Genomic DNA, 138,113 nt, shown 5'->3' with positions numbered 1-138,113 from the left:
AGAAACCAGCTTGAAAAGATGACAAAAAGAATATGATACAGTTCATATCTCTAAAATGAAGCCTCATAGTGTAGGACTTACCTTAGGAGTCCTATTTGGTATATTTATTCTCTTTAGTTAAATTCTACATGTGTAATTCCTTGTGAAAATCCTGGCATCTGGGGGTGTTAGGTTTGCCTCCCTTTCTATTTTGCCCATCTATTTGGGTCTATATCGCATGTAACAATGGATTTATTTTTCTTATTCACTGTATTTACTAAGGGCCTTTTACACGGGCCGATAAATCATTCAGTCTAAGTACATGCCCCGAACGATCAAATAGCGATAATTTGTTCGCTTCTCGTACATCATTCAGTTTCTGCATGCAGAAAATTAAGCAATGGATCAACCCGTGTAAACAAGCAGTCGCTCATCTATGAACGATGGCCTTTTTACTGTGAGTAGAGGCAGGTGGGCTGGAAAGATCCCCGATCTGCTCCACCTCCATTCACTAGCAATGATGTAAAAGCACAGGAGTTATCATTGTTGGGACGACCTTTTGGGCATCTGCACCAGACAGGCCATCCCATGTAAAAGGGCCCTAAGGTGGCCTGTTGCATGTTTGCACACCCAGTCAACTTATCTTGAGCGGGTTTGTTTCTCTATTATCTGTTATCTTCCTCAGTTCTTAAATAAAGTACAGGGTGGTTCAAATGTATAAAGACAGCAAAATAAATGCAAAATAGTGGTTGCAAATGCCATCTTGTGTGTGGCATATTGCAAAGAGCAAGGAGGCAAAGCTGTAAGGGACGGTGACCAACACAGTGCTCATTCTGAGAGACACCATCTTGGAACCAAGTTGATAATTTCAAATGGGACAGGGTGCATTTTACATATGTATCTAAAGGCAATTTGATAAAGAATCCAAACCTGTGCTTAAAGGTGACATACCTTTATTCCTGCCAAAGTTATTCCATGACATGGAAGACAACGACAATCCACTAGAGGATATGCTTTGATTCATCACTACAACAGTACCAACTCTGTGAAATGTGGGTCTTGTTGCAATAGTTGTGACACTCATTCCCCAAATTCAACATCAGGATTGTCCTCATTGAGATGATGCAACAATTGGATCTTGTGGGGGTGCCATTTCTGCATTGCCAGTATTTGCCTGATGGAGATTTACATCACTGTGCTCTCCTGTGCTATGCTGTGGACTCTTGCAGAAAGATGCTGTGATGGCTTGTCAGTCATGGCTTGGTGGCCTCAACGCAGGCCAAGACCTGTCGTCTTGTTATGCAGGTCAAGGGTTAATGCACTATGTACAGAGATTGCTGGTTGCCATCTTACTATGCTGAGAAGGTTTGGGTGTGTTCTCTAACTGCTCTGACGATCCTCGTGTGTGGAGAGCTTTATATTCTTACCCCTCCCTTTGTTCACCGCTACTTAGTCAGTTCCATAGAGAAGTAGTTGGAGAGTGTTATTCCTCTGTGCTGGGTGTATTGCTACTTATCCAAATAAGTGCTATGGTTTCCTATCAGTTGTATTTCTTCTTTCATTTTTGTATTGGTGTGCTGGTTCCTATAGCGATAATCAGGGCCCAGGAAGAAGACAGTGGAGCCGCCTTCATCAAGGCGATGACTCCGCTTTTAGGCAGGGACCCTTTACCTCCCTGTTAGCCTAGGGCCAGGCTTCCCTCTTCCTGGAGTGGTGCTACTGACCAGCATAGCATGGTGTTCTACTTTTTCCAGCAGTGTGTACGTTATCCTGCGCCATGCTGTGCGTGGTGCTCTTATGCCGCAATGGTTTTACATACTAGTTTTCATATTTCTGGTGCGGTGCGCACTGTCTTACAGTGCATAGTATTACAACTGCAGTAGTGTGAACGTCACCCTGCTTTCGTGCTGAGTGTTATTCTTGTGTGCCGCATGGACGTGACAGACGCTAGGACAGCCATTATTGTTGCTTCATCTGTTGCAGGTTTTTTACGCCCATGATGTAAAAATAAGAAAGCGACTGATAGGCACCTCTTCATGCTTATCCCTTGCCAACAGCTCTGGGTCATAGTAACATAGTATGTTAGGCTGAATGGAGACAATGCCCATCTAGTTCAGCCTGTTTCCACCTCCTTGTTGATCCAGAGAAAGGCAAAAACCCCAAGAGGCAGAAGCCAATTAGTCCTTTCAGGGGGGAAATTCCTTCCTGACTCCATAATGGCAGTCAGAATAATCCCTGGATCAACCTGAATGTAAGACCCGGATCAACAACCCCGCTGGTCACCTAATATCCTGTAATATCCTTCCGCTCTAGAAAGATGTCTCGTCCCGTCTTAAACTCTTCTTTGGATTTTGCCATTACCACTTCCTCAGGCAGAGAGTTCCACGGTCTCACTGCTCTTAGGCCCCCTGTTCACAGACGTGATTTCGAATCACACCATCAGAAGCTTCCCATAGCGTTGCTATGGAAAGCGCCGGCCCCCTGTCCATGGGCAGAGAATCATTGCTATTCTCCGCTCGTGGCCGGCAATTCACAGCATGCTGCAAATTGCCCCGATTCTCCTCGGTCAGTCTATCTATTAGATTAGACTGACCGGCGGAGATTCGTCTGCGGCTCCTGCTCCCGCGCAGCGGCTCCCGCAACGCTCGTGGACAGGGGGCCTTACAGTATAAAACCCCCTTCTGTGTTGGTGATAAAACCTGCTTTCTTCACTGTGTTGTTTGTTTACAAGCTGCAGTCAGCCTGTGCAAACCTGTAAACCTGCGGTTGCAACCAATGGCAGCACCGAGTAATAATCAACAAGCACTGTCATTGGCTACAGCATCTTGTTTGAAGACTGCTCAGGCTGACTGCAACCTGTAAAGATGATGTCAGTTTAGAGACCTGGAGCCGCTGGTGGGGGACAAGCGGGGAGAGGTGAGTATCAGTAGCTTTGCTATTTACCCCATGGGGAACCAATTAAGATGCACTTTAAATCAATACTTAGACCAGTGTTTCTCAACTCCAGTCCTAAGGGACTCCCAACAGGCCAATGCCTCAGAAATTGCCACAGGTGTTCTTACTATAGGATATGCTGAAAACAGGGTCTGTGGGGGGTCCCTGAGGACTGGAGTTGAGAAACACTAACTTGGACAACCCCTATAAGTATCCAAGGAGCTGTCCAGATTGACCAGGAATGGAAAAGTGGATTTCCAACCACGCAAATCCTACAAGACCCGTAGTAATTGTGTGGTGTGCCCACATTGGTGACACGCCACTGAACATAATGGTAATTACACATGCACTGAAGATATACTGTGTTTTTGTGATTACCGTGGGAGCCCAGTGGTGATTGACAGTTGGTCTCAGGCTGTAATGGCCTCTGATCAGCTGCCAAAAGTGTTTGACACTCATAATATATTGTTAGTATATACTAATACAGAATAATGTGTTCATTTTTACCGTAGAGATCCATGCATGCATTTAACAAAGTCTGTGACACCTGCATATGAGTTAGGCCAGTTTCACACAAATGTATTATGGATGCATAAAGACACTCGTAAGATGGACAAGTATCCTGCCCCAATTGCAGCCCTACTGACCCAAACTCACAGCATCATAGGAATCTAAATCACAAATATGCCCGGAGTACACGTGTGTGGAGCCTGCCCTATCTAAATAGCTTGAACATTTACAATCCACAGTAACTTAATGCAACCACTAGATGGCAAAGTAGGATTACAAATCCCCCACCCCTTTAGATGGAGCTACACACATCAAGCGCCTGTGACAGTAAGGAAATACTGCTGCTAGAATTTTTATGATGATTATTATCATCTTTACATTATTCTGACAATCTATCTTTGTCAACCAGCCACAAAGCTCCTGGTAGTCGCATAGATATGTAGGCCTCCTGTACATATTCTCAGTGCAAGCATCTTTTTCTTTAAAGGGGTTGTCTCACGAAAGCAAGTGGGGTTATACACTTCTGTATGGCCATATTAATGCACTTTGTAATGTACATCGTGCATTAAATATGAGCCATACAGAAGTTATTCACTTACCTGCTCCGTTGCTGGCATCCCCGTCTCCATGGTGCCGTCTAATTTCGGGGTCTTCTTGCTTTTTTAGACGCGCTTGCGCAGAAGGGTCTTCTCCTTCTGGTCGGTCCGGGCACGAGCGGCGTTCTCGCTCCGCCCCCTTCTACACGTCATCGCGTAGCTCTGCCCCATCACGTGTGCCGATTACAGCCAATCAGGAGGCTGGAATCGGCAATGGAACGCACAGAGCCCATGGTGCACCATGGGAGAAGACCCGCGGTGCACCATGGGAGAAAACCGTAGTGCATCCCTGGGAAAGGACCGGCATCCCTGGGAAAATTCTTGGGAGAAGAATTTTCTAAGTTCATCTTTCATCACATCGGTGAGTAGCAAGCGGTTTAAAAACCGCTTTAAAATGCTATTTTATGCCGGGGGGTGACAGGGAAAATGGGGTAATTTAAAATTTTGATGTTTTGCCTCGGGACAACCCCTTTAAGATCCTCCATCCCCCAGTGGATTCTGCTTTATCCCACTGCAGTTACCAGTCTGTGGCTGGACATTAGTGCTTGTTTCCAGCTTTAGTTCACAAAGGCTAGAGCTTCCTGCTAGGTTTGCCCTCAGTACTACCAGCTTTCATGTTCCATCTGTACACGAGCCACAGATAGAAGTGTACTGCCGATCATAAACTGAATAGATAGACCAACTCTGAATGCACTACTAGAGCAGAGCACATCCAGGATGGTTATAGCCAACGGTTAGTCATTGAACAGAAATATGGCAAGACTGAAGTGTGTTTAAACTGTAATATGCAAAAAAGTTTGGTGGGCCATATTGGGGTGTAATAAATACAGGGTGCCCAAAACAACATATTTACACACTTTACCAGCTTATAAACCACTGGGAGGGATAAACTAGAACTGATGCAACGGAAAACTGGCAAATTTGCCCATAGCAACCAATCAGATTCCACCTCTAGGAAATGAAAGCAGAAACCTGATTTGTTGCTATGCAACTAAACCCAATTCCCTTTGCAGCAGTTTTGGTTTATCTCCTACACTTAATTTTCTCTTTTTTCTAGGCTTAATTGATTAGAAATAATAGGTGAAGCCAAACTAAGCTTTAAATTACTGGAATGTATCCTAAAGTGCTGCTGGAAGTATAAAAACATAGTTGAAGTGCAAAGATAGTTCTGGACAGAGTTTAAAATAAATCCAGCTACGTGACTTACTAAACTATTGCTGGAATTAGAGATAAGTTTGAAGCAGATGGAACTACTCAGAATAAACATTCTAGAAGACCGCGGACATCAAGGAGCCGCACAAAGCAACAAAAAGGTTGATGGAAAATTATCTGCAAAGTTCACAAAAATCTCTACAGGAAGTGGGCCATGAGACAGAAATTTCAAAATGTATTTATTTTATTCATTTCTATAGCGCATATTTATTCCACTGCAGCATCACTTTGATGTCCCCTTTGGGGCTCACCGTCTAGGAGTGTGGGGAAAAACCGGGTATCCACTGAACAAGAGTGCGCACAAATATTAAATGAACTTATTCTTGATGTTTGCAATTCCATTGCTTTGCATTATCTGCAGTGCCTGGACCAGAACAATCATCAGTTTGAAAACAGGCATGGACAAACAGTCAAAAACAATTACCGTATATACTCGAGTATAAGCCCACTTTTTCAGCATATATTTTTATGCTGAAAAATCCCCCCTCCGCTTATACTCGAGTAAGGGACTAGGTAAAGAAAACAAAAACGCAATACTCAGAGCGATGGTCTCTGCGGCGGTGCGGCAAGCTGCTATGTAATTCTCCCCGCTGTCATCCCTTCTCGACTTTGAAATTCCCCGCCATCAGCAATCAAGTGCTGTGATTGGATCGAGTGCCAGCCAGTGCTCGATCATTCACAGCCATTCAGTGAATGACATCACTGAATGGCTGTGATTGGTTCATCGAGCGTCGGCTGCGATTGGCTGGCGCTCGATCCAATCACAGCGCTTACTTGCTGATGGTGGAGGAACTCAACGCCAAGCAGGGAGATGACAGCGGGGAGAATTACATAGCAGCTTGCCGCACCGCTGAGGAGACCATCGCGCGGGGGACACAGACGCAGGCTGGGAGGTGAGTATTGCTTTTTTCTTTTTTTTTTTTTACCTAGTCTAGCTAGGCTTATACTAAAGGCACCTAGTTCTCCCAGTTTTTTGCGGTAAAATTAGGTGCCTCGGCTTATACTCGGGTCGGCTTATACCAAAGTATATACGGTAGATAAAAAGACTTAGACTGGGTTAACACGGGGTGAAATTGCTGTGGAGTTTTCGTGCAAACTTTCTGCACAGAAATTCCATCTGCAGTTTTTATCCCAGGATAAAGCAGCAAAGTGGACAAGATTTGCAAAAATCTGGACAACATGCTGCGGCCAAACCGCGCTGAAACTGACATGCCGCGCGGAAATCAAAGCCACGGCATGTCAATTTTATTGCCATTTCCACGGCAGCCTCTCTATGGGGAAAGACGACCGCAGAGGAATACAGGTGGGGAAGCCGCTTTAACCCTTTGCAATCCAATTTTGGATTCAGGGTTTCCTAGGGGGCTTTCTCTTTCTGCCATTATACAATAGCGCCAATTGCTAGCTAGAGCCAGTACTGCGGTATTGGACATGCTGGAGAGGCACCCAGCAACAGAGCGGCCAGTAATATACAGTAGGAATACCCTGCTGGACGTCTTACGACATCAGAAGCTGTACAGCCTTCAATCAGAATGTCTTCAGACGTCAGTGGATTGGAAAGGGTTAAAACCTGCGCCAAATGGCACAGGATTTGAAGCTGCATTTTTGCCTTGGAAATCTCACTGTATTTTCGTGCAGACCCGCTGTAGTCATTCCATGGAATTTTCATCCCATGTTACCACAGCCTTATTCATTTCTTTACGAATTAACTGTCTGTTAATAAACACTAATTTAAAGTGTACATACATTTTTTGGTACATCCTGTATGTTTATCATCACTGGAATACTCCTTTAAGATTGGATACCTAAGCATCTAATATGTCTAAGGACGAATGCAGACGGCTGGGTCGGATTCCAACTGTGAGATTCTCTCAGCGGGATGCGACCCTGTGCCCCTGCAGTGACCACCGGCTTACCTGTCCGCCGTCTTCTCTCAGCTTCTCGTATGTGCCAGCTGGCGCACAGCTGCACATGCACAGTGCAGAGCCGGCACGTCAGCGATGAAGTTGATAGTGCAAGCCTCTGCGAGGCTCACACTAGAATAGCACATGCTGTGACTTCCACCCCGTGAGTGGAATATCGCAGTTGATTTCCGCTCGTGGGCATAAAAATGCATTTTTCAATGCATGTCCTATGGGCTATATGTGCTGCAAGATCTGGAGCTCTAGATCCCGCAGTGCAAATACGCCCGTGTGCATTAGGCCTAACTATCACTTTAAGGGCTCCTTCCCACGGACGGATTTGCGGCGGAAATCCGCTGCGTTGCCCGCAGCTATTAGGTTCTATTGAACCTAATAGCACAATGCTTACGGTGCGGAATTCCGCACCATAAAATCACCCGTCCTCATCTGCGGCATGCTCTATTTGCCGCGGGTGTACGCGCGGACGGCTTCCATTGCAGTCAATGGAAGCCGTCTGTCACGCTATCTTCCGCTGTAGCACAGTGGAAGATAGCGTGAAACCGCTTCCCCGTCTACCGCCAGCCGCGACATGTGACGCTGCGGGCGTGTCATATGACGCGGCCGGCGCGTCACGCGCTCTATTGCGCATGCGCGTCGAAGTGTCATGCGGGACGTAGGATGCCAGATCCGGAGGTAAGTATTGGGGTCTCTGAGGAATTCCGCGGCGGAGCCCGTTACGGCCGCGTGAAGCCGGCCTAATTCTGTTCTTTATTGAGACAACTCGGATATACATCTCTACTAACTCCTCATAACATCCATCTTAGGCTACCTACACACAGCCAAGCGTGATATTAGCTTGTGAAACTCAGCCTGATATTGCACTCACTAACGTGCGATTCACCCATGGATACGAGACATTTTTCTGTCAAAAACGCCTCCCATCACTTATGAGAAGGATCGATCCCCCTGTGTGGCTTTCACCCGCGGTGGAAGATCAGCAAGTGTTTTCCATTGTTTGCAGTGGGAAACCACGCATCGCACTCGTGTGCACATAGCATGCAATGCAATGCGTATTACTATCCTATTGAAAAGAATAGGAGATGTGTTCCGAGGAACGCAAAAATATAGGACATGCCGCTCATGTTTATGACTCCATTCAAAAGAATGAGGTTCATAATTATGCGAGATTTGTGCATCTCGCCATTCAGAAATCTCGCACGATTTTCTTGACCATGTGAAAGCAGCCTTATAGTGGCTCAAGCATCACTAGAATGCATCTAAATAGAACAGTACCTTTCCTTCTTTTCAAGTTCACAGTTTTGTTCTGGGTTTACATGTGTTACACATAAGGGTATGGGTCAGGAGGAGTAAAGTTTTTCCTTGTAGAGACCACCTAGTAGTAACAACTCCCATTTGCATACGTTCATCTATAGCTAACAGGCTGCAGAAGTAGCTGTGAAAAAGCGCGCTCCCTCCCTCTGTGACATCATTGGACCCCGCAATGTAATCGCTGACAAGTTGCCATGGCAATAGGGATGCACTACAGGTGTCCTGCTTTGCCGTTGCCTATGATTGCTATTACTAGCGATAAGACATTGCAGGACAGAAGTCCTGCAATGCTTTATCATAGCGATCATAGGTGTTATAATACAAATCCCCTACAAGGACATAAAAAGTTTTTTAAAAAAAGAAAAAAGTGTAAAGAAAAAAAAAATGATAAAAAACTTTTTCGTGCCTTTTTTCCCTACTAGTATAAAAAAGTTTGAAAAATTAAAATCCCACGTATTTGGTATTGTCATATCCATAACAACTCATACAAAAAATTGAATACAATTTTTATCCAGCACGGCAAAAAGCGTAAAAAAAACACCTAAAAAACTGGGTCAAAATGCTTAATTTTTTATCATTTTGCTTCCCAAAAAATGCAATAAAGTGATCAAAAAAGCCGTATGTACCTCAAAATGTTATCCAAAAAAAACTACAACTCGTCATGCAAAAAAACAAGCCCTCACAAAGCTCCATCCATTGAAAAATAAAAAAGTTTTTGAACGCAACGATTTAGAAAAAAAACTGTTTCCCAAAAGAGGGTTTTTCTTGTGCAAAAGTGGAAAAACCTTAAAAAAAATAAAGAATTTTGGTATCTTTGTAATCGTACCGACCCGCAGAAAAAATGTATTGTGTCATTAATGCTGCATTATTAATGCAGTAAAAATAAACATAAATTAATAAAAGTTTTACAATATAGTTTATGTATAGAGATGAGCGAACGTACTCGTCCGAGCTTGATACTCGTTCGAGTATTAGCGTGTTCGAGATGCTCGTTACTAGAGGCGAGCACCACGCGATGTTCGAGTTACTTTCACTTTCATCTCTGAGACGTTAGCGCGCTTTTCTGGCCAATAGAAAGACAGGGAAGGCATTACAACTTCCCCCTGCGACGTTCAAGCCCGATACCACCCCCCTGCAGTGAGTGGCTGGCGAGATCAGGTGTCACCCGAGTATATAAATCGGCCCCTCCCGCGGCTCACCACAGATGCATTCTGACAGAGATCAGGGAAAGTGCTGCTGGTGCCGGAGCTGCTATAGGGAGAGCGTTAGGAGTGATTTTAGGCTTCAAGAACCCCAACGGTCCTTCTTAGGGCCACATCTGACTGTGTGCAGTACTGTTGAGGCTGCTTTTTGCAGTGTTGCACTTTTTTTTTTTTTTTTGTATATCGGCCGTGCAGAGCATTGCATCCTGCAGTAATTTTACATAGTCCATGGCCAGTAGTGGTGGTGAGGCAGGGACAGTGAAAGACATATCCAGTCTATATACGCAGTGGGCTTTTCCTAAAAATTTGGGGAAAAAAATCTATTTGGGCTGCCTGTGACCGTCCTGACTGTACTGCATCTCTGCTGGGGGTAGTTGTCCTAATTCATACGCAGCCAGCTAAGTGTTACAGCAGGCTTGCGCAAAATTCTTTCCTGCCTCTGCGTTGCCTCTTACATCACCGCTGTCATCCTGTCCAGAGTGAAACAGTCTGCAGTAATTTTACATAGTCCACGGCCAGTAGTGGTGGTGAGGCAGGGACAGTGAAAGACATATCCAGTCTATACACGCAGTGGGCTTTTCCAAAAAAATTTGGGAAAAAAAATCTATTTGGGCTGCCTGTGACCGTCCTGACTGTACTGCGTCTCTGCTGGGGGTAGTTGTCCTAATTCATACGCAGCCAGCTAAGTGTTACAGCAGGCTTGCGCAAAATTCTTTCCTGCCTCTGCTGTGCGTTCCGTAAGCGAACTCAGCCTCCAACCACAGGCCAATAAGCGGCACATTTAATTACAGCGTTCTGTTTCTGCACTACTGGTAATACAGCATGCTGAGGGGTAGGGGTAGGCCTAGAGGACGTGGACGCGGGCGAGGACGCGGAGGCCCAAGTCAGGGTGTGGGCACAGGCCGAGCTCCTGATCCAGGTGTATCGCAGCCGACTGCTGCGGGATTAGGAGAGAGGCACATTTCTGGCGTCCCCACATTCATCTCACAATTAATGGGTCCACGCGGTAGACCTTTATTAGAAAATGAGCAGTGTGAGCAGGTCCTGTCGTGGATGGCAGAAAGTGCATCCAGCAATCTATCGACCACCCAGAATTCTGCGCCGTCCACTGCTGCAACTCTGAATCCTCTGGCTGCTGCTCCTCCTTCCTCCCAGCCTCCTCACTCCATTACAATGACACATTCTGAGGAGCAGGCAGACTCCCAGGCACTGTTCTCGGGCCCCTGCCCAGAATGGGCAGCAATGGTTCCGAATCCTCTCCCACTGGAGGAGTATGTCGTGACCGATGCCCAACCTTTGGAAAGTTCCCGGGGTCTGGGGGATGAGGCTGGGGACTTCCGGCAACTGTCTCAAGAGCTTTCAGTGGGTGAGGAGGACGATGACGATGAGACACAGTTGTCTATCACTCAGGTAGTAGTAATTGGAGTAAGTCCGAGGGAGGAGCATACAGAGGATTCGGAGGAAGAGCAGCAGGACGATGAGGTGACTGACCCCACCTGGTATGCTACGCCTACTGAGGACAGGTCTTCAGAGGGGGAGGCAAGTGCAGCAGCAGGGCAGGTTGGAACAGGCAGAGCGGTGGCCAGGGGTAGAGGCAAGGCCAGACCGAATAATCCACCAACTGTTTCCCAAAGCGCCCCCTCGCGCCATGCCACCCTGCAGAGGCCGAGGTGCTCAAAGGTCTGGCAGTTTTTCACTGAGAGTGCAGACGACCGACGAACAGTGGTGTGCAATCTTTGTCGCGCCAAGATCAGCCGGGGAGCCACCACCACCAGCCTCACCACCATCAGCATGCGCAGACATATGATGGCCAAGCACCCCACAAGGTGGGACGAAGGCCGTTCACCGCCTCCGGTTTGCACCGCTGCCTCTCCCCCGGTGCCCCAACCTGCCACTCAGATCCAACCCCCCTCTCAGGACACAGGCACTACCGTCTCCTGGCCTGCACCCACACCCTCAACTCTGCTGACCTCGGCCACATCCACCAATGTCTCTCAGCGCACCGTCCAGCCGTCGCTAGCGCAAGTGTTGGAGCACAAGCGCAAATACGCCGCCACACACCCGCACGCTCAAGCGTTAAACGTGCGCATAGCCAAATTTATCAGCCTGGAGATGCTGCCGTATAGGGTTGTGGAAACGGAGGCTTTCAAAGCTATGATGGCGGCGGCGGCCCCGCGCTACTCAGGTCCCAGTCGCGACTACTTTTCCCGATGTGCCGTCCCAGCCCTGCACGACCACGTCTCCCGCAACATTGTACGCGCCCTCACCAACGCGGTTACTGGCAAGGTCCACTTAACAACGGACACGTGGACAAGCACAGGCGGGCAGGGCCACTATATCTCCCTGACGGTACATTGGGTGAATTTAGTGGAGGCTGGGACAGAGTCAGAGCCTGGGACCGCTCACGTCCTACCCACCCCCAGAATTGCGGGCCCCAGCTCGGTGGTGGTATCTGTGGCGGTGTATGCTTCCGCCACTAAACCACCCTCCTCCTCCTACGCAACCTCTGTCTCGCAATCAAGATGTGTCAGCAGCAGTACGTCGCCAGCAGTCGGTGTCGCGCGGCACGGCAGCACAGCGGTGGGCAAGTGTCAGCAGGCCGTGCTGAAACTACTCAGCTTAGGAGAGAAGAGGCACACGGCCCACGAACTGCTGCAGGGTCTGACAGAGCATACCGACCGCTGGCTTGCGCCGCTGAGCCTCCAACCGGGCATGGTCGTCTGTGACAACGGCCGTAACCTGGTGGCGGCTCTGCAGCTCGGCAGCCTCACGCATGTGCCATGCCTGGCCCACGTCTTTAATTTGGTGGTTTAGCGCTTTCTGAAAAGCTACCCACGCTTGTCAGACCTGCTCGGAAAGGTGCGCCGGCTCTGCACACATTTCCGCAAGTCCGACACGGACGCTGCCACCCTGCGCACCCTGCAACATCAGTTTCATCTGCCAGTGCACCGACTGCTGTGCGACGTGCCCACACGGTGGAACTCTACGCTCCACATGTTGGCCAGGCTCTATGAGCAACAGAGAGCTATAGTGGAATACCAACTCCAACATGGGCGGCGCAGTGGGAGTCAGCCTCCTCAATTCTTTACAGAAGAGTGGGCCTGGTTGGCAGACATCTGCCAGGTCCTTGGAAACTTTGAGGAGTCTACCCAGATGGTGAGCGGCGATGCTGCAATCATTAGCGTCACCATTCCTCTGCTATGCCTCTTGAGAAGTTCCCTGCAAAGCATAAAGGCATACGCTTTGCGCTCGGAAACAGAGGCAGGGGAAGACAGTATGTCACTGGATAGTCAGAGCACCCTCCTGTCTATATCTCAGCGCGTTGAGGAGGAGGAGCATGAGGAGGATGAGGAGGAGGGGGAAGAGACAGCTTGGCCCACTGCTGAGGGTACCCATGCTGCTTGCCTGTCATCCTTTCAGCGTGTATGGCCTGAGGAGGAGGATCCTGAAAGTGATCTTCCTAGTGAGGACAGCTATGTGTTGCGTACAGGTACCCTGGCACGCATGGCTGACTTCATGTTAGGATGCCTTTCTCGTGACCCTCGCGTTACACGCATTCTGGCCACTACGGACTACTGGGTGTACACACTGCTCGACCCACGGTATAAGGAGAACCTTTCCACTCTCATACCCAAAGAGGAAAGGGGTTCGAGAGTGATGCTATACCACAGGACCCTGGCGGACAAACTGATGGTAAAATTCCCATCCGACAGCGCTAGTGGCCGAAGGCGCAGTTCCGAGGGCCAGGTAGCAGGGGAGGCGCGGAGATCAGGCAGCATGTACAGCACAGGCAGGGGAACACTCTCTAAGGCCTTTGACAGCTTTCTGGCTCCCCAGCAAGACTGTGTCACCGCTCCCCAGTCAAGGCTGAGTCGGAGGGAGCACTGTAAAAGGATGGTGAGGGAGTACGTAGCCGATCGCACGACCGTCCTCCGTGACGCCTCTGCCCCCTACAACTACTGGGTGTCGAAGCTGGACACGTGGCCTGAACTCGCGCTGTATGCCCTGGAGGTGCTTGCTTGTCCTGCGGCTAGCGTCTTGTCAGAGAGGGTGTTTAGTGCGGCTGGGGGAATCATCACGGATAAGCATACCCGCCTGTCAACCGACAGTGCCGACAGGCTTACACTCATCAAGATGAACAAAGCCTGGATTTCCCCAGACTTCTCTTCTCCACCAGCGGACAGCAGCGATACCTAAACAATACGTAGGCTGCACCCGCGGATGGAAGCATTGTTCTCTATCACCATCAAAAACGTGGACCTTTTAGCTTCATCAATCTGTGTATAATATTCATCCTCCTCCTCCTGAAACCTGACGTAATCACGCTGAATGGGCAATTTTTCTTAGGCCCACAAGGCTCAGTCATATAATTTTTGTAAACAATTTTTATACGTTTCAATGCTCATTAAAGCGTTGAAACTTGCACCTGAACCAATTTTTATTTTAACTGGGCTGCCTCCAGGCCTAGTTACAAATTAAGCCACATTAACCAAAGCGATTAATGGGTTTCACCTGCCCTCTTGGTTGGGCATGGGCAATTTTTCTGACGTACATTAGTACTGTTGGTACACCAATTTTTTGGGGCCCTCGCCTACAGTGTAATCCAATTGATTTTTTGCCCACCTGCATTAAAGCTTACGTCACATCAGCTGTGCTGGGCACTGCAATGGGATATATTTATGTACCGCCGGTGGGTTCCAGGGAGCCACCCATGCTGTCGGTCCACACGGAGTTGTAACTGCATGTGTCCACTTCTAAAGAACCCCAGTCTGACTGGGGCATGCAGTGTGGGCCGAAGCCCACCTGCATTAAACATGACATTACCTCAGCTGTGATGGGCAATGCAATGGGATATATTTATGTACCGCCGGTGGCTTCCTGGCACCCACCCATGCTGTCGGTCCACACGGAGTTGTAACTGCATGTGTCCACTTCTAAAGAACCCCAGTCTGACTGGGGCATGCAGTGTGGGCCGAAGCCCACCTGCATTAAACATGACATTACCTCAGCTGTGCTGGGCACTGCAATGGGATATATTTATGTACCGTCGGTGGGTTCCAGGGAGCCACCCATGCTGTCGGTTTACACGGAGTTGTAACTGCATGTGTCCACTTCTAAAGAACCCCAGTCTGACTGCGGCATGCAGTATGGGCCGAAGCCCACCTGCATTAAACATGACATTACCTCAGCTGTGATGGGCACTGCAATTGGATATATTTATGTACCGCCGGTGGGTTCCAGGGAGCCACCCATGCTGTGGGTCCACAGGGACTTTACAATAGGGAGTTGTACCTGCCTGTGTCTATGAATTAAAAACCCCGGTCAGGTTGGGGCATGCAGTGTGGGCCGAAGCCCACCTGCATTTAATCTGACGTTAGCTCTGCTGTCCAGGGCACTGCAATGGGATACATTTATGTACAGCCGGTGGGTTCCAGGGAGCCACCCATGCTGTGGGTGCACACGGAATTCCCATTGCGGAGTTGTACCTGCCTGTGACTATTTATAAAAAACCGCGGTCTGACTGGGGCATGCAGACACCTTGACAGAATGAATAGTGTGTGGCACATAGGTTCCCCATTGCTATGCCCACGTGTGCAGCTCCTGATGGCGGTGGCACAGGATTATATTTCTCATTGCTTCTGTACAGCATTGTGGGCTATCGCCCCGCCCCTTTTAAAGAGGGTCGCTGCCTAGCCATGCCAACCCTCTGCAGTGTGTGCCTGCGGTTCCTCCTCATGGCAGACGCACTTATAAATTGACATGAGGGTGGTGTGGCATGAGGGCAGCTGAAGGCTGCGCAGGGACACTTTGGTGTGCGCTGTGGACACTGGGTCGTGCGGGGGGGGGGGTTGGGCAGCATGTAACCCAGGAGAAGTGGCAGCGGAGTGTCATGCAGGCAGTGATTGTGCTTAGTTGGAGGTAGTGTGGTGCTTAGCTAAGGTATGCATTGCTAATGAGGGCTTTTCAGAAGTAAAAATTGTTGGGCGGGGGGGCACTCTTGCTGCTATTGTGGCTTAATAGTGGGACCTGGGAACTTGAGATGCAGCCCAACATGTAGCCCCTCGCCTGCCCTATCCGTTGCTGTGTCGTTCCCATCACTTTCTTGAATTGCCCAGATTTTCACAAATGGAAACCTTAGCGAGCATCGGCGATATACAAAAATGCTCGGGTCGCCCATTGACTTCAATGGGGTTCGTTACTCGAAATGAACCCTCGAGTATCGCGAAAGTTTCGTCCCGAGTAACGAGCACCCGAGCATTTTGGTGCTCGCTCATCTCTATTTATGTACCCAAAAATGGCACCAATAATAACTACATGCAAAAAACAAGCCCTCATAGGCTAGTGTTGACGGAAAAATTAAAAAGTTATGGCTTTTGGAAAGTGGAGATTAAAATCCCCCCAAAATCTAGTACCGTATATACCGGCGTATAAGACGACTTTTGAACCCCGAAAAATCTGCTCTGCAGTCGGGGGTCGTCTTATACGCCGGTAATTCAAAAAAAAAAAAAAGTGTAAAAAAAAAAAATTCATTACTCACCTCCCACGGCGTTCTGTCGCGCTCCGGCAGGATGTCGCTCGCTCCGGCAGGCTGTCGCTCGCTCCTCGTCCCCGGCGCAGCATAGCTTTCTGAATGCGGGGCTTGAAATCCCCGCTTCCAGAAAGCTAATACACACGCCGGCAGCCATGACATCATTGAATGGCTGTGATTGGCTAAAGCGCACGTGGCTTCAGCCAATCACACTATTCAATGACATCATTGAATAGTGTGATTGCTAACACGTGCGCCTTCAGCCAATCACAGCCATTCAATGCTGTCATGGCTGCCGGCGTGTGTATTAGCTTTCTGGAAGCGGGGATTTCAAGCCCCGCATTCAGAAAGCTATGCTGCGCCGGGGACGAGGAGCGAGCGACAGCCTGCCGGAGCGAGCGACATCCTGCCGGAGCGCGACAGAACACCGGGGCAGGTGAGTAATGAATTTTTTTTTTTTTCTCCACTGAATACCGGCGTATAAGGTGACAGTTGGGGGGTCGTCTTATACGCCCCGTCGCCTTATACGCCGGTATATACGGTATATAGTCACCTAGCTAAACCCAACCCAGATTGGGGGAGCAGTGACTACTAACAAACAAAGTCTGCACATGTCAACTGATACCAAGGATGTCAGCTACAGATAAGTACGGCACACCATACAGGTATACAACCCTTACTGGCAAAGCAGTGGATTGCCCTCTATCACCACAGTGCGCCACACTGGCATGACATCCCGGGCTTGCCCAGCATCTATAGCAAACTGAGCTGTATACTAGTCATGGCTGGGTGGCTGTACACTAGTCGGCAGTAAATATTTAGCTTGCTCATATTGCAATCTGTCCCTCTGCATTCTACCAGGGTCTAATGGTAATTGAGCCTGTCCTGCAGTTTAGCAAATGGTGCATTTTTGGCTTATTTTTCTGTGAGTTTTGACACTGTTGACTCATGTTCAGTCTGTGATCTATTACTATACCCAAGTCTTTTTCACATGTGCTGCTTAGCTTAATTCTTCCCATTCTGTATGTGCTTTTTACATTTTTCTTGCCCAGATGTAGGATTTTGTATTTCTCCTTGTTAAATACCATTCTGTTAGTCACCACTAGAGATGAGCGAGCACCAAAATGCTCGGGTGCTCGTTACTCGAGACGAACTTTTCGCGATGCTCGAGGGTTCGTTTCGAGTAACGAACCCCATTGAAGTCAATGGGCGACCCGAGCATTTTTGTATTTCGCCGATGCTCGCTAAGGTTTCCTTGTGTGAAAATCTGGGCAATTCAAGAAAGTGATGGGAACGACACAGCAACGGATAGGGCAGGCGAGGGGCTACATGTTGGGCTGCATCTCAAGTTCACAGGTCCCACTATTAAGCCACAATAGCGGCAAGAGTGGGGCCCCCCCCTCCCAAAAACTTTTACTTCTGAAAAGCCCTCATTAGCATGGCATACCTTAGCTAAGCACCACACTACCTCCAACAAAGCACAATCACTGCCTGCATGACACTCCACTGCCACTTCTCCTGGGTTACATGCTGCCCAACCGCCCCCCCTCCCCCCCACAGCGCACACCAAAGTGTCCCTGCGCAGCCTTCAGCTGCCCTCATGCCACACCACCCTCATGTCTATTTAGAAGTGCGTCTGCCATGAGGAGGAACCGCAGGCACACACTGCAGAGGGTTGGCACGGCTAGGCAGCGACCCTCTTTAAAAGGGGCGGGGCGATAGCCCACAATGCTGTACAGAAGCAATGAGAAATAGAATCCTGTGCCACCGCCATCAGGAGCTGCACACGTGGGCATAGCAATGGGGAACCTATTTGCCACACACTATTCATTCTGTAAAGGTGTCTCTGCATGCCCCAGTCAGACCGGGCTTTTTAATTCATAGACACAGGCAGGTACAACTCCCTATTGTGAAGTCCCTGTGGACCGACAGCATGGGTGACTCCCTGGAACCCACCGGCGGTACATAAAAATATCCCATTGCATTGACCAACACAGCTGAGGTAGTAATGTCGTGCTTAATGCAGGTGGGCTTCGGCCCACACTGCATGCCCCAGTCAGACTGGGGTTCTTTACAAGTGGAAACAGATGCATTTATAATTCCCTGTGGACCCACAGCATGGGTGGGTGCCAGGAAGCCACCGGCGGTACATAGAAATATCCCATTGCATTGCCCAACACAGCTGAGGTAGTAATGTCGTGCTTAATGCAGGTGGGCTTCGGCCCACACTGCATGCCCCAGTCAGACTGGGGTTCTTTACAAGTGGACACATGTAGGTTAAACTCCGTGTGCACCTACAGCATGGGTGGCTCCCTGGAACCCACCGGCGATACACAAAAATATCCCATTGCATTGCCCAACACAGCTGAGGTAGTAATGTCGTGCTTAATGCAGGTGGGCTTCGGCCCACACTGCATGCCCCAGTCAGACTGGGGTTCTTTACAAGTGGACACATGTAGGTTAAACTCCGTGTGCACCTACAGCATGGGTGGCTCCCTGGAACCCACCGGCGATACACAAAAATATCCCATTGCATTGCCCAACACAGCGGATGTAACGTCAGCTGTAATGCAGCTGGGCTAAAAATTCATTTGATTACACTGTAGGCGAGGGCCCACAAAAATTGCTGTATCAACAGTACTAATGTACATCCAAAAAATTGGCCATGGCCAACCAAGAGGGCAGGTGAAACCCATTAATCGCTTTGGTTAATGTGGCTTAAGTGGTAACTAGGCCTGGAGGCAGCCCAGTTTAACTAAAAATTGGTTCAAGTTAAAGTTTCAACGCTTTTAAGAGCATTGAAACATATAAAAATTGTTTAGAAAAATTATATGAGTGAGCCTTGTGGCCCTAAGAAAAATTGCCCGTTCAGCGTGATTACGTGAGGTTTCAGGAGGAGGAGCAGGAGGAGGAGGAGGAATATTAGACACAGATTGATGAAGCAGAAATGTCCCCGTTTTGGATGGTGAGAGAGAACGTAGCTTCCATCCGCGGGTGCAGCCTACGTATTGCTTACGTATCACTGCTGTCCGCTGGTGGAGAAGAGAAGTCTGGGGAAATCCAGGCTTTGTTCATCTTGATGAGTGTTAGCCTGTCGGCACTGTCGGTTGACAGGCGGGTACGCTTATCTGTGATGATTCCCCCAGCCGCACTAAACACCCTTTCCGACAAGACGCTAGCCGCAGGACAAGCAAGCACCTCCAGGGCATACAGCGCTAGTTCAGGCCACGTGTCCAGCTTCGACACCCAGTAGTTGTAGGGGGCAGAGGCGTCACGGAGGACGGTCGTGCGATCGGCTACGTACTCCCTCACCATCCTTTTACAGTGCTCCCGCCGACTCAGCCTTGACTGGGGAGCGGTGACACAGTCTTGCTGGGGAGCCATAAAGCTGTCCAGGCCCTTAAAGACTGTTGCACTGCCTGGGCTGTACATGCTGCTCGATCTACGCACCTCCCCTGCTACCTGGCCCTCGGAACTGCGCCTTCTGCCACTACCGCTGTCGGATGGGAATTTTACCATCAGCTTGTCCGCCAGGGTCCTGTGGTATAGCAACACTCTCGAACCCCTTTCCTCTTCGGGAATGAGAGTGGGAAGGTTCTCCTTATAGCGTGGGTCGAGCAGTGTGTACACCCAGTAATCCGTAGTGGCCAGAATGCGTGTAATGCGAGGGTCACGAGAAAGGCATCCTAACATGAAGTCAGCCATGTGTGCCAGGGTACCTGTACGCAACACATGGCTGTCCGCACTAGGAAGATCACTTTCAGGATCCTCCTCCTCCTCCTCCTCCTCCTCAGGCCATACACGCTGAAATGATGACAGGCAAGCAGCATGGGTACCGTCAGCAGTGGGCCAAGCTGTCTCTTCCCCCTCCTCCTCATCCTCCTCATGCTCCTCCTCCTCCTCCTGAACGCGCTGAGATATAGACAGGAGGGTGCTCTGACTATCCAGCGACATACTGTCTTCCCCCGGCTCTGTTTCCGAGCGCAAAGCGTCTGCCTTTATGGTTTGCAGGGAACTTCTCAAGATGCATAGCAGAGGAATGGTGACGCTAATGATTGCAGCATCGCCGCTCACCACCTGGGTAGACTGCTCAAAGTTTCGAAGGACCTGGCAGATGTCTGCCAACCAGGCCCACTCTTCTGAAAAGAATTGAGGAGGCTGACTCCCACTGCGCCGGCCATGTTGGAGTTGGTATTCCACTATAGCTCTACGCTGCTCATAGAGCCTAGCCAACATGTGGAGCGTAGAGTTCCACCGTGTGGGCACGTCGCACAGCAGTCGGTGCACTGGCAGATTAAACCGATGTTGCAGGGTGCGCAGGGTGGCAGCGTCCGTGTGGGACTTGCGGAAATGTGCGCAGAGCCGGCGCACCTTTACGAGCAGGTCTGACAAGCGTGGGTAGCTTTTCAGAAAGCGCTGAACCACCAAATTAAAGACGTGGGCCAGGCATGGCACATGCGTGAGGCTGCCGAGCTGCAGAGCCGCCACCAGGTTACGGCTGTTGTCACACACGACCATGCCCGGTTGGAGGCTCAGCGGCGCAAGCCAACGGTCGATCTGCTCTGTCAGACCCTGCAGCAGTTCGTGGGCCGTGTGCCTCCTATCTCCTAAGCTGAGTAGTTTCAGCACGGCCTGCTGACGCTTGCCCACCGCTGTGCTGCGACGCCGCGCTACACCGACTGCTGGCGACGTCCTGCTGCTGCTGACACATCTAGATTGCGAGACAGAGGTTGAGGAGGAGGAGGAGGAGGGTGCTTTAGTGGAAGAAGCATACACCGCCGAACATACCACCACCGAGCTGGGGCCCGCAATTCTGGGGGTGGGTAGGACGTGAGCGGTCCCAGGCTCTGACTCTGTCCCAGCCTCCACTAAATTCACCCAATGTGCCGTCAGGGAGATGTAGTGGCCCTGCCCGCCTGTGCTTGTCCACGTGTCCGTAGTTAAGTGGACCTTGCCACTAACCGCATTGGTGAGGGCGCGTACAATGTTGCGGGAGACGTGGTCATGCAGGGCTGGGACGGCACATCGGGAAAAGTAGTGGCGATTGGGAACTGAGTAGCGCGGGGCCGCCGCCGCCATCATAGCTTTGAAAGCCTCCGTTTCCACAACCCTATACGGCAGCATCTCAAGGCTGATAAATTTGGCTATGTGGACGGTTAACGATTGAGCGTGCGGGTGCGTGGCGGCGTACTTGCGCTTGCGCTCCAACACTTGCGCTAGCGACGGCTGGACTGTGCGGTGCGAGACATTGCTGGATGGGGCCGAGGACAGCGGAGGTGAGGGTGTGGGTGCAGGCCATGAGACGGTCGTGCCTGTGTCCTGAGAGGGGGGTTGGATCTCAGTGGCAGGTTGGGGCACAGGGGGAGAGGCAGCGGTGCAAACCGGAGGCGGTGAACGGCCTTCGTCCCACCTTGTGTGGTGCTTGGCCATCATATGTCTGCGCATGCTGGTGGTGGTCAGGCTGTTGGTGGTGGCTCCCCGGCTGATCTTGGCGTGACAAAGGTTGCACACCACTGTTCGTCGGTCGTCAGGCGTCTCGGTGAAAAACCGCCAGACCTTAGAGCACCTCGGCCTCTGCAGGGTGGCATGGCGCGAGGGTGCGCTTTGGGAAACACTTGGTGGATTATTCGGTCTGGCCCTGCCTCTACCCCTGGCCACCGCACTGCCTCTTGCAACCTGCCCTGCTGCTGCCCGTGCCTCCCCCTCTGAAGACCTGTCCTGTGTAGGCGTTGCACACCAGGTGGGGTCAGTCACCTCATCGTCCTGCTGCTCTTCCTCCGAATCCTCTGTGCGCTCCTCCCTCGGACTTACTGCCCTTACTACTACCTCACTGCAAGACAACTGTTTCTCATCGTCATCGTCCTCCTCACCCACTGAAAGGTCTTGAGACAGTTGGCGGAAGTCCCCAGCCTCATTCCCCGGACACCGGGAACTTTCCAATGGTTGGGCATCAGTGACGATAAACTCCTCTGGTGGGAGAGGAACCACTGCTGCCCAATCTGAGCAGGGGCCCGAGAACAGTTCCTGGGAGTGTTCCCGCTCCTGAGCATGTGTCATTGTAGTGGAGTGAGGAGGCTGGGAGGAAGGAGGAGCAGCAGACAGAGGATTCGGATTTGCAGCAGTGGACGGCGCAGAACTGTGGCTGGACGATAGGTTGCTCGAAGCACTTTCTGCCTTCCAGGACAGGACCTGCTCACACTGCTCATTTTCTAATAAAGGTCTCCCGCGTGGACCCATTAATTGGGCGATGAATGTGGGGACGCCAGAAACGTGCCTCTCTCCTAATCGCGCAGCAGTCGGCTGCGACACACCTGGATCAGGAGCTCGGCCTGTGCCCACACCCTCACTTGGCCCTCCGCGTCCTCGGCCGCGTCCACGTCCTCTAGGCCTACCCCTACCCCTCAGCATGCTATATTACCAGTGATTTGATTTCCCAGGCAGGAAAGAAATTGGCGCAAGGCTGCACTCAACCGTAGCTGGTTGCGTCTGATTTTTTTACGTTCTCCACGCAGCACACACGTACCCAGAGCCCTTAGGACTGACAGAGGCAGGGCAAATATACTTTTTTCCCTTTTGTTTAAAAGGATAGGCCCACTGCGTCTATTCACTGAATAATAAGTTTAATAACTGACACTGTGTTGCGGCCCTGCAAAAGTGTCACAGAACTTTACTGTTGCAGAGTTATTAACTGTGGCAGAGCAGGTATTTCCCAGGCAGGAAAGAAATTGGCGCAAGGCTGCACTCAACCGTAGCTGGTTGCGTCTGATTTTTTTACGTTCTCCACGCAGCACACACGTACCCAGAGCCCTTAGGACTGACAGAGGCAGGGCAAATATACTTTTTTCCCTTTTGTTTAAAAGGATAGGCCCACTGCGTCTATTCACTGACTAATATAACTGTGTTGCGGCCCTGCAAAAGTGTCACAGAACTTTACTGTTGCAGAGTTATTAACTGTGGCAGAGCAGGTATTTCCCAGGCAGGAAAGAAATTGGCACAAGGCTGCACTCAACCGTAGCTGGTTGCGTCTGATTTTTTTACGTTCTCCACGCAGCACACACGTACCCAGAGCCCTTAGGACTGACAGAGGCAGGGCAAATATACTTTTTTCCCTTTTGTTTAAAAGGATAGGCCCACTGCGTCTATTCACTGAATAATAAGTTTAATAACTGACACTGTGTTGCGGCCCTGCAAAAGTGTCACAGAACTTTACTGTTGCAGAGTTATTAACTGTGGCAGAGCAGGTATTTCCCAGGCAGGAAAGAAATTGGCGCAAGGCTGCACTCAACCGTAGCTGGTTGCGTCTGATTTTTTTACGTTCTCCACGCAGCACACACATACCCAGAGCCCTTAGGACTGATAGAGGCAGGGCAAATATACTTTTTTCCCTTTTGTTTAAAAGGATAGGCCCACTGCGTCTATTCACTGACTAATATAACTGTGTTGCGGCCCTGCCTACACAATTCTGTGCCTGTAGTATCAATGCAGGGTGCAATGCTCTGCACCGCCGATTTTGAGAAGAAAAAAAAAAAGCAACACAGCTAACAGCAGCCTGCACAGTACTCCACACAGTTAAATGTGGCCCTAGAAAGGACCGTTGAGGTTCTTGAAGGCTACACTCACTCCTAACACTCTCCCTGCCTAAGCACCACTTCTGTCCCTAATGCCGGGTGCAATGCTCTGCACTGCCGATTTTGAGAAAAAAAAAAATTTCTCCACTGCTAACAGCAGCCTGCACACACGTAGATGTGGCCCTAAGAAGGACCGTTGGGGTTCTTGAAGCCTACACTCACTACAAACACTCTCCCTACAGCAACTCCAATAGAACAGCACTTTCCCTCACTAACTCACACGGCATCTGAGGCGAGCCGCGGGAGGGGCCGACTTTTATACTCGGGTGACATCTGATCACCCCAGCCACTCACAGCAGGGGGTGGTATAGGCCTTAAATGTCACAGGGGGAAGTTGTAATGCCTTCCCTGTCTTTCAATTGGCCAGAAAAGCGCGCTAACGTCTCAGAGAGGAAAGTGAAAGTAACCCGAACACCGCGTGGTGCTCGTTACGAGTAACGAGCATCCCAAATACGCTAATATTCGCCCGAGCATCAAGCTCGGACGAGTACGTTCGCTCATCTCTAGTCACCACCCACTGTGCAAGCTTGTCTAGATTTTTTAAAATCTTCTCTCTCTGTCTTCCCTAGTGTTAGCTATCCCTTCTATCTTTGTGTTATCGGAAAATTTGATCAGTTTCCCATCAATTCCCTCCTCCAGATCATTTATAAAAATATTGTACAACACTGGGCCCAGGATTGAGCCTTGTGGTACCCCACCTGAGGCCCTCTTCCAATTGGATGTGCAGCCATATATGACCATTCTTTGAGTATGATCACTCGCCAGTTGGGAATCCACGTAATAGTTGCCTTTTCGATCCCATATTTGGTTGTTTTTTTTTTATAAGAATAGTATGGGATACTTTATCTAATACTTTACTAAAGTCAAGATATAGTATATCCACCGCATTTCCCTGATCAACCCAGTCAGTGATTCTGTCATAGAAGGAAATTAGATTTGTCTGGCATTACTTGTTTCTACAAACCCATGCTGGCTTCGGTTAATAACTTCATTCTCATCCCAGTACTTGCATAGACGATGTTTAATAATTTGATCAAAGATCTTTCCCAGTATTGAAGTCAGGCTCACAGGCCTGTAGTTTCCTGGATCCACCTTCTTCCCTTTTTTTGAAGATAGTGACAATATTTGTCCTTCTTCAATCTTCTGCGACTTCTTCTGTACTCTAGGGAATTTCATTGATTACAGCAAGTGGCTCAGCAATTATCTTTGCTACTTCCTTCAGTATCCTAGTAAAAAGTTATCTCACATTCTGAAGAGCTTGCGGTGCTTGTGGTCTGTACCCGCAGAGAAAATCAACCTCCAGTCCGTTTAGCCATCCGGTCCTGTGGCTTGTTCAATGGCAGAGAAATATGTAGGAATCCGGACACGTGAGTTGAATTTTCTTTGCTTTATTTTCGTTTAAGCTTGCATGATCAGGTACATGGTATCACAAGACCGCGTTTCGGCATAATGCCTTGTGAACAAGGCATTACGCCGAAACGCGGTCTTGTGATACCATGTACCTGATCATGCAAGCTTAAACGAAAATAAAGCAAAGAAAATTCAACTCACGTGTCCGGATTCTTACATATTTCTCTTCAGTATCCTAGGATGTAATTTATCTGGACCTTGAGACTTGAATTCATTTAAGCTGGCTAAGTGTTCCCTCACCATCTCTCTGCTTACAAATAGACTGCCTTCTTTTATTCCCCCAATAGCACAGGGAAGATCAGTTGATGTTCTTTCTACTTTTTAAAAGAAAACAGATACAAAATAGGAATTTGAAAGTTTGGCCTTTTCACCATAATTTTTAACTAATTCACCATTTTCATCCTGTAAGCATCTAATAGCATCTTTGACTTTTCTTTTGTTTTTAACATACCCCCAAATCCTTTTTTATTGCTTTCAGCCTCTCTTGAAAGCCTCAACTCATTATCAGCTTTAGCTATTCTGACACCTGCCCTACAGATTATGCAGACTGCATTATATTCTGGAAATTGGGGAGCACGGACAGTAAGAATCCTACAGAGGTTAGGGGCAGCGCCGCATAGTATGAAATCAGCTGCAGGTACACAGCTAATTTCCAGTCGAAGTGGATTTTGGATGCGGAAATTTGCCACAGAAAATTTCCACTGCAGACATTCTGCAGCATTTTCGCCTCGTGTAAACATACTGTAAGTAAGCTTGAGGTCTGCTGCCATGTGCGGAGTGGCCTCAGTAGTAATAGTGTCCCCTATATCAGCCCCAGTAGTCATAGTGCCCCCGTTATCATCCGCAGTAGTAATAGTGACACCCACATTAGCTCCAGTACTAATAGTGACCTCCACAGTGGCTTCAGTAGTAATAGTAAGCCCCACAGTAGCTCCAGTAGTAATAGTGACCCTACACTATTATTACTGGAGCCGATATAGGGGACACTATTATTAACAGTGTCCCCTATATCGACTCCAGTATTAATAGTGATTCCCACAGTAGCCCCCCTGAGACCGATTTACTTACCTTCTCCTCCTCGTCTTCTCAGCACTTCTGTGGGCAGAAGTGTGTGCACCTGCAGCAGCGGAACCAAGGAGAAAAGGTCAAGGGCGGTAGATCCTGGATGCACACACTGCCGTTAGTATGTGTATGCAGCTGCAGCGCTGCTGAGTGATTACTAGCCGGGTAGCTGTTGCATTAATGGTGATGTTTAATGCCGGGGAGTTTTAATGGTGATCCCGCGTCCCGAAAGTGGGACAAATGCAAAACAGACATTAATAATAATAGTCTTATTTTTGTAAAGCGCTGACTTATTCCGCAGTGCAGCGAAAGTGGCACAAATGGCTGTTCTGCCTGGGACCTTGGGGAAAACGAGACACAGGGTCCCAAAGCGGGACTGTCCCGCCTAAATCAGGATGTCTGGACACCTTAATTTAAGTTCTGTGTTCATCCATCCTGGTCTCTTTCAATGCTTCCCATTCTTGAAATCAATGGCAGCCCTACCTGCAGTTACAAGTGCCGTCCACTACACGGAGGTCAGTGCGCAGGCTTCAGCTCCGATCTCTGTGTTATTGCGACGCTGACAACATGCACCTGCTCAGCTAATCAGTCGGGGTCCCGAGCGTCAGACCCCAGCTGATTGACTGTTGATGACCTATCCTGAGGATAGGTCATCAGTAGTATTCTCCTTGGAAAACTCCTTTAAAGGGGTTGTCCCGCGGCAGCAAGTGGGTCTATACACTTCTGTATGGCCATAATAATGCACTTTGTAATGTACATTGTGCATTAATTATGAGCCATACAGAAGTTATAAAAAGTTTTTCGCTTACCTGTTCCGCTGCTGGCGTCCTCGTCTCCATGGTTGCCGTCTAATTTCGCCGTCTAAAATGGTCAAATGGCCAAATTAGACGCGCTTGCGCAGTCCGGGTCTTCTTGTCTTCTCAATGGGGCTCCGTGTAGCTCCGCCCCGTCACGTGCCGATTCCAGCCAATCAGGAGGCTGGAATCGGCAATGGACCGCACAGAAGAGCTGCGGTCCACGGAGGTAGAGGATCCCGGCGGCCATCTTCAACCGGTAAGTATAGAAGTCACCGGAGCGCGGGGATTCAGGTAAGCGCTGTGCATTTTTTTTTTCAGTCCCTGCATCGGGGTTGTCTCGCGCCGAAAGGTTGGGGGGTTAAAAAAAAAAAAACCCCGTTTCGGCGCGGGACAACCCCTTTAAGAACATCCAGCCATTGGAGCTTTCCTACCCTCTTTCTGAGTCCATTAAAATCTGCGTTGTAGGCGTATATTTTTGTCTGGCCTTTCCCTTCTCTTATTGTTTAAAACTCTCCTGATGAGTGTAGCAATGCACCCAACAAATAAATACTTTCCTGTCTTTGTAAGGTGCGACCCGTCTCTGGCAAAGAGTCCATCATATAGTCCATCACGCCACAGTCTAGGAATCCAAATCCAAACAATGGCTCCACTGCGAATAAGAGTCATCTGTAAAGGTCCATTTACATATCACAATTAGAGATGAGCGAGCGTACTCGGAAAAGCACTACTCGCTCGAGTGCTCGTCCCTGAAGATTCGGGTGCCGGCACGGAGCGGGGAGCTGCAGGTGAGAGCGGGCAGGAACGGAGGTAAGATCTTTCTCTCCCTCTCTCCCGCCCGCTCTCCCCTGCTCCCCGCTGCGACTCACCTGTCAGCCGCAGCGGCTCCCGAATCTTCAGGGACGAGCACAGCGATACTCGGATAAAGCAAATTACTCGAGCGAGTAGTGCTTTTCTGAGTACGCTCGCTCATCTCTAATCACAATATATTTAAATAACTGATAAACAATATTGTTATGATCATTAGATGGATACTTTCATCATTACAGGTAACATACATAGAAGGGCATTTGCAAACAGCAATGCTGTTCTATAGGCAAAGTAAGGAGACATCCTTATTAATAATGGTAATTTTTATGTATGAACATAATCTTTATTTTCTTGCGATTTTGGCGGTCAGTGGCATTTTTTTCAAAATACAGCCTGCTATAGGTGCAGTGTTTGATCTGCTCTTATTCCCAGAGGCTTCTCTATAGAATTTAAAAAAACACATCAAAATGTTTCAAAAATAAAAAAAACATCAAAATTAGTTTTAAAATCCTTCACTAAAAATACTACAAACCTGCGAAAAGAAAGTGCAGCATGAATCATGTAAAATGACAAGCCTGTTTAACTACAGCTTGTTCTTCCAGAAATGCAGTCATTCTAGCTTCTTACCTCATTGGGGGGAGTGGACTTAAATAATATTTGCATAAGCCAGTTCCTCTTCCTGGTTCTAAAGTCGCTTCTGAAACCTCATATACGTAGCATCTGCAGATTGTGCATTTGTGGACAGAAATATCAGGAGATTGTCTTTAAGAAGGTGAGTATTGCTTACATGAATCAATGTTGCATCATGTGTATGTATATAATATATACGTCCAGTTCACATCAGGCAGAAACATGAAAGCAAATATCTTCATGTAAATAGGGACAGGGGTTAAACAGCATTAGCATGCAATGCTTGCAAAGCAATACATGCATCCTACAGCACAAACACACACCGTCATAATTTTATCCAGCTCAGGAGATACAACATCTGTAGCACCGATGTAACTATAGGGGATGCAGGGGGCGCCGTTGCACCCGGGCCCAGGAGCCTTAGGGGGCCCATGAAGCCTCTCCTCTCTATATAGGGAGCCCAGTACTATGAATAAAGCATTATAGTTGGGGCCCTGTTACATGTTTTGCATTGGGGCCCACATTGTTCAAGTTATGCTTCTGATCTGTAGGGTCTTTCTACTACCACCAGTGATATACAGTCATGAGAAAAACTAAGTACACCCTATTTGAATACTATTGTTTTAAGTATCTGGAGATTAAAAATCTGGTCCTTAGAAGGTCTTAAAATAAAATAAATACAACCTCAGATGAACCACATCACATGACAGATTAAACCATGACATGATTTTACAAAAACTAAGCCAAAATGCAGACGCAGTGTGTGAAGAATAAAGTACATCACATGAATCTATAACTTGTAGAATCACCCTTAGCAGCAATAACTGGAAGTCCAGTAATTGTTTTCTGTATAACCTTCTCTCACATAGTTCTGGAGGAGTTTTGGCCCGGACTTCTTTACAATGTTGCTTTAGTTCATTGATGTTTGTGGGCATTATTTTATGCACATTTCTCCTAAGGTCACACCACAGCATTTCATGGTGTAATTTGTTATGTGTTGTTGTTCATTTGCATTTACCTAATTTTAAGACCTTCTAAGGGCGCCCACCCACTGGCGATTTTTTTCCCTGCGAAATTCGCAGCATTTTTTTCTCTGCAGGGGTCTATGGGACTTGTAATGTTAAAATCGCGATCGCGCAAAATCGCGATTTCGCGGTAAATTGCGATTTTGCGCGATCGCGATTTTAACATTACAAGTCCCATAGACCCCTGCAGAGAAAAAAATGCTGCGAATTTCGCAGGGAAAAAAATCGCTAGTGGGTGGGCGCCCTAAGGACCAGATGTTTTTTATTGTGCCCGGATACGTAAAACCATAGAATCCAAAGAGGGTGTACTTAATTTTTTTCATGGCTACATATTCTTGGTATTGTTGTATTATGTCTCCACCGGAAGTTAGATGTGGAGACATAATTCAGCTAGGTTGACATGCAGGTGATGCCCCCAGCTTCTGATTGGCTTTCCTCGCTTGCCTGCTATCCCTGTATCTGTGCTGTCATGTGCCATCTGGACCCAGCATTTGACAGTGTCCTGTTGATTTGCTGTCCCCGCTGCTCTGCCATCTCCACCTCTCGACTCAGACCTCGCTGCTCTCACTGTCCCGTATATTGGCGCCCCGCCGCTGGCAAACCCCCCCCCCCCCTTGCTGTAGCGCCGCTCACCGCTGTGGATCAGGCCACTCCACAGATCTCCGCAGCTTCAGAGAATGCAGCAGCTGTGTGTGTCTCGAGGCCTCTTGACATCGGCACACCTGAGAGCTGGGGAAGGTAGCACTGGGGGATGCGGCTGCTGAGGGCTACTCCGCTCGCGGTTTGTGTGTGTCTGTTGGACTCTCGGCAGTGGCGCCTATGACAGCTGGGGAAGGGAGCGGAGGCTGTGAGTGCTGTTGTGCATGCAGGAGCGCCAACCAGAGGGGTGAGTGACAGCTGTCGGCTGAGTGGGCGGCCGGCCAAATTATGGCACAGGGGGCCATAGAAGTGGCACCTGCACATCTCCCAGTCAGGCAGCGCCTAGCTAAGGGAGACAGTCGGTCACAGGAGCAGGGGGCTGGAGAGGTTTGTGTCTCTGGCAGCCAATCCAGAGTAGGGGGCATTCCCTCTAGCTCCTGCAGCACAGCCCATGTCTCCACCCATAACTGTGGTGGAGGCAAGAAACAACAATACCCATATTTTTGTGTTGTGATCTGCAAACATCCTGGCAGCAAAAATGGAGGGTTCAGATGAATTTTGCAATATGTTTTAAATTTAAAAAACTATGATGAATTAATCAACAAGTCTTATGATGGACTGCAGACCATGCAAACTGCCATAGCAATAAGTGGGTATGTTTTAATGACTTATGTAAACACATGGAATGCCTCTTGGCTAAGTCTCATGTGATGTTGCCACGCAACAGACAATGTTGAGAATAATTTATCATTTCAGTGGCATGACTGTAGCACAACATGAGAACAAAAAAGAGAGGGTGCAGTATTCTGAAGGAAAGATACACTACAACATAAACGCTATAAGGCCCAATGTCCACGGGTGGATTTGATTTGCAGGAAATCCGCCAATCAAGCCACCCAAAGGGATGCATTAGCATTAGAGATGAGCGAACGTACTCAGTTCGGGTGTTTTTGGACCCGAGCACCACTTTTTCCGAGTAACTGACTACTCGGACGAAAAGATTCGGAGGGCTCCGGGGGGCGGCGTGGTGGAGCAGGGGGCAGCAGTGGGGAACAGAGGGGAAACCTCTCTCTCCCCCCCACATCCCCCACTCCCCTCTGCAACCCCCCGCGCACCCCCGGTGCCCCCCAAATCTTTTCGTCCAAAAACACCCGAACCGAGTACGTTCACTCATCTCTAATTAGCAAAACAATTTAAAGCATGTGGATGTGATTTTTTTTTCCTGGCGTGCGGATCACGTGCGTGGGAAGAAATTGCAGCATGCTCCATTATTCTTTAATCATTCGGAATGGCTTCCATTGAAGTCAATGTGAGCCGTCCGATCTGCGGCACAGCCACAGGAAAGCAGGAGATTTTTTAAAAAAAAGGTGCACTGCGCTTGCGTCCGGCACATCAGACCGCACGCTGTGTTCTCCACGGGAGCTAGAGATTACATTGTATTCTCTCTGAAGCCCTTGCGAGAAAACAGACTGCACGCTGTGTTCTGCATGGGAACGGCTGATTACCATATATTCATGCCGTCAGCCCATGCAAGAACAAAGGAGCTGATTTCTGCTAACAGCTGCTGGAGGCTCATTTACATGCAAATGAAGCTGACAAAGTACTAATGGGCATTAGTGCCCATTAGTACTTTATGCAAAATGATCATTAAAACTGTCAATCTTTCAATCATTCGAAAGATTGTCTTTGCGTGTAAATGAGCCTTTACTCACTTCACAGTCAATATACAGCTCATGTTCACATATATTTGGCCCTCCCATTCTTTCTGTGGTAAAGATGCAGCAAAGTTTATTGTGATAACTTCCTTTGACAAGTTTTCTTATCTTAATCCGTTAAAAACTATTGTTCTCTTACACAACAAACCCGAGTGTAAAACAATTAAAAGTGTAAATTAACTGTGGCACAGAACATTATCATTAGGTGTTAAAAGTCATGTTAAAGTCTGATACATCTGTAGTGCAAAAAGTAGTCAGACTGAGGACAAAATTGAGCTTGTCATTTTCTATGGGAACAGATTTGTGTCTGGGGGCATCAGTTGCATTTCTGGAAGCGAAACAGAGAAATATTACACGTAGTATCTTTTTTGTCTGCCTATGGGCATGGGTACATAGTGTGCAAAGGCTTATTTACACGCAAAGACAATCTTTCAAACGATTGAAAGATTGACAGTTCTAGCGATCATTTTGCATGTAATGCCTATTAGCACAAAAATAAGCCTCCAGGAGCTGCTTGCAGGTGGTCTGTGCTTTGCAATCAGCTCCTTTGTTCTTGCACAGGCTGTCAGCTGAATACAATGTAATCAGCTGCTCCCATGCAGAACACTGAGTGAGGTCTGTGTTATCTACTCTCTGGCTGAACAGTGTATTTTAAACTCACCTTAAAATCATCGTTTAGCTGAAGAGTGAACAATGGTAGCATTTACACACAAGGATTATCGCTCATATGCCATCGTTTGAACAAATTTTGAGCGTCAATCGTTGCATGTAAATAAGGCTTAACTCTCTTGTTAGTTGGCAAAGCCATGAAACAATGTCATGCACCTAGTACTGTGTAGAAATAGTAGTGCAGAATGCTGTTCTATTTCTTCTAAGGTTTTATGAATCTGCATTAGAGTCTCTGAACCGCAATGCAAAGCAAACTGCAGTCTAATTCTCAATACAAAAGCCAATAGTGAAGTTGCACTGATTATTTTCCCTCCACGCTCTCCTATCTTGCATCTTCTTATTAGGTATTTTATTAACACAACAAAGTTTATCTTTGTTGTAATCATAAATTAGGTGAGAGAACATGCAGGAGAGAAGAGATAAGGGCTGAAAATCAAGCTCTCAGTCCAGCCTCACTGACACATCTCCTATTGAGCCTTAGGCCCCTGATACACATGACGATTATCGTTCTCCTGTGGCGTTTTGAATGATAATCGTCCTGTGTAACAGCCTGTAGAAAGTGAACGAATGGATAAGAATTCTCCAGTCGTTCACTTTCAAGCAGTTTAAAACATGAACGACTTTCATTCTGTGTAAGTAGCAGCTGTTCCGTACTGAACGGCCGCTGCTTAGGGTGAATGAAGAGGGGCGGGGAAGGGGGTAAAGAGAGAGCAAGGAGGGAACTCTTCTCCAGCCGCCCGCCTCCCTGCTGGACGCTCTCTGAGCAATCTAGCAATGCTCGCTCCTGTATTGAGCAAGCATCACAGGGACGAGTGTCAGGCATATTTTGCCCGGCACTCATTCTATGTAAGGGGGCCCTTAGACTGCAGTGTTGTGTAGAAGCTGCAAAAGACAAATGGTGAAAAAATGTTGAATTAAACACTACAGCAAAAATTTGCTCCCAAAGGTGTTTGTAGCCCTTAAGAAATCAATGTGTTGCATAAATGTTCAACACATAAAAATTTAATATAAAATGTTGTAACTAACAGAAGACAGATGGTCTGTGATGCATCCAGTATCCAAGCCAAGTAATTACAATACATATACTCACATAGCACTTCTATTATAGCACATAAGGCAAAAACAGTAAAAACAATTAAAGGGGTTGTCCCGCGCCGAAACGTTTTTTGTTTTTTTTCAATAGCCCCCCGTTCGGCGTGAGACAAACCCGATGCAGGGATAAAAAAAACAAACCGGGTAGTACTTACCCGAATCCCCGCGCTCCGGTGACTTCTTACTTACCTTGTGAAGATGGCCGCCGGGATCTTCACCCTCGGTGGACCGCAGGTCTTCTGTGCGGTCCATTGCCGATTCCAGCCTCCTGATTGGCTGGAATCGGCACGTGACGGGGCGGAGCTACGAGGAGCCGCTCTCTGGCACGAGCAGCCCCATTCAGAAAAGAAGAAGACCGGACTGCGCAAGCGCGTCTAATCGGGCGGTTAGACGCTGAAGATTAGACGGCACCATGGAGACGAGGACGCCAGCAACGGAACAGGTAAGTGAATAACTTCTGTATGGCTCACAATTAATGCACAATGTACATTACAAAGTGCATTAATATGGCCATACAGAAGTGTATACCCCCACTTGCTTTCGCGGGACAACCCCTTTAACTCTTTCCCAACCAGCCCACGTACATTAATGGACTAGCAGGCTGGTCCTTGTTTCTGCACCCCTTTAATTTATCTGTTGAGTTTTATGGCACACAGTGCTATGGGCAGGATTAGGCTGTCACACTGACAGCCTGATCCTATAGTGTGAAAGGTAATTGAAATAATCATTTCCCTTTCGCAAAGAATCCCAAACACAGTGCTCATATTGAGCACTGCGTACCAGAATGCGGAAGCGTTGCTAATGAGGTCACAGGGATTACCTCTGCAGATGGGGGCTTGGAGGCATACAGAGAAGACATGATGTTGTTTCCTTTCTGCATGTCTGTGCAAACAGATCACAGGTAACAGTGATCCAATGGATTGTTACCATTAGATCACTGTTTATCTGTGATCTGTATATGTGGACAACAGGGAACACATAGGTTATGTGTTCCCTTCTAACCTGTTCTCCCATTATGAAATTTAAAAGAAAATACAGTGAAACATGTAAAAAAAAGAAAAATGTTCAAGAATAAATAAAAGAAGAAAAAGGCTTTACTTCTTGGCACTATGGCAACATCATACATTACACAACGTGCAAATATTTCATATCATTACACGCAGGATAATTACAGAAATAATTTTGGGGTAAATATTGTTAATTGAACTAATTACGTAAAACACACCATGGAAAAATGAAGAAAAATGAAGAAAAACTAAAAAAGACCCAAAGGTTCCTAAGTTGGGAGCTACATTCTTTTTTAATTCTGGAACCAATACTGATGAGGGGACCTCTAATAACACACTTGTGATATGTTGTTGATGTGTGCTGATGTGATGTGATGAGAGGTATATTATTTCCTGTTGGACCAAGAAATAATCTATTTTATAGTAAGAGTTGTGAGGGCGAGAAGAGAAAGTGTAATCTTTAGATGAGGGATGAATGATTCTCCTGGCGTCTACCAATTGATGTTCATTAGAGATGAGCGAACGTACTCGTCCGAGCTTGATACTTGTTCGAGTATTAGCGTGTTCGAGATGCTCGTTACTCGAGACGAGTACCACGCGATGTTCGAGTTACTTTCACTTTCATCTCTGAGACGTTAGCACGCTTTTCTGGCCAATAGAAAGACAGGGAAGGCATTACAACTTCCCCCTGCGACGTTCAAGCCCTATACCACCCCCCTGCAGTGAGTGGCTGGCGAGATCAGGTGTCACCCGAGTATATAAATCGGCCCCTCCCGCGGCTCGCCACAAATGCATTCTGACAGAGATCAGGGACAGTGCTGCTGGTGCCGGAGCTGCTATAGGGAGAGCGTTAGGAGTTATTTTAGGCTTCAAAAACCCCAACGGTCCTTCTTAGGGCCACATCTAACCATGTGCAGTAGTGTGGAGGCTGCTTTTTGCAGTGTTGCACTTTTTCTTTTTTTTTTGTATATCGGCCGTGCAGAGCATTGCGTCCTGCAGTAATTTAACATTGTCCAGGGCCAGTAGTGGTGAGGCAGGGACAGAAGACATATTTAGTGTATATAGGCAGTGGGCCTTTCCAAAAACATTTGGGAAAAAAAATCTATTGGGCTGCCTGTGACCGTCCTCAGTGTACTGCGTCTCTGCTGGGGGTAGTTGTCCTAATTCATACGCAGCCAGCTAAGTGTTACAGCAGGCTTACGCAAAATTCTTTCCTGCCTCTGTGTTGCCTCTTACATCACCGCTGTATTCCTGTCCACAAGTGTACTGGGTCTCTGCTGGGGGTAGTTGTCCTAATTCATACGCAGCCAGCTAAGTGTTACAGTAGGCTTGCGCAAAATTCTTTCCTGCCTCTGTGTTGCCTCTTACATCACCACTGTATTCCTGTCCACAAGTGTACTGGGTCTCTGCTGGGGGTAGTTGTCCTAATTCATACGCAGCCAGCTAAGTGTTACAGCAGGCTTGCGCAAAATTCTTTCCTGCCTCTGTGTTGCCTCTTACATCACCGCTGTATTCCTGTCCACAGTGAAACAGTCTGCAGTAATTTTACATTGTCCAGGGCCAGTAGTGGTGAGGCAGTGACAGAAGACATATTTAGTGTATATAGGCAGTGGGCCTTTCCAAAAACATTTGGGAAAAAAAATCTATTTGGGCTGCCTGTGACCGTCCTCTGTGTACTGGGTCTCTGCTGGGGGTAGTTGTCCTAATTCATACGCAGCCAGCTAAGTGTTACAGCAGGCTTGCGCAAAATTCTTTCCTGCCTCTGCTGTGCGTTCCGTAAGCGAACTCAGCCTCCAACCACAGGCCAATAAGCGGCACATTTAATTACAGCGTTCTGTTTCTGCACTACTGGTAATACACCATGCTGAGGGGTAGGGGTAGGCCTAGAGGACGTAGACGCGGGCGAGGACGCGGAGGCCCAAGTCAGGGTGTGGGCACAGGCCGAGCTCCTGATCCAGGTGTATCGCAGCCGACTGCTGCGGGATTAGGAGAGAGGCACGTTTCTGGCGTCCCCACATTCATCTCACAATTAATGGGTCCACGCAGTAGACCTTTATTAGAAAATGAGCAGTGTGAGCAGGTCCTGTCGTGGATGGCAGAAAGTGCATCCAGCAATCTATCGACCACCCAGAGTTCTGCGCCGTCCACTGCTGCAACTCTGAATCCTCTGGCTGCTGCTCCTCCTTCCTACCAGCCTCCTCACTCCATTACAATGACACATTCTGAGGAGCAGGCAGACTCCCACGAACTGTAGAGGCAGGGCCAGACCGAATAATCCACCAACTGTTTCCCAAAGCGCCCCCTCGCGCCATGCCACCCTGCAGAGGCCGAGGTGCTCAAAGGTCTGGCAGTTTTTCACTGAGAGTGCAGACGACTGACGAACAGTGGTGTGCAACCTTTGTCGCGCCAAGATCAGCCGGGGAGCCACCACCACCAGCCTCACCACCACCAGCATGCGCAGACATATGATGGCCAAGCACCCCACAAGGTGGGACGAAGGCCGTTCACCGCCTCCGGTTTGTACCGCTGCCTCTCCCCCTGTGCCCCAACCTGCCACTGAGATCCAACCCCCCTCTCAGGACACAGGCACTACCGTCTCCTGGCCTGCACCCACACCCTTACCTCCGCTGTGCTCGGCCCCATCCACCAATGTCTCTCAGCGCACCGTCCAGCCGTCGCTAGCGCAAGTGTTGGAGCGCAAGCGCAAGTACGCCGCCACGCACCCGCACGCTCAAGCGTTAAACGTGCACATAGCCAAATTTATCAGCCTGGAGATGCTGCCGTATAGGGTTGTGGAAATGGAGGCTTTCAAAGGTATGATGGCGGTGGCGGCCCCGCGCTACTCAGTTCCCAGTCGCCACTACTTTTCCCGATGTGCCGTCCCAGCCCTGCACGACCACGTCTCCCGCAACATTGTACGCGCCCTCACCAACGCGGTTACTGCCAAGGTCCACTTAACAACGGACACGTGGACAAGCACAGGCGGGCAGGGCCACTATATCTCCCTGACGGCACATTGGGTGAATTTAGTGGAGGCTGGGACAGAGTCAGAGCCTGGGACCGCTCACGTCCTACCCACCCCCAGAATTGCGGGCCCCAGCTCGGTGGTGGTATCTGTGGCGGTGAATGCTTCCTCCACTAAACCACCCTCCTCCTCCTCCTCCTACGCAACCTCTGTCTCGCAATCAAGATGTGTCAGCAGCAGCACGTCGCCAGCAGTCGGTGTCACGCGGCGTGGCAGGACAGCGGTGGGCAAGCGTCAGCAGGCCGTGCTGAAACTACTCAGCTTAGAAGAGAAGAGGCACACGGCCCACAAACTGCTGCAGGGTCTGACAGAGCAGACTGACCGCTGGCTTGCGCCACTGAGCCTCCAACCGGGCATGGTCGTGTGTGACAACGGCCGTAACCTGGTGGCGGCTCTGCAGCTCGGCAGCCTCACGCACGTGCCATGCCTGGCCCACGTCTTTAATTTGGTGGTTCAGCGCTTTCTGAAAAGCTACCCATGCTTGTCAGACCTGCTCGGAAAGGTGCGCCGGCTCTACGCACATTTCCGCAAGTCCCACACGGACGCTGCCACCCTGCGCACCCTGCAACATCGGTTTAATCTGCCAGTGCACCGACTGCTGTGCGACGTGCCCACACGGTGGAACTCTACGCTCCACATGTTGGCCAGGCTCTATGAGCAGCGTAGAGCTATAGTGGAATACCAACTCCAACATGGGCGGCGCAGTTGGAGTCAGCCTCCTCAATTCTTTACAGAAGAGTGGGCCTGGTTGGCAGACATCTGCCAGGTCCTTGGAAACTTTGAGGAGTCTACCCAGATGGTGAGCGGCGATGCTGCAATCATTAGCGTCACCATTCCTCTGCTATGCTTCTTGAGAAGTTCCCTGCAAAGCATAAAGGCAGACGCTTTGCGCTCGGAAACAGAGCCGGGGGAAGACAGTATGTCGCTGGATAGTCAGAGCACCCTCCTGTCTATATCTCAGCGCGTTGAGGAGGAGCATGAGGAGGAGGAGGGGGAAGAGACAGCTTGGCCCACTGCTGAGGGTACCCATGCTGCTTGCCTGTCATCCTTTCAGCGTGTATGGCCTGAGGAGGAGGAGGAGGAGCATCCTGAAAGTGATCTTCCTAGTGTGGACAGCCATGTGTTGCGTACAGGTACCCTGGCACACATGGCTGACTTCGTGTTAGGATGCCTTTCTCGTGACCCTCACGTTACACGCATTCTGGCCACTACGGATTACTGGGTGTACACACTGCTCGACCCACGGTATAAGGAGAACCTTTCCACTCTCATACCCGAAGAGGAAAGGGGTTCGAGAGTGATGCTATACCACAGGACCCTGGCGGACAAGCTGATGGTAAAATTCCCATCCGACAGCGCTAGTGGCTGAAGGCGCAGTTCCAAGGGCCAGGTAGCAGGGGAGGCGCAGAGATCAGGCAGCATGTACAGCACAGGCAGGGGAACACTCTCTAAGGCCTTTGACAGCTTTCTGGCTCCCCAGCAAGACTGTGTCACCGCTCCCCAGTCAAGGCTGAGTCGGCGGGAGCACTGTAAAAGGATGGTGAGGGAGTACGTAGCCAATCGCACGACCGTCCTCCGTGACGCCTCTGCCCCCTACAACTACTGGGTGTCGAAGCTGGACACGTGGCCCGAACTCGCGCTGTATGCCCTGGAGGTGCTTGCTTGTCCTGCGGCTAGCGTCTTGTCAGAGAGGGTGTTTAGTGCGGCTGGGGGAATCATCACGGATAAGCGTACCCGCCTGTCAACCGACAGTGCCGACAGGCTTACACTCATCAAGATGAACAAAGCCTGGATTTCCCCAGACTTCTCTTCTCCACCAGCGGACAGCAGCGATACCTAAACAATACGTAGGCTGCACCCGCGGATGGAAGCATTGTTCTCTATCACCATCAAAAACGTGGACCTTTTAGCTTCATCAATCTGTGTATAATATTCATCCTCCTCCTCCTGCTCCTCCTCCTGAAACCTGACATAATCACGCCAAACGGGCAATTTTTCTTAGGCCCACAAGGCTCAGTCATATAATTTTTGTAAACAATTTTTATACGTTTCAATGCTCATTAAAGCGTTGAAACTTTCACCTGAACCAATTTTTATTTTAACTGGGCTGCCTCCAGGCCTAGTTAAAAATTAAGCCACATTAACCAAAGTGATTAATGGATTTCACCTGCCCTCTTGGTTGGGCATGGGCAATTTTTCTGACGTACATTAGTACTGTTGGTACACCAATTTTTTGGGGCCCTCGCCTACAGTGTAATCCAATTAATTTTTTGCCCACCTGCATTAAAGCTGACGTTACATCAGCTGTGCTGGGCACTGCAATGGGATATATTTATGTACCGCCGGTGGGTTCCAGGGAGCCACCCATGCTGTGGGTCCACAGGGAGTTGTAACTGCATGTGTCTACTTCTAAAGAACCCCAGTCTGACTGGGGCATGCAGTGTGGGCCGAAGCCCACCTGCATTAAACATGACATTACCTCAGCTGTGATGGGCAATGCAATGGGATATATTTATGTAGCGCCGGTGGCTTCCTGGCACCCACCCATGCTGTGGGTCCACAGGGAGTTGTAACTGCATGTGTCTACTTCTAAAGAACCCCAGTCTGACTGGGGCATGCAGTGTGGGCCGAAGCCCACCTGCATTAAACATGACATTACCTCAGCTGTGATGGGCAATGCAGTGGGATATATTTATGTAGCGCCGGTGGCTTCCTGGCACCCACCCATGCTGTGGGTCCACAGGGAGTTGTACCTGCCTGTGTCTATGAATTAAAAACCCCGGTCAGGTTGGGGCATGCAGTGTGGGCCGAAGCCCACCTGCATGTAATCTGACGTTAGCTCTGCTGTCCAGGGCACTGCAATGGGATACATATATGTACAGCCGGTGGGTTCCAGGGAGCCACCCATGCTGTGGGTGCACACGGAATTCCCATTGCGGAGTTGTACCTGCCTGTGACTATTTATAAAAAACCGCGGTCTGACTGGGGCATGCAGACACCTTGACAAAATGAATAGTGTGTGGCACATAGGTTCCCCATTGCTATGCCCACGTGTGCAGCTCCTGATGGCGGTGGCACAGGATTATATTTCTCATTGCTTCTGTACAGCATTGTGGGCTATCGCCCCGCCCCTTTTAAAGAGGGTAGCTGCCTAGCCGTGCCAACCCTCTGCAGTGTGTGCCTGCGGTTCCTCCTCATGGCAGACGCACTTATAAATAGACATGAGGGTGGTGTGGCATGAGTGCAGCTGAAGGCTGCGCAGGGACACTTTGGTGTGCGCTGTGGACACTGCGTTGTGCGCGGGGGGGGGGGGGGGGGGTTGGGCAGCATGTAACCCAGGAGAAGTGGCAGCGGAGTGTCATGCGGGCAGTGATTGCGCTTTGTTGGAGCTAGAGCTAAGGTATGCATTGCTAATGAGGGCTTTTCAGAAGTAAAAGTTGTTGGGAGGAGGGGGAGGGCCCACTCTTGCCGCTATTGTGGCTTAATAGTGGGACCTGGGAACTTGAGATGCAGCCCAACATGTAGCCCCTCTGCTGCCCTATCCGTTGCTGTGTCGTTCCCATCACTTTCTTGAATTGCCCAGATTTTCACAAATGAAAACCTTAGCGAGCATCGGCGATATACAAAAATGCTCGGGTCTCCTATTGACTTCAATGGGGTTCGTTACTCGAAACGAACCCTCGAGCATCGCGATAAATTCGTCCCGAGTAACGAGCACCCGAGCATTTTGGTGCTCGCTCATCTCTAATGTTCATATAATGTCTTCTGAAATCTACGGTGTGAGGACGCGGGCAAACTACTGACCCCTCTAGATGTATCTATGGGAGGGTTGAGTGGGATTTTTAGGTCACCGCCTAATATAAGGATAGCCTTCCTAAACTCCACCAGGTCCTCCAAGGCCCCTTCCAGGAAGGAGACCTGGGTGGAGTTGGGGAGATAGAATGAAGCTAGTGTGACATAGGTATCTGCAGGCTTACCATTGATGAAGAGATATCTACCTGCACCATCCTCCTGTGTGCCCAGGTGCTCCCAGGGGATGGAATTTGTGATGAGAATGGAGACTCCTTTAGTTTTGGAGACTGGACAAACACTGTGATAGACATCCAGAAAGCGAGCATCATTTAACCTGAGGTAGGCAATCCGCTCTGAGATGGGTTTCCCGAACAAATGTGACATGAGCCCTATTCTGCTGTAAAAGGGGGAGGAGGGGGAACCTTTTCTCTAGGATGTTTATACCCCGTGTGTTAATGGAGACAATGTTAATATTAGAGTTGCTGTAAGACATATTGTGAATGGAAGGAATATCAAGACTGGTACAGAGTTCTTTCTTGCTAGTCGAAGATCAAGAGAAAATGACCTACCCAGATGAGACAAAAGAGAAGAAAGAGAGAGAGAAAAAAAAATTAAATCAAAGGTTGGGGGAGGAAAAGTTTGAGGGGCGGATAGGCAAGGAGACACTACAGACTACACGAGGAGGGTAGGAAAGGGTTACTGGGGTAGGGAAACAGGACAAATTAGCAGAAAACTTTCAGTGAATGTAAACTACCTAATGGCCAACACAGATCTTGGTACAATCCATCCCAGGCAAAAGGCGAAGGTGTCTTAACTTTGCAGAAAACTTAAACAAGGAACGCAACCTCGTCTAGCAGAGGGTGGGGCACGTTTCAAAGCACCCTTTGTGGGTAACGCAAAATGGCGAGACGCTGTTGAGACAGACAGACAGACAGAACTCGATTGCCCTGTGAGTTGTAAGGCCTATCAAATACTGGAGAAACAGGTAGCCCCAAAACCCACTAATGAGAGAGTCAAGTGTTGAAGTAGAGGTAGGGGACAGCGCCAAAGTGTAGAGGCAGAATAAAAAGCGGTAGTGTAATCTTTCCCTAATTTTTCAAGATAGGTTAACTGCATTCCAGAAGATAAAGGGACCTCCAGGTGTCCAGTTTCAGGGATCTTCCACACTTGTGTTTTTTTTTAACACGAAATCCCAAGTTTGTGCTTTGCGTTTTTAACATTTAAAAGTCCTATTGACATTCGTGTTAAAAAAATGCAGCGATATTGATTTCAATTAAAAAAAAGAATTTGCAAAAAAAAAATGCAGCAATATCACGTGAAAAAAACGGGGAAAAAAATGCAAGTGTGGAAGAGCTCTAAGGGCTCTTTCACACGAGCGTATAGTGGCTGCCGTTTTCACGGCCGGCCTATATAAGCTACAATCTGAGGAGTAAAAACTCGTGAACGGGTGCACAAATCTTTGCTGCTTCCCTCCCCCTCGCCGGCTCCCCTCCTCTCCTCTGGCTGTTTGCAATGGGAGGAGGCGAGACGGGCGTGGCGCTAAGCTCGAATTGCCAGCAATGGGAAGAGGCGGGATGGGGCGGCACTTAGCTTTACCCCCATGCCGCCCCCTCCCATTGCAATCAGCCGGAGGGGAGGAGGGAAGGGGAAGGTAGTTTAGCAGTCATGCTGCTAAACTCCCTACCACCTCTCTGCTCTGGCCACTGTCATTGGCTCCCATAGGAGTCAATGCAGCGGCCGACGTATTCCGGACCGAAAGATAGTTTCTGGACTATCTTTTGGGCCCTATGTAAAAGTGCCCGGCGCTATATCGGTCGGACGGGCGCTTTTATGTTGCAGGAATATGGCTATGTGATCTAATGCATTGGAATCCAATGCATCAGATCGTAGTGTATATCGGCCGACCGTGAAAACGGCAGGCCAATATAGGCTTGTGTGAAAGAGCCCTAAGGCTGAGTCTGGGAGGATCTTCCAGACAATCTCCTCAGTGACCCAGGCTTCGGAGCAGTATATTCCTCAGTGTTCCGGTTGTAAGCTGGGGGTAGAGTCCAGTTTGGTACCAGCATGGCTTGATCCTCAAAAAATAAGAATGCTCTCTCTAAGTCATAATTTTTTCCTTCTGCTTTGCTTATATTCATTCAAATACTGTGGGGTCAAAATAAGCAGTACACCACTAGAAGAATTTGTTAAGGGGTCTAGTTTTAAAAAAGGGGTCATTTTAGGGGGTTCTTTATCGTTTTGGCCGCTCAATGGCTCTATAAGTGGGCAATGGGGTCTGGAATTTATTCAGTTGTACACTGAAATCCAACGGGTGCTCCTTCCATTATAGGCCCTGCAATTTGTCCTGTAAGTAGCTTATGGCCACAATGGGTATTTTTCTAAACACGGGACAAACAGGGGTATCCATTTTGGGGTGAAGTCTTCATTCATATGTGTGCTGTACAAAAAAAGCTGTTTTTAAAATGACAGAATTGCCAAAAAAAAGAAAATCACAATTTTTTTCCTTTTGAATTCAAAAACTTTGGCACCAAAATGGGCAGCACACCCCTAGATGAATTCGTTAAGGCAAAATGGGGTCATTTGTGAGGGTTCTCTATGGTTTTGGCTGCTCAAGAACTCTACAAGTGTGCTATGGGGCCTCAAAGGTCTTCAAGCAAAATCTATGTTCTGAAAGCTACCGATTACTCCTTTCATTTTGGGCACCGTTGTGCATCCAGACATAAGATTAGGGCCACAATGGGTATATTTCTGAAAACAGGACAAACAGCGGTATCCATTTTGGGGCGCAAGTCTTCATTCATATGTGTGCTGTACAAAAAAAGCTGTTTTTAAAATGACAGAATTGCCCAAAAAAATGAAAATCACAATTTTTTCCTTTTGCTTTTCTGGAATTCATTTAAAAACTGTGACATCAAAATGGGCAGCACACCCCTAGATGAATTTGTTAAGGGGTTTAGTTTTCAAAATGGGGTCATTTGTGTGGGTTTTTTATGGTTTTAGGCGCTCAAGAACTCTACAAGTGTGCTATTGGGCCTAAAAGGTCTCCAAGCAAAATCTATGTTCTGAAAGCCACCCATTACTCCTTTCTAGAGATGAGCAAGCACCCAAATGCTCAGGTCCGCGTTATTCGAGTCGAGCTTTTCGTAAAATTCGAGAGCTCTAGTCGAATAATGAACCCCATTGACTACAATGGGAGACTCGAGCATTTTTGTATGTGGGATGCCGGGTCCCGAGATTTTTTTTTTCTTGTTTTTTTCTTGTCTGTCTCTTATATTCGTTAGGGGTCTAGTTTTCAAAATGGGGTCATTTGTGGGGGTTCTTTATGGTTTTGGGCGCTCAAGAACTCTACAAGTGTACTATGGGGCCTAAAACGCCTTTAAGCAAAATTTCTGTTCTGAAAGACACTGACTACTCCTTTCGGTTTGGGCCCCGTTGTGCATTCAGACATAAGATTAGGGCCACAAGGGGTATATTTCTGAGCACAGGACAAACAAGGGTATCGATTTTGGGGTGTAAATCTTCATTTTCATGTGCACTATAGGAAAAAATATGTCTTTAAAATGACATATTTGCAAAAATATGAAACTTTACTTTTTCTCCTCTAAATTGAATTCATTCCTGAAAAAAAACTGTAGGGTCAAAATACTCATGACACCCCTCCGTGAATACATTAAGGGGTGTAGTTTTTAAAATAGGGTCATTTGTAGGGGTATCCATCATTCTGACACCTATGAGCCTTTTTAATCTTGGCTTGGTGTAGGAAAATAAAGTGTTCCTCAAAATGCTGAAAAGTAATGTTAAATTTGTAGTCTCCTAAATGGTTAAAAAAAATAAAACTTTTTTAAATGTGCATTCAGAATAAAGTAAACAGATGGAAATGTATATCTTAGCAAACGTTTGTACAGTATGTTTGCACATATTTGATATATTACAATTGAAAACATGAAAAAACGATAATTTTTTCAAGATTTTCCCAATATTTGCTCTTTTAATATATATACACAAATTCTATCGGTCTATTTTCACCACCTAAATGAAGTACAACATGTGGCAAAAAAACAATGTCAGAATCACTTGGATATGCAAAACCTTCACGGAGCTATTCTATGTTAAAATGACACATGTCAAATTTCCAAAATTTGGCCTGGTCATTAAGGCGCAAACAGGCTTGGTCACTAATGGGTTAATAGTACTTACTCCGGTTTAGTTTGATAGTTTCCAGATGTTCAGGCTGACCGTGAGTCAAATGATTTGAATTGCAGCAACAAAGGAAAAAAGCCAGCTACTTAAAAACACTTATTTTATTTGAAAACATCCATAAAATTACAAATAGTAGATACCATGTAATACCAGGTCTACGCTCAGATGCGTTTCGAAAGACACTTCTTTCTTGAGCACAGTGAACAAACTGACATGGTACTCTCTCTTAAAATCAATTACAAATCAGTCACTATACATTTAAACCATATGTGCACATTTCCACGAGCCTGATTTCTCTTTCCTTAATAGATGTACAGTAAATCATTTGTAAGATTAAACCTACTGGTAAGCAAACTCCCAATTTCAAAATCCAGAATGCCTCCCTACTGAGGACAAACTTTCACCAGTCTCCTCTTAAAGATATTTTTTTACTGCTTTTTGTTTACCTTCCTCTGGATCAACATTGAAGGAGGAGTGCTAATAGGCTAAACCAGATAGGCATAGTATGTTAGACTGAAAAAATATGTTACTTCTGATTGTGGTAGTACCTCTTTAAAATATTTTATTTTCTTGCTTAATATCATTTCATTAACCAGATTGCCTATAAATAACAAATGTCCAGGCAGTCCACAGCTAACGCTGCACAGATGTCTCAGTCTGTCCTGTAGAGTTTCCCTCTTGGTACCCCACCATCACATCAAAACTGTTCAGGAACAGCTGACATCACAGAAAGTTTGACTGGAGACCAATCAGTGTGGTCACAGATAGCTCACTGAAGTTAATCTGCTTCCCCTTTGTGCCCAGACCAACTGTATCAAAGCTCCGTGGCCCCTCAGTCTTAAGACAGCTGAGATCATAGAGATTTCCCCAGACCCTTGTTAAGACCAACCAGTGTAATTTTCGAACGTATGATTGGTGTAACAGCAAGTCTTTTATAAAATGTATACAGTTTCCTTCTCATTGCCAGTCAGAGGGAGAGATTGGTACAGTATGTACAGTACACATACCACACCTGAGTAAAATATACTCTTTTGCTCTCCTATCAAATATATACACTCTGTGTGTATATATAAACATGCAGAAAAACTGCAACATTTTACAGCAATGTGGATGGGATTTGAATAAATTCCATCCACAAGCTGAGAAATGTGCAGTGTAAATTCATCTTTGCTATGGATTTTAAATCGTCAGCAAGTCAATTTATAATGCGGATTTTTGCCATCGATTTCATCCCTCTAATGAGAAGGTGAAATCTGCAGCAAATCCACATCAAAATCTGTGGCCCCCCAAAGCCAGTTTAAAACCGAACTAATCCTTTGACTGGGTTTACATTCTGTTTCAAAGAGAATTGTTTTACTTCACATCTTCATAAAACGTTTTCATAGTAATGTGTATATATATTTATAAAAATGCCAAGGTTAGTGCAAATGCGCTCTTAGATATTATGTGGGTGCCATATTAAGTGTGGCTGGTACGAGCTCAAAGAAGCCAATGAATAACACGCAGTATAGTGTGCATCTGATTTAATAAAGTTTATATTGTAACTCAGACAAAAGAATGTGTGACATTCAGATACTTTATAACATGTCTTGTGCTGATAGGTCATTCTCATGGGGAGTGTTCATGAGGTAATCAAGAGGGAGGGAAATTAGCATACACTCTCAGTAGGGTCTTTCCACATAGCAAAGTTAAAAACAGCTACATCATTCATTTGCTTCTAACTGGTTTACCTTTGAAGTGTAAAGAATGATCATGTTCTGTTGGCTTGCCTCTGCTAGTAGTTTGTGTGCTTGATGAGAATCTGTTTTTTCTTGTTTAGGTAGAAACTTCTCTAGATAAGTAATACAGTAATTGGGGGAGGGGGAAACGAAACAAAAAAGCACTAGCCAGACATCAAGTGTCAAGAAGAAATAGATGGGTATACACAGGTAGAGATTATCTTTACCTGCTTTTCATGCAATGTACAGTTTACTGAACCTGACACCTGCGGTTCCAGTTACTTATGTTCATACGCTTGTTAATTTCTGGCTAAATAAAATTCCTTTAAAAAAAAAGTAATACAGTCTCATTGTGTATGGGACTCTTGCTGACATGAGCAGATTTAGACTGAAATACAAAATTAAATCATACAAGATATAATTTCCCTCACACCAACTAAATAAAGCACTGTCTTATATTTCAAATTTAGGGTAAAGATGATCAAAAGTTTACCAGAAGAAAACGATGAATCCTATTATCCACAAGGAGGGGAACAACTCAGTTCTGCAGCAAATGCAGCGGCTAACTTTGGACATAGTCAATTTCTCAGTAATTTAGCAGTAGGAGGGCAGGCACAAGTAAGTAAGGACACTGACTGTGGCACCAGTATTTCGGAATTTCTAGGGATAGATAGTCTGGAAAGACCTCATACCCTAGCATCATATGGAAATCCAGGATATCACAGGCACCCAATGTTCAGTCAAAAGAATCAAGGTGAGTACAAGTATCATGTTTAGTAAATTAGCAAACTCATGTATTGTTTAGTGAATAATATGCAGTCATTTTCATGTCAGAGAAAAAATGGTCTGTTACAGTATAGATGAACTTCATCATATGCCGGCCCTGGCAGTAGTGGCGTCTGCACATACCTGCTTTCTCTTTTCTTCTTTTTCTGTACTGCGGAAGGTCTACACAGCTCGCCTTCGGACATGCGCAATATAGATTTTTTTTAAGTCCTGCTTTTTCCAACCTAGCAATGTTGCGGAGTCCACGACCTTTCCGCAATGTCATTGCAGAAGGCCCGCGGTTAGTACGGCTTCCATTGACTTCAACAGAAGCCATCCATGCAGAATCCGAGAAAAAATAGAACATGCTGCGCTTTTTCCTCCGCAAGCGGAAAATGACAATTGATTTTCGCTCATGTGGAGGTAAAATAGCCTGTAATGGGCAGTATTTGCTGCGGAATCCGGAGGCGAACGCCCACTCTGGATTCCGCAATGCAAATTCACCCATGCGCAGGCGGCCTAAGGTAGAAACGTTTTCTGCTGTCACATTACATTTTTTTTTTTTTTTTAAATGTCTTTATTACACAGATCAGGTTACACACTTGACAATATCATAAATTTGTTAGGTTCTTTCTTCATTTACGTATGTGTGTTAGTCCTAACCTGCATTTTTTCTTTTTATTTTAACTACTATAAAACATAAGAAACTAAACTTTAAAACACATGGTTAACATATATTAACTTAGACTCTTGATCCATTATGACCACCTATGTTTTTGGTCTACTGACCTATATGTTAAGTATCTTCAGGTTCATGGAGGCCCCTCGCGTCCACGGCACGACTCATGTGTCACCCTAAATAGGCGTCTCCCCTGCTGCCAACCGTTCTTGGAACCAACAGGTATAAGAAAAGCAGTCCCTCAGTTTATCTTTTACCCTTTGTGGTAATTGTTGGATAAAGCTCTCCCAAGTTTCAAAGAAGGCTTGTACTTTTTTCCCCCTGAATAATGATGTTTCTGCCCAATCCATCTGGAACAGGAATGCTAGTTTGTCCAGGAACAATCTAAACGGGGGCCCTGTTGGCTGAATCCATGTCTGCAGTATGGCTTTCAGTCCTGCTGCTGCTATGAAATGTAATAGTTTTCTTACACCTCTTGTGCAGTGGTATGTTTCCGGGTCTAAGTATCCAAATATTGCCCACATTGGCTCTTGTGGGCAAAAGTTCGTTAGGTGTGTTTTTGTGTATTCTCCTATACGTGTCCAAAAAGCTTGTATTATGGGGCATGTCCACAAGCTGTGGTATAGGTTTGCATGAGGTTTCTGGCATTTAAAGCATTTTGAGGTAGCATAGATTCCTATGTGGAATCCTCTACTTGGGGTTAAGTATGATCTGTGGACAATCTGCAATCTCATCTCCAGAAACCTTGCCGATGGCAGGAATCTGTGTGCTGAGGTCAGGGATTTCATTATCAATGAGGGTGTGAATCCCGGATTGTCCAGAGCCCATTTACTCACCCCCGGGTCAATATCATCTTCCTCCCTCCTGTTTCTTATTGTTCTATACAGCTTGGAGATCATGCCCCCTGGCCCTGTTCTTCTGGTGGTCCATGTGTCCCCTCTGTGTCCAGTCGTTTTCTCTGTATTTTGGTGTAAGTTCTGTAATGTAGTGCCTAGCTTGTAGATATGAGAATAATGAGACTCGGAGTTCTGGGTATTTTTGTTTCATTTCGTCATATGTTAAGATTCGTCTTTCTCTTGTGTGCAGTAGTTTATCTATTGAGTGTATTCCCTGGGTCTCCCATTCCGTAAAAATATTATGGGGGTTGCCGTTTTGGAAGTCAGGGTTGCCTATTAATGATATGTGTGGTGATATTTGTGGTGAGGTCTGGCTGTCTTTGCGTAGTTTGTTCCACGTCTTCCAAGCTATTAGTATCAGAGGGTTCCTTTTGATTTTTTCTGGGAGTTCCGCATATGGGCGGTGTAAAATGTTCTGGAGTTTAACTGGGCCAGCCATTTCCTGTTCAAGGGATTTGTTTGTAAAGTATGTCTTAGAGTGGATCCAGTCATGGATGATTCGTGCCTGTGCTGCTAGGTTGTAGTCTCGGACGTTAGGTAGGTTGGTTCCTCCGTTTTCTCTATGTTTGTTCAGTGTTTTAAGCGCAATACGGGGTCTTTTCCCCCCCCCCATATAAATTTCCTGTATAGATAGTTTATTTTCTTTATATCTTTTAGTCTTAAGAGTATGGGCAGCGTGTGTAAGATATATAGTAAGCGTGGGAATTCTATCATTTTTATTAGGCTAATCCTCCCCAGGAAAGAGATTGTGAAATTTATCCATGTATTCAAAGTCGTCTCTAGTTTTTTGATGTGGGGTTCTATGTTCGCATTGTATAGTTTGGAGGGGTTCCTTGTTATTTGTATTCCCAGATATTGTATGGCATGTTTTTCCCATCGAAATGGGTATTGTGCTGCCCACGTGGGTTTGGCCGGACCTCTGAGAAGTAAAGCTTCTGTTTTGTCCAGGTTTATGGTGTATCCTGATAATTTACCAATTCTCTCAATGTTCCCTATTAGAGGTGTTAGTGTCTCCCTGGGGTTATTTACCACCAGAAGGATGTCATCCGCAAATGCCTCTATCTTTATCTTTGTGCCTCCGCAGATTGCCCCTGTGTATAGTGTTGTGTGTGTTAAATATCTAAGTAGCGGATCTATGGATAGATTGAACAGTAACGGTGAAAGTGGGCACCCCTGTCTGGCCCCCCTGAATAGATCTATTTTGGGGGTGTTAAGTCCGTTAACTGTAAGGGTTGTGGTGGCACTTGTATGTGTTGTGTCTATGTAGTTTACAAAGGTCTGCCCAAAGCCTCTTCTTTCTAGTAGTATATTTAAGAATGGCCAGGCCATTTTATCAAACGCTTTTTCCGCGTCTAGGCTTAGCAGCATCATCGTCTGGCTTTCGGGGTTTTGCGCTATGACCGTTGCCGCTATGGCGGCTCTGATGTTTTTTTAAAGCACTTCGCCCTTGTGTGAAGCCTTTCTGTGCTGGGTCTAATATGGACGGTAGAATTTGCTGAAGTCTGTCGGCTAGGATCTTGGACAGAAATTTGTAGTCGCAATTCAGCAACGCTATTGGTCTATAAGATTTTGGGTCTGTTATATCTTTGTTTGGTTTTGGGAGTAGAATGGTTCTAGAGGTTCCAAAGTCTTCTGATTGTATGTCATTTGTGTATATTGTGTTGTATAGTTGGGTCATTATTGGTACAATGTCGGTGGTTAATATTTTGTAATATTCTGCCGAGAATCCATCAGGGCCCGGCGTTTTCCCCCCTGCCGCCGTCGCTATTACCCTCCGTATCTCCTCTTCCTGTATATCAGCGTCTAGTAGTGATTTTTGTTCTTCAGTCAGTTTTGGTAGGTTTACGGAGTCTAAGAAGTTGTTTATGTCCTGTATGTTCGTTGGCTCTGCCCTATATAAGTCCTCAAAGTATTCTTGTAGTATTTGAGCCACCTCCTCCTGTTTTGTTGCTAGATTATCTCCATTAATTTGCCTTAGGGTCAGTATTGGTTTATGTGGTTGTTTTTGTTTGGCCAGGTTGGCTAACAAGCGGCCTGCCCTGTTTCCCCATCTATAAAATTTGTTTTTCGTCAACTGGGTCTGCCAGTGTGCGTGGGCATGCACGAACGTGTTTAGCAAGTGTTTTGCTGTAATGAAGGTTTGATATGAGCTATCGTTATGGAGGTTCATGTGCTCTTTTTGTGCTGTTAGGAGGGAGCGATGCAGTGCTTCAAACTCCGTTTGAAATTTTTTCCTCCTGTGGGACTGATAGCTTATTATGTGACCTCTCATCACTGCCTTTGATGCTTGCCAAAACAGGTTTATGTTGTCTATGTGTGCGCTGTTGTCGTCTACGTAGTTGTTCCAGTTGATCTTCAGGTATGTCCTGAAGTCCTCCGATTCCCACAAATATAAGGGGAAGCGCCACATTTTTGTCAGTTTTCGTGGGGTAATCAGTTGTAGTTTTATTGCTATTGGCACGTGGTCGGTTAAGGTTATTGGGTGTATTACCGATTGGTGGTGGTGTTGGAAAATATTGTCTGAGATTAGGAAGAAGTCGATGCGTGAGAATGAGTGATAGGCGTTAGAGCAGCATGTATACTCTTTGCTAGTAGGGTTCAGGAGTCGCCATGGGTCGCATACGCGGAGTTGTTCTTTTAGGGTTATTAGTGCATGTGTGGTTGCTATTGTCTGGGTAGATGGTCCTGTTCTGTCCAATGTTTCATCTTGTATACCATTAAAGTCTCCTCCCATGATTATTCTGTCGTTTAGATATGGTTGTAGCTGTTCTATTAGTGCGGTGTAAAATGTTGATTGGTTTGTGTTAGGGGCGTAAATGTTTATCAGGGCATATGTTTGTTCGTCCATGATTATTCTTGTTATTAAGTATCTTCCCTGTGGGTCAGCTATATTTTGTATTATTGTGTGTGCTGTGTTTTTCCTGATCAGGGTGGCTACCCCTCGTGATGCTGAGGTATGTGAGGCTGCGTAGCATGTTTCTATCCATGGTGCTTTTAGTTCTCCCTTCCCCTCTTTTTTCCAGTGTGTTTCTTGTAAAAACACTATATCTGGCTTGTGTCGTCTTAGATGCGTAAGTACTTTTTTTCTTTTAATGGGTGTGTTTAGTCCATCTACGTTCCAAGATAATATTTGTATCGTAGTGGGTGTTTGGTATTCGTTTGTCTCTGTCTCTATAGGCATGTTAGTGTGCGTGCGTTGGTCTTATTCACCGTTGTTTTTGCCTTTCTGTCCTTGCCACATCCCTCAGTCCCAGCGAGCCGCGGATGTGACTGGGTGTTGGTCGCGCCGTGTCCGCGGGGCCTCCCAATCCTCCCTTTGCTCTGTGTCCTAGAGGTCGAACAGATCAAGAGAAAATCAAAAAACATAAAAAACATGAAAAACATGGCGATAAACATATAAACATTTAGCATCAATTTCGCCTTTTCTTTTGCATGGCAAGCGCCACATCCACAGTACTTGGTAAAGGGTTATGGTAGAAAGCTGTCATCCCTGTTCTCCCAACTCTTCCATTTGTAGGTGCCTTCTTGCTTCTTCCGGAGTGTTGAACACCAAAGATCTATTGCCGTCTTGGATCCTGAGTTTTGCTGGATATAATAGTTGGAAACGGGCGTTTCGTTCATGCAAGGCTCGACAGATCTGGGTGAATAGCTTACGTTTTTGTGACACTGCCACCGAAAAGTCCTGGAACATAAGGATCTTTGTCCCCTGTATTGTTAGTTCCCCTTGTCGTCTGTAGGCTTGCAGGATTGTTTCTTTTGTTGCCCAGTGCATGTATTTTGCTATCACTGGGCGAGGTCTATTTCTGTTATTGCGTCCGTCCCCCGATGGGCCAATTCTGTGGGCTCGTTCTATTGTTAGGGGATCATTAGATATGTCGAGTTGAAGTGCTTGCGGTAGGTCTTTGGTTATGTAGGCTACAAGCTGGTTGTTGGTTACTGTCTCTGGTATTCCCACGAAACGTAGGTTGTTGCGACGGTGCCTATTCTCTAGGTCGTCGATCTTTTCCCGGAGCATTTCTGTTTCTGACTGGCTTCTTTGTAGCGCGGCCTCTAGGGTTGTAGTGGTTTGTTCTGTGTTCTGTGTTCTTGTTTCTAGTTCTGTCAGTCTTTGGGTATTATCTGTGATTTGTGATAATGCTGAATTTATAGATTTGTGCAGTGTCTCTAACCTGTTGTCAAATAGTGGGAGGAGCAATTTTGAGACCTCTTGCGCCACTAGTGCCGCCTGTGCCATCTCCATGCTGTTGGTTGTTGCTTGTTTGTTGGTTTGTATGGGAAGGGTGTCCGGTGTTTCGTGGCCAAGATCTGGTGAGGCCATGGCGCGTGGTGGGGTGTTCTTTAGAGGGGATCTCGGTTGTTGTGTGGTCTTGCTCTGTTTTTCTTTGGTGTTTTTGACGGGTCTGTTCTTTTGTTGTCCTCCTGTGGTTGTTTTGTCTGTATTAAGCTGACGTGTTGCTCGTGTTGAGGTGCCCGCACTTCTTTCGTTTAGATATTTGTCCATATTTTGACTTCTCAAAGTCGGGTGATTTTGCGGCTTAGGTTCACAGAGGGGTCTTTCCCTATTTCCAAGATTACTGCTGCTTTGTTGCTGTTTCTTTGTTGTGGATGTGGCTTCTCATCTGCTGTTTATCTGTTCATTTCCGTTTGCTTGCGTTCAGTATTTTTGTTAACGGCTTTGTTTCTGTTGGGCTTCTTTTGGTCTCTTTCTCCCCCACTCTCCTGCCTCCAAGGTGCTCAGCTGTTTTACTGTGCGTTATTCTCTGTCTAGCTCAGAGATTGTTCTGTTGCTATATTATTAAGGCCCACTTTAGAGTCACGCCTGGGTGGGGGTTATTTGCCTTAATGCTCGGGTTTCGTGGCGTTATAGTAAATACCTTGTTCCCTTTATGAAGTGGAGGTTTCCCTCCCCCCGTTGGGTTGTGCCCCTTGGTTTCTGTGTGAGGCTCCTGGGCTTCTTTTTCATTTTTTTTTGCCCTGGGGCCCGCTCTGCAGCGCTGGTAGATCTGTGCGGTGTAGCTGCGGTTTGCCGCTGCCTTGCGGCTCCTCCCCTTCCTGTTGTGGTGGGCGGGGCTTGCAGCGGGCGCCGCGGCCGAAAATTTAGGCCGCGGCTTCAGGCGTCGCTAGGCCGCGATGCCTCTGAGGGCTTCCGGAGGAGTCCTTGCCCTGTGGGAGGCCCTCGGGCCGTCCGGACGTCTCCCGCCGTCTCCCTCTCCTCACTTTGTCAGGCGGATGCTGTCGCGGCTGAGGGGCAGAATCTCGGTCTCCACCGATGCTCGGCCCAGGTGTTCCGGCGGTCCCCCGGTGGGTTCTCGGTCTGCCGGTGGTCTCCCAAGTCTCCTCGCGGCCTCTTGGGGTCACCCCTCTCACCCCGACTTCCGCCGGGGTCTATCGCAGCTTACGCGGCCGGCAATCTAGGCCGCGGCCCTGGATGTCGTTGGGCCACAGCGCTCTGGGGCCTCCCGGTGCTTCTCAGGCGGGGATCGGTGTCTCGGCAGTGCTTACCGGGGCTCTCTCGGGTAAGGTAAGGTCCCGGTGGTTCACGGGTAAAGCCGTTCTCCTCCTCCTGTGGCTGCTTTACGGCTCCTTACTCCCGCGGGCCACGTCTGGGGGTTCACGATGAGTTCCCCCAGTATTTTTCCCGTAGTTCGGGGGGTGGGGGGCTTCCGCCGGGCAAGCAGGGGAGATGTTCGTCCCTTGCAGCTGCCGTCTTCTTTGGACACTATCCACATTACATATTTACTTGGTAGAAATAATGGTAACCGGCAGCAGACAGGAATGTAGAAAGATACAAAAATATTTATTTACCCCATTACAAAAAAAATGTAGCGACGTTTCGGTCAAATAGACCTTCATCAAGCTAATACAAACTCATTAAGGTGCACACTATATAGGGAATGTGAAACAAACAGACCAATGAAACCATAATATACACAGATGTACCTCATAGATCACTGATTACCCTGTTCTCCACGTCCTGGCTGATATCTCGCGTATGTTAGATGACATCATATCCTAGTCGACTCGATTCGTGCAGCAGCATGTATGTGGGCCCTACAGCGACGTCCCCGCATCTGCGCATGCGCAGGATCTCCGTCATCGCGAGAGCCGGCACTCGGCCCCGTTGGAACGCGGAAGAACTTTGTATTGTCCCAGCGCATGCGCTGTATTGCGGAAGAGTATACTTAGCTCTTCATGAATGGTTACCATAGTAACCCGCTGTGTTAAATAGACACAACGGGTTATATGTTACATGATCGGATGTTTGTTTCCACAGGATTCCTCGATCGCTGGTTCCCTCGTCTCACGTCGGCTGTGGTTACAATTTCTCATATTGTGCTTTTGAAAAATCTGTATGTAATATCAATAAAGATGTGATTTGGCATATCAGATACCATTTCCGCTTTTGTATTCCTTGTCTATAAGTTTCATCCTGGTGGAATAGTCAATGCAGCACATATGGGACAATTGGGTTTTTTTGAATAGTAGAAATCATAGATATATAAAGAGATCTCCTTTAAACTCCAGGTAATTACAGGGATATTATATAGACATGACCGTTTGGTTGTCCTTTTTCCCATCTTTTGGAGACAGAGAGAGTTATCACTATTCTCCCTAGTCCAGTTTACATGGTATGCAAATAAATTATTGGGACAGATCCTAATATTGTGCATGTATTTACTACACTTTGTCCACCTTGATTGTAACCTACTTGCTTTAATGTATTATACATTTACCATATGGGGTGAATAACTTTATTTCCCCATATACATACGTGAGATAAATCTATGGTTGTATATGCAATAATATGATGAAATTTGGGGATATGCAGGCCTCTTCATCCCTGCCATGACAAGGAAGGATTGCCGATCATGTAACATATAACCCGTTGTGTCTATTTAACACAGCGGGTTACTATGGTAACCATTCATGAAGAGCTAAGTATACTCTTCCGCAATACAGCGCATCCGCTGGGACAATACAAAGTTCTTCCGCGTTCCAACGGGGCCGAGTGCCGGCTCTCGCGATGACGGAGATCCCGCGCATGCGCGTACGTCGCTGTAGGGCCCACATACATGCGGCTGCACGAATCGAGTCGACTAGGATATGATGTCATCTAACATACGCGAGATATCAGCCAGGACGTGGAGAACAGGGTAATCAGCAATCTATGAGGTACATCTGTGTATATTATGGTTTCATTGGTCTGTTTGTTTCACATTCCCTATATATAGTGTGCACCTTAATGAGTTTGTATTAGCTTGATGAAGGTCTATTTGACCGAAACGTCGCTACATTTTTTTGTAATGGGGTAAATAAATATTTTTGTATCTTTCTACATTCCTGTCTGCTGCCGGTTACCATTATTTCTATCTGGACTGCATTTGGTGAGCTCGTCTGGTTTGGGCTCCTTTACTGGCGTTTGCATCTTTATTGCCTGACTCTATCGGAGGACTAGTGCAGTGCTGCTGGGAATCTATCTCTGTTTTTTGATTACATATTTACTTGTCATTTAAGGTTTGGTGATTGATTTCTTAGTGAGTCAGTAAGTTATGATACCGTATATACCGGCGTATAAGACGACTTTTGAACCCCGAAAAATCTGCTCTGAAGTCGGGGGTCGTCTTATGCGCCGGTAATACAAAAAAAAAAAAAAGTGTAAAAAAAAAAAATTCATTACTCACCTGCCCCGGCGTTCTGTCGCGCTCCGGCAGGATGTCGCTCGCTCCTCGTCCCCGGCGCAGCATAGCTTTCTGAATGCAGGGCTTGAAATCCCCGCTTCCAGAAAGCTAATACACACGCCGGCAGCCATGACAGCATTGAATGGCTGTGATTGGCTGAAGGCGCACGTGTTAGCAATCACACCCATTCAATGATGTCATTGAATAGTGTGATTGGCTGAAGCCACGTGTGCTTTAGCCAATCACAGCCATTCAATGATGTCATGGCTGCCGGCGTGTGTATTAGCTTTTTGGAAGCGGGGATTTCAAGCCCCGCATTCAGAAAGCTATGCTGCGCCGGGGACGAGGAGCGAGCGACAGCCTGCCGGAGCGAGCGACATCCTGCCGGAGTGCGACAGAACGCCGGGGCAGGTGAGTAATGAATTTTTTTTTTTTTTCTCCACTGTATACCGGCGTATAAGGTGACAGTTGGGGGGTCGTCTTATACGCCCCGTCGCCTTATACGCCGGTATATACGGTATATATAAATTAGACATAATTTAGTTTTGTACTTTTGAAAGCTATGATAAAGATTTAGTAAGTTTAATGGTACACCAAGCAGATTTATTTAAAATGCTGTACCTTACTAAATGTCGCATCTTTTTCCTGTTTCTGTGGATTCACAAATTGACAGCTCGTACACCTATCCATGATTGCCAGTATCAGGTAGGGATGGCTGGTCATTTCTAGTATGCAAGCTAGTTTGCTAAGTCAAGTGAAGTACCAACCTTAATTGAAGAGTAACAGTGAATTGCAGTGGCACATTTATACAATCTATGCAGCTTCATTTTTATGTGTGATGCATCACAATTAAACATTTGGACAGATGTCTGCAATAGTTATTTACTTAAACCTGTGCAAAAATATACATATGACTTTTTCCCACAAACGTATCTCATTTGCAAACATTTTAAATATTTGCATTATGAACAGTCTGGTAATACAAAATGTGAATGTAATGTCAATCGCTGTTATTCTAGACAGAAGACCTCCCCAATTTTGTCATCCCTATATGCGACCTATTCTGCAGCGTCCTCGTCTGTGCCAACCTCATATGCAACCCAATTACTGGTATGTAAAATAGCAATTGTTCAAATCATAAAAGGTGCGGTATTTATTGGACTGTAATGTAGCGAATATGAAAAAGGATTATCTATATATATAAAATTGAATGTATGTCTGTATGCGTGCGTGTCTGTTTGTCCTTTATGCGCTACTACACCATTCATCCGATCGCCATGAAACTTTGGGAAGTTGTTGAGTACACTCCTGGGAAGATTATAGGCATAGTACATTTATGCTATGATAAATGGCGCGCATGTGTGCGTCGTCGACAGCCACGACCCCCCCACGTAGATCGTTCGATTTCCATCATTGCCACTAATTCTCTCACTTCCCGATGTTGTAGAAACATGAAATTTGGCAGGAGCATTGATTATGTCATAAATAGGAAAAGCTAATGGGTCCCAACTCGATTATTCAATTCTATGCACCAAAGAATTAGCATCCAAATTTTACGTACGGAATCTAATTTTCTCGCTTCCCAATGTCATAGAAACTTGAAATTTGGCACGAGCATTGATTATGTCATAAATAGGAAAAGCTAATGGGTCCCAACTCGATTATTCAATTCTATGCGCAAAAGAATTAGTGTCCAAATTTTACGTACGGAATCTTATTTTCTCGCTTCCTGATGTCATAGAAACTTGAAATTTGGCACGAGCATTGATTATGTCATAAATAGGAAAAGTTAATAGGTCCCAACTCGATTATTCAATTCTAAGCGCCAAAGAATTAGCATCCAAATTTTACGTACGGAATTTGCGTGCGTGTCTGTTTGTCCTTTATGCGCTACTACACAATTCATCCGATCGCCATGAACTTTTGGGAAGTTGTTGAGTACACTCCTGGGAAGATTATAGGCATAGTACATTTATGCTACGATATATGGCGCGCATGCGTGCGTCGTCGACAGTTACGACCCCCCCACGTAGATCGTTCGATTTCCATCATTGCCACTAATTCTCTCACTTCCCGATGTTGTAGAAACATGAAATTTGGCAGGAGCATTGATTATGTCATAAATAGGAAAAGCTAATGGGTCCCAACTCGATTATTCAATTCTATGCACCAAAGAATTAGCGTCCAAATTTTACGGAAAGAATCTAATTTTCTCGCTTCCCAATGTAATAGAAACTTGAAATTTGGCACGAGCATTGGTTATGTCATAAATAGGAAAAGCTAATGGGTCCCAACTCGATTATTCAATTGTAAGCGCCAAAGAATTAGCGTCCAAATTTTACGTACAGAATCTAATTTTCTCGCTTCCCAGTGTCATAGAAACTTGAAATTTGGCATGAGCATTGATTATGTCATAAATAGGAAAAGTTATTGGGTCCCAACTCGATTATTCAATTCTAAGCGCCAAAGAATTAGCGTCCAAATTTTACGTACGGAATCTATTTCTCTCACTTCCCAATGTCATAGAAACTTGAAATTTGGCACGAGCACTGATTATGTCAAAAATAGGAAAAGTTAATGGGTCCCAACTCGATTATTCAATTCTAAGCGCCAAAGAATTAGCGTCCAAAGTTTACGTACGGAATCTAATTTTCTCACTTCCCAATGTCATAGAAACTTGAAATTTCTTCCCAATGTCATAGAAACTTGCGTGCGTCATCGACAGTTACGACCCCCCCACATAAGATCGTTCGATTTCCATCATTGCCACTAATTCTCTCACTTCCCGATGTTGTAGAAACATGAAATTTGGCAGGAGCATTTATTATGTCATAAATAGGAAAAGCTAATGGGTCCCAACTCGATTATTCAATTCTATGCACCAAAGAATTAGCATCCAAATTTTACGGACGGAATCTAATTTTCTCGCTTCCCAATGTAATAGAAACTTGAAATTTGGCACGAGCATTGGTTATGTCATAAATAGGAAAAGCTAATGGGTCCCAACTCGATTATTCAATTGTAAGCGCCAAAGAATTAGCGTCCAAATTTTACGTACAGAATCTAATTTTCTCGCTTCCCAGTGTCATAGAAACTTGAAATTTGGCATGAGCATTGATTATGTCATAAATAGGAAAAGTTATTGGGTCCCAACTCGATTATTCAATTCTAAGCGCCAAAGAATTAGCGTCCAAATTTTACGCACATTTTAACATTGAAAATAGGCGTGCCTATCATTCTTCTCCGAAACATCCATCCACCACGACTTTGCAACGGTACAAGACTTTCAGTGAAAAAGATGATGAACAATGTCATCGTAGCTACAATTTTGAATGGGAAATTCAAAGGGGAAGATGTTCTGTTGCCACGTATTCCAATTATCCCAACAGATATGCCATTTGAATTCAAACGTTTACAGTTTCCGGAGCGACTCGCTTTTGCAATGACCATCAACAGAGCACAAGGACAATCGCTGCAAGTGTGTGGGCTAGATTTGGAGAATCCGTGCTTCTCACATGGACAACTGTATGTGGCCAGCTCACGCGTTGGAAAACCTTAGGATTTATTTGTGTACGCACCAGACAGAAAAACAAAAAATATTGTGTATCCACAAGCACTTGATTAAATACATAGAATTAAAACAACATAAGACACAATGTAAATTCAATGTTATAAGAACGAGTTTCCTTGATTTTCCTTTCTTCTGATGTTGCAGCAACGCGCGACGGGTAAGCTAGTGTTTTATAAAAAGAGTTTAATGTTGAAGTTACATATTGTGATTCTATGTCTGGTTTTGCTGTGGTTTTCTAGCAACTATGACAAAACCACTATGTGTGGTCTTACCGCAGTGCTCCCCAACCAGTGGCTTGGGAGCCACATGTGGCTCAATATAGGAGTTCTAATTTGTAGTTACATAGTTGATTAGGTTGAAAAAAGGCACAGGTCCATGAAATCCAACCTCTAATCCTACCATCTTGATCCAGAAAAAGGTAAAAACTCCTTTGAGGATGCCAATTGCCCCATGTTGAAGACAGGAAGAATTACTTCCTGACTACAAATATGACAGTTAAAATAAATCCTTGGATCAACTTCCCATCTCCAGGAATCTAGTATCCACAAAGCTGAATTCTCACCAGCATTCATAATTTCCATTGTTTGGCTCCATCCTAGGAAACGAGTAACAGAGAAAGCGCAGGATCCAGGATCAGGATATACTGGACCTGAACAGTGCTGAATGGACCCTGATTTCCAGGATGCAGGCAGATATTTTCACTGATAATATAGCATCTTTTCTGGAATTTTCATATAGACTTTTCAATCTAAAAAAAAATGCATGCATGTATAAAAATGTCGCCACTCAAAAAGACGAGGAAAAATAAATTACGTTCATGGCACAGTTTACAAGTTTCAAAAGTGCCTAAAAAAACTATATCTAAAGCTATAAACTGTCTTAGGGGCCTTTTGCATGGGCAGAATTATTTTGCCAGGATGCACTGCAAGATGCAGCTTAAGCTAGCACTGCGAAATTCCACACCAAAATCTGCGGATCTAACTTTGGATTCTGATGCAAAATTGCAGGCAGATTTAATAATTTTCTATTCTGCATCAAAATCCTCAGATAGCCCTGCGGATCGTGGTGCACAATTTGCGGTGCATTTTATGGGTTAATTTTATCCATGTGAAAGCACCCTTAGTGGTATTTCTTTTCTGAAAGCATCATGCCCATCATCAAAAATATTTTTGTAAGTTGTAAATGCAAACATGTAAAAAAAAAAGATACAGAAAAACCCACCACTCACGCCCACCCAAACCAATGGCAAAGCCAATCTGTAATCCAGAACTATACAATGTATATATCAAAATGGCGAACCTAATTTTTTTTTCTTTTAGCGTAAGTATACTAATTTTAAAATTAAAGTACTATAAATTTAAAAAATAATTTTTTGGGTACAGATTACCCTAACAAAAAAAAGTTCAATGAAAAACGTATTAAAACACAGCCATATATGTCATGAAAATAAAATCTATAAAAAATAATTTTGATAACCCAAGAAAAAAATAGGAGCATAAAACAACCGCATGCATAAAATCGCTAAAATGTGTATGGTTGTTTAGGACTGAAACACTCTGGTCATTAAGGGGTCGAATATCTTATATTGACCCTGACACTTTTACATGCATACATTCCAAACACAGGAGGAACAGAAGCGCTACAGCTAAGTGCTATTTCAATCCATATCAAATTGAGCGAGTGAGCTGCGTGAGTGTGCGTGGCTGAGATAACAGTACTGTGACTTGGGATTAGTGGTTTTGGATTCACCCCCGGGTGAATTAAGGGAATTAAGTAATTTGTTACACATGGCATGTTGAGAAATACAGTGGGGAGAAGACAACTATGTCTTGTAAGATCTATGCTGGTCTGTGTCTTCTATAACCACCACTGAAGCTGTCATAATATTTCTTACTAAGGAAGTGGGAATGTGACCTAGAATGTTCAATCGAACCCAAGGAGTGGGAGAGGGCCTTCTTACTGGCCCACAGGCTGTCCATGGCCTGTAGAGCACAAGAAAGGAATTATGAAATAATAACAAGATGGTATAGCTGTCCAGCTATGTTGCATCACATCTTCCCCGCCATCTCTCCGTATTGCTGGAGATGTGGTAGAGAAATAGGAACCATGCTGCATATTTGGTGGAATTGTCCTAGCATTGTGCCCTTTATGGGGTATGGTGTTCCGTACTTACGAAATTATGAAAATTTTGATTACTCCCTCCCCGCAGATAGCGCTTTTGTCTATGTTACCTGGTTCAGTGTCTGCTGTCAAAAAAGACCTGCTGCATTTCTTTTTAACAGTCGCACAGTTATACCTAGATATTGGAAAACGCAAAAGATCCCAACAACAGTGGAGTGGAAACAGGAGGTTAATGAGTTGATGACTATGGAAGAGTTGGTGGCGGAGGAGAGGGACAGTCAGGAGACGTTTATAGGCATTTGGAGTCCCTGAATGCACTTCCAGAAATCTCCCGAATGTGAAAGATTGATTGGAAATCCGCAGACTGCAGTCTAGGATCATTTTTTCTTTTGATAGGTTTTCTCTATTTCTTTTCTTAAGATTAATTTAATTATGGTAGCCGTACTAAGAGCTTCAGCTATCAGGAAAGCTCAGAAATAGGGTTCAGATAAGTGTAACTTTTGGTTTATTTGATATTCATTGTGGGTTATTAGCATAATCAGAAATTTATTACTGTCATTATTAAAGGACCTTTTACACACTGAGTTAAGCTCAGCTTAAAATCCGTTGTCCCTGATAAGAGGGACCGCACGCTGCGTTTTCCGCAGATAGCTCTAATAACATTCTTTCAGCTGCTGTCCTGCTGGAGAACAATAGCGACGTATTTGGAGAACCGACCACTTGCTGTTCTCTAAATACGTGCAAATGAAGCTAGTTAGCTACCAATTAGTAGCTATTGCAAAATGATCGCTCAAAACTGTCAGTTTCTGACGAATTTTGAGCGATCATCTGTGTGTGTAAATGCACCTTTACTTACTTAATTACCTGATTGTGTTCAGTTGTAATAAGTGGTTTATTTAGAGATTGATATTTGTAATGACGATGATTGAAAATGTTTATATTCGGTTTTGTACAAACTAAAATGCTTCAATAAAAATTGATTAAGCATAATATTTCTTACCTTTTAGTTACCCACAGAATGAATATGCTGTGCCTTTGAATGCATCACCATATAATTTGCCTAGTTATGATGGGAATATATATGGTCAGCAACCTCAAATTAGGAATACCCATCCCTGCTTTTCTCCTCAGGAAGAGTTTGGTACAGGACTTAAGATGAGCAACTTGCCATCAGAGCAGAGTAAGTACATCTTACCAATTGAGCAGGTCAGTCGTGCATTTTTTACACAATCTTTTTTTCTTTTTAGATGTGAATTGGCTACATTAAAAATGCATCAATTGTATATAAAATGAACAGAGAGCTCTATTTGGTAACTATTCAATTCTAAACTAAGCATTATAGACATAATGCAGGAGATCTGTTCAAAACCCTTTTTATTGATTAGCTGTGTGCAGAGAATTATAAAGAAGCTCGTAGAAGATGAAATGACAGACATTACAAGAAAAATACAAAGCAACAATTTCCCCATAGAATGTAAAATAGTAGTGTCCACACCGCCAGGATGAAATAATGAACTGGAATCAGTGCAATAGCCACCTCAGTCTTTAAACTGATGAAGCAACTCATTTGTGCCCTAAGTTTCAGGTTTTTTGTATGAAAAAATAGTTCTACAGACTACACTATTTTTTCATCTAAAGATGAAGAATAGAGATGAGCGAGTGTACTCGCTAAGGGCAAATACTCGAGCGAGTATTGCCTTTTGCGAGTACCTGCCCGCTCGTCTCAAAAGATTCGGTTGCCGTCGGGGGACAGCGTGGAGAAACGGAGGGATCTCTCTCTCCCCCTTGCTCCCCCCTGCTCACTCCCGCAACTCACCGCTCACTCCCGCTGGCACCCGAATCTTTTGAGACGAGCGGGCAGGTACTCGCAAAAGGCAAAAGGCTATACTCGCTTGAGTATGTGCCCTTAGCGAGTACGCTCGCTCATCTCTAATGAAGAACCAATGGAACAGAAGCAAATAGAATCCTTTCCATTTGTTTTTCTTTTTTTAAGGTAACAATTTAAATCAATGGGGAGAAAAACAGAAAAGTTATATTATTTTTTAATTCAGTTTCTCTGCTTGAAAGATGGAACAGTGAAACGGTAACCCCAAACAGCACCCTAACACAGATGTGAATTCACCCATACTCATCGTCTGATGCAAACCACTGCTGTGTAACTGAAAATTAGGGGAAATTATCACAGTGTTAAGAAAAATGCAAACTTAGCACAGTCAATTCAATAAATGTATATCCTTTATTGTTTCTTGCAGGAAGAGTCTTCATAACCTATTCTTTGGATGCTGCAAACTCAGTTATACAATTGGCAAATCTTCTGTGCTCCAATGGATTTAAGACAACAGTAAGTACCGTTATATTAAGTTATTGACATTTAACTTTAGGTCCCAGACATCAGAGGAGGATTGTTCATATTAAGTGCTATTTTATATTGTCTTTTTGTTGTTAAATTGTGCGAGATCAAGAAGTGGGTAACAATGAACACTTTCCTACTTTGCTATAGTTATATAGAAATATCTTTAACCCAATACGGACTAAGCACCCTAAAAATGTACAAAATAAGTTTAATAAAATTACAGAATAAAATAAAAATTTTTAACAAAAAAAGAAGACCCAACTGTTGCCATATCCACGAGACTATACAAACTATATATCAAAACATCCAAAACAAAATGGCAAACCCATTCCTGTATTTTCTTTAGGGTAAATATACTAATTTTAAATATAAACAACTATAAATTTATATATATTTTTTAACTTTTTGTACACATGACCTCTAATAAAACACCATTATGTCACACAAGAAACACAGCAAAAATAATGTTGGCAGCCCAAGAAAAAAAATAGGACTTTAAAGCACCACATGGGAAAATTGCTAGAAATTGTCTGTTCCTTTAAGACCGAAACACCCAGGTCCTTAACCTCTTCCCACTCCAGGACGTACATTTACGTCTTGGAGTATTGGGGTATGTATGAAGAGAGGTCGCGGGCAATATCTGCAATTGGCCGCATGGACGATTGCCGATATTAACCGTTTAAATGCCCCAAATGATGTCCAATACGCCCCCCCCCCCCCCATGCCTAGATTGGGGGAGCCGCACAGGTGTCATGGCAGCCGGGGCCTTCTGAAAGGCCCTAGGGTTGCCTTATGAGACTGCCTATCAAGCCGTCCCCGTTAGGGTGGCGTGATAGACTGCCTGTCAAATCGCAGTATGACGTAATGCTGTAGCATTACGTCATACTGCAGGAGCGATCAAAGCATCGCATGTTGTAGTCCCCCAGGGGGGCTTAAAGGAAAAGTGAAAGTGAGATCTATAAAGTTTTATTAATTGTAAAAAAAAAAATATATATATATATAAATATATATTTTAAATCACCACCCTTTTGCCATATCTATAATTAAAAAATCTAAATCATAAAAGAAAAATACATATTTGGTATCGCCGCGTCCGTAAAAGTCCGATCTATCAAAGTAGCCCATTTTTTACCCCGTACATAGAATGTCATCTGAAAAAAAATAAAGAACGTCAAAAATGCACTTTTTCAGTTACCCTGTTTCCTAGAAAAAACGCAATAAAAAGCGATCAAAGAGTCGTATGTATTCCAAATTGATACTATCGTAAACTACAGGACATCCCGCAAAAAATTAGTCTTCGCACAGCTACGTCGACAGAAAAATTATAAAGTTATTGCACGCAGAAGATGGTGGCAGAAAATAACTTTAAAAAATTAAATGTCTTTGAAAAAAAAAACTGTAGTACAGGAAAAAAAACTATACAAGTTTGGTATTGTAGCAATCCTACTGACCATAGAATAAAGTTATCATGTCGCTTTTGTTGCAATTTGTGCACCGTAGAAACAAGACGCACTGAAAGATGTATTTTTTATTTTTTTTTTCATTTTACTCAACTTAGAATTTTTTAAAAGTTTTTCAGTACATTACATGGTACAGTAAATAGCACCATTGAAAAATACAACTCGTCCCGCAGAAAACAAGCCCTCATACAGCGACGTCGATGGCTAAATAAAGCAGTTATGATTTTTTTAATGGGGTGAGGAAAAAACGGAAATAAAAAGATAAAAAACGGGGCCGCGTCATTAAAGGGGTTAAATAGGTATTCCCAGCTCAGTTTTTCATAGACAAGATGAAAAATTACTGCTAACGTTACCAACCATGCAGGCGGTAACTACGAAAATGGATGAGCACAGTGCTGTCAGGGTAGCTCCTTTTGAAGTGGATGAGAGCTATACTAACACCAGGTTTTATTTCCATAGACCACATGCAAAGCTTTATTTTACATACAGTGGTTTAGAACTTGCCATCCATTTTTCACAGGTTATCAGCTCGTTGTTGGGTACCTTTTTTGTTCAATGGTCATCAAAATTGGACAACTGTTTTGAGAATACATGACACCTTTATAAAGCTTGTGACATACAGACATTTCATGGCTGAATAAATATGCATGAAATTAATATGCATATTTGGACCATTTTTCAGAAACACACAGAAAAGAATATTAATTACGGAATCAGAAAGAGCTTCCATTTATACTCTCCAACAGTGACATAAGACTAGGCCTATTGTGAGACACGTAAAAGTCACCCTATACCCAGACAGATTATTTGTGCAATGCCAGGGTATCCTGCAACATCCTTTAGAGGCTGCTTCACGAGACCTTCTTGAGACTTACCAGGTTTTGCGATCAGGTCTAAGGCCTCTTCCATGGCATTATTTAGATTTAGTATCTCGATTACAACTCAGAGCACCAGTTTTAATTCCTTACCCGCATTCTCCATGCAAAACAAACAAAAACATTTTCCACATCATGAAACTTTATCATCCTGTAAAAACATATGGACCCCAATGATCTTATGTGTCCATCCCTATTAATTTACTACACTCCTAGCCACTATGTAATTGCAGTACTAGCCATGAAGTGGTACTCTATTACCAGCACCACCAAAATGGAAACACCTACTCTCCAATTTCTTTTTTCTTTCTTCTCTGTCAGCTCTTTTACCTTTCAACTTTCTAGTAGCGTTACCCTTTTCATCACCCTTTTCAACAACACCTTTAGGCCTAATTTACAAAAAAATTGCTTCTAACTGCATGAAAAATAGCATGAATGGATGATTTCTTGCTATCAAGTCCTGAGCTCAATTAGTGGTAAAATTGCCCATTCACACGATTGGGAGCTGCGTATTGCTGAAAACGAGTGCTGATGCTCAGAGAGGGGATAAAGAGAGATGAAGGGAAGCCCCTTCATTTTAGCGGGGATGGAGGATTTCCCCAGCAGCTGAGCTGGAGGAATTCCCATGTAGCGGGGAGAGGGAGAGTGAGATGAAGGGAGTCTCCAGGGAACCCCCTTCATCATCGGGGACTCCCTTTATCTCAGCACGACACCAGCATTCCTCTGCAGGGAAGAATAAGGAATTACCTCACAGTGGGGTGAGAGAGGGGGAATGCCGGTATTGAGCTCAGATCAAGGGAGTCCCCAGCGATTAAAAGGTTTTCCCAGGGACTTACTTCATCTCCCTCTTTCTCCGCTGTGGGGAAATTCCTCCAACCCAGCATAGATAAGGGGAAACCCCGGGGAGTACCCCTCATCCCTGTGGGGACTAACAGAAGCTTATAGCGGGACATTTAAAACCTGTGTCTAGGTTTAGCAGCACATCAGCATTCCCTCCCCCCTTATCTCCCTTTTCCATTGTTTAGAAATTGAAACTGAACAATGGGAAATGTTTATCTAATCTCCCTCCCTTGTTATTCAGCTCCCTTGGGAGTCCACGGAAACTCCTGCGCATCGCGCAACAAAAATAGTTCAGGTCCTATGTTTGCTCGCATTACGGACTTTAGATGTGTGCATTTCAGTCACGCATGTCTTATCTTTTTAGATACGTGGTTTTTACGCATCTAAAGTTCCTTCCTCTAAATGTCCATATAGGAAACTAATGGTTCTAACAGCCGCAAGTTTTTTACATGCGTGATTTCCACGTACGTAGTCCCCATGTGAATGAGCCCTTATGCAGAAGGAAATTCCAGAAGACTTGTGACTCAAAATACAAGTTGTTGAAATATATTAGCATGAAACAGGTTACCAAGCAATTTTAAGGCTAGCCATACACATAACATAGGTGTTGGCAGCCATTTCTCCCAACCTCCTTAGTAATAAGCATACTCAGCTAAGTGTGCATATTTACTTTAGTGAGCACAGGGGAATGAACTACTGCCGGACACCTAATGGTTTGCCTTCAGGGTAAACTTTCCAGAAGACTGTCACTATACTTATTTAATTTTCTTCCTTTCATTTATGTGACTAATTAATCATCATTTTTTTCTTAGATTGACATTTTTGAGGGATCAATTCGAGGAATGGACATCATCAGGTGGATGGAGAGATATCTCAGTGATGTAAGTACATAACCTCTTGACTAATGAGGCAGCAGCCATAGCTAGATTCACTGTACTCTTTTAGAGTCTGTAGGCATTAGAAAATTGTAGGCAAACCAAAAGGAAGAAGAGGTCAGTCCAGCTCTCCCAGTCTATCAAAATTTAAGTGTGAAAACTTCACTTTATTGATTATACAGCAAATAAAAGTTCATTTTGATAACCACCCACAACACAATGACTTTTTCTGACGCATTTCTGATGCCAATCCAATGCCAAACTTAAATTTTAATGCACTGGAAGAGCTGGACCGACCTCTTTTCGCTTTATGGTTTTCCTACATACGTCTGGTCAGATGTGGCCCGTGATGTCTTCCTGAAGTGTGGATCAGGCAGGTGAGCTATTTTTTTTGCCCTTTAGCATATGTGTCATACAAATGTAGGTACAGCACGAAAGCCAGCTCTATATAACATTCACACAGTAAATGTTCTGTGATAAATTGAATCTTTGCCACGTGGTATAGAGGAAGGGAAGGTAGGTTTACATATCACCACTAATGGCCCTTTTAGACAGGCTGATCGGGCCCAAACGTTCCCTCAAGTGCTCAGTTGCCCAACAATTGAGCCATAGAAAAGGACAAACGATCAGCCAGTGAACCAGCTAGCGCTCATTCATCACCTGATCGTTCATTTCAGCAAACATAAAAATGCTCACTGATTGGCTGTACATCTGTGAAAGGGAGTTGTTCATTCAGCCTATGGGGACAAACAACTGTAATTACTCTCATTCATCCCCATAAGCCAATTCTCAGCCCATGTAAAAGAACATGAAATGAGCACCCCATGTCGATCAGCGCTTATTAGACTGAACTGAGAACTGCTGGACTTCCTGTGATGTTTCACATAGGAGAATAATAGTCTCAGTAAGTCACAGCTATAGTCGATTTAGTTGGAATAAGTATTATCATAATAAGGTGTGGCGAGTTACTAACAAGCATATAATAATACAACCTTAGAAAAAGACGATAAAGAGGGAAATGGGAAAGACATGGAGACAGAGAGAGAGAAAAGAGAAAACAGTAGCTCTGTAAAAGGTCTGAAACGTCTCAGGCAGTAAGGTCATCTTTCCGGTGAGGGCCGGCCACTCTATGTACTTAGAAAGAGAGGCAGGTGAGCCTCATGGTGTTGCGATGTCTGGCGGGGCAGGAGCAAAGGCCCTCTGCTTCTGAGCACACTTTGGGACAGCATTTTGCAGGGGGTTGGATCTAATAATCCTGGACGTTTCTTCCAACTCTACGATTCTGTGATTCAGTAGGCGAGGCTTCCCTAGGTAACACCAAGTCCTCTCTAAAATTTCTGCTTCCTGCATCTCTTACCTGTGGTGACTCCCAGTTTTCCAGAGGCATTCCTGGACTTTGGCACTGCCGAGAACTTTATCCACCAGGCCTTGGTGGTCAAGTACAGGATACCTATTCTACCTTTAAAGAAGCCCATTTCTGTCACTTCTGTTGATTGGAAACTCCTGTCTGATGTTATCAGGTTTGTCACCATTCCACTGGATTTGCAAATTGGACTTCAGCACAGAGAAGATTTCTTTTTGGGTTTTACCCAGAGTCATAAATTTGGTATTGTTGGGACTTCCTTGACTTCGTCTGCAAATCTTGTGCTGTGGTACCTGTTGCTATACCCATTGTCTGTGTGCTGTTTCTCCTGAGTCTCAAGTCATCTTGGTCACCAGTTGCTGTGCTCAGTCTGCTGTTAGTGCCTACTAAGGCACCTGTGCCATGTCTGAAGCCAGAGTTGCCATCGCCTGTGCCAAGTCTGCAGCCAGCAGTGGCGTCTGTTCCAGTGTTGAGTGCACAGCCATAGGTGCTAGCCCATGTGCCAAGTCCACGGCTAGAGGTGCCGGCCCAACTGCCAAGTCTGCTGCCAGAGGTGCCACCCCCTTTTCCAAGTGCACAGCCAGCAGTAGAACCTGTTCTGTTGCCAAGTTCGCAGCCAGCAATGGTATTTGTTCTAGTGTCAATTCTTCGGCCAGGGACATTTGTTCCAGCGCCAAGTCTTTGGCCAGAGGCATCTGACAGCCTTGTTTTGGTTTAAGACTGAAATCCACCCATTGAATACCTCAATTATATACAGTAGATTATTTTAAGGAGATCTGTTTTTCCTTAAATATTAAATAGTTTTCTGTTGATCAGTCTAAGAAAAGGTTGATTAAAATGACAATGATTTTATGCTGTTACACAATAATACATAAGCAAATCACAGAAGAGGTGAATACTTTTATATGCACTGTTTCACAGTTATATTGAAATGTGCATTATTTGGCATTGAACAGTTTACTCTTGTATCAGTTTAAAGAGTACCTGCACTTTCACTACAGAGCGCTCCTGTTCTGTTGCTTGTTTTCGTCTCCTTCCGACAGCTGAAGATGGCCCCATATAGCGCTTGCATTGCTGCCGGAAAGGGTCGAAAATGGCCGATGGAGCAGGAGCGCTCTGTTGTAAAAGTGCAGGTACTATCTAACTAGAAGAAACATTCCATGCTTAGTTTCAGCTGTGTATTGTCTGTGGAGACTGTACATTAAAATAAAGTCTAATGCAATATATACATATTCATTTTTTGTACTTCAATAGGTAAGCGTGATGATCATCATAGCAATCAGCCCACAGTACAAAAACGATGTTGAAATGGACTTAATTCATGTGAGTGATGATCATGGCCTACACACACGATACATCCACAGAATTGTGAGTAACAGACAATCGTTTATATATGTTCACAAATAAGCAAAATGTATGAGTTATTCTATCACTTAAAAGGGGTTGCCAACCGAAGTGCATAGGACATTTTAGAACCTATGGCTATCACAAAGCATGGTTGCTGTTTATAACCTCTCTCTAGAGCGAGAACGGAGACCCATATAACACTACATGTTCCCTAGAAAATTCAGCAGATGGCGTATATTACCCGAAGTTGATCTTCTCTGCTGTCATTCCATTCCACTGCTTCGGTGCCCCATTTTAGGTAGGCTATTTTCTAACTACATAGTACACACTATGCACTGCTCTGTAATTGGCCAGCACTGATCACGTGAGCGGCGTTGGCCAATCAAAGAGCAAGTATAGTGTATTGATATTCTAACACTGCCAATGTACATTGGGTGATTAATGCAAAGATTGCATTGGCCATCTTGGAGGGCCAAGAAAGAACCAATAGAACAGAGAAGATCAACTACAGGTAATAAACCTCACCCCCCTTTGCTCCTTGGGCACATTTTGTCCTGAAACTGGAGGCTTGTTTTAAGATGGTTGTTTTAACCAGGCAACAAAACAGTCTTTTTTTTGTTCGAAAATGTTGCAATTAGATGTTACTTTAAAGTCTGTTATAATATTGTTAAAGCTATATATACCGCATCTAGGTGCTTGACGTTTTTGTGGCCAGTGGTTTTTAGTACAAAATACAGAATCCACTAAGTGTAAGGCTGCTTTCACATCTGTGCCAGAACCTCTGTTTGGAGGTTCCGTCATAGATCCAGCAAAAAATACCGGAAGCATTCAGCGCTTTTTCATCTGGTAAAATATCAGGCAGCTGATTGGAAACTGAACACACCTAATTATAGTCAATGGGACCCATTTGGCGCTGTTCAGTTCCGTCATAAGACGGAGCCATTTGGCCAGGGGATTCCCCTTTCCTGCTCCCCAAACGGAGTAGGAAAATGGAAGCAGCCTAATGCTTTTCTTTGGGTTTAGTTTCTATATATTACAAATGCTGTTGTTTTACAACAGTCGGGATTTCCCGCAGAATTTCCGCCCGTGCCCGCTGCCATAGGATTGCCCTAGATCAGTGGTGGCGAACCTATGGCATGCGTGCCAGAGGCGGCACACAGAGCCCTCCCTGCTGGCACGCGCCGCCATCGGCCACTCACCACTAGTGAATACCGGCAGGGGTCGCGGCTCCCCGGTATTGTTGTATTGTGTCGCCACCAGAAGTAAGGGGTGGCCACATAATACAGGGGTTTTACATGTTGTAACGCCCCTAGCTTCTGGAAGGCTGGGGGAGTGTGTGGCCTTACCAGCGGAAGCGTCGGCGGCGAAGGCGCAGCGGCGGATGGGGGCTGAGAGATCAGCGGCAGCAGCAGGGAAGCCAGAGGGAGCGCCGCCGGCAGCAGGAGACGGAGCGCTGGCAGCTTGAGCACAGCAACTGTCAGCGGAGGCTGGAGGGAGCGGCAGAAGCTGGAGAGCAGGGCATGGAGTGGCTGCAGCACTGACTGTGGAGCTGCTGGGGGGGTGTCACTAGTACCCGGGGGGGCGCTGGGGGGGTGTCACTAGTACCCGGGGGGCCACTGGGGGGGTGTCACTAGTACCCGGGGGGCCACTGGGGGGGGGGGTGTCACTGGTACCCGGGGGGCGCTAGGGGTATGTCACTGGTACCCGGGGGGCGCCACTGGTGGTGTCATTGGTACCCGGGGGGCTGCTGGGAGGGTGTCACTGGTACCCGGGGGGGCACTGGGGGGTGTCACTAGTACCCGGGGGGCCGCCAGGGGGTGTCACTAGTACCCGGGGGGGCCGCTAGGGGGGTGTCACTGGTACACGGGGGGCCGCTGGGAGGGTGTAACTAGTACCCGGGGGGCCACTGGAGAGGGGGTGTCACTGGTACCTGGGGGACAGCTGGGGGCGCGCCACTGGGGTGGTGTCATTGGTACCCGGGTGGCTGCTGGGAGGGTGTCACTGGTACCTGGGGGTCGCTGCAGGAGTGTCACTAGTACCCGGGGGGCCGCTAGGGGGGTCTCACTGGTACCCGGGGGGCCACTAGGGAGGTGTCACTGGTACCTGGGGGGCCGCTAGGGTGGTGTCACTGGTACCCGGGGGCCGCTGGGGGGGTGTCACTGGTACCCGGGCTGCTGGTGGGGGGGTGTCACTGGTGCCTGGGGGGGGCAGCTGGGGGGTGTCACTGATACCCGTGGGACAGCTGGGGAGGGGGTGTCACTGGTACCTGGGGGACACCTGGGGAGGGGGTGTCACTGGTACGCGGGGGGCAGCTGGAGGGGGTGTCACTGGTACGCGGGGGCAGCTGGAGGGGGTGTCACTGGTACGCGGGGGGCAGCTGGAGGGGGTGTCACTGGTACGGGGGGCAGCTGGGGGGGTGTCACTGGTACCCGGAGAGCTGCTAGGGGGGGTGTCACTGGTACGCGGGGGGCCGCTGTGGTCTGTCACTGGTACGCGGGGGGGCAACTGGGGGGCGTCACTGGTACACTAGGGGCTGCTGGTACGCTGGGGGGTGTCAATGGTACGCTGGGGGCCGTCACTGGTGCGCTGGGGGGTGTCACTGGTACGCTGGGGGGTGTCACTATTATGCTGGGGGCTGCTGTGCGGGGTCACTATTACCGCTGGGGTATATTTACATGTGGCGGAAATGGGCAGGGCTGTTTCAAAATAGACAGGGTTCAGATTTTGACTGCTTTTTGGATGCGGAAATGCTGCAGAATTTTCCACAGAAATTTCCGCTGAGGACATTCTGCAGTATTTCGGATCCAAAAAGCAGTCAAAATCTGCACGCTGTCTATTTTGAAGCAACCCTGTTCTTTTTATAACGATGGGGGTAAAATCACACGTCGTGATAAGCCCCGCCCCCTGACGTTTTGGCACTTTGCAATAAATAAGTAGGTTTTGGGTTGCAGTTTGGACACTCTGTCTCTAAAAGGTTCGCCATCACTGCCTTAGATAATGCAATCCTATGCACACAGAAAACACGCACAGAAAACAAATCGCAGCATTTTCTATTTCTTTGCGGGTCTCGCAGAGGTCCGCACAGAAACGTCACTAGTGACGCGCTGGCTCTGCTCCGCACATGCGCCAGCCGGGCGGCAGCCACCACATAGCAGAGAGGGGAGTCAGTGCATTTATTATATATTTCATTTGTATTGCATGTTCTAATGTTATTTTTACTTGATATTGTAGATGCAAATGGAGTTCATAAAACAAGGAAGCATGAACTTCAGATTCATTCCTGTGCTGTTCCCAAATGCAACAGAGGTCAGTTCAAAGTAGAGGACAACAAAACAGCAATTGTTTAACCCCTTAATGACTGGCTTATTTTGCGCCTTTTGTAAGGATTTTTTTTTGCTTCTATATCATCACGTTTCAAGAACTATAACATTTTTATTTCTTCATCGGCGTATGAGGCCTTGCTTTTGTGGGACAAGTTATACTTTTACATGGTACCACTTTGGAGTACATTTACTGTATTAATAGCGTTTAGCAATTTTTAGGAGGGATGAAAAAAAACTACCAGAAAGGTTGTCATTATTTTTTTCTTTTCTTCACGGTTTACTGTACAGTATAACCAAAATGCTACCCTCAGAACCTCTTCACGGCCATGTTTGAGCAAGCAATGTGTGCATGCGCAAAACACAGAGCATAGAACCCATTGATTTTATTTCAAAATAAGTTTATTGAGATTTTACAATAAGAAAACCAATAAAGTGACATTCAAATTAACAAGCCTCGAAGTCTAATTAACATGTTCGTTTGGAAAAGTAGTGGTGGCATTTACGATGGTCACTTCAGTGACCCAACAGGAGAACCGTGTGTGTGGGCAGCTGTATATGAGACAACCGTGTCTCCTCAAGTTCTGCCGCTTGGTTAAATGTCGCTAGACTTCAGAGTTTAAAGTTGATAGCCAAGTAACGTCGATACACCTAACTTGGGTTTATTAAACTATGTGTGTCACTTGTTGGATGTTGACGCCTTAAGGAATACGTAGGAGCCGGAGTAGTTCGAGGTGAGCCTCGGCTCCTAGGTGATGTAGTGTAAAGGGGAAGAGCACAGTGGGGTAAGGGAGGACGGGGAGCAGGAAAGAGTGACCGAGGTTAAGTTTAGAAGGGGGGTGGGTGTGGAAGTGAGTGGAGAGTGAAAGGAAGAGAAAAGATAGGGTAAGAGAAAGGTAGCGTCTCAGAGGAATGCCCCTATCGGGGTTTGTGTGTTTGTTTTAAATGGGCAGGACCCCATGTTCAAGCCATTGTTTGAACCTGGGGGAACCACGGAACGTCATCCATACCTCCCATAGGGCGTAGTATTTGGACCATTTGTCGTCGTCTTTGGCTCTCAGCTCCTCCATGTATCTAATATCCTCTAGGGCTGTTGACCAGTTCAGGCATGTCGGCGACGTCTGAGATTTCCAGAGTCGAGGAATCACTGTTCTCATGGCTAAAAGAAAGAATCTCAAGATGTCTTTTTTACTAGCCGCGATGGAACTCAGCATGACTGAGAGAAGAGCAGTTTTTGGGGTGAGGTCTAGTGAGCTTTTTTTAAGGGTGTTGTATAGTGCCTGAATCTCTGACCACAGAACTCTGATCCCTGGGCACGACCACCATATATGTGTGAGCGATCCTGTCTCCCCCTTGCATCTCCAGCACGTTGCTGAGGCGTCAGGGTATATTCTTGCTAGTGATGCTGGGGTGCGGTACCACCTCATGAAGAGCTTATAATTTAGCTCGTGGTGCCTGCCCGAGACCGACATTCTGTGGGTCATGTTGGTGCCCTTAACCCACTCCTCGTCAGAGAGGGTCTGTCCCAACTCCTTCTCCCATGCCTTACGGCAGCCCTCTCTCAAGTGCCGGGTACCCCGGCCAGCAGCATACCATAGACCACGGAGATTTCGCCTCTCGACTCCCGGGGTTTTGCACACATCTCTTCGAAAGGGGTGGGAGGGACCGTCAGCTCCGAGACTGGACCTTGTGCTCTAATGAAGTGGCAGAGCTGCAGGTATTGGAACTACGCACCCGTCACGGCCCCCCCATGTCCCACTAGCGAGTTCAGGGGTCTGATTCCCTCCTCCCACAGTAGATCTTGAATTCTCGGGAGATGGACTCCCAGGTTTTCTAGGAGCGGCAGGCCTCCCATCCCCAGGGGGAAGTCTGGGTTTCCTACCAGGGGGGGTCCAGGGGCCCGGGACAGTGACCAGCCCTCCCTTGTTTGCAAAGTTGTCCCATATGCGTAGGAGCGAGCACATGAAGGGTGAGACCTTGACACCTCTTCTAAATAGGCCTCCTCTGAGCCAGAAGAGGCCCTGCGACCTAAAGGGGGCTGAGCTCTGCTCCAGTTCGACCCATAGTTTGGACTGCCCCCTGTGCATGAGGTCCAGAACCGTCCTGCCTATTGCGGCTCTGTAATAAAGCAACAAGTCGGGTAGGCCCGCCTCACCGTTTTCTTTTTTCTGAGTGAGGAGTCTATAGCTCAGGCGGGGCCTTGCTCCTCCCCAGACAAACCGCGTGACTATCTTTCTTAATTTGATAAAGTAACTTCGCGGTAGCCGTATCGGTATGGTCTGGGAAAGATATAAGAGTTTCGTGAGGAAGTTCATTTTGATGGCATTTATTCTGCCGAACCACGAGAGCGTTAGCAGGTGCCACTTGTCCGTGTCTTTTGCTAGGGAGGAGAGTATGGGTTCGTAGTTTAGGTCGTACAATTGGCTCGGGTCTGGGGGTAACTTGATTCCTAAGTATTTGATGGCGTCTTAGCGCCAGGACAACGAGAATAGAGGTTTGAGTTGGGCTAGTTCTGTGGGTTGGAGTGTTATATTTAGAATTTCCGACTTTTGTAGGTTGATCTTAAAGTTACTGACTTTGCTGTATTTGTCGAATTCGTGTAGGAGGGCGGGTAGGGCTCGGGTGGGGTTCGTTATGTAGACCAGAAGGTCGTCCGCGAATGCCACCACTTTGTGTTCAGATTGGGATGTTTTGTAGCCCTGGATTTCTGGGTTCGTTCTAATTGCATTGGCTAGTGACTCCATCACCAGGACATACAATGTTGGAGAGAGAGGGCACCCCTGTCGTGTGCCGTTCTTAATGCTGATTGGGCGGGAAAGTTTGCCGTTGACACGTATATGAGCTGTGGCTTTGTCATATAGGGCCATTATCCAGCTTGTCAATCTGTGTCCCAGGCCTATTTTTTGCAGGGTGGTCTCTAGAAATTTCCAATTAACTCGATCAAATGCCTTCTCGGCATCAACCGATAAAAGGCATAGGGGGCTCTTTGCTTCGTGTGCCCTGCTCACTAGTGAGAGTGTTCTAATGGTATTGTCCCTTGCCTCGCGGCCAAGGACAAAACCGGTCTGGTCTCTGTGGACGAGCTTAGGGACAAGTGGTCCCAGACGTGTGGCTAGTGTTCTTGCAAATACTTTGGTGTCTACATTCAACAAGGATATGGGTCTGTAGTTCCCGCAGGAGAGGGGGTCTCTTCCTTGTTTGGGGATGACTGTTATTACCGCCTGTAGGGCTTGTTGTGGGAACGGGCAAGTGTCACAGATGGCGTTGAAGGCCTTACATAGCATTGGGGATATTATGGCTCCAAATGTTTTATAAAATCGGGGAGTGAAGCTGTCTGGGCCAGGGCTCTTGCCTACTTTTAAGTTTCTAAGTTCTTCCAAAATCTCTTGCTCCGCGAGGTCTTGCTCTAGGGTCTCGGCGTCTGATGGGTCAATCGAGTTGGGGGCGAATTCGCGGATGTATGATTCGATGTGGTCTTGGGTGCTGTTTTGGCCCGCTGCTGAAGGGTCTGTGATATTGTAGAGCTTTTCGTAGTAGTGTCGAAAGCATTCTAGTAGGTCTTCGGTTGCGTGTACCTTCCCTTTCCCTGGGGAGTTTAGCGCGAAAATGTAGGATTGGTGGCCGCGGGGGTTTAGGGCCCTCGCGAGCCAGCTGCTACATTTATTATCGTACTCATAGAACCCTCCTCTTAATCTGTCCCTCATATGGAGGTGGGCTTGGTCTAGTACGGCTAGGATTTGCTGGCGTAGGGAGGCAATTTCTGCGTTTGAGGAAGGTGATGCATTTGTTTTGTTAGTCTGTTCTGCTCTCTCTAGGCGGATGGTGAGGTCTTTCAGTTTGCCCACTCTATCTCTTTTAAGTCTCGCACCGTGGGATATAAAAATTCCGCTTAGTACACATTTAAGTGCTTCCCATTGTATAGGTGGGGGGGTAGGATCGCCTCGGTGGGTCTCTATGAACATCTCGATGGTTCTGTGTATGTCATCCCTGCAGCAAGTGTCGCTCAGGAGATTGTCGTTAAGGTGCCAAGACCCGTAGCCCCTCGCCTGGTCATGTCCTAGAAGCGCCCCGTAGACGGGTGCGTGGTTCGACCATAGGGTGGTCCCTATGTAGCTTTTGGGGGATAAGTCCAAGAGCCCGTGTGATATAAACAGATAGTCTAGCCTCCCGTAGCTATTGTGTGCCGTGGAGTGATGGCTATAGTACCTGGCCTTTGGGTGGAGTGTCCTCCAGAGGTCAATAAGTCTAAGTTCTAGCAGGCGTCTCCGCAGTCTACGTAAGGCCACCGGGGAAACCCCGGACTTACCCGAAGATGTGTCTAGGCCGGGATCCATCGCCAGGTTGAGATCTCCTCCCAGAACGATGTTGGAGCCCTCTGCGAATTGTTCTAGTTTTCCCAGGATGCTGAGGCCAAAGGCGACTTGTCCTGTATTGGGAGAATAAATGTTGGCAATCATTACCACTCTGTGTCCCAGGTCAAGTTTAAGGAATAGGTATCTGCATTCGGGGTCGATTTGGGACGCCAACAGACTGTGAGGGAGGCTCTTGTGGATTGCTATGGAGGCTCCACATTTCTTCTTTTCTGGGTGGGAGCTGTGGTACCATGTGGGGTAGGATTTGTTAATGCATTTGGGGATATGGCCAGTCTTGAAGTGTGTTTCCTGCAAGAGGGCTATTAGGACTCGTTTTTTGTGTAAGTGCGCCAGAATCTGGCCTCTTTTAGCGGGGTTGTTTAAGCCTCTGGCGTTGTAGGTGCAAAACGAGAGGCCCGTCATGGGGGTTGTTTGTTTGTGGTGAAGGGTGTCTGTGGGGCAACCAAGACGCTGAAGAAAGAGGGTGGGAAAGAGAGTGTGAAAAGAGAGGGGAAGGTGGGGAGAGGGGGGGTGAGGGTAGAGGTTGACAGAAAGAGGTATTTCCGTTGATTGGAGAACCATGTTCCAATCTCACGAGGTGGGTTTCAGACCTAAGGTCAGAATCGGACGGCACCATGGTGGCGTCCACCCGGTGAGAGGGAGAGACCTGAGAATGCCGGAGCCGCCCCCGGCATCCCCTGTGTGAGGTTGTACATTCGTTAAGGTTGTCTATGTTTGTGAGACCTGCATTGATTCAAGTGTCTAGGGTGTGGCACGCTAAACACCGACAAGGGCGTAGTGTGGGGGGAGAGAGGTGGCCGTGTGGGTTGTGTGGGTGTTCGGTGTTCGTGGTGACTGGTGTGTAGGGGTGTTAAACTTGTGTAACATATGGAACTATAAGATTAGGCTGAGAAAGTCCAACTGCAACAAACCCATTGATTTTAATGGGTTCGTTCTCATGAGTGCATTTTACATGTGCGGGAAAAAGTTGAACCTGCTTTATTTTCCTGAGTTTTGCGCAGCAAAGGTCCAATAGAACTCCATGGGAATTTATTCACTGTGTGGATCCCTTAAAATATAACTTTTGTTAAATAATTTCTTAAAAATGTAATGCCTCACAGACACAACAAGGAACAGACTGGAGATGCTGTCTCCTCTCCTCTCTACCAACAAGCTAGAATGAGTTAGGGTTTAACCGGGGCTCATCCCCATTAGTTAGCCTAGCATTAACTATTGGCTTTATCTGGTATTGCCTCAGTGTAGTTTGGGATCCTTCCATGTTTGATACTCTTTCTATAGCCAGCAAGTTTGTTTCTTGAGGCTAGAATAGCACCTTGGAGGTCATATATGAGGGCTCTTAGTTAAAGGCGACCAATTCAAAACATTGGTTATTTGGGGTGCCTTTATACCGTTACTAAAGGGCACCTTTAAGTTGTTTATGAGGGCTCTCAGTTATAGGCGACCAATTCATAAATATTTGTTGTTTGGGACGCATCTATATCGATACTGAAGGGCACCTTTAAGTTGACGTGTAACAGCCACATGCCTATCTACGGTCATTCTACCGAATTTTTTAGATGACAGTCACTTTGTATCTGGGTTCCTGATGAGTCAATATTTGACAGGAATGCGTCAAACCAACTGGAACCAACTGAACCTATTTTTATTGAACAGTCAGGTTGTTGATCAGTTCTTACTGATCAACAGCATACTAGTCATCGAACCATTCATATTTTTACGGTCTGGGTACTAACCGTATTTGAACTTAACACTAAAGCCCTAACCGACTAACCACAAGTCAGTCATCTGTTGTGAATTAGCCCCTTTAGGTGACCATTATTGGGTCACGAACCCCGAACCGCATAACTAAGGGTATATATTGCAATTTCTCCCCCAAATCAGTTTCTGAAAGTGTAACATTACATCCGTTACGGTGGCATTTAAGATTCTGGTGGTCAGGAGAATTTTGTAACTTAATACCCCTTTTTCGCTTACCCAGTCGGGTCAAGGGCTGCCACTTAGTGGGCTTTAGTTTTTGTCTTCATTTAATCTTGTCCTCTTTTTTGTCCTTTTGTTCCTTGTTGTGTCTGTGAGGCATTACCTTTTTAAGAAATTATTTAATAAAAGTTATATTTTAAGGGATCCACACAGTGAATAAATTGCGATACTTTTTCTGTATGCCTCTGCCTCAGTGATTTATATAGAAGTCTATGGGAGGTGCGCAAATACACAAGGGGAAGCATGAAACACTGCACAAAACACAGGGAAAAGAACACATCTGGACCTCATTAAGCTAATTAGACTTTTATTCCATAGAAAGGGTGTGTTGCGCACGTGTGCAATCTGGACACGAGCGTGCAAAAAGTACAGTAATATATAGAGACAAGCACGCAGATCTACATCTGTAAACCTCCATCAATGGAGCTGCACGAGGTCTTGTTTTTTTGCAGGATGATTTGCAGTTTCTACTGGTACCACTTTGGGTTATGTGCAACTTTTTGATCACTTTTTATTGTGTTTTTTGCAAGGCAGATAATGAGAAACAGCATTATTTTTTTTGTTTTTTAATAGCGCAGCAGAAGGCCGGTTGCTCACAATCGGGTCGGATTCTGCATACTGAAGCCCGCAGCGGAATCCAACCCTGTGCCTGGTTGGTGACCCTACGTACCTTTCATTCTTCTTCTTTTTCTGTACTGCCAACGGTCTGCACAGTGAGCCGTCAGACATGCACAGTACGGATTTTCCCACACCGGCACTAGGCGATGACACGGAATCCGCAACCTTTCTGCAATGTCAATGCGGAAGGGCTGCGGGGCGGACGTCTTCCATTGACTACAATGAAAGACCTCCATGCTGAATCCACACTAAAATAGAGCACGCTACGATTTTTCCTCTGCAAGATGAAAATCGCAATTGATTTTCGCTCATGTACAGGAAAAAACGTTTTTCCATAACATGCTATGGGCAGCATTTGCTGCAGAATCCAGTGGCGCAATGCAAATCCGGACGTGTGCAGCTAGCCTAAATACCAAATATTTATATTATACTGTATATATGACAAATACATACATATATACACACACACTTCTATGCAATATATATTTACCGTACTACTTTTGCACAATAGAAAACCCTTTGTATAAAAACATTGTATTTGCATTGCAATATTCAATGACCTATAACATTTACATTTTTTCACTAAATAAGCTGTTCGAGATCTTGTTCATTTTGAGACGAGTTGTAGATTCCGTTAGTATCATTTTGGAGTACATGCAACTTTCTGATTGCTTTTTATTGCATTCTCTGAGAGGCTGATGAATGAAAAATAGCAAATCTGCCTTTTTTTTACGAGATCCATGATGTGAGTGAATACAGGGGGCTTGATAGGGAAAATATGTTTTTTTACTTTTTTATTAAATTTTATTTAACCTTTTTCATAATTTTGGTCCTTCAAGGGAACTTAAAGATGTGATTGTTTGATCTGTTGTATACTACGGTGCACTACTTATGCAGTGCAGTATAGTATACTTTTGACAGCTCTCCTATGTCATGGTCTCATAGGTCACCTAACATGGCAGATCCAGGATCCTGAGGATTTTATCAGGCCATAGAAACACATTGGCATCTTGGAGGTTTCTCCACACCAAGCTATTGGACCAGGAGCCTAGCTGTCGGTTGACAGTGACCTCATGCTCTTCCTAGCACACGACTTCTATGTCACCGTGTTTTTAATGCTGTCTGTCAAAACACGTATGGCTGTTCACTAAGAGGTTAAATGTATCATTAGATCATTTTAACATATTATTATGAACTCCAGTGATGTGTATTTGAATTAGCTAGAAGTAGTAGTCCTCAGTACAATGTTACTTGTGAGATATTTGGGTTACTATTAGGGATGAGCGAACGTGTCCGTAACGGACACATCCGCACCCGGACACCGGCTTTGCCGAACACTGCAGTGTTCGCGCGTAAGTGTCCGGGTGCCGCCGGGGGGCGGGGAGATGCGCGGCGGCGCGGGCGGCAGTAGCGGGGAACAGGGGGGGAGCCCTCTCTCTCTCCCTCTCCCCCCCACTCCCCGCCGCACCCCCCCGCGCTGCCACGGCGGCCCCCGAACTTTTTCGCCCGAACACTGAAGTGTTCGCAAAGTTCGGTGTTCGGGCGAAAAAGGGGCGGAGCCGAACGTGTTCGCTCATCTCTAGTTACTATCTGATTTGCCTTAGCACTTCCGTAGGCAGGCTTATGGCATCTGTATCCAGCTACGTGTATTACAGACAATCCATCTGAATTTCTATTTAATACATGTGTACACTTGTAGCTGACAGCTACGGAAGGTGCATGCCACCTGATGGGATTGTCCCTTTTCACCCAAGATAGTTGATCTTTTCAATGCAAGGGTTTTTATTTTCAATTCTTCACCATGCACATGTTCTGTAGGCAACACTAGTCCCAAGCAATCATAACACACCTGTCATGAAAATGTCGCTGTTGTTTTTATTGCAATCAGTGAGTTCGCAATAAAATAGTATGAACATGATTAATGTACTTGCCTCAGGAACAGTCTGGATTTGCATGTTTCCTCATTACCTGTGTTAGAAGCAGATCAATAAATTCTGATTTATTTTGTAGCTACCACTGTCGGTTAAGAAGTACACAGTGTTTAACTCAATCTTCTCTTGTGGCCACAGCTATAAAACTGATTATACTGTCTTTATCTTTATGTTTGGTTCTTCAGGAACATGTGCCCAACTGGCTGAAGAACACCAATATTTATCGATGGCCAAATGATACGGGGAGACTCTTCCTGCGGCTACTACGAGAGGAGGAATATATTACTCCCCCAGTTGGACAACTACCAGTACTGCAAGTTAGAACTATAAACTGAACATATGTCTCCTACTCTTAGATACTTGTCAGTGCATGTATGGAGAAGCCTGGCGACGACCAACATTCAGCATCAAAGACCAGTCACTTTCCAGAAAACCTGAAGGCATCATGTAATCTGTTATTTAGTCATTTTGTGCAAGTTTCTTAACACAAGTCTTCAAACTTGAGATTAAGGCCTCAATTACACTTGTGGGTAAATTTTGGTTTGCAGTCCAAAATAATATTGCATAATAGATTGTCATCAGTATTGTAAAAGGCTATGGACACCTTTGCTAACTTTTTTGTAAATCTGTATATTTTCACATAAAAATCATTTTTGCAATTGATTTTTTTTTAAAAATGTAATTGCTTATTTTCTATTAATCCAAGTACTGCAATAAACATAGTATTGAAGGACTGACATTTTTGCAGTGAAGCATACTGAGGAGACTCCGAAACTAATCACAGGAGGTGGGAGATATGTGTAACATAAGGTTCATGGCAGGTGGAGGGGAGAGAGATCTGTGGGACACCCTAGTTAGCTCTAGGATTTTATTACGCTACATAGCTAATGGGCCGGCTGCTTGTGTTTTGGAGTGTTGAATGTCACTTCCTTAGGGCCCGTTCAGACGAGCGTGTTTTCGCGCGCACAAAACTGCGCTCCTATATAAAACTATGGAGTTCCTATGAAGTGTTCACATGGGCGTGTTTTTAGTGCGTGCGAACGCGCGCAGCAACGAATAAAGGACATGCGTGCCAGTTTGGTCCGTACTGCGCTGCTATTAATATTGGCTCCTATGGGACATGCTGCACGCGAGTCCGCTCGTGTGAACGACCAAATAGACAGCAATGTAAATTTTTTTTTTGCTAAAGCTAAATGCTTTTGTGTCTTTCCCTTTGCATAAAGCACTCCATGTTGTGTTACGGATGTGTTTTGTTGTAAACACCAATAAACACCGATGTGCAGCCTCTTATATAAAGGAAGAAACTTAGTAATCCAAAGTTCGCTGGGGCGCGAAAAATCGTGTGTCTCACAACTATCAATACTTAAAATACTGCCGCCGTGTATATTGGCTGGGATGCTGATACAGCTCAAGGTATGAAGCGCATCTACATGCGCTCCATGCAGCCAAAATCACATTTGCTAACACGCATATGTAAAGCACGGACCTTCGTTCACGCGCATTTTTGTGCGCACGTTCAAACGCGCGCATGTGCGCGCGCATTAGCGCATACGCTCGTCTGAACGGGCCCTTACTGTGGGATGAGAACAGTGAGAGCAAGTGAATTGAGGGGCACTGTGCAAGAATGGCATATTCCAACCCGAAAGCTAGAAGTTAGATTTCATCAACCTCTGTGTATTAATGTATTTTGAAGCAAGATTTTCACATTTATTGTGTTAAGAGTATAAAGAAAAATCGGATTAATACAATACTTGAATACTTATAAAAAAATATATATATTTACTGCAAATTTATCAAAATGTGTCATTATTGCACTGAGCTCCTTATTAATGTGTCAGAAGGGAGCAGGGTCATCGAGCAGAGTGAGGAGTCAGCGTTCAACGCTCCTAAACACTAGCAGCCCGCACCATATTCCTATGTAACTGGGAAATGTAGAATAATTCTGGTAAATGGGGGCTTATTTTACAATTAAAAATACAAATTGCTTTTATTATCTCTGTGGATATCAGTGGCATGAAACACTCTTTGGATGCCCAAGCTGGGGTTTGGGGGGGTTTCGCATTGATGCCCAAAGTAAAGCATAAAAGCTACTGGATGGAAAATCATTTAATTACTCCTTCCCTCCGTCTTCCACTAATCTCCAGTGTACAGACTCCACAATTTCGTATAACTCCATGTACAGCTCTCACTTCACAGATATTTTTGTTTTGTGTAATAAAACCTGCATGTGTGAATTCACCCTTATGATAGCTTATGGTCACTTTATATAGCATGTTAGACTTTATTAAAGGGATTATCCAATGAAAAATATGTATCACCTATCCACAGGATTGTTGTTAAATGCATTATAGCTGGGAACACCAAACACCAGAATTTGGGTCCTGATGGTCTGTTTCACAGGTGCTTGAATAGAGCTATAGTCATACATGCTCCCTGAAGCTCGATTTAATGTCTATGGGACTGACAAAGTGCACATGCATGACCACTACTGGCTCCACTCAAACTCCCCCTGAATGGGGACTCAGGATCATGACCAATAAGACATTTCCTTGCAGCCATAACACAAGCAAAAAAATGCACCCATTTTACACCCATGTGAATGGAAGTCTACAGGCATGATCGTTGAACATTCTGATAAGCAGGTAGAGAATAAGTTTAGGGCTGCAAAGTACGAGGGAATTGGCCTCTGATTGCCCAGGATGCCTACCACATGTCACACCATCAATACAAGCAGTCTGGACACGGATCTTCAAAACTCAAAATGACATTTATTTTTTTATCTTGAGGTGCAAAAATACAGACATCAGTCACTTCTGGTAATAATACAAAATAAAGTCTGCCTGATAGAGCTCAGAGCTGCACACCTCTTTGACTTTTACATCCACCAACTAGTTAGCAAAAGACCTTGCTCCCTGCGGCTTCACAGAATGACAGGAGTCTGGGAGAAATATACCTCCCATCCACTACAACTCCTGTCATCCTGTCACACCAGCAACATAAATTTGCATGAATATTGGATTAAACAGGTCGTACGACAAAAGATTTTTATCACCTATCCATTGATCCCAAGAACGGTGTTCCCATGTCCCCTCTTTTCTTCTCTGAAGGCTGGCTGCACCCACCCAATTTGATGTCAGATTGGATGGAGCAGCAGTCGCACATGTGCAGTGCGGTCTATTCATTTCAACACAGTTGATGGAAATAGCCTAGTACAAGCGCTTAGCTACTTCCAGCAGTGCCATTGAAAATGAATAGACCATCACTCCATTCAGTCTCCTTCTCACTGTGTGTGTGTGGGGAATCAGGGTGGAATAAGTCTCAATGAGAAGGAAAGGGGCCACAAGATCCCCATTGTTGGGATCGACGAGGGTCTCAGCAGTCTGACTTGTATCGCCTATCCTATGTTTAGGTGATAAAAGTCTATTGTGGTAGAACCCCTTTAAGATACTCACTTATTTATAGCGTTTATCCAAAGGTGTAAAAGAAAAACCACAAACAGTTTTCAATTGTTTCCCCCCCCAGACAGTCTTTTTCCTATATTATATAATAAATGGTGATGCATGTGTACAAATACCTTGACATCTTGCCACGTAGATTGATGAATGGAAAATGATTGATTTCTTGAATGATGAGGGGAAAAAATTAAAAAACACTTTTATGGACCCTAAAGTCGAAAATGTACTGGTTCTTAAGGAATTAACCATGCTACAGAGCATGTGGTTGAAAGTATTAAAAAGCTGAATGCAATCTGGATCACAATGTAGTTTTGCCCTCTCCAAAACATGAATTTATTGAATGTTTCCAGTAGAGGGCTCCAACTGCCAACTTTTCTGTGGAGTACTTTTCTATGATTATTTCCATGGTGATTTTCATTGTGCCTGTAAATATCATCTTGTGCGGTATGCTCTATGTTTCACCCCTTGTATGATAAAATATGCGAGAATCATTAATTCTTTCAGATTACCATTGTCCATCGATATTGCGGCTCATGTATACAATAAATATTCCATAAAAAAGAATCAGTTGTGGAATAAGAAATTAGGTCGTCATGGTCACATTATTATAAAATGGAATGAACTGGCACTGAACAAAGCAGCAATGTAGGGAGTAATATTTCCTTATCTTCCCTTTGTGTGTGTTACATACTTCCTTACAAGGATCTTTCAGCTTGAGCACAAGCTATTGCAGCAGCCTGCACACAGCACCACATTTGGTGTTCACAATCCGCCTAGCACCACATCTGGAAGACAGTTTACCATCCACTGTACACATGACTGCATAGCAATATTTTGGGGCAGAGCCAGAATCACTATTGTGCTTAGAGGGATCCCAAACCAAGCTGTTCCACACATAAAAGGCGCTTGTAAGAGGAAGGACTGAAAACCTCTCCTACTATCACAGCACACCCAATTTATCTGTAGAGTTTATTCTCCAACACATGGATAAGGATAAATAAGGGTTAGCTGTACAAGGCTATGCCAGGTTAAATCTAATGTGTCTTATACAGTGTATATAGATATTAACGCACAGCAATTTTAAATAAATGGGCAGGTGAATGTAAGCACAAAGGCCCAGCTATATTATAGGGCTACTCCGATGACTACCTGACTGCCTGTCATATTCCGGAGGCCTCTGCTGTATACTGCAGTAACGTCTATGCAGTGTGGCATCCTTTCTGATGCTCATCAGGCACCATCTTGATGTTGCTTTTACTTTCACTATTTTCTGCTATCAATCCCATGATAAATCAGCACATCATTAGCTAGAGGCTGTACCATCTCTGCCTGCTGGGGAAACAGTTTAATTATTATTATCTTCCATATTCTCACAAATAAACTACAGACCATAAATATAAAATCAGGAGGATGAGCTCATCTCTTCTATTGTAACTATGTGACAAGCTGTGTGATTATCATCAGTAAATGTATGTGTGCCCATCTAAGCAATTTCTGTAGTAGGGTCCAATTAATAGCATCACAGAGATATTAAACTGACTGAGAAACTACTAGTTTGAGAACACATAACCCCAAATAAATTTGAGCTGACCAGAATTGAGATCACATAACCAACTGAGGAGAAGGAATCTAGGAGTTTCAGATAGAAAGGGAAAACATAACCAAAGTAATACTAGCTGAAATATATGCTGGGGAGCTAGTTACAAAATTAATTTTAAAAAATTCACTGGAGTGGCCCCTTGAGACAGGCATTGCATATGTCTGACATAATATACATTGTACTGAAGCAAGATGCATCTAACTTCACACAGGCGAGTGCGATATCGGGCCATGAAACACGGCCCGATATTACACTCGCCAACATGTGAATTCCCCACAGATGCAAGGCAATTTTGTAACAAAACCGCCTCGCATCACTTTGGAGATAGCCACAGCGGAGGATCGTGGAGCTCCTCCCATTGCTTTCAATGGATAAACCTTGCATCCCACCACAATGTGATGGCAGCCTTATTAAAAGGGGAAAGTTGATTTTCGAGGCTTACTGAGGTGAGCGGATGAGATGAATTACTGGGCAACCCTCTCATACCTCCCCTCTACCTACTTGTTTGTTTTATTTGCTTTTTTTCTTTTACACACTAATCTTACTATTTGGCATTTTTCTTTCTTTCGTCACTATACTCTACTTTATTATAGGCTAACCTTCTTAGGTCAGGCTCACACATAGTGGAGGCGCATAGCAGATTCCAACTGTAAGCTCGGATGTGACTGGAAATAAATGCTAAAAACATTGTAAAACGCCTCTATCGACTTGAATTGGGCTTTTTAGACAAGTGTTCACAATTTTCGAACACTGTCTGCTATATTTAAGTGCATTTCAGTGATTTTTAACTCACTTCATCACCCATTGCAATGATGGGGTGCATTAAAATATGCTGCTGAACGCATTTGAAAATGCTGTAAAATGCAATGTTTTTACAGACGCCAGTGTAAGAATGGCCTAAGGGTTCGTTCACAACACTTTGTTACTAAATTCAGCAATGGTCGCAGTCAATGGACTCTACTGGACTTTGAAAAATTTTTATTATCTTATATGGCATAGATTTGTCCAAAATATACAGTGGAGTGCACTTTAATGTAATACTCAATACGTTTGTCACTATATGTCTCTACCTGTATTGTTTTTATTTGAAAATTAATAAAGAGATTAAACATAAAAGGTGCAAGTCTCTTAATAAATTTGATGCTTCTTTTTGCCTGTTTTGCCAGAAAGTGAAGTCTACACTAGCTATGAGCTGTTATAAATTATTGTAAATCAGTCGGGCTATAGAAAACCACATCCCCATTGCTAATCCTCACCCACTACAAAATAGTTTCAAGTGTGGCTTTGAAGGTCCACTCCGGTGAAAACAGATTTTTCCATCTCTACTCCCCTCAGCTGATTGTTTGTCAAACTCTGAACCTCTCCTATGTATATTGCACACACGTCCATGTAGTGTAGCCTTCTTTCTGATGCTTATCGGGCACCATCTTCATGCTGAAATTTCTCCCTGCTCAGTTTTTGTATGCTATGTTAACACTCCCATGCATCAGCACAGCATCACATGAACATCTAGAGCCAGTACCATCTCTGCTTGCTAGGAGGACACTGCCATTACCTCCTGTATTCACCTAAATAAACTACAGACTGTAATGATATAGTCTATAATTATACAGTCAGGAGGATGAGTTGATATTCCTGTCATTATAATTACGTTACAAGTGTCTGTAATCGTCTTCCAAAGTAACTGTGATGTGGGTTTTTGCATCTCCCTATGAAGATCTTGTGTGGTTGCGTCCATGTAATATCATCACATAGGAAGTATGCTGACTGAAAAACTAACCTCTTGAGAGAACATAAAGCCAAGTAAATCCCAGGTAGTCAGAATGAGAGCACATGACCCAATTGAAGAAAAGGACTGTAGAAGGTTTCATATAGAAAGGGATGACTAACGAAAGCAATACTAGCCAACTAATATATACTGGGGGGGCAGGGGGGGTTGCTAGTACCATAATAAATGAAAAAAAATGGCACTGCAAATTTTCACTTTAAATTGAAAAAAAGTCAATAGTTTTTGTGTAAGTAAAAACATGTGCTCTAAATTTTGCTACTTTTGTTTACACCGGAAAATGTGTGCCTTGATAAACTTCCTTGAAAGACGCTGCTGCACAAAGTGGCGTTAAGACATGCACATGTGTAATCTTTTTATTATTTTTAAATAGCATTTTTGCAATACAAATACTCCCCCTACTTGCGAACAGGTTCGGTTCCAGGAGCCTGTTCGCAAGTACATTTGTTCGTAGGTCCGAACAAATGTTTGTATGGAGCAGTATTGCGGGTGGATCCCGCTCCATACAACGTCGGATGCCGGCTGTTCTTACAGCGGACACCCGGCAGCTGCAGTTCCGACGAGCTGCGCCGCTCGTCAGAACTGTTATCAATTTAAATATTGCTCTGACAGCGGTACTTAAAGTGTTAACAGTTCTGACGAGCGGCGCGGCTCGTCGGAACTGCTGCCGCCGGCTGCCAGCTGTAAGAAACAGCCGGCACTCGACATTCACGGAGCCCATACATTGTCCGCGGCGGGACGCTGGGCGATTGCTAGGCAGCCGGGGGCCTTCTGAAAGGCCCCAGGGCTGCCTATGCAGAGTGCTTATCAAGCGCACGGCTTAATAGGCACTCTGCATAGGCAGCCCTAGGGCCTTTCAGAAGGTCCCGGCTGCCTAGCAACCGCACAGAGTCCCGCAATCTGACCGGACAGGCTTCTATCAGGCGTGATAGAAGCCTGCCCGGTCCCTGCACAGTATGATGTAGTGTCATAGCATTACATCATAGTGTGCAGGACAGATTGTTCGCATCTTGCGAAGTTCATAACTCGAACGTTCGCAAGTCGGGGACTATCTGTATTTACTAGAATTATAAATCTGTGGTTCTCAGCACACATTTTGATTAAAATCTGTGAGCCCATCTGCCAATAACAAGGCAACCTCACTCAGATGGGTCCCTACGCTAAGCAGTGTACCTTTACACTAGCAGACTTGTTTCACTCAGGTCTAGCCTACAAAATAAACTCATTGAACAATGAATATGAACAGTTTGATCAAAACGTGCACTAAGAACTTCAAATTCCCTTATGCTTCTACACAACAATTCTGTTATTTCCACCAGTCTTTGTTTCTCAAGCTGCACTGGGGATGTGTCATATTGGATTTGGTGATTCATGGCTACTGTGGTCATGTTAGGATTTTAAACAAGTACCAGTCAGATATATTTACAATATTTTGACACAAACATTAGCAAAAGCAGCCAAAATTGGTAATTTCAGCAGATTTCTTATAAATATGCATGTCAAAGTTTAGATACTCTGAATGGTTTATGACAACTTCGGAGAAGGCAGCTCATGGGGATCACCATCTCTGGGTAAAATGGTTGACACATGTAAAAAATTCACTTTTAGACCAAGGACTCAAGTTTAAATCCCACCTCTTGCCAGATGTTATTTACTTCACAGTAAAGACATGGCACTTTACAGTAGATTCATCAAAATTATTCCTAAATCATCCAATTCACATAAACTTCGTTAGCTAAACCAGGTACTAGTTTTACCACCTATTACCTCAACATCACTTATAAGGGTTTCTGCACATGGTGGAATTCAAGGCAAACTTTCCTGAGAATGGGCAAAATCAGTGTGCAGAATTTCCAACACAGATTCCATGTGGATTCACGTTAGGAAGTGACATGGACGTGGATTACCATTCAAATGAATGGGATGCAGATTTGGTGCAGAATCCATGCCAAAATCCACTGTGTAAACATACACTAAAGTGTATCTCATACCTTTCTGTTCCATTGGCTCAGGCTATATGGCACTCACAGGCCTTTGCCCATCTCTTTCTCTCAGTCAGGACTGAGAGTCACACCTTATTTTATTGAACCTTCATCTTACCAGGCTGCTACTTAATTTCAGAAGCCAGCATATATACTTCCAACACATTTTCTTCGCTGACCAGTTCACCACATATTCTCCACCTCAGATAAAGGCTCTAGGTTTTTACCACCAACCTCAATCCTCTCTCTGGAGTCAAAGCTCCAATCTTGGAGCATAACTAAACTTAGGGTCACCCCTATCTTACACAAAATATGGCAGCAAACCTTCACAGATAAAGAGAATAGAGGTGTAGGGGGCTTTGTATTTTCAACTACTTTTCTTGTACTAACTTTGTATAGCAACCTCTACTGCTGCTCATCTTCAAAGTCAGTTCCTGGAACATAAGTATTTTTCTGTTTTATATACTGCAGATCACCTTTCCTTGTTTTCTTGCTGGGTTTTGCAAAAGCTAGATGCATTTGCCATATTGTCTCTTCTTAAAACCAAAGCATCGCTTGCTCTAACACTTCTGCTGCATCACGTGCTTCAATCGTACACACTTAAATACCTTTAGCAACGGCAATGACAGACCCACCACAGACTCTTGTCAGACCTTCTCTGGCCACTTTTTTCTCTCAAGCTGCATGAAGCTCAACCACTGCAGACTCATCTTCTGCAGGACTTCCATTTTTCACAGCTTTCATCCCAAGCATTCTAGCATCAAGTTATACCATCACAACCATCTCAACATCACCAGGCACATTGCTCACATTTGGTTTTGCACCATTACCATCCGAACAGAGCTATTAGTCACGCTGGAAATTTTTCTTACAACTATTTGGTTCTGCCCCATAACACACTTATCTTCCTCTGTACCATTCTCTTCCTGCATCACTTGTACAGTAATGTCTGCACATGTTGCAACACTTTGATCCTCCACTGAAATAACAGTAGCAGTTTGTTCTGGCTGACTGGCTTTCCGTAGGGGGCTTATCACTGGACTTCTTTGAGGGAGAGTTTAGTGGCTGTTCTTGATTATGCCCCTGATTCGCCTCCTCTATAGAAAGCTTATTCTTTTTCTCCGTACCTCTGCTATTTACAATTTTGCCTGCCAGTTCATATCTTGCTGGTTGGACTTGTCTTTTGGCATTGTCTGCAGCAGCAAGATCCTCCTGCATATGGATCACATCTGCCTCTAGTCTTCTTAGTTTCTCTTCATTTTCTTTTGATTTACTCAAAATGTTATCCCTAGAAGCTTTAATGTCTTCCTACTCTTTTTGGCATTTCTCCCTTTGTGCCTTCAATGTGCACAGTTGTTTGAAGGCTTCTTCTCTAATTTTGTTTCCAGAGTCAGCTTGTCTCTCCAAGTCCTTTAGATTCATCACAAGCTTCTTTCTGGCCACTACATCCAATGAACATGCATCCTCAAGGTCCACTTTAATTTATTTGCCTCTGCCTGAAGACGTGGTGATGGTGAATTCAATAAAAGAGTTTAAGAGGGGCCTGGACAACTTTCTAGAGCTTTACGATATTCGATGTTATAGTCACTATATACCTACTTCAGAATGGCTGTTGATTCAGGGATTATTCCGATTTCCAGGCTTGAAGTCAGGGATGAAATTTTCTTCCCTTAAATGGGGAAAATTGGCTTTTATCTCATTGGTTGTTTTTTGCTTTCCTCTGGATCAACAATAGGGATGGTGGTGGAGTAATAGGCTTAAGCAGATGGACATATGCCCTTTTTCAGCCTAACATACTGTGTTACTTGTTTTCCAGTGCTCTCTTTCACTGTTCTTATTCATGAGCATTTCATTCAGCATTCTCCTTGGAACTTACAAAGTCTTCCATTACGGTTTGCAACTGCTTATTGAGCCAATCTATTTCTGCCTTCATGTCAAGGGCTACTTCCTTCTGTATTGTCACTTGAAACAACTCATCTTCCACCCATTGCTTTTGTTTCACGGACTTATCCACTCTCTTTTACCTTTCCCTCTCACTCCCAGAGGTTTGTTACAACAGCAGGTTTTTCTACTCAATATCTTGCTTATACTGCAGTTAGTATTTCCAGTGCTTTTCATAGATCAGCTTTATCTTCGGCAAGTCTTCTTTTGAGACTATCTCAGACCCTGTCTTCAACCGTGTGGTCTCACAGCCAATTTTACATTTAGGATCCTTTCTGCTTTAGTCCTCTGTCATGTGGCTTCTTCTGCCAATAACCTTCACCTTGCTGCCTCTCCTGCAGGAGCACCTGGTGGCATTTTTTTCTGCCAACGACCTTTGCCTCTTGGCTTTTAAAAGAATCTCCTCACCAAGCAACTCGTCACACATTTACTGCTTCTTCTCCAGGCTGGATACAATCTGACATGAGTGGTCAAGCTATACCCTAACATCTTCTAGCTCTTCCTGAGCTCTAGTTTTTGTCTTCTCAAGTTTGTCATAAGCAGCTTCATTCCCTTCCCACTATTAATCTACAGCTTCCACAGAGTTTAACATAGTATGTTAGGCTGAAAGAGACAATGTCCATCCAGTTCAGCCTGTTTCCACCCCCTTGTTGATCCAGAGGAAGCCAAAAAATAGGTAGAAGCCCATTTAGCCAATTTGTGGGGGAAAAGTTCCTTCCCGACTCCATAATGGCAGTCAGAATAATCCGTGGATCAGGGACCTTTGATGCACATTTGTCTCAGGAAATCCTTTATCCTGATGATCATGAAGTTATCTATTGACAAGGTAATTACGTCCTGCCTACCAAGCTTTGACGCTTATTTTTCTCGGAGACGTTCTGGCACTGTGACTTGCTAGTGTCTTTATCAAAGCACAATTTTATATTGTGGACTATGGATCACCCGAAGGCCCCAGCTCAACATCAGGTACAATTTTAGCACTTACTCCCGTTGCTGTGCGACCCCCATAACCACTAGAATTGCCTATACACGTATCTAGTCACCTATTCCCTGTCATGTTTGGTATCCACGGGTAGCTGAATTGCTGATATTAAACATTATGACCACATCTTCCCTATTGGAGCGTCTCCTGGGGAAATATAGCTGAAATATTAAATCATGTTCCATCCCGATGATCCAAGCATATACTAAATCCTCTCTTGATGACATCAGAAAAGGGGTTGGCAGGGTGTGGTTCTGTGGAGGCTTTAAAACCAAGTGACCTCTTTACCCAAGACGTCAGATCCAAGGAGTGACATCAATGTCAGCTGATCATCTTTCTGCCATACTCCCCATGTATCAGGACTATTGGGAACAACATAGACTGGTATTTTATCCGTATTGTTTCATACTGTTTGTACGTACTTGTATGATCCTTATGTTTTATGTAAAGCATCTTTTTTACGTTTTTTTTAATCTAAGCACTGCTACCTCTTTTGTAGAATAAAGATTTAAATTTTAGTAGTCTTCCTTGAATGCTTTAAGGGATCCATAACTCCGAAGATTGGTGATTGTGTGTGTGTGTGCTGGCTGACCTACCTGTCGGAACGAAAAGTGGTGGCAGTGAGGTGTGTTAGGCCTTACAGGGTGTGGTTTGGTCTCCATCTTGTGCGAGCGCAGGATCCGGGGAGCTGGAATGAAATCTACCTTACAGGTCTGCCCCATGTGTCAGACTCATAAACCACCGTCTGTGACAGGCTCAAAGTAGCTGACCCACTGAGTCTGGGATCTAAGTATTATACAGGACTGTGGAGTCAAAACTCTGACTATTGCATTTCACAGACTCCGACTCCTTCGTTTATGACCCATGTTTTTAAGTTGGAATCAGAGTCAGTACATTTCTACAGTCTCTGACTCCACCAAGATGGGACTTTGACTCCATGACTCTGACTCCCCAGCCTTGGTTTTATACTTAGCTTCCCTGGCATTCCCCTATTGTCAGCTTTCAAATCAGCTCCAAGAATTCTTGGTACTTAGTCTCTGCTAATAGATTCCAGATTTTGTCCAAGCTTAAAATACCGTCAATTTACTTTTTAGACTTATTTCCTCCAAATATAACTTTGGAAATATTATCAAAAGACCTATGATTTAGAAGTGTCCTTGCCTTTTTTGGCTTTTATTAAGCGATCACAGGTAAGTTTCCTTTCTGATTATATATTCAAACAGACCATTTCCACAAGCACAGTGGAGAAGGGTAAGGAAAGCCTTTTCTTTTGGTTGTACAGGATTAGAAAAAACATGGCTGCTTTCTTCTAAAAACAGTGCCACATCTTGTATGTGGTACTACAGTATTGCCCTATTCACTTTAATAGAGATAAACTGCAATACCAGCACATAACCCATGGACAGGTGTTACCCTGTTTTTGGAAGAAAATAGCCATATTTTTCTAAACCTGTACAACCTCTTTAAAGGGGTTGTCTCGCGAAATCAAGTGGGGTTATACACTTCTGTATGGCCATATTAATGCACTTTGTAATATACATCGTGCATTAAATATGAGCGATACAGAAGTTATTCACTTACCTGCTCCGTTGCTAGCGTCCCCGTCGCCATGGTTCCGTCTAATTTCGGTGTCTTCTTGCTTTTTTAGACGCGCTTGCGCAGATCGGTCTTCTCCCTTCGGCTCGGCTCAGCAGCATCAGTGTTTTGGCTCCGCCCCCTTGTACGCGTCATCGCGTAGCTCCGCCCCATGACGTGTGCCGGTTCCAGCCTCCTGATTGGCTGGAATCGGCACGTGATGGGGGCGGAGCTACGCGATGACGCGTACAAGGGGGCGGAGCCAAAACACCGATGCTGCTGAGCCGAGCCGAAGGGAGAAGACCCATCTGCGCAAGCGCGTCTAAAAAAGCAAGAAGACACTGAAATTAGACGGAACCATGGCGACGGGGACGCTAGCAACGGAGCAGGTAAGTGAATAACTTCTGTATGGCTCATATTTAATGCACGATGTATATTACAAAGTGCATTAATATGGCCATACAGAAGTGTATAACCCCACTTGATTTCGCGAGACAACCCCTTTAAGGGTATATTCACACGTAGCAGAAGTGGTGTGAATTTTCAACTGTGGAAAACCTGCATTAAGAACCACATCAAACTTCAGCCCTTCCATTGAAAGACTGGATTTTGACATGGTTCTGATGCGGATTTTGCACTGCAGAAAATTTGCACAATTTTAATTACATGTGAATGTATCCTAAAGGGAATGTGTCATCAAAAATTTACCTATTGGGTAAATCAAATTTCTATGTTTAAAAATTTTGGTAATTTTTTTTCAGCCCCATGACATTTGAAAAAAAATCCTAAAATCCTACAGTTTTCATGCTATTAAGCCTAATACTGTGTTTCCCCGAAACTAAGACCATGTCTTATATTATTTTTTGCCCAAAAAGAGGCACTAGGTCTTATCTTTGGGAGATGTCTTATTTTACTTACCTAGCAGGCTCGATCCTCCCTTTGCTCTCCAGAGTTCCGCTGCATATCCCGCAGTCCTCGTTCGACCACAGAAGATCACTTCCTAGTTACGGTATTCATAAATTCCGCCTCCAGGAAACTATAGCTCTGATTGGTTTTGATGGCTGTGATTGGTTCATACACTGCTGCATTGATTGGCTGAGCAGCAGTTGAAGAATCAATCACAGCTGCTGTCTTGTGGAGGTGGGATTTATAAATTGGCCAATCAATGCCACGGCTCAGAAAATTCATAAAACCCGCCTCCACAATGTGACGGCTGTGATTTGTTCATCCAGCGCTGCATTGATTGGCTGAGCAGCGGCAAGCAGTGGAAGGACATGGACCGAGCCTGCTAGGTAATGTATTCCTTTTTTTTAATGCAATGCAGCTAGGGCTTATTTTTGGGGTAGAGCTTATATTTCAATCCACCCCAAAAATCCCCCAAAATCTGGGTAGGACTTATTTTCAGAGAAACAGGGTAATAGTGTGACACTTCTAGTTCTATAAAACTCACTTTCTAGCAGTTATCTCATTATTATCACAGGTAGGATTACAATATATTGAAAACACAGGATCCACCATTCACAATTGGTGGTGGTCTCAATTTACCTTCTGCACCTCCCTGCAAAATGACCTCTGCAAATGTCACAGAGAAAGTCCACAACACTTTCACATAGAAGTCAATGGGTCCCCTCTTGCCCATTGTATCTATAGCACATGAGATTGACCTAAAGGATATTCTACATGCTATTGACTACGGCTGAGACAAGACAGTAGCTCCCATAGTCATGTACAGACAATAGAAGAAAAAAATCTACAATCAGAAAATAAAAACAGATTAGAAAAATGGAATATGTCTTACTATCTTGCTTTAACTAGCAAATAATGTAGGTGATACATTTCCTTTAACGTTTATAGACCCTTGTTCTATTTTCTAGATATTTATTCTGTTATGCACACATAAGATCCATACAAGCACCAGCAATAATTTAGAATGTTACAGGGCTTTCAGTGCTGTTTGCACATACCATTTTTTAAAATTCAGAATGAACAAATTCTGCCTCCTTTTTGCACAATCCCTCATGCAGCACAGCTACCATATTTACTTCAGTTGCCCTTGATGAAATAGCATGACTATTGCATTGTCCATATTTTTACTAGCAGCATTGAAGCTTGACGGGCTTATGAATTCTTGTTCATTAACCAGTGCTTAAAATAACACATTTCCAGGTCACATATTCTGCTGTCATATAGAGTTATTATGCAAGCACAGAGAGAGAACTGCAGTTAATTACAAACAGGCTGCTCCAATACGATTACCTAGTGCACGTGGACATATCCAGGTGGGAATCGCATGAAAAGCCTGATCTGCATGAAAATTCAGCAATACACAATAATCTCTGTTCTATACAGCTGGTAGGACAATTTACATGTCACAAGAGACATGCTTATACTGTCTAGAGCACCCACCCAGTCTTCTAAATCCCCATTCTCATTTTTGCTAAAGATCACAGGTCCCAATTGTCATCTTTCTCGGTTTAATTATCTGTTGACTCAATAAAGAAATACATTTAAATAAACATTTTCCATTTTATTCTTGAAGAAAATTGAATAAAGATTAAAACACGCCTTACAGCACTGGGGTCAATCATTCAAATGTAACCAATGTCAATGGTGGCGAACCTATGGCACGCGTGCCAGAGGCGGCACGCACAGCCCTCCCTGCTGGCACGCGCCGCCATCGGCCGCTCACCACTTGTAAATATCGGCAGGAGCCACGGCTTCCCTGCTGGCATTTACACAGCTGCGCTGCTAGCAGCGCTGGGTACTGGTGAATTATGTCACCACCGGAAGTTAGGGGTGGTGACATAATGCACCAGCATTTAGACTTGTTAACGCCCCCAGCTTCTAATTGGCTGGGGGCGTGTTTGTTCCCACAACTCCCGTCCTGGTTGGGGAGAACAGCGGGAACAGCGGAAGGGCCAATTTCAAGGCTGTCCTACTCCTGGAGGAGAGGCCGAACCTCAGCAGCATCAGCAGCAGCGGCAATGGCACTGGCATGGGCGACAGAGACAGCGCGGCCTCTATTGCAGATCCGTCCTGGGAGCATAAGCGCCGGCGGCGGGGCCTCTTCATATGCCATCCTATCGGCAGCGGCAGGGGCGGCAGAGACAGCGCTGATGCAAGGGGGACCCTCAAGGCCAGGTAAAAGGCAATAGGGGCCCGCAGCAGGTGTCCCCCTTTCATGTGGGCCGCTGTGGAATGTCCCTGTTACCCCGGGGGGGGGGGGGGGGCGCTGTGGGATGTCGCTGTTACACCAGGGAGACGCAATGGGATGTCGCTGTTACACTGAGGGGCCGCTGTGGGATGTCACTGTTACATTGGGGGGCTGCTATGGGGAGGAAGGGGTCACTATTACCGCTGGGGGATGTCACTTTTACCACTAGGGCCACTTTGGGGGTGGGGTCACTATTATCGCTGTGGCCGCTGGAGGGGAAGGGGGGGGTCACTATTATCACTGGGGCTGCTGGGGGGGGTCACTATTATTGCTGGGGCCGCTGGGGGGGTCACTATTATTGCTGGCGCCGCTAAGGGGGGTCACTATTACTGCTGGGGTATGTTTACATGTGGCCAAAATGGGCAGGGCTGTTTCAAAATATACAGCGTGCAGATTTTGACTGCTTTTTGGATGTGGAAATGCTGCAGAATTTTCCACAGAAATTTCCGCTGAGGACATTCTGCAGTATTTCCACAGTCAAAATCTGCATGCTGTCTATTTTAAAGCGGCCCTGTCTTTTTTAGAACGACGGGGGTAATATCATACTTCGTGATAAGCCCCGCCCCCTGACATATTGGCACTTTGTGATAAATAAGTAGGTTTTGAGTTGCAGTTTGGGAACTCAGTCTCTAAAAGGTTCGCCATCACTGACCTAGGTACTAGAATTTTCATCCGCAGTCCTAATTCCACAGGCACGAAAACTTATTTTCAGTCCAACGCTGACTACTATGGGTCCATATACTATCCAAGTCTGATCAATGTGACAAAACACACATTAACTTTTAGCACAGATGCAAGGATCTCATGAAAAAGATGTAGTATGCACTATTCTGATCCAAGGGATAACGGCGATCATGTAAAAGTAAAAAAAAGTTAAAGTTTAACCTCCCGTCACGGATCCTATCCATGAAGGCAGGTGAAATTACTTACCTAAGGCCTCAGGCGATGTTAACCGACGGGATCTTTATCAGTGGACCTTCCCGCAGCTTTGGCGTGTGCGCCCATCAGCAAAATGGGGGACGCAAGCACAGAAGTTGGGGAGGGCCCAGGAAATTTAAAATCTCCTTGCTCCTGGCTACTAAAGGTAGCCAAGAGCCTGAAGCAGTAACCTAGGGCCATGGTGAGCGGTCCCCGATCATGTGATTGCTGTTATCCAATGGATAATGGCAATCATGTAAAAGTAGAAAAAGAGTTGAAGTTTAATGCTCCTTTTAGTTTGGGCCCCGTTGTGCATACGGACATAAGACTAGGGCCACAATGGGTATGTTTCTAAACACAGGACAAACAGGGGTATCCATTTTGGGGTGAAAGTCTTCATTTATATGTGTGTTGTACAAAAAAAATGTTTTTAAAATTACACAATTGCCAAAAAATAAAAATCATAATTTTTTCGATCTGCTTTGCTTACATTCATTCAAAATCTATGGGGTCAAAATAAACAGTACACCCCTAGATAAATTCGTTAAGGGGTTTAGTTTTCAATATGGGGTCATTTGTGGGGGTTCTCTGTTGTTTTGGCTGCTCAAGGGCTGTATAGATGTGCAATGGGGCCTAAATCACCTTCAAGAAAAATGTCTGTTCTGAAACCCTCCGGCTGTTCCTTTCGGTTTGGGTCCCTTTGTGCATACAGATATAAGATTAAGGCCACAACTGGTATGTTTCTGAACATAGAACAAACAGGGGTATCCATTTTGGGGTATAAATCCTCATTTTTTGTGTACTATAGAAAAGATTCCTGTCTTTAAAATGACATATTTGCTAAATTATTACATTTTATTTTTTTCTCCTCTAAATTGCATTAACTCCTGAAAAGAAACTATGGGGTAGAAATACTCCTGACACCCCTCAATGAATATATTAAGAATGGGGTCATTTGTTGGGTATCTATTATTCTGACACCTATGAGCCTTTGCAATTTTGGCTTGGTGAACCTCAAAATGTTAATAATTAATATTAAATTTGTACGTCTCCTGAGTGGTTAAAAAAACTAAAGTTTTTCCAATGTACTCCCAGAATAAAGTAAACACATGACAAATATATATAATCAAAAATGTGTGCAATATGTTTGCACATATTTGACATATTGCAGTTGAAAATGTGAAAAAAATGACAATTTTTTTCAAAATTCTCCCAATTTTGGCACTTTCAATAAATATACACAGATTCTATCAGGCTTTTTTACCACTTGAGGGTGCATTCAGACAACCATATATCGGCTGAGTTTTCACGCCCAGCCAATATACGGCGTCTCTCTCTGCAGGGGGAGGAGGCTGGAAGAGCCGGGAGCAGTGCTCTGAGCTCCCGCCCTCTCTCTGCTTTCTCTCCACCCCCCTGCACTTTGCAGATTTTCAATTTCAAACCATTTTTCAGTAACACACTAGGAGATAACATAAAAATAAAGCTGAAAAAATGTATTACCCTGATTTTGCAGTTTTCTGGAATAGCCCACATGTGGCCTTAATGCGTGCAACATGACTAAATCACAGACCTCACAATAGGACTCTTTTTACAGTCACCATTTGAGGTTTCTAGAGGCCAGGAAGGTGTCAAAACATGAGAGGCCTTGCCCTAAAGTACCAGTTTAGTCTGACCCCACCCCTAGATCCCTCCACACACATAAAAGGGAATCAGTTTTACAAACTAGAGCCCTCAAGGAATTCATCAGGAGGTGTAGTGAGTGTAGTGACCCACAGGTGTTTGTTTTAAGGATTTTGATCACAGTTGCCATTAAAAATTACAATTTTTCCCAATAATACATAGGTTTACACTAATTTTTTTATTTTTATGAGGGGCATTAGAAGGAAAAGCACTCTACAATTTCTTACCCAATTATTAATTAGGAAATGCACCATATATGGATGTAAACTGTTGTTTGGGAATATGGGAGGGCTCAAAAACTAAGCAGCGCCATCTAACCTTTGGAACACAGATATTGATGGAATAATTTTCATATGAAATGTTGCATTTGCAGAGCTACCAGTATAGTTCAAATCCCCTAAGAATTTACCCCATTTTCTAAATTAGACCCCTAAAGAAATTCATCATGGGGTGTAGGGAGCATTTACAGCCCACAGGTGTTGCCCCAAAGTTATGTGCAATAGGTGGCAGAGAGGGAAAAGAAGGGATTACTTACTGGTAGTCCTTTTCCCGGGAGTCATCACGACAGTCCTATTACATATGGAGGATGCCCTCTGACCTCCGCAGGGACAGGAAGAGCCTTTAAAAGCACCTCCCCTCCACCATCTCCTCAGTGACTTTCAAATTATTACGGTGGACAATGTATACTGAACCAAACTTTTCTGTTTCTTCGGTATCATTTTACATTGAGAAAAGAACATAAATATTCTATAGGGGAGGGAACTATGGGCAATCGTGATGACTCCCAGAAAAAGGACTACTGGTAAGTAATCTCTTCTTTCCCTGGTCGTCATCATTACGGCCCCATTATATATGGAGCAATACCAAATTATAAGTATTTTTAGGGTGGGGCTACTGCCTGAAGGACTTTCTGTCCATATGCCAGGTCTTTGTTAAATTGCACATTGACCCTATAATGTTTTATAAATGTGTGCAGACTGGACCAGTTAGCCGCTTTGCAAATTTGTTCAGCTGTGGCCTGTGCTTTCTCTGCCCATGAGGAGGAAAGGGATCTCGTAGAGTGAGCTTTGATATTTTTAAGAAGATCGAGACCCCAGGCTTTGTATGACTCCTGGATGGCTGTCCTGTTCCATCTTGCTATGGTATCCTTAGACACTGTCTTTCCTCTGCCCAGCCCCTGGAATTGGACAAAAAGGTAATTGTGTTTTCAGAAGGATTGGGTAGCCTTTAGATATGCTAGAACAGCCCTACTAACATCCAAATTATGTAATTCTCTCTCTTTGTCATCACGTGGATAACGGCAGAAAAAGGGTAGGGTTCTCTGTGAACTTTTTCTCTGTGAAATTTAGAGACGACTTTTGGAAGGAAAGTGGGGTCTAGGTTAAAAATGATCCTATCATCTTGCACTATCATATGGGGTTTAACACAAGATAACGACTGTAATTCTTCCACTCTTTGTGCCGAGATTAGGGCAACCAGGAGAGAGACCTTAAGTGTGAGTAATTTTATGGGGAGTTGGGAGAGGGGTTCAAAGGGTGGCTTACTGAAACTGTTTAGGACCAGGTTTAGGTCCCAGGTTGGAAAAGCTTCCCTGATAAAATGTCGGAGTCTGTCAGCCCCTTTTAGAAACCTACGGACCCAGTGATGCTCTCCTAAGGGAAAATCCAGACAGGACCCCAACGCAGCCACTTGCACTTGGACTTAAACCCTTTTCTAGGCCTGCTTGCAGGAAATCAAGAATTATGGGGATATCTATGCTTGGTGTCTATCTCAGATCTAGGTTACAGTATTTCAAGAATTTCCTCCACACTTTGCTGCATATAGCTGTGGTTACAGGTTTACAGCTTTTGCCCAGTGTTGTAATTACTTTTTGTGAGAGGCCTTTTCTTCGAAGTATTATGCCTTCAGCATCCAGGCTGCTAATTTCAGTCTCTCGACTCCTGAGTAAGTTAGAGGACCCTAGAATAAGAGATCTTGTTTGACTAGTAGCCCAAATGGACCCTGGATTGCTAGGGTCTTCATTAAGGGATACCAAGGCCTTTTATCCCACATAGGGGTTACTAGAATTACCGCTGCTCAGTTGACCTGAACCTTACTGAGGATATGAGGGATTAGGGGAAAGGCATAAGCCAGGTCTACATCCCAATCTTGAGACATGGTGTCTATCCCAGCGTAGATTGTCCCTTGAATTGAGGGAATAAAAGTCCTGGCATTTTGAATTTGTCCTTGTGGCAAATAGGTCGATTTGTGGTTGCCCCCACTGACGTGTTATGAGTTTGAAGGCTTGTTGACTCAGACACCATTCTCCTGGGAGGACGCTTTGCCTGTGGAGAAAGTCCGCAATGGTATTTGTAGACCCCTTCAGGTGGATTGCTGAGAGCGATAGCACCGTGAATTCTGCCGCCAACTGTTGAAGGTGAGGGTGCAGTGTTCCACCCTTGTGACGAATAAATGACAAGGCTGTCATGTTATCTGTCAGGATTTTGACATGCCTTCGTCTGATGTGGGGTTCTGCTATGAAAAGGGCCTCCCATATCACTCTCTATAATTGGACGAGCATGCAGCTGTTCAGGAGTCCCAGGTTCCCTGAAAAGTTAGTTCAGCTACTTGTGCTCCTCACCCCCACTTGGTCGCATTCGTCATAAGGGATATAGAGGGTTCTCGTGCTAAGGCTGTTCTGGGAAGTCCATCAGCACAGGGACTGTTTAACTTGAATGGATAGGCTCCCCTTTTTATCTAGGGAGGTTTGTCGTTTGTCCCAGCGGGCAAGGATAAAGTGTTGCAGATGTCGAGTATGAGCCATGGGACTATCTGTATACAGGCTGTTTGTGGGCCAAGAATTTTTGTATCCTTAATGTAAACTTGCGTTGCCTGGCATAGGGACGATACTGACTGGATGAGGTCCTTACTGTTGGCTTATATATGCAGACATCTTCTGGCGCAAACGCCAGTCTGTTTTTGGACTCTTTTGAGACTAAAAACTTTTTTCTCTGGATCTTGCCATTCATCTGAGATGACTTGCTTTAGGGTTTTATTTATTAGAAAAATAGTCTTCCTTCTGGACCGAAGCCCCCAAACATCTCATCCTGGATGGTTCTTGGTGGACATCCCTCTTTGGCCTGCATGGTCTCTCTCACTGCCTTGAGGAGATGTTCCATGTTGTCAGAAGAGAAATATTTTTTATCGTCTTCAACTTGTGGCAATTGATCCTCTAATTCCCCTTCTGACAGGGGTTCCAGGGATTCTTCTGAGACTGAACTCAGTGACTGCTGGCCTCGACCTTTTAGAAGGTCTTGACGGACCACGCTGCATATGGGGGAAGGATGAAATGGAGGCTTGTAACTCCTCTTTTACCATACTCCTAATATCTGCCTTAAAGGCCGCTCTTCTGTTCAAATTTTCCCTTCAGCATTCCTCGCATGATTTTTTTGCAGCTATCATCCAATCTTTTACTGCGGATAGCGCCTTTTTAAGCCCGTTTTTTGGGGGGCCATTTTAATCTTCAGACCCTCTTTATCAATCTGAAAAACATATGCAAAGAAAAGGGAAAAGGAAAAGTCTGCCTTAAATCATCAACAGTGACATTGCATATCTCTGCATTTCTGGCTTGTAGCCACTCACACTTTGCAGGGGTCTGCCTCTCATTCACATGCTGCTAAGCAGTCTGGAGCATGCTGGAGCACTTCCTTGGACTATAGGATAACCTCCAGCAGGAGTAGAGTCTTGTCAGTGGAGGCAGATTTTTGAATTCTGGCGCTATTTCCAGGTCCCCGGTAGCCACACCCCCCACATCGTGTGTGACGTCACTGCGTCGTCTCTCGGATGACATCATTGCTGTGTGCTCCCCATGGAGACCCACGCTGCGTGGCGGTACAGGCCGGGGATGCAGGGACCCAGCGGTGTGCTGACCAGGCCTCTGCCCTCCAGGGGATCTTTGGCTTGGAGTGCCCTTGGTGACTACTATTTCCCTGGAGCTCACTCTTCATCTGGCCACCATAGGGACAGGAAGACACTAAGGAGATGGTGGAGGGGAGGTGCTTTTAAAGGCTCTTCCTGTCTCTACGGAGGTCAGAGGGCATCCTCCATATGTAATGGAGCCATCGTGATGACGACCGGGGAAATTGTAAATTTTCCACAGCTACGCCATTTCAGTGCCTATTATTTTGTACCCAGCTTGTGTGACCAGAGATATACGCTCCATAAATTGTAATGTGGGCTCTACATTTGGCTGCCCTCTGCTGCCTGGGCACATGGCAGGGCTCAGAAGGTAGGGACTGCCTTGGGCCTATTGGAGCAAAGATTCTACTCAATGGTTTCTGCTAAACCCCTGAGAAGTGACCCCATTTTGAAAAACTACACCCCTCTAGGAATTCATCTAGAAGTGTGGTCAATATTTGGTCAGTAAGTGTTGCCTCAAAGTTATACGCAGTAAAAATGTCAAATTGTCCACAGCTATGCCATTTCAGTGTCTAATATTTTGTTTCCTGCTTGTGCCACCAGAAACATACACCTAATTAATTATATGGGTTTTCCTGTGAATGGCAATATACCATGTGACTGTTGTCTGCTGCCTGGGCACATGGCAGGGTGCAGAAGGGAAGAAGCGGCATGTGGCTTCATGTATAAGTTGTGTGGAATACATCAGGATAAGGCTTTATTCACACAAACGGTTTACTGTGGTTATTTTGCGATAAAACAACGTCCGAAAATCACTGCCATCTGAAGCATTGGCTACCAATGCATTTGTTCAGATAGGCGATAAAATGGGCCAGTAGGAAAAGATAGCACATACACTGCAGATTCCGGACGGCCGCTTTCACACACGTCCGGAAAAAGAGAGGCCTTGACCTATGTTTTGGCTGCGATCATCTGGCAGCTCTCATAGAAGCCTATTGGAGCTGCCGGCAAAGGGGAGAGGGGAAGTACTTGTTGCTTGTTTGCACGAATGGCCCACCACGAATTATGACCATGTGAGCCTAGCCTTAAGCATTTATTAAATTGTTGTAAATCTTAAAGGGGTGTTCTAGCAATTCAAGGTAAGGCCATTTTCACACAGGTGAGAAAATTGTGCGATTTTCTTGCGATACGACAGTGCTATAAATCACATATATGTGAAACCCATGCCTTCCAATGGGTTCCTTTCCATCAGCGATGTTTTGTAGGCTACTGCATTATGAGAAAAATCACAGCATGCTAGATATTATAGCGATTGTCTATGTTTCCCTATGGAGTATTCCTTTGTGTTGTATTGCATTGCACGAAAACTCGGTTTTCATGCAGTTTTATGCAACTTTTATAGTAGGAAATCCTACTGTTTCTCTTAAAATAACCTTAAGCTGCATAAAAAAAAACAAAAAAAACAATACATCACCTAACAGGCGCTGTCCGCTTTGCCACACTTCTCCTCGCAGGTCCTCGGCATATTTGCGTGTAGTTTTCAGGCAATGCTTCTTGGTCAGAGGTTCAAAAACCCCGCCTCCGGAAAGCACTGGCTGTGATTGGTTCTCGAGCGCCGCAGCCTAGCCAATCACTGCAGCGCTTGATGAACAATCACATGCCTGTGATTGGTTCATCAAGCGCTGCAGAGATTGGCTGAGCCACGATGCTCGAGAACCAATCACAGCTAGTACTTCCTGGAGGCGGGGTTTTTGAACCTTTGAACAGGACGCGTTGGCTGAAAACTACAAGCAAGTGTGTCGGGGGACCTGCAGAGAAGAAGTGCAACAGAAGTACAGCCCCTGATAGGTGATGTATTGTTCTTTTTTGTCAAATAGGGCTTATTTTCAGTGTAGGGCTTATTTTTGGGGTAGGGCTTATATTTCAAGCGACACAAAATCGCCGCGTGAAAACGGAACAATATCGCATAGAACACAGATGCAATATTGCTGCGATATCCTCGCGGAAAAAGGTCTAAAAGTTATGCGCTTCATAAGGCGAGAACATGTAATTTTGTTATATATTGTCATAACGTGTCTTACAAAGCAGCAGAGATACTGATGTGAGATACCTGTGGTCTCACTCTGCTTAGTTCTCCATTGGTTATGACTTGTATGCTCTGCGGTTTTACTGGTCAGGCATGATCAGTGCCATCAAATTCTGCAATACAGAACAAAAGAAAATAAAAGCCTTGCGCTGTAGGTGAATGAATGAAAAAAAAAAGTGAAGTTAACTTACTTTGTAGATGAGTCCACTGTTGGGTGGAACTCCTCTAAAATCCAGAGTAGTCTGTAGTAAATCCAAGGGCAATGCTCCTCCATTAGCAGTTCGGCTGTCTGCAAGTGTAGGGACGCGGGGCTTCTACCTGCCCTCTTGTATTAGCACATTGTAATAAAGAGAAAAATTGGATTTCTGCAGCATTTACTTGGATTTCATACAGGCAACTCTGCATTTTAGAGCAGTCCCACCCCACAGCGGACTCCTCTACGAAGTAAGTTAACTTCACTTTCTACCCATTCACCTAGAGCGCAGGGATTTTATTTCCTTTTGTTCTGTTTTATATGACCGAGGTGTTCCTTATACCCTGGGATTTCCCCTGCGACGCTCTCCTTGTATGTTGAAGACGCCTTCAGGGATTCGGTGCTTTGCACATATACATATATATTAACAATCACAGAAAACAGCCATATACTTACTGATAAGGCAGGGCAGACATGTGAACCACCTCAACATGCAGGCAGCCAAATGCCAAATGAGGGAGCCAAATACACCCCCTCGGCGATATATTTATATTAGTGAAGGGACTCACAAAAAGCAAGGAGTCTCGAGGTTGGCTTGAGAGCTCACTATTTTGGCCACAATCCATCTAATACGTCACATTTATTATGTATTATTCACATGCAGGGCGGCTTTTAAATGCCAGCAGAAGCCCTGGGTGACAGTACCAATGTGGTTCACTTTTTGAGGTGCAGGGCAGCCCGCCGAACTGATATGGCGTCACTAATAGGTTGCTAGCCGGCATGGTGCACTACATGTATCAGAAGGTCTGGCACCCTGTATCTACTCGGTGTAGGAGTATACACTAGGCAGCTACCCCCCTCTATATTAGGAGGCTGTGTGAGTGTCTGTGTCATCGTTGTGCTCCATAGGTGTATTTGGCTGCCTATATGTTGAGGTGGTGCAGATATCTGCCCTCCTGTATCAGTAAGTATCTGGCCGTTTTATGTGATTGTCTGTTTTCTATATTTCTCTTTCAGTACTACATTTACAAAAATACATATTAGAGCCGACTTGGGAGCGGCGGTGTGGACACCTGTCACCCGACTGGCAATCCACACAAGGCGAGTTCTCTTTCAATCCGCTAATCCATTATTGTTTGGAGCACTATCCATATATTTACCTCTATCCAAGTCTGTAATATACAGTTGTGAATGCACATTCATCAGTAGCTAGAAGTGGGGCATTGTGGGAGATGTAGTTTTTGCACTTCCTAGCAGCCACTTTAAATAACAATGTGGAAATCTGAAGCTGGCTGAAGCGCAGCGGCGGCACAGCTCGGCGAAAAAAGGTTCTGGAGTTCAGTTCCATGATTAAGATGGATATTTGGAGTAATGGCAATAAGGCCTCTCTCACACAACCGTATGTAAAAACGCTGTGTTTTTTACGTAGCCTTTAACTACGCATTTGCCTGCATTTTTACTGCATATTTTTGTGCAGTAAAAATTCGGACAAGCAAGCTGATGACCTCAAAACTTTTTTTACCCCCCTCTCGATGCTAAAAAAACACACATGTAATTGCATATTTACTGCATTTTTAACGCGCCCCATTCATTTCAATGGGTGATCTATGCATTAAATGCGCACTAAAATGCCAAAAATAGGACATGCTGTGTGTGTAAAATACAAATAAGGGAGATGGAATAAAAACTCCACAGTGCCACCTATTGGAAGGCAGCATTTCTTCAAGCCAATGTCAGACTTTTCATACAAGCCTTATAATAATGACTGGGAATTAAAAGCAAAGTCAGACTCCATACAGACAGCTGTTTCAGGGTTTTTATCCTTCATCAGTATACAGTAGAAATCTAGCTTTGCTAGTGAGAGGCCTGGGATGGGGGTCAGAAACACTCTCTTTTCTCCTTGAGGAGAGCACCTAGATGGTGAGTCAGGAGACTCAAATGGCCATGCATGCTCCTCTGGGTAATATGCAAATAAGGGAGATGGAATAAAACCTCTACAGTGCCACCTACTGAAAGTCACACTTTTTATACAAGCCTTGTAACAATGACTAGGAATTAAAAGCAAAGCCAAACTCCACACACAAACAGCTGTTTCAGGGTCTTTGCCCGTGAGAGGCCTGGGATGGGATGGGATGGGGGGGGGGGGGGGGGTCAGAAACGCTTTATTTTCTCCTTAGGGAGAGCACCTAGACAGCGAGTCAGGAAACTCAAATGGCCATGCATACTCCTCTGGGTAATATGCAAATAAGGGAGATGAAATAAAACCTCTACAGTGCCACCTATTGGAAGGCAGCATTCCTTCAAGCCAAAAATCAGACTTTTTATACAAGCCTTGTAACAATGCCTGGGATGGGGGTCAGAAGCGCACTCTTCTCCTTAGGGAGAGCACCTAGATGGTGAGTCACAAGACTCAAATGGCCATGCATGCTCCTCTGGGTAATATGCAAATAAGGGAGATGGAATAAAACCTTTACAATGCCACCTATTGGAAGACAGCATTCCTTCAAGCCAAACTTCAACTTTTTATACAAGCCTTGTAACAATGACCAGTAATTAAAAGCACAACCAAACTCCATGCACATACAGCTGTTTCCAGGATTTTACTCTTCATCAGTGTTCAGTAGGAATCTGGCTTTACTGATGAGAAGCCTGGGATGGGGGGTCAGAAAAGTTATCTTTTCTCCTTAGGGAGAGCACCTAGACAGTGAGTGAGAAAACTCAAATTACCATGCATGCTCCTCTGGGTAATATGCAAATAAGAGAGATGGAATAAAACCTTTACAATGCCACCTATTGGAAGGCAGCATTCATTCAAGCCAAAGTCAGACTTTTTATACAAGCCTTGTAACAATAATTAGGAACTTAAACCACAACCAAACTCCATGCACATACAGCTGTTTCAGGTTTTTTTTTACCCTTTATCAGCATACAGTAGGAGTCTGGCTTTACTAGTGAGAGACCTGGGATGGGGAGTCAGAAATGCTCTCTTTTATCCTTAAGGAGAGCACCTAGATGGGGAGTCAGGAGACTCAAATGGCCATGCATGCTCCTGTGGGTAATATGCAAATAAGAGAGATGGAATAAAACCTTTACAATGGCACCTATTGGAAGGCAGCATTCATTCAAGCCAAAGTAAGACTTTTTATACAAGCCTTGTAACCACAACCAAACTCCAAGCACATGCAGCTGTTTCAGGGTTTTTACCCTGCATCAGCATGTAGTAGGAGTCTGGCTTTGCTACTCAGAGACCTGGGATAGGGGGGTCAGAAACGCTCTCTTTTCTCCTTGAGGAGAGCACCTAGATGGTGAGTCAGGAGACTCAAATGGCCATGCATGCTCCTCTGGGTAATATGCAAATAAGGGAGATGGAATAAAACCTCTACAGTGCCACCTACTGAAAGTCAGACTTTTTATACAAGCCTTGTAACAATGACTGGGAATTAAAAGCAAAGCCAAACTCCACACACAAACAGCTGTTTCAGGGTCTTTGCCCGTGAGAGGCCTGGGATTGGGGGGGGGGGGGGGGAGAGCACCTAGACAGCGAGTCAGGAAACTCAAATGGCCATGCATACTCCTCTGGGTAATATGCAAATAAGGGAGATGAAATTGTGAGGGTATATATATATATTGCCATATGTGTTTTTTATGCTTTTATACCTATATGCAAGTTTTATTCAATTCCAAATGAGAAAAAAACTTAAATGTCGCCTTAAATCAGATATGCCAAGGTTTTGCAAGAAGATGTTCTAGAAGTTCAGAGAAGAAGAACCAGACGCAAGGACGCATGTACTTGGCTGTTTTCCCAGAAGCCCATATCAAGATGTTCAAATGTACATAATTTTGACTGTCTTAGGCCAGAAATCCGGACTTCCCATATATGGATGTTAGGCCGGACTTCTTAGAATTGTGTGGGTAATTCTTTGTACTGGAGTTAATTGAATACGTGATTTTCTGTATAAGCCAGAGGCGCCTCACTGTCTAAGGCGGAAATCCGGACTGCCCATATATGATTATGAGCCCATCACCCCATGTTGGGGATGGGACAAAAAGGTATAAGATCTCATGTAATCTGTAATAAAGCGCGCAGTTTTTTCTCCCGTGTGAGGAGCTAGACCAGACTCCTGTGTGTGGTGTCTCTTCTTACCGCCGGCAACGGGGCAAGTGGGGTGGGGCCGATTGGTGTTGCACTTAGAATTTTAACCCTCATAAATGGCGCAACCAACTGGGGCGGTAAAATCGGAGCTTACAGCGCAATTCACCCGGATCCACGCTACTGAGAAACCGTCCTACTGCAAACCGAGCCTGATCAACTCACAAGAACTCCAGGTAAGACAAACATATATTTATGTTGTGTTTTACACTGCGAAGTCTTGCAGCAGGATGGACTATCTGTGGTTTGTGACCGGACGGGTTGGGTTAAGAGTTCTACACGGTAACTCGTGTGGGCTCCGGGTTTGCCGTCATGGACCACTGACCGTGATATGTGCACCAATGGCTCACCCAGAAATTAGTCTGTAGTTTATTTGTACTTTGAAGTCCGTAGCGTTTTAGCGATAGTGGAGATTGTTTGTTGTATCTGCAGAATTTTTTTTTTTCTCTTACTTTTCATTTGATCTCACAAGAGAAGGGACCCTCAGGTTAGTTTAGTTAGTTGTTAATGGTTTAGCAGAGAGGGATGCATTTTGTGAGAAGTTTCATAGAAAGAAGGGACTCTCGGTCGGTTTGCCTTATATATGGGGCTAGCGATTTGATTTCAGAGAGATGCATTTTTATGGGGCTGGTTCCATAAGGAGAAGGGACCCTCGGTTGTTCTGCCGGTATATAAGGGGCTGACAATTGGAGAATTAAGAGGGATGCATTCTATGGAGCGTGTTATTTTTTGTTGTTTTTGTTGTAATATGCGTAAGATCTTATTAAAGAAGATAGAGCCCCTCAAGGGCTGCCGCCGTGTGGATGAATCTGTAGAATGTAAGAAAACTCTAATGAAAATGTGTGACACCGACCGCACGGCAGATTACAAAATGGTGTCTGGGAGGAGGTCTTTAGGACCCAGAGGTGCCTTGGAAGACCAAGGTTTGCTAGAAGCAGAGAGACAGTCAGAGAAAGTTACGTATGTACACATTATTTGTTTAAGAAAGTGTCCGTAAGTGAAATGTTGAAAAGTACAGTAAGTGATCAAGAGGGCGTCAGGAGAGTGTCTATTGAAGGTTATATTGGCAGTTAGGTAGGGGAGAAAAGTGCTGAAGGAGCAAGCAAGTCGATAAGGAAGTTACAATGCACGTGATTTGTTGGTAAAGAGAAATGAAAATGTGTATAATACAAGATAGATAATAGATAATATGTATAATCCATACTAGGTGGAGGTATATGTGTGTATATATATATACTGTATGTGCAAATAGTTAACAGATTGCTTGTAGGGGAGAAGAGGTTGTTGACATATAGCTGCAAAGTCTGTTTAGCCTTCCAAGGTCAGGAAGATAACAGCGAGAGAGAAAATGTAATAACAACCTTGGTTAATATCGTTGCTTGCTTACAATGAATTGAAATGAATTTAATTAGTTATACTGTCTTAGTAGGCAGGGAAATATAGTAATTTCTAATGTATATTCTTACTTATACAGGGGTTGAAAATGAATGTTGCAAGGTCCCAGCATATGTGTTAATTATGAGTTCAAATGTTTTTCAATAGTTTAAGCTAAAACAAATCAGTTTGTGTTTCATAGTCGCGGAGAGATAACGGTTTGTTTTAAAATGGTGGGGGCTTTCAGAATTCACTCCAAAGTCAGGGTCACAGAAACTAAATACTTTAGCGTTTAATACAGCATATAATAGCTTCAGTAGATAAGAAATATAGAATATTTTAGTCACTCAGCAAACTTTTTCACATAATTTGTCATAAATAGCGCTCATTCACAATCTCATCTCAATAGAATTATGTACTTTATAATAGCACTCACCTCGGTGTTTTTCAGCTGATGTATGTATGTTTGCCAAACTTTTTTTGTCTGTGCATCTGTGTGTACTGGGACGCCTTAGGTGGGGGGTGACGGAGCAGACTTGAGAGCATGGATGTGAGTTGGTGACCCGTGTTTGGGCTGTGGTGGAATGTGTGATGCAGGTAATTGACTGGGGATGGAGGTCCTCCCCATGCATTGGACTTTGCTTGGTTGAGATGTGGACGTGTGGACGGTTAAGCTGAAATGGAGCTGAGAAGACGGACGCAATGTGCCAATATCGAAGGGGTGGAGCTAGATGATGTAATAGTACGTAGTAATGTTTCATCCCTCTTGTCCACGAGGGAGGGGGTGAGCAGCTAGTAAAAATTTTTGTTTTGTTTTTTTTTCTCCTGTCTCAGATTTGATAAGACTGCAGGCAGGAACAGACTAATAATGAATTCACTTAAAGGGATCTCACATTTCCAATATTAATAGATGTTTTGTAGATTATTCTGTCCTGGTGTAACTCATGTTTCTGTTATTGGTGCTAACATCTTACAGGCCTTATCTGCTTCCATCAAATCTTTTTACAATGTTATACTACCTTGAAACCGGCTACTATTGTTCCAATTGCGTATCCTGGTTTAAAGGGGGGGAGGAGAAGGCATAGGTGATCTAGGTATTGCAAGTCAGCCATTTTAGGTATTGCAAATCAGCCATTTTTTTAATTTTTTTTTGCAAGTCATTTTTAAATTTTTTAATTTTTTGCAATAAGATTCTGATCTTTTTGAAATAGAATACCAGCCTGATTGTCTAGCAGTGATGCAACAAGAAAATTTAAGTTTTAAAAAAGTTACTGAAAGCCCTTGTTAATAATGCATATTTTGAGTTGTTTTTTATAGATGGTACCAGGGTGATTGACGACTCCACACTGGATATACAGTGGTTACACAACAAGATGTCCTAAAAGCAGAATGTCTCCGCATGTCGCAGCACAAGAAGCGGAATTAAAAGCACTCGCTGAGGCGTGTAGAGTGGAGGAAGGTAAGACGGCAAACATTTACACTGACTCCCGGTATGCATTTGGCATAGCTCATGATTACGGCCCAACATGGAAGGCCAGACAGTTTTTTACCACAGCAGGACAGCCAATTAAGAATGATGCAGCGGTGCAGTCTCATGGAGACCCTACTTCTACCTGACAAGGTGGAAAGCTCACACCAATTCCTACACCAGAGAAGCAAGAGGCAACGCCATCACAGGCCACACAGCAAAAGCAGCGGCCCTCAAGCCGTGGAAGAAAGAAGAAAAGAAGAATTTGATAATAACTTTGGACTTTGACTACACTTGGACTTTGATAATAACACTTGGACTTTGATTTGAACTTGGACTTTGATAAAAACATTGGACTTTGATATGCTAAAGACTTTACAGTTAAGGAAAAATGGACTAAAAAGGGACGGCGTATGGTGAACAGTCAACAGAACTTGCTTACCATAGTCTCTGTGCCTCATAATGGCCCAGCTGACGCACGGAAAGACCCACCTCTCAAAGCAGTAATGATGTCGATGCTTGAACAAGGACGGGTGGCTCCTTGGTTTTCTGTAGCTGCTGCATCATTTGTCCAATTTTGCATGATCTTTGCCGTAAAGCAACAGGGCAGAAGTAAATTTGCCACACCACACTTGCCTAGACCACTCTACCCATTTCAGGGATTGCAAATTGGCTACACTCAGCTCCCACTTGTTGGGAAGCATGAATATGTGCTTGTTGTTGTTAATGTTTTTCAGGTTGGAGGCCTACCCTGTTACCAAAGTAAATAAGCAGGTAACCGCACAGAAGCTCATGAATGAGGTAATCCGCAGATATGGGGTACCGGAAGTGATTGAGTCAAACAAAGGTACAAATGTCACAGGTGAAATAATGCAACACATCATGTCTGTTTTGGGTATATTCCAGGCTTTCCACACACCCTACCATCCGCGGAGTAGGGGGAAAGTAGATACAAAAGGCAATGAAGGAAATGGTAAAATTTTGAATTGAGTGTCTTCCATTAGTGTTTCTTTTTCTTAGGAGGATACATGCCACAGTGGCAGAGTTTGGGGAATGGTTTTCTTGTTAATTTTGTCATAGGCCTCTCTAAGGAATTGTCAATAATGTATTCTGTAGTCTCTGCTTTTCTCTCAGGTCCTACAGATGAGTGTCACAATCTGAAACCAGATGACAGGGTCCATGTGAAAAAAGTTTGAGCGAGAAACCCGGTTTGAATGTCCCTTACCAGATGTTGTTCACCACCCCAACTGCAGTCAAGCTCGAAGGAAAGCCCACTTGGATCCACACTTCGCACTGAAAAAACTAATGATCCTGCATATCCTTTAAATGCTATAATGTGGTACAATTCCTCTAACACACACCTTTGACTACTGTACACTAGCCCCCTGTTTCAGAACAAATTAATACAATTAAATGTGCAATATGTAGACTACACTGAGGGTGAGAATCCAACACCGCATCGTGCTAAGAGAGAAGTTGATGCTCCAGGTGGTAACTTTGATCCACATGTATACATGGATACAATAGGAGTGCCAAGGGGGGTGCCAGATGAATTTAATTCTAGAGATCAGGTTAAAGCAGATTTTGATTTCTTATTTGTTATTGTCACTGTTAATAATAATGTAGATTGGATGAATTATATCTATTATAATCAGCAGAGGTTTGTAAACTACACCAGAGATGCTTTGCAAGGGTTAGCTGACCAGTTAGGGCCCACTGCATCCATGGCCCTAGAGTGGCCCTGGATATGATTTTAGCAGAAAGAGGTGGGGTATGTAATTTCCTGTTTGTGTATTATCCCATTAATGTGACCAAAATTTCCCTTGTTTGAAAAAGATGAAGAGCCAGTTCCGATAATGCCAACCACGTACGTTACCAGAAGAATGGAGAGATGGACTAGTACTGTGTCTGCCTCAGTCTCATAAGATGGACTGTCAGTGGACTTCCCATTTGCCTAGGGAAAGTGCAGAAGACCTTAGGTTCCGGCGAGGGCACACCCTGTGGGGTGTTAACTTGTACAGATATAGGGTATGGAGGCCCGGAAATAAGCCCAGGGAATCCATGGCCTCCTTCTGAGGTGAGGTAGGGATCCCTTCCCTTTTAGGAGTAGGGACTTACGGGCAGTGGAGAAACCCTGACGCAAGGGAGAGACGACCGAGGAAGAGTGCAAGGTCTGATGCTTGATCTCCATATTAAGTTTTTTAGGGGGGTTTGTGAGGGTATATATATATATTGCCATATGTGTTTTTTATGCTTTTATACCTATATGCAAGTTTTATTCAATTCCAAATGAGAAAAAAACTTAAATGTCGCCTTAAATCAGATATGCCAAGGTTTTGCAAGAAGATGTTCTAGAAGTTCAGAGAAGAAGAACCAGACGCAAGGACGCATGTACTTGGCTGTTTTCCCAGAAGCCCATATCAAGATGTTCAAATGTACATAATTTTGACTGTCTTAGGCCAGAAATCCGGACTTCCCATATATGGATGTTAGGCCGGACTTCTTAGAATTGTGTGGGTAATTCTTTGTACTGGAGTTAATTGAATACGTGATTTTCTGTATAAGCCAGAGGCGCCTCACTGTCTAAGGCGGAAATCCGGACTGCCCATATATGATTATGAGCCCATCACCCCATGTTGGGGATGGGACAAAAAGGTATAAGATCTCATGTAATCTGTAATAAAGCACGCAGTTTTTTCTCCCGTGTGAGGAGCTAGACCAGACTCCTGTGTGTGGTGTCTCTTCTTACCGCCGGCAACGGGGCAAGTGGGGTGGGGCCGATTGGTGTTGCACTTAGAATTTTAACCCTCATAAAATAAAACCTCTACAGTGCCACCTATTGGAAGGCAGCATTCCTTCAAGCCAAAAATCAGACTTTTTATACAAGCCTTGTAACAATGCCTGGGATGGGGGTCAGAAGCGCACTCTTCTCCTTAGGGAGAGCACCTAGATGGTGAGTCACAAGACTCAAATGGCCATGCATGCTCCTCTGGGTAATATGCAAATAAGGGAGATGGAATAAAACCTTTACAATGCCACCTATTGGAAGACAGCATTCCTTCAAGCCAAACTTCAACTTTTTATACAAGCCTTGTAACAATGACCAGTAATTAAAAGCACAACCAAACTCCATGCACATACAGCTGTTTCCAGGATTTTACTCTTCATCAGTGTTCAGTAGGAATCTGGCTTTACTGATGAGAGGCCTGGGATGGGGGGTCAGAAAAGTTATCTTTTCTCCTTAGGGAGAGCACCTAGACAGTGAGTGAGAAAACTCAAATTACCATGCATGCTCCTCTGGGTAATATGCAAATAAGAGAGATGGAATAAAACCTTTACAATGCCACCTATTGGAAGGCAGCATTCATTCAAGCCAAAGTCAGACTTTTTATACAAGCCTTGTAACAATAATTAGGAACTTAAACCACAACCAAACTCCATGCACATACAGCTGTTTCAGGTTTTTTTTTTACCCTTTATCAGCATACAGTAGGAGTCTGGCTTTACTAGTGAGAGACCTGGGATGGGGAGTCAGAAATGCTCTCTTTTATCCTTAAGGAGAGCACCTAGATGGGGAGTCAGGAGACTCAAATGGCCATGCATGCTCCTGTGGGTAATATGCAAATAAGAGAGATGGAATAAAACCTTTACAATGGCACCTATTGGAAGGCAGCATTCATTCAAGCCAAAGTAAGACTTTTTATACAAGCCTTGTAACCACAACCAAACTCCAAGCACATGCAGCTGTTTCAGGGTTTTTACCCTGCATCAGCATGCAGTAGGAGTCTGGCTTTGCTACTCAGAGACCTGGGATAGGGGGGTCAGAAACGCTCTCTTTTCTCCTTGAGGAGAGCACCTAGATGGTGAGTCAGGAGACTCAAATGGCCATGCATGCTCCTCTGGGTAATATGCAAATAAGGGAGATGGAATAAAACCTCTACAGTGCCACCTATTGAAAGGCAGCATTCCTTCAAGCCAAAGTCAGACTTTTTATACAAGCCTTGTAACAATGACTGGGAATTAAAAGCAAAGCCAGACTCCATGAATATACAGCTGTTTCAAAGTTTTCCTTAAGGAGGAAAGGTGGTCTCCCTAAGGAGAAAAGATAGTGTTTCTGACCCCCCATCCCAGGCCGGTCACCAGCTACGCCAGACTTCTACTGTACACTGATGAAGAGCAAAAACTCTGAAATAGCTGTATGTGGAGTTTGGCTTTGCTTTTAATTCTCAGTTTTTGCTTCAAGGCTTGTAAAAAAAAAAAAAGTCTGAGTTTGTTTTGAAGATATACTGCCTTCTGATAGGTGGCACTGTAGAGGTTTTATTCCATTTACCTTATTTGCATATATTATCCAGAGGAGTGTGGATGGCCATCAGAGTCTCCTTACTCACTGTCTAGGTGCTCTCCCTAAGACCCCCTACAGATGGCCGGGTTGGATCCGGCTGCAAGAATTCTCGCAGCGGGACACTCACCTGCTCCCGCGGCACTTTCATGTGCCGGCTGCCGATGCATGCGCAGAGCAGAGCTGCTGAGTGACGTTTCTGTGCGGGACTTGCAGAAATAGAGCTTGCCGCGTGAGTTTTCGCGCGGCCAAATCGCAGTTGTCTGCATAGGATTGCGTTTGTTAACGCAATCTTATGGCAGCTTCCAGGGGCCGAAATTCAGTCAGTTATAAGGCTTGAATAAAAAGTCTGACTTTGGCTTGAAGGAATGCCTTCCAATAAGTGGTACTGTGGAGGTATTATTCCATCTCCCTTATTTGCATATTACCCAGAGGATCTTGCATGGCCATTTGAGTCTCCTCACTCACCATCTAGGCGATCTTCCTAAGGAGAAAAGATAGCGTGTGTGTAAAATACGCAGCAAAGAAACGCCCGTGTGAGAGTGGCCTTAGGGGAAATGTTACCGAAATTGTGGAGGTTTTTGGAAGTCCCCCTGAGTACCCCTTTAAGGAATTTGTGTTCCGAGCTCTTGTAGATGGCAGAGCAGTGGAAAGCCTTAGCATATTGTGATCACTGTAGGAAATACATAATATGCAGACGCAGAGTACAGTACGGTGATAAATGGAGGAGGAGGTAGAGTAAAAGCCGTACAGCCTTCATGTGTAATGAATTTGCCATGGCAACAGACAGAAATTAGAGCGATTGATGCTGGAAGTCCTCAGTGCTGATGTGATGCTCATTGGACGGAGGGAGCCAGGCTGTACATTATCTTACTGAATAAACACATTGGCATTACCCGCTCCCATCATGTCACGGTACACCAGGTAAATGATTTATACACATCTTTGCTATATTCAACTCACAGAATACATCCCCAACAAAAAGGGAAGAATTATTATACAACATTTGGGGGGAAAATTATCAGTTAGGATTCAACAAATTATTTATGTGAAGGTTAAACAGAAAAGAATCTGAAATCTGGTTGTTCTATGTGCTGCTTGTGACCCGCACTCAGGCCAGTCTCACACGACCGGAGAGGAATTGCGGATTCCGCAAGTGTTTGATCTGCGGTAATACGCGGATCAACCAAATTAATTTTTTTGCACAATTCAGCTCACATTAGTGGGTCAGAATTGTATAATTCACTCGCAGAAAATAGAAGGCGTGTTCCATTTTACCGCAGAATCCACAACATGGCACGCATTGTTCTCTATGGTTGCAGATATACCCGCAGCCCATATACAATTACATAGTGTATGGGTTGTGGATATCCACATCACCGCTAAGCAACTATGTCGGTAATATAAAAAAGCAAACAAGAAAGGAAAAAAAAAGGGCTACTGCACGGTAATGCACAGTACATTACGCAGCCATATGCAGGGTCACAGTGAAATCTGCTGCGGGAGGCAGGAACGGGTTGTATTCCATGTGCAGATATCCACAGCGGAACACCTGCTTATGACCGTGGAAGCGAATTGCGTATGGTCACGTATGTGTGCGGTTTTCCACATGGATGTACATTAAAGGGCAGCGTATCATCCGTACGGAAAAACGACTGCAAGCATGGAAGTACATCAGATACTTGCCCAAACCCCTGGAAACACCCTTCTATCAGCCCCGCGAAATACTCTTGTGCTGAGCCCTCAGAACGGGATACTGCTCTCTAAGCTTGGTGGGTTTATACTACTTATTTTGGAAGTAGTATAAATCAATTATGCTTGTGGAGGAAGAGCTCAGAAGAACAAGCGCAGGTTGCAGACAGTAGTCTGGATGGAAGTGCTGCTCTGTCCTGATTGTCTGCCCACAGATTCCTGCTTTCTTTATACCATTTGTTTTCTGGTCTCCTAGCAACATGCGCACAAATCCGCGTCTGTACGTAATGTAATTGCATATGCACTTCAGATCGAATGCATCCATAGAGATCAATGGAGCTTATACGCGGTAAAATAGAGCACGCTGCGATTTTTCTTCTGCTCACGGAATCCGCAATTGATGCTCACAAGTATGAGTGGACTAGCGAAAGTCAATGCATTTCAATGCCTGTGTATGATCATGTACCATATGCGCAGACGGCGATCATGGAACTCACAAGTGCGTACTTTAATAGCGTATTATACGCGGCATAGTACATGGTTAATGGAGTCAATGAAAGTGCACTGATTTTCATTGATCCATTCATACTTGCATATAAGCACAATAGAGCCCTATCATTCTCTATGCTAAGAGCCAGAGTGTTCTTGTGAGCCCGGCCTTAGCGTGATGGGGCAGTTTGGCGTTTGCACAATAGTGGTGAGATATCAGCGATGCACAAGCACCAACTCATTGATATCAATAAGAAAGTTGTACCAATGGCAAAACAATGCAGGATTCAATAAGAGATTTCTAGGATGTTTCCTAATACCATACTCTCATCAGGGTGAGAAAAACAAATACCCCATTGGGGTGTAAATGGGGTAAAGACAATTTGTTGCAGCTTTGATAAAATGGCAAAAGTTACAGGGTGTTTGCATTGGTATTAAAGGGGTTTTCTGAGACTGAAGTATTGATGATCCATGTCAGATTGGTTTGTCAGGAAGGGGGTCGATGCCGGCCGCCAGACCCATCAGCTGAAGGTGCAGCTGCTGTGAGCTACGTTGCTCTCCTTATGTCGAATGAACCGAAAAAAGCAGCAGTCCTCGATTTGAGTGGTATAGACCAATTATCGTGATGCTCAAGTTGGTACACGGCTAGACTTAACCTGCACGCCGCTGTATGGGGGCATCCTCAACTGCCGGAAGGAGCCGCCAACGGAGCAGGAGCCCTCCGCAGGGAAAGTACTCTCCTAAAGGTTGTGTTCACAACTGCGGTGGAGGCTCTGGTCACAGCCTTTGGTGCTAATATGGTACAAAGTCCTGGACACATCTTGTCCGGGAAATGGTGGAAGAGACCCCATAATATACAACCAACCAAGAATGGAGACCAAGAACAATTCACAAAATATCTTTATTTCATCAATAAGTAACATAAACATTAAAAATGAGTGCCGCAGCAGATGTGAGACCCCATCCCAACAGAAGTATATGTAATAAGACAAGAGCCCTCTAAAGGGTATTCTAGATTATTACCAGCACACAGAGGGGCAACATCCACCCCAATGCGTGTTCCGGCAGAAATCCTTCATCTGGGGGTGGGGTTATATGGTGCTAAACAACTATTTACATGGTGAAGAGCGAATCACAACTATGTATGGTCATAGCTCAGTATGGTGCTGGCTACCATTACTGTGACTAGATGAACATCAGACCCCTGTGTGGCCCCAATCGGGAGTCATTAGTACAAAGTCCAGGGTTTTGTCTGGAAAAATGCCAAGTGGCATGGCGGAAGCCCGAAGGACCCCATTATAGTTAGTGGAATCCGTTGGAAGTCATTCGAGTCAATGAAGGATCAGCCACTATTTTCATTGTTTGGCTGCTGTGATGGAGCTGAACAATGGAAATAAACAGGGCGAGTTTAAATGAGCTTTCCGGGCAGTGAAGGCGGTCAGTGGCGGGCTACACCAAGCTCGGAGCAGTGGCCAGCACTCATTGCAGGTGCAGCGCTCACTGAACTCTAGTAGGCGCAGTGCCTGCAATGACGAGCAGCGTCCACGACACAGGGGTCACGGTGATGGCTTCTGCCCTGTATCCTGTATTTTATGGATGACAGCAGGAGCCCAACAGCGGATCTGCTAGTATCCCGAGCGGCGGACCCCAACCAATCAAGTATTTATTTCCTATCCTCAGGACAGGTCTTCACTAGAAGTAGCACTGAACAGCCCTTTAAGGTGCCCTTACACGCAGCAACTAGTGTTCAGCTAGTCGCTCAGAAACCTTATTGAAGCACGAATGACAGCCGCTTGTTTGCTTTCACACCGGGCGCTGATTGTTCATTAGTTGGCTGCCAAGATACTGTTCATACAGCGGATCTCCACGCAAATGTGTTCGCAAGTCATCCAGTTACGGACGACTGCGACTTTATGCCAGACGACTTTTGATCAACCAGTGACTAATTTTCTGGTGAGCTGACATGAAACAGCTGGAGACTTACAGCAGGTGGCACTACTTGTGCCAGGTTTAGGGTAGATTTACACGCACAGGATATGCTGCGGATTTCCCGCAGTCGAAAATTCCGCAGCATGTCTGCAAAAGATGCAGTCAAAATCTGCACCATCTTCTGCAGCTGGTTTCAGAAGATCCTGCGCTCCCTCTCACCTCCGCAGCCTTCGTGCGCCCACCCTCGGGCGCGTTTCCGCTACCTGTAAATATACGCGTCCAGTGGACGACCATCATGTGAATGCACCCTTGTAGCCGGGCACATAGGACCGCTCGCCTACCAGTTCTATCACACCTATGTCTGCAGGCGGCTCCCGGTCTCGTTGTGTCTCTGGCCACTTGCTCTACCAAGACATGCGGTGAAACATGACCGATCGGCCGCATCCGCCACTGCAGATGGAATACTACATTATTGCTACAACTGCACCGACCCGCACCAATACGGCGGCGGAGGGAGAACCGGGACGTGCGGCTGCCTACAACCCGCATCATCCATCTACTGCAGCCAGAACCCATCTATCTTCCTTACCGCTACTATGGCAGAACCGCATAAAACAAGCGTGTCCTCCAATCTTCAGCTCTCACACTACGGCGCCTGCGTGAACCCCTCATTGATATCTTACGGCAGCCTACCTCGGCACTGTCATACAACTAGCGGCGGGGTGGCACTAAGCAGTGCGCGCAGTGTGGGAGCACTACAGCCCCGGCCGCGATACTTCCTGTCCTGCCCCCGCTATTGTGTGCAGCGCACGGCGTTCTCAGGGTTACTACTACTACAAGCAGCGTACGGCCGGGGGCGTGGCCGACGCCTCCACTCCTCCCACACAGAGTACGCTGGCCACGCCCATGGCTCCCCTCCACCCCCGTCACTCTCCCTCCCCGTGACGTCACCATCATGGCAACAACAGCTGCGGCGGCCGCAGCCAGAGCCTTGATCGCGGGAATCGTGAGCCGGGCAAGGCGGGAGTGCGGCCTGGAGGAGCGGTGTAGGGGCGAGCTCACAGCATGAGGCTCCCGCTACTCTGCACGTGACACGGAGCGCTTGTAAGGCACGTCCCGGCGGAGCGGAGGGCCCGGCGGTTGGAGCTTCTCCATGCAGATCTGTCGTAGACTTGTATTGGAGCCATGATCAGCCTGTATGTGACTGTGCGCGGACGGCTGTGACTGTATCTCTTGTGTATCTTTAGTTGTAGCTTCCATGTACTGTGTGGCACATGCCCTGTCTGGGACAGTGAGGACAGGCTGAGGGTCATCTGCCCTGGCACACCAAGATGTTCTCCCTGCGCCTGGTGACTGCGGATTATTACTTGGCTGCCCCTCTGCCCGGGCTGGATGTCACCAGATCCCCCTTCAGAGACTGCCCTGTTCGGAGAGTGCCAGTGGTGAGGGTGTTTGGTGCCACCCCTGCAGGTAAGAAGCTGGGTATGATCCCCGGGTTGGCTGATAGGCATGACTTATCCAAAAGGATTCTGACATTCTTTGGAGAGGTGCCACTTGGCATTATGTGGTCCTGTGGAAGAATGCAGAGAGTTGGCACCGGTGACTTGGATTGAACCCTTCAAGGGAACAGTAACTAGATGTGCAAGAGCAATGAAGTGTTTTATTACTGCAGGCCAGTGCATGGGCATCAATGTGGCAAGGGCATCGCCTGTGTGGCAGAGGGGACTTGTCAGCAGCGGATATTGGTGACTGGCATGTGCCCTGCTGCCAGCACAGAATAGATGGCGGAGCAGCCTCTACATGGAGATCTGCTATTAGCAGACACAATGGGTCTGTGGCTGTTTATAATCTCCCAGACGTGCACAGTGGCAGAGCATGTGACGTGCTGGCAGACCGTGACCAGGTTACTGGAGGTGCCCACTGCAGTGCCATAGGCAGGAGGGTGGGCTCCCCATCAGGCGGGCTAGTTGTTGTGGTGACCAATGTGGAAGTAAACTTGTGGAAAGGATGTCCTGCCCTTTGTTAGACACGGTGTCTGCAGCCTGGGAACCCTCCTCTGTGAGCGGGCACAAGAGGAAGAAGGCATCTTTTGTATGGGCTCATTGGGACTGGAGGGGCTGCGGGGACCTCACATGACCTGCTGGGAAGGAGACAGGAGCTCCTGCATAGACGTGTTACCCAGAGGACAAGCGGCGCTGCGCCTCCCCCTGCTAATCATCCTCACCCTTGTCTCCTGCATGGCTCTATGAATTGTGTGCTGGGGTCAGCAGAGATGCAGGTGACAGCATTCATCGCAGCGAGTCACTTCAGCGCCGTTCACATGAATGTAATCGGTGTTTTCCTGCTGAGGTTCTGGGCACCAAATCAGTTGTCATATGAATGTGCTGCAGAAACATAAAAATGGTAGGATTGAAGGCTCTGCCAGGAAGAGGAACCGGCTCTTGCTGATTTTTCTCTGAAAACACACCATAAAACAAAAAAAATACGCCAGCAGTCATTGCAACTTGCCATCTTTCTCTCCCTGGCAGCCATGGTGGCATGCATCTATCGCTGGCTGCAAGCTCCTATTTTTAAGTATTGGGTTGAACATTTTTGGGTTGCTGCTGTGCAAATAGTAGCTTTTGGCAAAGAAATGGCTGGAGTGAAAATTTATAGAGGCGAATTTCAGTTATCATTGGCATTAGTGGCAAAACTGCATACATGGGTCTGGCACAGATATTCCATGTGCCATGGCATCTACACGCATTGGCGCAATATATCTAGAGGACTGTGCCTAAGACTGGCCATACACCTCAGGGTGCCTTCACACGGGATGGGATTTTCAGTTGTCTAAATACTGATTTTGATGCAGAACTGCTGTCTAAATTCTGTCCAGTTTCACATCAGAAGCCGCATTTTAAACATACAGATTTTGGTGTAGATCCTTCCGCCTCGTAGCGTGGAATGCTCCTTCCTATGTGAAGGCTCCCCCCCATTTGCTGTTGGCTGAACTTGTTTGGCCAATCACTATTTTGCCTGTTACCGCCATAACACATGCTCAGCAGGGAGAAAGCCGCTGCCAGACCCGGCAGTGGTCATCTTGCCAAGAACAAAAGAATCCAGCAGTCAGCTGACTCCTATCTTCCCCAACATCTGCCATGCTGTGAGACCTCCATACACACTAGATGATCCGCTGGTCCCACTGAAATCGTCGGATTCGGCCAATATTCATGTGTATGGCCATACTTGGCAACGTGGCATCTGTAAGAAATGCAACCTTCCTCTAAGATTGGAGGCACACAGAGGTATAGTGTGGACATATACATTTCTATGCCATACTATGGGTCAGGAAGGCCGGTTTCACATCTGTGTTAGAACCTTCGGCTGGAGGTTCCGTCACAGATTTGGCTCACAATACTGGAAGCGTTTATTCTTCCGAGTAGCTAGGCGGTTTGTCCGGTGCTGTTGGTGTCCATCCAGAGACGGAGCCGTTCAGCCGTGGGGATTCCCCTTTCTTACTCCTCGATCGCAGCCGGAAAGCAGAACCCCAAGCGTAGATGTGGATCCACACAACTATGGCCTTGCCCTTTAACTGCCCTGCTCTATATAAGGTCTTCTGCGCTTTGCAGAGTCTGTAGTACTACACAGTGCTGAGCCGTCCAAGGCCCATCAGACTCACGTGTATGGACATATTCTCCCCTAGAAGCAATGCAATGGCCGGCACAATACATCTGGTTGGGACCTCCATCAGACATTCATGACATTTGACATGAGGAATCATATCTTGGTGAAACCTGACCTACACTATTGTTATCCAGTGTAATCCGTTTCAGGATAGTGGTAGCTGTGGTGCAAAGGATCCGGAACCACATTGTGGTTTGTTGTGCCGTATGTATTCACAATGGCTGAACAGCCTTCTATAGGTACACCTTGTGGCTGCAGCTCCACCACGGATGGCTGACTGATGCACATCTATGACCGCTCACATCTTTTGTTTCCATTTTAGGATTTCCCATTGAGTGATGAGCTGCAGGAAGTACACCAGACTGGCTTAAAAGGGTATTTCCACAATTTGAGGGGGGTTTCCAGAACTCTAATATTAATGACCTAACCTTAGGATAGGTCAGCAATATGGGATCGTCCGCTGATCACGTTGCTGTATACCGGAGCCAGGCCAGCTCTGTATAGTGTGAAGCAGCCTGCAGTAGTACTGCAAGCTCAGTCCTGTTCAAGTGATTAACCCTTCAGCCTATTTTTTTGCCTCAAGGACCAAGCGGTTCACATTGTTCCATTTCAAGAGCCATAAGCTATTGGCAAAGCCATATGAGGGCTTGTTTTTTGGAACAAGTTGTATTTTTTTTAATGGCACCACTCTGGGGTACATATAATGTGTTGTAGAAGTTTTACAGAATTTTTTACTATTTTAGCTTTTATCTAGAAACCTGTTTTTATTGTGCGATTGAATCTGCGACGCTTCACCCCACGGCCGTATTTTCATCACATATTACGCGGTGAATGGAGTCAATGAAAGTACATTGATTTTTCACTGATCTATTCCCACTAGCTTATATACATTGCATGTAATATGTGCGTGAAAAAGAATGCAGCATGTTCTATTCACCGCATATTATATGTATACAGCCCTATTCTCCATGGGTTGTGTATTCAAAGCTGTAAATACCTAATACATTGTGTATGCATGGTGTTTAATATGCAACATCACTATGGGACAAAGCAGGGAATTTAAAAAAACTAGTCAGTTTGCATAACAGTGTGCTTGAGATACGCCGTCATGCGGAGTGCACAATCCAATCGCTGCCATACCGTCTTCCACGGTGGTAAAGCGTTGAGTGATCCACGCAGCTTTTTACGCATAAGGTAGTGGGAATGAGCCCTAAGACTCATCACCTTTTTTATTTTTCCAGCAAAGGGGCTACGTGAGGACTTATTTTTTTGCAGAAAGAGTTGTAGTTTCTATTGGTACCCGTTTGAGACACACATGACATTTTTGTATTGCTTTTTATTGCAGTTTTTGGGAGGCAAACGAAAAAAAATAGCAATTCTGGCATTAGTTTTTAAAATTAGTTTTACATTCACCAGGTGGGATAAATAACATATTTTCATTGTCTGCGTCATTACAAATGCAGCAATGCCTATTATGTGTTGTTTTTTGTGGGGAATAGTGTGTATTTTTTTCCTTTAAACTGACATTTTTTTTCTTCTTTCAATTAAGCTTTATTGAATTTTTTTTTAGTGCTATTTTTTTAGCCCCTTAAGGGGACTTGAAGTTGCGGTCTTTCAATCACTAGGATAGTATACTGCAATACTTATGTAGTGCATTTTACTAGGCCTATTGGCAGCAGCCTATCAGACTCTGAGAGGCATGGCTTAATAGAATAGTAACCTAGTATGCTAGGCTAAAAAAAGACAAATGTCCATCCAGTTTAGCCTGTTTCCATCCTCTCATGTTGATCCAGAGGAAGGCAACCCCCTCCTTCCCCAATGAGGTAGAAGCCCATTTACCCCATTTTGGGGGGAAAAAAATCCTTCCCAACTCCATAATGGCAGTCAGCATAATCCCTGGATCAACATTCTTCAGAGAAAAGTTCCTTCCTGACTCCAGGACTTGGGCCTCATGCCCACAGTAGGATTTGATTTGCGGAATATAGTGAAGCATGGGCGTCTGCACTTCAATTACACATGCGGGTTTGTTTTCCAGATTCTGCATGCGGAAAACAAATGGCAGCATGTTCCATTTTGGTGCGACTTCTGTGCGGACGGTTTCCATTGAAGTCCATGGAAGCTGCCCGTTCTGTAGTCCGCCCCTAATTGACATTGCGGTTGGGCCGCAGATTTCACAGGAAAGCAGGAGTTTAAAAACACCAAAAAGGCTGTACTGAGCATGTGTGCCGGCCGACAACTCCATACACATCCACAGTACAGAAAAAAGACAAGCACAAATATGCAGGGTCGTCGGCAGTGGGCCGGGGCTGGTTCTGCTGCGAGCTCCCCCATGCTGAATCTGACCCACCCGTGGGCATGAGGCCTAATAGGCTTAGCTACATGGCAAACATGGAGGCCTTTGTCATGCTTGCCGCTGCCATGGGAACCCACTGGTAACCTGCAATCACTGTGGGATGCCAGTGGGTGACAAAAGCAGCCTCTTTCCATCACCTATCATTTGCTTACATACTGCAGTTATTGATGGCATGTAAGGGATTGATCTGCCAAAATCTGAGGTTTCTCTGCTACTGGTTGTTGGAGCAGGAGCCTGGCTTTCACCGCCCTAAAAAGATGTACGTGTACTCTGTCTTTAGGGGCTGGGTTGTACTGTAGTTTCCCCCACAGTGGTTGGCTGGGTGCACCGCCGTGCAGGGTAAATCGATGACTGAGCAACTTGTGCAGCGGCCTCTATATTCCAATGATTGGTGGGGGTCCCAGCAGTCATCCCACATTGATTAGACATTTGGCATACTAGAGGCCAGTAAACGGCAAAGAGTCGCAATGATGAATCTTCAACAAGCTCCATATAAATGAGCAGCGCCTGTATTGATGATTGGTGTATGTTAATTTGTGATTTTCTTTCTTATTCTTGCCATCCTCCTTTCGGCTGAGCGCTTGATGGCTGATGGCTATTCCTCCCTGCCCTCTCCCCCATACACATGCATGTGTTCTCAATGGTGAGAAGGGGGCAACCGATGTCAGACATGCCCGGCACAACTTAACTACCCTGGAAACAAGAGGATCGGGTATGGGGAGATGTTGGGGTGTGCGGAGAGGGTTGGGCACTTGTCGTCAGGGAAAAACCGGAATCCCACCATGGACTGTAGTCAGCTGGTCCCACTGAAAACAGCGGGTTCAGCAGCCATTTATTTAATGTGTATACCGTAGTTTAGGTTAACTTCACATCGGCAAGTTTGATATCTGGCTGTGAATCACAAGCCAATATCGCGCTCGCCAATATGTGATCTGCTCATGGATGCGGCAGTAGAGGATCGTGGAGTATGTCCCATTGTTATCAATGGGCAGACCCTGAAGTGCCTGCACCCAGCACGTGGCGCAATGCTGCTGCTGCTGGCCCAATTGAAAACAATTGGCGATGCGAGAACATGCCCAAAGATAGGATGTGCTACTATTTGTTTTCCACATGGTAATTGATGCAGAAAAAAAATTGCTTGTGTATGACCGCATTCAAAAGAATAGGGTTCATATTCGAGCGTCATGATGTGTGATCACGTGAAAAAATATGACTTAAAGGGGTTGTCCCGAGGCAGCAAGTGGGTCTATACACTTCTGTATGGCCATAATAATGCACTTTGTAATATACATTGTGCATTAATTATGAGCCATACAGAAGTTATAAAAAGTTTTTTACTTACCTGCTCCGTTGCTGGCGTCCTCGTTCCCATGGTGCCGACTAATTTTCGCCCTCCGATGGCCAAATTAGCCGCGCTTGCGCAGTCCGGGTCTTCTGTAGTCTTCTATGGAGCCGCTCGTGCCAGAGAGCGGCTCCGTGTAGCTCCGCCCCGTCACGTGCCGATTCCAGCCAATCAGGAGGCTGGAATCGGCAGTGGACCGCACAGAAGAGCTGCGGTCCACGAAGACAGAGGATCCCGGCGGCCATCTTCAGCGGTAAGTATTGAAGTCACCGGAGCGCGGGGATTAAGGTAAGCGCTCCGGTAAGCTTCCTTTACTTCCCTGCATCGGGGTTGTCTCGCGCCGAACGGGGGGGGGGTTGAAAAAAAAAAAAAAACCCCGTTTCGGCGCGGGACAACCCCTTTAACCTATCTGGTACGCATTTATGCACTGGAAGAGCCCATTTAAAACAATGGTCTTGTGTAAATGCGCATGACTTATGCAGAAAACCTGCGTATTCGCTGTGCATATACGCACAAAATATATTCGTAAGTACATTTCGGTCGCACAAACACACGGCATATTTGCATGGCTGAAATGCGCTTGCGCCCATATGAACCCGGCCTAAAGCCTGAATGTATAGTATGTAGCCCGACATGCAGCAGCATCTGATACTGTATTACAGTCGGGAGGAACCCGCGTCTCGTTGAAACTGTTTTGGTACATAATTTATGACTAAGTGCATATTTATGTTCTGCGCAATGCATCTAATCCCAGCCGTAGGGCTCATGCACACTGCTTTGTTGTTCTAATCCATAACATGTCGTCCATACCGTACCTTCATTTTTATAAAAGGCTATTCACACAGGACGGCCTACCTGCGGATTGTCTGCAGCAGATCCTTAGCAGAAAGTCTGCATTTAAATTCTGCCCCCATGTCACCTCCCACACAGGTTTTGCATAGGCTTTCCTGCAGCATATGGATGAGCTTTTGAAAATCTTGCCCCTCTGCTGCTACTGTAAATGCCTCTGATTTTCCATGCAGAAGATCCGCACAGAAAATCCCCAGCGAATCATTGCACGCTTGTAGGGTAGAATGTGGCACACAATTGTAGAACTATATAGCGCCACAGTCCATAATACAGTGCAGTAAGAACACCATAATGCTCTTGTATTGGGTGCTTTGATGTGGTTTTGTGGAAAACAAAGAAAATGTGTTAGTTTCCAGTTCCGGCCTGTCCAAGCAATTCACTTGTGCCCACCATGCTGTAATGAGGCGCTATTTTCTGCGCTGCTTGTCAGAAGGGTAGCCTCACACCCTTCCTGGTAGCGGCTCAGCAGTAGCCCAACTAGGGTGATGCCTGTGTCGCACCAGTGCTCCAAGTTTTGGCTGGAGAGGTGATCGGGGGTTGTCTACAGGTGGCATCATTAGCTTGATCAAAAGCCTCTTCAGTAGGAATGATTGCATGTATTAGCAACCCGTTCTTCCACTCCTCATACACTGGTGCCTTTTCCAGTTAGGTGCTATATGGAATATGTTCACATGGTGGAATCTGACGGGGAATTTTCCGGGTAGATTCCGCCTCTTAAAAACTGAGGCAGAAATCCGCAAATCTATGTGCGGAATTCTTGTTGAGAAGTGACATGCCACTTTTATTTCTGCACCCAGACTTCAAATCCATGTACAGAAATACTTGTCCCCAACACATGATAATATCTGTCACCGCTCTGACGAGAGAAATAAGAAGATAGCAGCCAATCCAAGAACTCCTAATTCACTCTGTGCAGAAAACTCTGCAGAATCTCGTCCATACAGTTGATAGTCCCAGTCTCCATAGTACAAGCGGCATGAAAAGATGGCACATAGTGCAGTACATTCCAAAATAGCACTATAGGGTATCCTTGGGGTACGGACTATGGCATAGATTCCCACTGAAATTAATGGGATTTGGAATCGGAGTGACTTCTGCGTGCTATGACAGGAGACCCAGAATAGTGGGCAAAGTCTGTTCAGGCAGCATGTTTTGGTCCTGGAACACACCTTCCTCAGACCAGTTACAAATTCGCTTCACTAAATGCAGCGAGTGGCGTTATCCGGTCACATGATCACTGACGGTGGCAGAGCAGCAACACTCAAAACATCAAACTAACCAAACTTATGTAGTAAAAAACATCAATAGGTACATGAAAATTATTTTCTTCTATTATGTACCTATTGATGACTTTTATTGCAGTGTGGTGTAAGGTTTCTCCATTGCACCACACTGCAATAAAAGCAATGGAAAAACTCCGTGATCCTTTGCCGCCGGGAAGTCACATGTTGGTGAGCGCGATATCGGGCCATGATTCAATGCCTGATACCACGCTCTCTCATGTGAAGTTAGCCTTCCAACAGCATGGTCCATATCAGTGTATGCAGGAGATGTTCATCCCTCTGTATGTAGTGATATGGAGCATGCTGGTGTAATCTGGATATAATTATATATGTACAACTGGTATAATTTACAGTAGGGTAAAAAAGTATTTAGTCAGATATGAATTGTACAAGTTCTTCCACTTAAAAAGATGAGAGGCCTGTAATTGACATCATAGGTAGACCTCAACTATGAGAGACAACGTGAGAAAACACATCCAGAAAATCACATTGTCTGATTTAACAAATTTATTTGCAAATTATGGTGGAAAATAAGTATTTGGTCAATAACAAAAGTTCATCTCAATACTTTGTTATATATCCTTTATTGGCCATGACAGAGGTTAAACGTTTTCTGTAAGTTTCTTACAAGGTTGGCACACACTGTTGCTGGTATGTTGGCCCATTCCTCTATGCAGATCTCCTCAAGAGCAGTGATGTTTTGGGGCTGTTGCTGGGCAACACGGACTTTCAACTCCCTCCAAAGGTTTTCTATAGGGTTGAGATCTAGAGACTGGCTAGGCCACTCCAGGACCTTGACATGCTTCTTACAAAGCCACTCCTTTGTTGCCCTTGCGGATCATTGTCATGCTGAAAGACCCAGCCACGTTTCATCTTTAGTGCCCTTGCTGATGGAAGGAGGTTTGCCCTCAAAATCTCACGATACATGTCCCCATTCATTCTTTCATGTATACGGATCAGTCGTCCTGGTCCCTTTGCAGAGAAACAGCCCCAAATCATGATGTTGCCCCCCCCCCCCCCATGCTTCACAGTAGCGATGGTGTTCTTTGGATGCAACTCGGCATTCTTTCTCCTCCAAACACGACCAGTTGTGTTTCTGCCACACAGTTCTACTTTGGTTTCATCTGGCTATATGACATTCTCCCAATACTCTTCTGGATCATCCAAATGCTCTCTAGCAAACTTCAGTCGGCCCCGGACATGTACTGGCCTAAGCAGGGGGACACGTCTGGCACTGCAGGATCTGAGTCCCTGGCGGCGTAGTGTGTTACTGATGGTAGCCCTTGTTACGTTGGTCCCAGCTCTCTGCAGGTCATTCTCTAGGTTCCCCCTTGTGGTTCTGGGATTTTTGCTCACCGTTCTTGTGATCATTTTGACCCCACGGGGTGAGATCTTGCGTGTAGCCCCAGATCGAGGGAGATTATCAGTGGTCTTGTATTTCTTCCATTTTCTAATTATTGCTCCCACAGTTGATTTCTTCACACCAAGCTGCTTGCCTATTGCAGATTCAGTCTTCCCAGTCTGGCGCAGGGCTACAATTTTGTTTCTGGTGTCCTTCGACAGCTCTTTGGTCTTCACCATAGTCGAGTTTGGAGTGTGACTGCTTGAGGTTGATAACAAGTTCCAACAGGTGCCATTACTACAGGTAATGAGTGGAGGACAGAGGAGCCTCTTAAAGAAGAAGTTACAGGTCTGTGAGACCCAGAAATCTTGCTTGTTTGTAGGTGACTAAATACTTATTTTCTACCATAATTGACAAATAAATGTGTTACAAATCAGATAATGTGATTTTCTGGATGCGTTTTCTCATGTTGTTTCTCATAGTTGAGGTCTACCTATGATGTCAATTACAGGCCTCTCTCATCTTTTTAAGTGGGTTAACTTGTACAATTGGTATCTGACTAAATACTTTTTATCCCCACTGTATATCTGCTATACATATTTGAGTACATATAGTACTTACCACTGCATATACTCCTCCAACGCTCCCCGACACTGTCAGTGCACGGTTGGACCAATCACACGGCCGGCAGTGCACTGATAGACTGCAGTTCTGACCAATCGCAACTGCAGTCTCTCAGTGGAAGGGAGGAGCACGCGCCCGGGGAGTCTGCAGCCTGTAATTGGCTGCTGGCTTCCTTGGTAACGGCCCTCCCCTTGTTCAGCCCGTGGACCACCGCAGTGAGGCTGCATATGGCAGGGGGCCTGCAGGCTCCCGTTCATAAAGGAGCTGGGTCGCAATTGCAACCCCTAGCGGTAAGCTAGTCGGTTCATCTATAGGGTGAACTCGTTAAGGTCCTCATGCACATTATATTAAAGCTGATGACCATGGACGATCTCAACCTAAGTGGTTGTTCTTCAATTGAAATTTAAAAGGGTTTTCCAAGTTATTGCTTTTATACAGTAAACTTGTCAGATCTGTCGTTAATGATTACCTGTTTACCCAGGCCGATCGTGTAAACGGGCATGCATAATCTGAGCGATGAATGATAAGAGGACAAATTCAGGGCAGTTCCACATCTGCATTGGACCCTCAGGCCAGAGGTTTCATCACAGATGTTGCATCAAGTACCAGAACGGAGCAGGAAAGCAGAGTCCCAGCGCAGGTGTGAAAGCGCCCCGATCGTTAATTGTTCCAATGAATTGTTCAGATTCTTGCTGAATGCAGGATTCTGATCGCTTTTATGGGCTCTGAACTCTAGTTGGTGGTTGTAGATATTGATGCCATGTTTTCCATATGCCCTGAATGGGAAAATACACATGGCGCCTGCAAGCTACTTCTCTATTGTTTATTCCGCCATAGAGTAATGGTCATTATTATGTACATTTGATACTTGAATTGCTTGTACCATTTAAAATATAGATCAAAAACAAATTCCTGTAACCACTGCCTTTAATATTGCCATGGAAACCTTTCTGGGAGAGGAAATATGTTTTGTATAGGGAGGATATAGGATCACAAAGGAAACTGCGATATTCAGAAGAAGAAACATAGCAAAAGTGATAAATCTTTATTGTTTCTGCAGAAAACTTCTGCTCAAGTAACAATGCCATAAAATATCTGTTCTCTCTGTAGGTGATGTGTTTTGTTGTGCGCTAATAGGCAACACTTGATCATAAAGGGGAAGGCTTTGGAAGATTGGTGCAAAAGATATGACGGGGCTTTTGTCTGTTGCAGCAATTCTTTTTTTTTTTCGTGACATTAGCAGACAATACATTAACCCCTTGAGTGGCACGCCCGGAAAATTTCCGGGACGAGCTCCACTGCTCATAGCAACATAGCCCGGAAGATTTCCGGGCTATGTATCACTATGGGAGCTGCAGAGCACAATGCCACAAGCTGTGACAGTGTGCTCTGCCTGCACAGACCCACACAGAGCAGTGCAAGGGCTTTGAAAAACCAGCAGAAGATATTGCCGACATGC

At 45.4% G+C, this 138,113-nt stretch overlaps 2 protein-coding genes across 2 annotated transcripts in view; both read left to right on the top strand.

Annotated features, from left to right (window-relative positions):
- Positions 1-28,549: 28,549 nt before the first annotated feature.
- TRAF3IP2 (TRAF3 interacting protein 2) lies at positions 28,550-86,692 on the top strand. Its single transcript, XM_066607078.1, has 9 exons — positions 28,550-28,665; positions 47,876-48,159; positions 58,444-58,534; positions 64,124-64,296; positions 65,369-65,457; positions 69,457-69,525; positions 72,137-72,250; positions 75,461-75,535; positions 84,634-86,692. The coding sequence occupies exons 2-9, from the start codon at positions 47,883-47,885 to the stop codon at positions 84,781-84,783; spliced, it is 1,038 nt and encodes a 345-aa protein (XP_066463175.1). The 5' UTR covers positions 28,550-28,665; positions 47,876-47,882; the 3' UTR covers positions 84,784-86,692.
- A 39,457-nt stretch (positions 86,693-126,149) lies between these two features.
- REV3L (REV3 like, DNA directed polymerase zeta catalytic subunit) overlaps positions 126,150-138,113 on the top strand; it is a 242,726-nt gene continuing 230,762 nt past the window's right edge. Inside the window, exon 1 of the mRNA XM_066607067.1 lies at positions 126,150-126,668. Coding sequence (XP_066463164.1) covers positions 126,530-126,668 — 139 coding nt within the window. The 5' untranslated portion in view covers positions 126,150-126,529. The remainder of the gene's footprint in view (positions 126,669-138,113) is intronic.

Source organism: Eleutherodactylus coqui, chromosome 1 (genome assembly GCF_035609145.1).
Source record: "Eleutherodactylus coqui strain aEleCoq1 chromosome 1, aEleCoq1.hap1, whole genome shotgun sequence".
Lineage (NCBI taxonomy): Eukaryota > Metazoa > Chordata > Amphibia > Anura > Eleutherodactylidae > Eleutherodactylus > Eleutherodactylus coqui.
The sequence above is the reverse complement of the archived record's forward strand: the minus strand, read 5'-3'. Positions and strand labels throughout refer to the sequence as shown.

What these genes read in the sequence shown, in the direction of transcription:
- TRAF3IP2 (XM_066607078.1), top strand. Translation starts at nt 47,883, where the DNA reads ATGATCAAAAGTTTACCAGAAGAAAACGATGAATCCTATTATCCACAA. An exon ending in TGGAGAGATATCTCAGTGAT is followed by an intron (nt 69,526 to 72,136) that starts GTAAGTACATAA and finishes GTACTTCAATAG; the next exon opens with GTAAGCGTGATGATCATCAT. An exon ending in TGTTCCCAAATGCAACAGAG is followed by an intron (nt 75,536 to 84,633) that starts GTCAGTTCAAAG and finishes TTGGTTCTTCAG; the next exon opens with GAACATGTGCCCAACTGGCT.